We start from the raw sequence: 144,179 nt of genomic DNA, 5'->3' as shown, positions 1-144,179 counted from the left end.
CAAACCTCTTAACCACTGTTTTGGACTGAATGTCAGGTATTGAAGCCCTAACCCCCAATGCGATGATATTTGGAGGTGGGGGCCTTTGGGAGATAATTAGGTTTAGATTTGGTCATGCGTGTCAGGCCCTCATGATGAAATTAGTGCTCTTGTAAGAAGAGAAAGATAGATCTCCCCCCTCCCCCTTTTCTCTCTCTCTCTCTCCAGAAACTTGCATCAGAGGAAAGGCCATAGGAGAACACTGCCAGAAGTTAGCTATCCACAAGCCAGGAAGTGAGCTCTCACCAGGAGCAAATCTGTGAGCACCTTGAGCTTGGACTACCCAGTCTCCAGAACTGTGAAAAATAAACTTCCCTTGTTTAAATCATCCAGTCTTTGGTATAGTGTTACAGTAGCCAAGCAGAGTAAGACTACCACATTGTTAAGCAATCATTATATTAGCTCTACAGCACGAAAAGAAAAGTCATCTTAATGAGAAAAAGCCAAGTTCTTTACTGCTCCAGCTCTAAAAGTAAAATCCACAAGGGACTTTTCTCTTGGTTCAAATAATATTTTATTAGAAATTAAGTTATAAAAGTATATGATGAGTTTAGTCACCAGAGACACCCAGATCTCTCTCTGCAGAGCTGTGGTTGAAGCTCTGTGGGGATCTTTCAGTGTATTAGACTACAGCCAACTCTCTGGGGTGCCTTGCTTTCATGAGCACTAAAAATCTATACAAGTGAAGAGAGGACTTGAAAGACCCTTCGTGAGCTGACCCAGAGTCTGAACATTCCTTGCCTATGCTCCCTACGAGGAGATTCTGACTTGATCAATCTCAGAGTTTTGCTCATAGCCAGCTGCAACTGTACATGCTGCACAGGTGGTACTTTAAACTCCCAGAGGGATGAAATGCCTCATCACTCAGCAACCACATTGGCAGACTAAAGGCTGACACTGATTGGCTCTGAACAAATGAGTAAGTGTCCAAATCTCGGGGGGAAAATATTATAGAAAAAAAAAGCCCCTTTTAACCCAATCTTTCACAGACCGGTAAGATAAATGCAAATCCATTTGCAGTGGGAAATCCAATCACTCAAATGAGGGTCCCAACAAAGTCATCCTTAGAAAATGACACATTATTTTATTCATTTATTCAATGTTTACTGAGCCCCTAATATGTGCCAAACACTATTCTGGGCCCTTGGGGTACAGCCTGAATGAAAAATCTCTGATCTCAAGGAGAAAGGCAAATAGATAATATGTTGTGTAGTGATAAGTGCAAGGAAGAAAAGTAAAGTAGAAAAAGTATACAGTGAAGAGGGAAATGGATGCTGTTTCTACATGGTGGACAGGGAAGGAAGGCCTATTTGATGAGAGACCTGAAAGAAATAAAGAGGTAGGGTGAGCCACCCTGATATTTGTGGAAAGAGACTAGCAAGAGCAGGATGATACATGAGCCATTTGAAGACATGAGTGATTGGAGCAGAGAAGAGGGAAAAGAGGTGATGCAAGGGGTAGTCGAGCCAAATAAGGGATCACCTGAAAAGCTGTGCTAGGACTTTACTGAGTGAAATGGGAAATGATTGGAGGGTCTTCAGCAAAGGAGTAACATGTTAACGGGTCACAACTTAAAGGAACCACTCTGGATAAAATACAGGAAGCAAGGAGGAAGGAAGCTGAGAAATTAGTGGGAACCTTCTTCAGTTGTTCAAGGAAGAGTTGATAGTTTGAACCAGAAATAAATGCAGGGGAGGTCATGAGAAATGGTCAAATCTGGACATACCTTGAATGCTGAAGGGACAGGCTTTGCTGAAAGCTGGGATAAGGGATGTGATAGATCAAGAGGGTGGTTTAAGAAAGTTGAAGAGACAATTTGATGAAAGTCAAAAAGTTGAGTTCTTCTGTCAACCTGTTAATTTTGAGATACCTTTAGATATCCTAGTGGAGTAAACAGTTGGATATAAACTTTGGGAGTTCAGAGGGAAGCCCCACACTGAAGACATAATTTTGGGAATTGTCCCAAATAAGGGTTGTAGTTAAACACATGAGCCTAGAGAGAACATCCAGGAAGTGAGGCTCAAGGGTTAACAGCTAACAGTGGAGTGGTTAGTATGTGCCAGGCATTATTCTAGGTGCTTTACTTACATTAAACTCAACCCTCACAATGCTATGAGGTAGATACCTTTCGTGAGGAAACCGAGGCACAGAGAGGTTTAGTAACCTGTCAGCTCACAAAGCGAGATAAGTGGAAGAGGCACGATTCAAACACAGCTAGATATGTTACAGAGTCTTGCACAGAGAACACTCAGGTTATGTATCACCAATTTCAGACCTTGTATCTGCTTCAGCTTCTGCACTCCCCAGTGACGGTCAGAACAGAGAATAAAAAACAAAGGTCAGAGTTTTGTGCCATTTAAACTCTAAGCTTGTAAAATTATCAACACTAGAAATTGGAAGAGTCAAACAAGTTCTTAAAGCGCACGCGTGCGCGCGCACACACACACACACACACACACACACACACATCAAACAAACCTTTCCTTAAAGGAAAGGCAAACAATCTCAGGAAAGAAATGAAGACACTTTTTATTTTATTCAATTTACCCAATTCCATCTATAGATTGTAAGATGCCTTTCAGTTTGAGAGATCTAAAAGGAGAAAAATGTGGGTCTTAGAATTGATGAAATGTAATATTTTAGCTTTTAACAGCCATCCAGTTTGTTTTGTTGACTGAGTTCTGAGCATTATTTTGCCAGAATTATATTGTTCTTAATATATGCTCCATGATATTAAACCACAATGCCTTCCCTTTAGTAGGAATGACTTTCTTCCCAACAATATTATTTGTAGGGAAATAAAGTCACAATTTTTAACCCTTTAGTTATCTTATTGTATATAATATTTCAGAGTGATGTTCATAATAATGGCTGATGATAGCCATAAACAATTTTCACATTATTTTTATTGAGAACAGGATCTTTATCTCATTCTCTTGATATCTTTAATACAGTAGGAACTTGGTAAACCTTCCTAAACTAATGAACAGAAATTTGATACTCATTCCTAGTGTCAAAATATTGCTACGTACATATGCAGAATGCATACATAAAGCTTTCCTTTTGTCATTTTGAAATTTGCTGATCTGCTCAAGTGCCAGTGTATATGAACACAGACATTATTCTTGCTTGGTTAATCTGTGTATTTATCGAGTTCCTCTATCTTAGGTATCCCTAGACATGATCAAACCAAGCATTTCACCCCAGAGAAGTTGTTGCCACTCTTCAGTGGCAGCAGAGAACTACCCTTACTAGCTTAATCAGATTAGCAGGGCACACCTTGAAGACAAGCCTAACACAAAAGAACAAATATTGTATGATTCCATTTACATGCTGGTACCTAGAACAGTCTAATTCACAGAGATAAGAAGTATAATAGTGGCGACCAAGGGCTGAAGGGTGGATGGGAGGAATGGAGAGTTACTGTTTAATGGGTATGGAGTTTGGAATAAAATCCTGGCTAGCTAATGGTGATGGTTATACAACAGTGTGAATATACTTAATGATACTGAATTATACATTTAAAATTTACCTTTTTAACCATTTTTATGTTTATATATTTTACTACAACACACACACACACACACACACACAAAGTAGGGTGGCTACAATGGTACATTTCTCCATTCTTGGTTAAGTGGTTTTCTAAAGGCAGGCAGTAAAAGTGGGAAATGTCTGTATCCACTTGTATACAAACACATGTGTGTACACATTTACCACCAGATCATGCCCTCTGTCTCCAAACAATAATCCGCTCACCTCCTCCAAACCTATCATCAAACCAAAATTTTAGTTTCCAGTTTATTTCAGTAGTTTCTTATTGACCCCTGAAATTAAGGCCTGAATTTCCCTCTGCTTGGCATAGGGAAGTGCTCTTTTGGACTCATGAGGCTATTTGCCCCTATCACCTGCTGGAAGAATCTGAGAAGCTGTTGGAGAAAGTCTCAGAAACAAAGGTCCCCAGGGGTGGGGATGGGAGTGTCAAATACTGGAAAATACAGTTTAACATCTTTTTCCCAGCACTGCAATATGATGAAAGGGCACATAGCTTTGCTGGCTGGAAGATCTGGGCCCAGTCTCTGGCCCTGCCTCCAATACCCATGTGATTTTTATGAGAGTTATTTCTCTGATCTCAACCTCCTTATCTATAAGATTGGGAATACTAGTACCTGTTTGCTCAGTCCTTGTGAATGTAGATCTACCACGCTGGGCACAGAGTAGATACTCAAGAAGTTCTAAGTTTCTTTCCCTTTCCTAATCAGAGTGTCTTGGTATGACCAGTAAGGGTTTGGGTCTTGAGATTATGGGCAACCCACAGCTGGTCCACAAACCAGTTGATATGGGGAGGATTTTGCCTGTGATCCTGTGGCAGAAAAAGTGAAATCTGTAACACCAAGGACCACGTAGTATAATGGAGAAAAAGCAAATGGTTATTTAAAACCCAACTATAGCTACTTTGGCTCATATGCAGGATGACGAAACTCTTATCAGTAGAGATCAACGCTATTGCCTTCCCTGGAGGGTCTAATGGAGGGGGTGAATAAAGGAAAGTCTAGAATCTCAATGCATCTCTGTGGTGCTGCTAGAGGGAAAGAGGAGTCAATAGCCCATTGTTTAGGCTGGCACACTGAGAGTCTTTGGTTATACAAGGGTGGAGGGTGTGTTAACTGCTGTGCATAATAAAGTGAGGGAATAGAAATTGGAGGAAAGCTTTGAAGAGTCACTATAAAGCTAACTACATCAATTCCCTTGTTATCCCCAAACTTTTAATACAACGTTCTATACACTCACATAACTAGTGTGGTATTTTAGGGGAGAAATCAAGGAGAAAGTACTGCCTCAGGGGTGATGTGGTACAGTACAGGCACAATTCTTGGGAAGAACATAACAAGTTTACAAGTAGTTCAGAGCTAGCACTGACCCCCTGCAAAAAAAGCACACACCATCCTTTTACTCTCTCCCTCCTTTTCCGCACCGGAATTTCTAGAACAACTATGAGCAATGTGGGGCTCTCATCACTTGTGGGATAAGGTTCAAATCCATTCCACTTAGACTGAAAATGATGGCGCACCTCAACTGTTGCCTGGGATACTCCAGTAGTACTGGGCTGGGATATAGGTAGGAAGAGTACCCATGCATGCTCAGATACCGTCACAGTCCCCTGAGCAAAATTCAGAGATAGCACTCTGCAGTCTACTTCTCACAAAGAAGGGTCAGTCATCTCTGGATAAAAGATTTATTTTTCTATCAAGTTTTTTGGTATGTATTATACTTACACATAAAGCATAATTCTGGTCTCTTAAAGGGAACTGACTTCACAAGAGAAAATACATCGGAATTTCTTTTGGAAGTATCTGTCAGCTGCCGACATGTAAATTTCAAATTTGAGCTCCCAGTTTGAATAGGAACAGAGATTCAGAACTTCATTAAAGATCCTGTCTTATTTCATGGAGACCAAGGAAAGGTGTGTAAGAAGACAGGCTTGCTTTTAGATACAGTTTCAATGTAAAGATAGACTAATTACCCTGTTCATTTTATTCCCTTTCACGGTGCCACCGCTGCCGCCTAGAAGCTTGTTTCTTCAATTTGCTACAATTTAATCACTGACTTAAATTATTTAAGACTAACAGACCCCCAGGTGAATATCTAATTTAGATGGCATTTTTGTTTCAGTACTCATTTTATTTTTTTAATAGGTTACCATTTTGATATTAGTGAAGCAGACTCCAGTGTACTTGAGTTATTTCCTCTATGGAATTACAGTAACTTATTTTCTAGCTTGCTAGTTAGCTATTTGAAAGGAAAATAGCTATGATAAGAGACATGCTTAGAATATAATTGGTTCTCAGTAAATACTTTAAAGGAAATAAATTAAATATTGAAGAAATCTAAGAAGGAAGCAACGAATGAATGAACTAACGAACGTATCAAGAGCTGGCTATATTTCAGTGGACCTGGCCAAATGCTCCTATAGCTTATGTAGGCATCAGCTCCACACTGCCTGCCCTTTGTACTACCCCTCTCAACACCCCTACCACCACTAATAGCATAAACACACATCAGTGTGTATATTGACATAAATATTTGTCTAGGTAAGTGGGTATCTAAAAACTGGTCTTAGATTTACAGGTTGAAGTCTGAGAAAGGAAAAGGAAACTCTTCCCTTCAACTGCCTTCCTCTTCGTTTACTGAGCCCTGACAAAGAATAAGTGAATACTCAATTCAGGCTACTACTCTCTTCCATCTGACCTCTCTCAACTACCCCAAAGGATTTTCGTAAAGAAGTATAAAATGGATAGTTTGATTTTTTCATAAGACATGTGCCCTTAATTATATTATTGTCTTCTGATGAAAGGGATGTTTAAGATTATATTGATGCAACTTGATTAGAGATCAAATAGAAGTTCTCTTTTCTCCCTCCTTTCAACAAACTATTTTCTTCATGGATGTGTGTTTGAACAATTACAGCACTCCATCCAAATCTAGAATTCACATTATGTTGTGAATTTGTAATATTTCTTAATTTTTGTGATTATAAAAAGATACTATATCATTATCACACTATATTATCATCACACTAAGTGAAGTAAGTCAGACAGAGAAAGGCAAATATCATCTTCTGTCACATGTGGAATCTAAAATATGATACAAATGAACTCATCTGCAAAACAGAAGCAGACTCAGACATAGAAAACAAATTTATAGTTACCACAGGTGAATGGGGGGATCAAATAGGAGTTTGGGATTAGCAGATGCAAACTACTATATAAAGTAAACAACAAAGTCCCACTGTATAGCACAGGGAACTATATTCAATATCTTGTAATAAACTATAATGAAAAAGAATATATATATATGTACAACTGAATCACTTTGCTGTACACCAGAAATTAACACAACATTGTAAATCAACTATACTTCAATTTTAAAGAAGATACTATAGATTAATGGAATTATAATAGTTAATATTCATTTGGTTACCTGAATAAGGTGTTAAAGTTATTAATACCTGAAAATTACTGAGACTTCTGTTAAAGTCTACCTTTTCAATCCAGAGTGGCTTTGCCCTTTTCTTTCAATCTATTGGTACAATGGAAATACATGCAATTAGACCATTTGCCATCAAGTATCATGATGGCAGAGGAGTGCAGGAGCTGCAGCTGCCACGGGCACATGAGCAGAAGACCCAAATGCGCTTAAGATGTATAGGACTAGAATGTATACACAACACATAGGCTGGGAATTGATAATTTCAATAACTAAATTAAACAAAAATCCTAAATATTTGTGTAATATTTGTGTTAATTTTTAATGACTCAATCTGTTCAAGATTAAAGGATTAATGCAGATTAATATAAAGGAACAAAAGAAAAGGTATCGGCATGTGTAGGTTGGCTCAAGTAAGTTCCAAGAACCAGTGACTGATGGGTGAACTCTGATTCCTTCCTGGTTTCTCTGGATTGTTTGGAATTAGAATTGTCTAAATACCATGAGTAATATGGAAGTTCTCTGAAGGGTAAGTTAGTGCTCTGAGCAACACTTTCTGATAATTCAACTGGAAACATAACTGAGAAACTTTGCTATGGCAGTTTCCCAGAGATGGGAGTGATATGCAGAGTCACTCTGCTTGGAACTTCATCAGTTTATTCCTAAATCCTGGCAGAATGAATTCAGCACTTTCTTGGTCATTGCTGTTGCCTTTTCATGCCTAAGAAACAAGGCCTGGTCCTTAAATAGCCACTGTCATCATCCTTACCACCACAATACACCTTCTTTATGCTTCCCATTTCAAATTCTACAGAATGTTCTATTCACGATATTTCTAAAAGAGAAGTGATAGAGGTTGCTTTGCCTTTTGCTGAAAATATTCTTGTAGTTTCTTGAGATTCTAGCTTATGAAGATTCCACTGACATTTCTGCATGTTCCATCTCTTAAGAGGTTAGTGTTTGGATAAGGTTTTATCACATGGGCTTTGGTGATTAATAGTAATACGAATTATATTGGTATAGAACTTGCTGTTTACCATATTTCTCTTCAGAGGAGTCCAAACTACTTTAGACATTTCCTTCTTTATGACAAAATGCTTTCATGTATCACCCGTGGCTTATTTCTAATCTAGTTTATTTTCATCATTGAAATACCTACATAGTCATAAATTTTAAATAATTTCTTATAAAAAGAAAATTGTGTAAATAAAAAGGATAGGGTTCACTTCTTTCCTACATTCTCTTTGGAGTCACTTGATTGGTGCTTAACTTTTGGGCCCCAGTAAATTCTGTCGTGGCCTTGCCATCACCAATTAGGTGGCCAAATAGATACACTGTGTCTTAAGCCAAGGCTAAGAAAAATCAATTGTAGATTAAAGGACAATTGAAACTACAAATTAGTGAAAAGAGCACCAGGGACTTCCCTGATTGTGTGGTGGTCAAGAATGTGCCTGCCAAAGCAGGGGACATGGGTTTGATCCCTGGTCCAGGAAGATCCCACATGCTGTGGAGCAACTAAGCCTGTGTGCCACAACTACTGAAGCCCACATGCCCTAGAGCCCACGCACCGCAACTACTGAGCCCGCGTGCTGCAACTACTGAAGGCCACACGCCTAGAGCCCATGCTGCGCAACAAGAGAAGCCACCACAATGAGAAGCTCACGCACCACAACAAAGAGTAGCCCCTGCTCGCCACATCTAGAGAAAGCCCGTGCGCAGCAGCGAAGACCCAATGCAGCCAAAAAAAAAGGCACCAAATTATAACTGTGTATTAACATGATTTAAAACTAATTTTATGGTTCTTTAGCTTGAGTTAAGATCCATATTTTTTTAAGTATATCTTATTCACTCTGTATCCAGAACCCTAAAAACAATAGTTCAGTGAAGGGGTTTTACTGCTACACTTTTCAAGTAAATGACATCTGGGATAATTTAAGGTGAATTTTGAGTGTATAGAACAGAGATTTTTTGGCTACGCCTAGAAAGATCAATTTTTCCTAATTCAGTAATAGTAAAAGTAATACTAATGATAACGGTAATAATAAAATAAATTCCAGTAGATGAAGTTCCTTAATAAACTGAGGAAGACTTCTTGGAAGTCTTTGCCCTACTTTTGTGTGTTATTATAACTCTCTGGAAAAGATTGTACTAGAGTTTTAAAACACTATTAATAAAGTCAAGGTGTCCTTTTTTACTGCAGGTTTTTAGACCTTCGGCTTCTTAGATAAAGTTCATGTGACTATTAGAATCTAATAATTTTGCCTAGCTTAAAATTTGTTCTCAATTTATGGCTAGAAATAATTAGAAGTCTCCATTTTAAATCACTTGCCACATGGACAAACTGTTGAATGACATTTCTAAGAACTTTCTATTCAAATAAGAGGAACAGTGTAGATCATTCCATTTTCTTGACATTTGTAATGGTAAAACCCCTTAACTATTGTTTTTGGCTTTCTGCATAGTTACAGAGTGATTAGAGTGTGCTTTTTAAAAACTAAGAATCCTAACCCAAGAAGTTAAAGAACTAAAACACTAAAATGTATTCTAAATCATGCTAACACCTGGTTAAATTTGATGCTCTCTCACTAATTTGTAACTTCTTCAGTTGTTATTAATCTATAATTGGTTTTCCACTGTAGTATCTCTTGCATCCAATTCCCTATTTCTAGGGTCCCTGAACTCGTCCTCAGGGGCTCTGGAGCCTATTAGGTTTTCCACTAACTACAGTACCTTAGGTAGAATCATATAGTGACACAGATGCTCTGTGAACACTCTCATATGTAAAATGGGAGCATGAAAGGGATTAAATTATATCTAACATGCTGGTCCTCAAGAATTTCATTGTACTACAATTCCAACTCAGGCTCCTCTTATCTTAAACCAGAAACCCTGTCCTAGCTGATCTGTCTACCTCCAATCTGATCTCTAGCATTTAAGGTGGTTTCTAGTAATTTAATCACTTTTGATTTGGGGAAATCTTTTTTTTTTAATTTTTATTTTATACTGGAGTATAGTTGACTTACAATGTTGTGTTAGTCTCACGTATACAGCAAAGTTGATTCAGTTATACATATACATATATCTATTCTTTTTCAGATTCTTTTCCCATATAGGCTATTACAGAATACTGAGTAGAGTTCCCTGTGCTCTACAGTAGGTCCTTGTTGGTTATCTATTTTATATACTGTAGTATGTATATGTTAATCCCAAACTCCTAATTTATCCCTCCCCCCCCCCACTGGGGAAATCTTTTTTATCTTCATTTACTGTTTAAAGTTAAAAGTGCCTCTTGACTTTTTCCCCCCAGATATTCCCACCTGTTTCCAAACTTGGGTAAAACCACTGTGAAAGCTGAAGCTATTAGACTTCTTGGCAGAATTCTATGCAGGCAACTGGTCTTGTTGGCCATAGGTTCCTTAGTCACAGCCATAGGTAATCTGTTTCCTTCCTGGCTGTTAGGGAAGGGCTTGGTTAGCCCATCTAACAACTTCCACACCCCACCCCCTGCTTGCCTGGGACACTTCTCTGCTCCTGCCTGAGGCTTCTTGCCAAGTTGTGCAGAGTGATCAAGTTACTTTTGCTGTGGAGCCAGCAAGGGCACAATGCTGTTTATCTGCCGTTCCCTCCACAATTGTCTTTTCTACATCAAAAGTTCTGCTTCCCTTGACTCTTACTGTTTTTCTTCCTCAGGAAACCTACCACTTCTCCCATTTGTTTATAATGAATTGATGAATGTTATAATTTTCGTCAATTTTACCTCCCTGTTCCCAGTAACACACTGAATTTCACATAAATTGGTGAGACTTAACTTCACCAGCAAGTGAAATAACCTAAAAAACATCTTTTCACTTGTCCAAAAGTCACATGCTAGGCATTAGAGCAACAGGAACTAGAATGCTTCAGAAAAGTTAGACATTTAGACTTTTCACAAATATGGAAACAACACATTTTACTTGTTATACAGTTTTGCTTAAAATTGATGCCTTCTTATAATTATCTTTGCTGGGATTAGTATATGAAAAGATCTCATGAAAAAGTAAAGTCTATGCTATGTCAAGGTGCATTTGGCAAGGAATGACTCACCATCATGAATTCTGTGTGTATTAAAGGGTTCAGCTGGGCGGCCAGGTGATCGGTAGCAGTGGGTTATTTACCTGGGAGGACCTGGAAAGCTTTTTCCACAGTGTCAACAGGATTGTTGTCAAGCAGCAAGTTGGCAAACACGGGAAGGTTGTCATTAAACAATGTTGGGATTCAGAACTGTTGACGTTTATTTGCTTTTTGACTCTTCCACAGCTCACGGAACTATCCAAGCTATCTGAAAAGGCACATGCATCACTGCACTCCTCTCTCACTTTTTAAAGCTCTTAGCAACCCTAAAGCAGGGTGAAACAATCCTTTAGGGCAAAGGCCTTTTTCTTTTTTTTACATGGGTTTCCATAAATGGGCTTTCAGGGGTTCATGAACTCCTGCAAATATATGTGGCATTTGGTGTATAATTATGTGCATATATAGTCTCCTGTTTCGGTGGAGTGGGAGGGTTACGCATCTTTTATTAGATTTTTAAAGGGGTCTGTGAAACAACACAGTTTACAAACTATGCCTTTGGGGTCTAAGTTGAGTGGGTGGGGAAGCAGAATGAGGACGCTGGCATAGTACATGCGACACAATTTTTAAAAGCAAGGTCATCTAGGTAGTCATGGAAGTAAGAGATAGAAAACCCTGGTCACTGCTGCAAAGTAAAACTAGAATATGTTGAGAGCAGTTGAGTTGAGAGAAAATTAATGTAGACCCTTGAAGAAAAGGCATCAGGACACCCTCATCCCATCCACCTAGAAAGGAGTCTCTAGCTTTTGGTATTCATTGGAAACTGCCAGCAAGTACTGCTTTTTCCAAAGGTCTCGCTCACTAATTCCACCTCAGGTGCAAATGGGTTCAGGACCAATTTGCTGTTGTGCTTGGCTCATCACACAGCTCTGAGATTTGCATCCAGAGACCTTTACACAGCCCTCTATTTGCGGAGTAAAGAGGAACTGTTGGATAAGAAATTCTGCTGCTCCACCCCCAAGTCTGAATGGTTTCCTCAAATCCCATCAAGGTAGCAGATTTCATAAATGGCAATCCAACATCTAAGACCTAAGTTAATTCTGTTCTCTTATTTCTGCTTATTTCACAGCAAGGGAACATCAGAGATACTTTTTTCCAAACTGAATCACCACCTTTGACTGTTCCTTCCTCATTCACCCGGTGAACCCACATCCATCCACCTTATGAAAACAGTAACAATAAGCTTTGCTCCAGTTGGCTGACCCTGGCTTCTCTCCAGGGCAGGCTTCTTCCTTATAGAATTTTTTTTTCTGTCTCATGGTTTCTTAGGTCAGAGAAAAATTGGTTAAAAACCTGTATTCTTCTTTGGGTTTATGGTTCATTTGTAGGACTGTGCCCCATTTAACAGATTTCCTAAAGACACTGTCCTGCCGGTGCCCTATCAGCTTCACTCAGAGTTTATAAGCCAGTGACTGTTGGGTTACTCCACTCTGCCACAAACCTTGGCATCTACCCCTTTTTTTTTTTAAGGTGAGGAATAAAACACAGACTTCCCTTGAAGTTTTGGATAGCCTTCTTCAAATGGTTTATTCTGCTTCCTTCTATCCTTCCAGCTAACTGCACGCACACACCCAAACTCCATTTCCACAGAATGTGAGATTTTATTCATCAAAAAGTCAAGTTATCATAATTAACTGGCAACCTATCTGCTTCAGCAGTGCTGAATCTGTGTTAGTATTTTAAATATGTTTCTCTCCACTGATGCTATCGTATGTTTTTCCTTAAGTCTAGAAATTATCCTTTAGCCTTAAAATAAAAACAATGTTGTTGAATCACAAGTATCTTGAGTATAAAATCTAGATAGTTATTTGCATATAATTGTGACAAGTAACAGTGTGTGGTGAAACGTAATCGTACGGTCTCTAATGTTGTGGGCTTCAGATACAAATTCCCCCAAAAAAGTTGAACAGAGTTTTCACTTTTACTCTGTAAAAGTATTAGTTTCCTACCAGTGCTATAACAAATTAGTGGTTTAAAAACAGCAAAAATGTATTTTCTTACAGTTCTGGAGCTTTGAAGTCCAAAATGTCTTCCACTGGGCTGAAGTCGAGGTGTCAACAGGGCTGCATTTCTTCTGGGAGCTCTAGGGGCAAATTCACTTCCCTGCTTTCCCGGCTTGCAGAGACTACTTATATTCCGTGGCTCCAGACCCCTTGTTCAGCCTTCAAAGACAGCAGCACAACGGCAAACCTCCCTGCTTTCTCCTCTCCCTCTTATAAGGTCCCTTGTAACTACATTGTGCCCACCTGGGTAATTCAGAATGCTCTCCCCATCTCAAGATCTTAACTTAGTCACACCTGTAAAACCCCTTTAGCCATGTAACATCACATATTCACAGGTTCTGGAGATTAGGATGTGGACATCTTTGGGGGCCATAATTAAGCCCACCATAGTAAATTAATAAAGAAGATACTTATTCTTTAAAATTTTGTTAGAAATCAAAATATTTACTTTTCATGAGACAAATTAACTCCAGCCAGTTCAGAACTGGTAAAGTCAATTCAAATGAAAAACTTTCCAATTCAGCTCTACAAATGTGTTTTTGGAGCGAGTGTTAGAATAGAACATTGAGAAAATACAACAGCTCTTTGAGTAAAAGAAGTTGTCAAGGTGATTTCTTTCTAGGCTGTGGTTTTCTCCACAGATGTTGCAAATAAATCAGAATAAGGCTGGAGTAATGGCACCTGTGTTTAGTATTCTCCAAACTGCTGAAAGCTGACAAACCGTAAACACTCTCTTCCATCCCTATTCCCAGTAAAGGAGTCATGCAGCTAGTTTGCCCTGCAGTTCTGACCTTTCCAAATTTTGTAACTTTATGCCTTCAGACATAGAAAACAACTGAGGAAGCCGTGCCCAGTTCTTCAGGTGGCTGACGAACATCTTCACGCTCTTCTCTCTCGATGCCTCTCTTCCCACTGATGATGAGTGACGTGTGGCGAAGGTGGAGCAGGTGTGCCATGTCCGCCCTTGGCATGTTGAAGCGTGACTCGAAGGAGGAAACTTGACTTTTTCATTTCTTACAGGAGAGGGGAACCAAAGGAATGACAGACTCCCATAGGAAATGCACGCACACCTGTTATTTTGGATTTGATGCTCTAGGCAGTTTCAGAAAACAAGCCCCAGAGTAAGACCATCAACACGAGAATGCCTTTGTGCCGTTCAAAATTATTCTCAAAAGCTAAGTAGCACTTTCTGACTAGGTGCAGGAGAATCTTTTTTTTTCCTTTTTCCTAAACATGGAACTAGTTTTTATTACCTTCTTGTGCAATAAATTATTTTTTTCAAATCACATTTGGATAAAATAATCTGGGAGATAACCCTGACAATTTTAAAATATGGATATTTCTGATTCATAACACTTTGAAAACAAAATCTAAAGTGTTTTTGGACAATTATATCTTGAAATAAAGTTTAGCTACAAGTATGTAAATTATGGTTGTGTGTCATAAATAGGTAGCCTACTCAGAAATTAGCATGATTAAGAAGAGAACTACTTACCTGATATTTTTGCCCACTTTGGGCCTACGTACAGTTGTGTGCTGGTAAATTCATCACAAAAGGCTCTCCAGGGGAAGACAGCTCTGATTTATAGCGTTTGTGGCTTTCTATGGTGTTAAAAAAATACCCTCACCAATGCCAATTTCAAGCAACCACCCTGAAGTCACTGCAGGCAGGGATGGGAAGAGAGGGCACAACTGGTTCTCCTGAGCTGGTGTAAATATCTATAAATAATATGACTTAGAGAACTCATATAGATAACAACAGGATATATTCAGGGTCATCGTGCCCTGACCCTGAAAGAACTATGTACATTTTGCTGTCCAGTGAACCATGAGGATATATCATAGATCTGTAACCAAGAACATAATTTCTGACCTAGGATGGTCTGGATTCTTCTTTTCTAGATTCTGGCAATAATCCTTTTCTCTGTATCTTAACCTGGTTGTCCTGGGAGTCGGCATCTTGCTTCAGGGGCTTTAGTAAAGCCTCAGGAAGGCCCGAGTTCTTATTTATGCAGTTGACACCAAGTACATTTTTTATGTATGGAGATTTTTCCAATTGCCCTGTGTGAAGGACTTGAATTCTTTCCAGTATCAGCTGAAAATACCAGATGCCTGTTTGTTTGTGTGGAAAGTTCCCGAGACTGCAACATTTAACTCTCTGACCTGAGTAGTATATGTGTGAGTTTTCCACTGGGTTGTATTCTCTGCATTTTCTCTGCTGTGCGGTGACAATTTTTTGTACTAATGTACAAGAGTCCCTGTCTCCCTCCCACCCCCAGCCTCAGTACTGCCCTTAGGCTTGGGGAAGAGAATCCTCTGCTCTGGACTCCTGTGTCAGAGATTTGACTCTAGCCCTCTGCTGACCCCGGTTCTAAGACCACTGCCTGCATTTCAGAGACCCCAGAACTCCGCACCCAAAAGACACTGATTGTATTGGATCTGCATTGGCATCTATGTCTTGTCCATCCTCCAAAGGGTAGACTGTGCCCAAGACTGTGATAAAGGGCAGCTATTGTTAGCCCTTATTTCTGTCGTGGACAGAACTAAGGGCTATGATGTATTCTAAATTTGAGCCTAGCTTTCTAGGTCAAGAATGTAGGTTGGAACATATTTCATGTAAGCATTCGTTGGCTTAAGCTTTTAAATATTTAGACATAGAGTATATGGACCTCCGTTTGTACTTTTTTTTTTTTTTTGCGGTACGCGGGCCTCTCACTGTTGTGGCCTCTCCCGTTGCGGAGCACAGGCTCTGGACGTGCAGGCTTAGCGGCCATGGCTCACGGGCCCAGCCGCTGCGCGGCATGTGGGATCTTCCCGGACCGGGGCACGAACCACGCGTCCCCCGCATCGGCAGGCGGACTCCCAACCACGGCGCCACCAGGGAAGCCCCGTTTGTACTTTTGATCCTGACCCTGTGAATATGAGGGCAGGACCCCCAAACCACAGGGTAAACAGAAAAGTATTCTTTTTTCCTCCTTAAGTGCAGACAGTCTAGGTAAGGAAGGATGCTGTTTTTAAGAGGGAAACATTTTAGGGAAGGAGGCACAGGCATGGGAATTAGTTTATTAAAAAATAGAAAGCTAACGCCCCAGTGTCATTACCAGAGAGAATGTGGCCAACTCAGCCCTGGGGGCTGCTGGGAAGACACACATCACTCCCCAGACCAGCAGGGAGACTCATCAATGGCAGCAGTCTTAAGGACAGAGACCCACTTTTCCCTCCTCATTTACCTCCTACCTCTCCCTCTACATGGCCATCACTCACCTCCAGGTGTGCTCAAGAGAGCTATGGCTGTCCTGGCGGAGGCACTGGAGGCTCCTGCAGACCCTCGTGTCTCCCTAGTCTCATCCCTTCTACCACGGTCAGTCTGTGGTGTGTTGAAGTCAACCAACCAATGGGCATTTGAAACTCCATTGGGTAGGAAAAAGCACTTCCTGGGCTTCCCTGGTGGCGCAGTGGTTGAGAGTCCGCCTGCCGATGCAGGGGACACGAGTCCGTGCCCCGGTCCGGGAGGATCCCACATGCCGCGCAGAGGTTAGGCCCATGAGCCACGGCCGCTGAGCCTGCGCGTCCGGAGCCTGTGCTCCGCAACGGGAGAGGCCACAACAGTGAGAGGCCCGCGTACCGCAAAAAAAAAAAAAAAAAAAAAAAAATTCAAGATGATATAAATTTGGTAGAGAAGGAGAAGATGAAGAAGAGTTAGGAAGGGTTTGTAATGGCGATGCAATTACCCCACTCCTAAGGTAATCATACTCTCACTTGTCAGTTCCCTCACTCTGTCTCACTGAGCCCAAATTTGAGTGAAGATTTCATCTCCATACTGTATCCTTAAATACTCACTACTAATCCTTTAGAGCAGAAGCACTGGATTAAACCTTTCAAACGTCTTCTGGGCATCTGGTCTAAAATGCAGATTCTGATTCAGCAGGCCCCGGGTGGAGCCAGAGTTCTGCAGTCCCAGGTGATGCAGATGCTGCTGTAAGGACCACAGTTCGAGTAGGGAACATCCCGTGTTTAGTTACTGCTGCTTGAATCAAGGAGCCACTGAAGAAATACTACCTCGCCTCTGAAGAAATGAAGTCCAGCCTGGGAAATAGAGAGTACATCCCGGAACTGTTTTTGAATTGTTCTGTGGATACGACCTCCTAAATATTGTCATGGGAATGACAATATTTAGGAGGTTATGTTAAACTCATAACTTGAAACATGAATTAATATTATGAGCAACAACATAAATCAAAGCTGTCCTTTTAGAAAACTACTCCTTGACTTGTTTAAAACTTGAACTAGACCAAACATATATTGTAATTTTCTATTCCCTTCATATTTGTAGGTAAAGAGAATGAGGATATTATAGTGGTGGTAAGGAAGGAATGACTTTTGAGCTTATTTTATTTTAAGATGTTTGCATTTTCTTGAAGATCTTGGAAAACCGTGTTCAAGACTGAAAAAATGAAAGAATTACCTTTAATATGCCTGAAATGCTTTGCATTTTTACTGGAAGAAAGACTCAATTTAAATCTGAAGGATTATTTCTAGTGTTTATGGCACGGCAGAATAATTCATATAGTTTGTTATTGGAAATAGGAATGTGACAATGTGAACATCTCTTTAGCTAATATTTAAAGAGATGGCATTTTAAAATTTGAACTCTGAGAAGCATTTGATGTAATTATTTATAAAACGCTCATTTTAGGTAATTGTCCTGTGTAAAACCTTGATAGGAAGGTGTCAAAGGATTGAGGTAATTCAATCAGAACTGTTCAACTAGGATTTCTATGGGGAGAGGTAGCATGGAGGTGGGAATTCCAAGGAAACCGAGTGGCAAGCCTTTTAAAATCAAGACATGTGATTTTCCTGTCACGACCCTCAGTAGAAAAGAATAAAGAACAAGTGAGTAATACATCCAGGAAGGATAGTCTATTTGGAAATATATACAAGGAAGAAACAATTTGTCATCTACCCATACGATTTGTGGAGATGGGATATTATAAGATACAAAGTGAAAATTAAATATAAAGAAACGATAAATAAGGCTAAAATCCAATGTATGCTCACATTAAAATAGTTAGAACATCATAATGAAAAGAAGAAGTATAGGCCTTATGATAATAAAAAGAAATGGAGGCCAAGAAGAAGTTGAATGATGAACAGGAGTTTCCCATAAATAACACACATATACGCACACACATACACGTGCTCAACCTCACTCCCTCTCTATATATAGTTATGTATTTCGTCGTCCAGTGTTGAGCTATAGGAATGAAGGGATGATTAAGTGTGATTTTGTCTATGTCTGAGCTGTTAGTTGTTTGGAGTAATGGGTTTAATGGAAAGAATTAACAGCCAGTTCAGTTGAATTTCAGTGTTAACCACTTACTAGATTGGAGCCATTCCTCCTTGATTTAGTTAAAATACACTCAACGGCAAACTTTCAAACATCTAACATCTACCAAACACTGTGCTAGCTGCTCCAGAAACAACATAACAAAGAGACCCAGTCCTAGTTCCCATGGAGGTTATTATTTAAGAGCTCTGACTTGGAATTCAGATTGTCTTGGGTTCCACTGCAGAATCTATCACCTACCTACTGTATGACCCTAAGGAATGTGACAAATGCTTACCATAGTGCCCAGAATTTACTAAATGCTCAATAATTGTTATTTCATCTACTACTCTTGAGCTTAAAAGTGGAGCTTATAACGCCTTTTCCATGAAGCATCCCCAAATTTATGTGTGTTAAAATTACTCTACTCTGGTAGGTTACTTTTGAAGTTTTGTCCCCAGTTATACTGATACACAGTCTCATACTCTTTCACAGATACATGGTTTGGCTCCATATATGGAATAAAATGGGCATGCTTTGAAGTTAGAAATGATGTCTTTTACCCCCTGTGTCATTCCACTGTCACACACAATATACAGAGTACATGGTAGACATTAAGTACTTGTTAGGTTTCAGTCAACCAACCCTAACATCTTCCTTCGTGCCACAATTTCCTCTTTTTATTCCCCTGTATACATATTCTACCTATTTCAAAGACTTTATGAGGACAAACATGGTAGATATGAAACATCTTTGAAAAGAAGTACAAATTCAAGATAATTTATTATGATGATGATAATTATAATTTTCTTTTCATAAATTTACTTTCAAATATAATTTATGTATTCATCTCCTAAAGCTCAACATTTGGCCCCTTCTTCTTTGTAATCTGTAAAAAAATTGACTTGGTTCAAAATTTGAAAGCTGTGTCCTTGGTATAATGAAATCACTAGTTAGCAAATTTGTGCCTTGATTTTTTTTTTCTGGATAACATTAAATGCAAATAATGCTTTCATGGTGTGTGAGCCCCATGCAAGGAATAAAACAAAAATAATGATATGCAGGAAAAATTCCTCTAGGACTGAGTGGGTTCCTCTAGTGAGAGCACTGGCTCAAAGGTTACCTTTTATTCTTCCATTAGTCCCATTCTATGATTTCCACCCTGAAAAGCCTTTAGAGCAGGGGTTCCTTACCTTCTTGTTTTCATGGACCCCTTTGCCAATCTGGAGAAGTTTATAGATCCCTTCTCAACAACAGTTTTAAATATTTAAACACATATAATACAATATATAGAATAACAAAGGAAATCAATTTTAGAGAAATAGGCACCTAAATATTAATAAACAAATTTGTAAATGTGTACCTGTGTTTATTAAAACATTAAATATAAAGATCTTTAGTGTATCCAATTACTGCCACAATATTAAATTATCAATGAGTGTAAACTGTATTTCAAGATATCCACAACAATGCTACTATGATATGAAATTTTCTATTATTTGTCTTTATAACAAAGGTCATAGGTTGTCACCTACATTTATAATCAAAAGAAATGCGAGGGACTTCCCTGGTGGCAGAGTGGTTGGGAGTCCACCTGCCAGTGCAGGGGACATGGGTTTCAGCCCTGGTCCAGGAAGATCCCACATGCCGTAGAGCAACTAAGCCCATGCACCACAACTACTGAGCCTGCACTCTAGAGCCCAAGAGCCACAACTACTGAGCCCGTGTGCCACAACTACTGAAGCCCATGTGCCTAGAGCCCGTGCTCTGCAACAAGAGAAGCCACTGCGATGAGAAACCTGTGCACTGCAACAAAGAGTAGCCCCTGCTCGTCACAACTAGAGAAAGCCTGCGCAGAGCAACAAACACCCAATGCAGCAAAATAAATAAATTAAATTAATTAATTTTTTAAAAATGCTAAACTTCAGTTAGAGGTTAATGAAAACAGAGATTTTTTTTCCCATCCAAGTCCATGACTCTTCCGTATTCTATCCATGGACCCTGTCAGGATCTGCAGATTCTGGATTAAGAAACTTTGACTTAGGCTGTGTCTTAGTCTCTTAACAGCATCTCAAGCTATGAGGTCTCCTGTCCTTCCTGCATCATACTCCTTTGTTGCTGTCTCAGCTAGAGACACCTGCTCTTCCACTAAGGCTCAGCACACCATTTCCAGGAAGATTTGGTTGAAGTGGGTGCCAACTTCCTGAATCTCAGCACCCCTTGGGCTCTTCTTATGAAAACACTTAGCAGATTGTATTTAATTTTTGTTTTACTGGTTTCTCTCCTCCAACTGTCCTTGACGTTACTTGAAGACAGTGATGGGTCATTTATTTATTTTCATTCATTCATTTATTATCAGTTATTTACAAAGTGACGCACTCCATGCCTAGCTGAGAGAATACAGTGGTTAGAAGGCATAATCTGTGTCTTTAATAAGCTTTATGTGTGAACACTGGTATGGGTGATGTCTGGACAAAAAGATGAAAGAGTGGGATAAGTGCCTTGATAGGGATAAGACAAGGACTAAGGGTCATCACATGAGGTGCCTGGAACCTTGGCCTTGGGGGTTTAGGGGAGCTTTCAGTAGGCAGATATAAAATGCTGAATATAATGAATGTAATAACAGTTTTGAATGTATTCCCCTTATAATTGTTCTTTACATGTACTTACATGTTTTATGCACTTCTCTGTATGTACATGTTATGAATTAAAAAACCTCAGATATCATGGATGTTGGTGTTGAATACAATGAGAGATCTAGGGTGGTCCCAGCCTGGCTGGCATGTTGGCTGGTGGGGAAGGACGTCCCCATGCCCAGCCTGGTAACTGTCACTCCTCAGTGAATGGCCAGATAGATCTATTTTCAACTGATCTAACCAACTTCAACTGATCTAACCAAACTTCAACTGATCTAACCAAACTTCAACTGATCTAACCAAACTTCAAGCTGCTAACCATTTCAAATCTAATTGGCCAGATAACTTAGACCTAAGTGAATTTTACCTGAAATGCCTAAAAAAAATTGTTTTCATTCTTTATAGTATACCTTTGGACAGACATTTAGCCTAACCCAGAAAGATAGTTTCTTACCTGTTTCAATACCCGAAAAGAGAGCCATCAGCATCCTTTTGTTGGCTCTAACAACACACTAGAAGGCAGGCTTTGAAAAAGCTCAAGAACAAAAGAGTTATATTTTCTGTTTGTTTCCCCCAGTGATGATAACTCAAAATAGTAAGTGTTTAGTAGAAATAAATTAAGAATGAAAGAGAGCTCTTGTTTTTACTACATGTAGTTACTTGTATCTGTTATGACACGGTTTAGATTCTGGTATGATTCTCTTAATCAAGAAGAGCTCATCCCAACTGAAAATACTACGTTTGTTAAAACTGAAACACTGTCAGGAAAGGTTTGATCTCATTTCAGATGTTAAAAACAACAAAAGTGTTTACTAAGATTTTCAGTAAAAAAAAAGAAAGAACATGTACAGTACCAGTTAATGTAAACAACAGAAACTGACTAACTTAAGAGGGGAATTTAGTGGTAGAATGTGGAGTAGCTCCTAAGATCTAAGAAATGGAAGCACAATCAGACCTCCAGAGAGAAGCAGGACAGTGGCAGGAAGAAACAAGGACAATCTCTTTGGGGAGTTGTAATCAAAAGACTCAGCTCTGACTGTGTTCTGTCCTTGGGCCAAATTCCTAGGACTCCTATCTGATTGGTCTTGGAAAGTGAGAGTAGAGATGAGAAACGCCAACGTACCCCTCTGCACTTTGATTCATAATTTAATGAGCCCACCAAATGGTACATGATGGGGATGGGTAGATCCCCCAGAAAGTCAGAGGGACATTATCAAGCCAAGGAGAAGGGATGCTGCACTGGCAAAAACAACAAATGTTCACCACAGGTACTTTTGTTTTATCAAAGGGAAAAAGAAGTTTCTCTCTAAGTCTATCTGATCCAGTGTTGCTGACATCTTTCTGCACATCGGGAGTTCAAATACTAACCATTTTCAATTGAAGGCCAGGGCACACCTTATTATACAAACATTAGTGACAATTTTAGAAGGCTTAGCTATTTATTATAAATCATTTTACAGTTCCACAAGAATCTAGAAAGGCAGCTAATTTTTAGTAGATGCTTTCTTGCTGATTATTGCATTTCTTAGAATGATCGCATTAAAAAAATCTTTTGTATGTAAAAGCATACAATTTGTATCATGTAACTTATGGATGAAATTAACATTAAATATTAAGAAAAAATACTTAATGTTCCTTTTTACTTTATGAAATGTAAGCTTTTCTTTTTAATGGGATGTTGAAGTTACTCAATTTTCATTTTAAATCACTAATAATCGAGTATTATTTTAACCTATATCTGGGTTTGGCTTATTTTTTCCCTGGTATTCAGTGATTTGGATAAAGGGTAAAGAAGATGTCAGATGTTAAATATAATTAACGTTAAAAAAAGATCTGATGAATCAGCATGTTATTTCTAAAGAGAATGACTCAATAAAGACTTGCCGGCCACAACTACTAAAAATTAGTCATTCCATGAGATCTTTGCTGGTACTAATAGATGAAACACCTTTGAGGGAAACCCTTTTGAAAGTGTTGCAACATGACCTCAGAGAAACATGCCTTTCCTGACACAAAAACTAGTTATCAATTCATCCAGGAGGATGTGAGCAAAGTTTTCTTAGAATTTAAGTATCACTGAAAAGTATGTTTATGAGCAGAACTCTTTCCCTAGCTAGGTTCTGAGTAAATTTTTGCTCTGCACTTTGCATTCATTCCTTAAAGTTACTTAAGACTAAGGACATAACCTCTGTGAACCTCAGCTTCCCAATCTGGATACTGGGGACAATATTGGTGGTTACCCTTAGGGGTGGGATACTAACTCTAGTAAAGCATGTAATGTACTTAGCACAGTATAGGATACATAACAGATGCTTAATAAATATTAATTAATATCACTATTATGAAACAGTTTTGAAATAATCTAAAGATTCCACTCATTTTTCCAGCACATATGCCACACCAGTGAATTTTCTATGCCTCCAATCTATGTTGCAACTCTTCTTCTCTATGACTGTGGTCAAGTTCCTTTTCCAAGTCACCTTTAGTGAGCAGTCAGCTGGATCCTTCCCTCTCGGCCTTCATTAGGCCATGAACTGGCATACCCCCCTCATCTTCAGGCTTCAGGGTGCCAAGAAGATAGACCAATTCTCTTGACATTTCTCCCTGTTCCTCAGAAGCATCTGCTTTCCCTTTCTGCCTCATCACCTTTAGAAAAACCTTTAGTTCTCACAATTGTCAACTAATACTGTTCTCACAGTTTGCCAGCAGATGTACTGGCATGCCCAGTGATGATGGGTTCCTACGAAAGGACTGGGAGTCCTTGAAAATAGAATTTATACTGATCTGGAAAGAGTAATGATTGGAAAGATGGCCTGTTTGGGAAATATTAAATAAATTGCGGAGAATCATGAATTCTTAGTATATGGGACATCTCATATGAAAGAATGCTCAGAGATATCCCTGTGGACATTTTTTTTTACATTACTTGAACTATGTCATGTTTTATAGTATTTATTTCCTTAAGATCTTAGAAATATACCTAGGTTTGCAGTGGAACACTCATATCTGAAAGGAAATGTCTTAAATTAACATATATTTTTGCTAGATGTGTCAGCTGTCATAACTTAACCCTCACCTTGTACTCAATAGAGCCTATGAGGTCATGGGGGTGAGGTTTGATTGACTGATTGGTTTTTAGATATAAGGGACAAATTTTATACCAAGAAAGAAAGTAAAGAAAAACTCCATTTTTGGAAATACTTTTAGCTAATATTTGTTGAGTTCCTATACCTTATTAAATACAGTTGAACATTCATTTAAATTTAAAGAAAACATATGAGTTAGGTATTATTTTTCTCTCCCATTTTACAGATAGGAAACTAAGATTTGAAGAGTATAGAGTTTAGATTTGAAGAGTGTTTGAAGAGTATAGACTACCCACCCAAAGTCACAGGCTACTTAGTGGCAGGAACAGGAATTGAATCAAACCTTTTAAATCCAAAGTCAGTGTGTTTAATTCCCATGCTATTAACACCTCTTCTCCACGAAAGCTAGTTTCTCTTTCCACACAGGTCCTACAGGTGGTTCTACTAATTTTGTTTGTGAACTTTTGTTTTCGCTTCATGATTTGCCATGGATCAGCGTGATCATAACGTGCTGATTTAGCTTCAAGATTCTTCTTCTCCAAATGGAGGGAGTGGACCAGCCTCAAACTAGCGGCAGGGTTGGAATGTCAAAGTCTCAGCTCCTTAAGGGTCCAGAGAAACCTCCCTCCCAAGAAAGCTGTGGCCTCTGGGCTTCTTTCCAGGCTCAGCCTGCGCACAGGACTCGATTGCTCCATCTTGGTGGTTCTCAGTGGAGAACACTTTGTCTTGGACCCTGTTCTTGTATTCTGCTCAGTGGACTTGAAAATTGGAGATTTCCTTGCTTCCTGGTCCTCCCTGTGCCTGGGAAACAGACATGGACTTCTTCTTTTCTTCTCTTTATTCAGCAAAAGAACAGCCCCACCAGTTACCATCCCTTGTTTCAGCTCTTGGAAACCAGCCTGGGCCAACAGTTAGGCCCCCTGAGAAGAGAAGTTTAACTTCCTTGGCCTATTTCCCTCCTCAATAGATTGAAGAACTGAAGAGAGAAAAGCTTCTCAACATATACTATATAATACTAAAATGTACTTTAAAAAAGACTTTAGCCTTGCATTACCATCATTGGAGACAATTTATACAAGCTAATATTACCTCCTATATTATCACCGCCCCCCCATAAACCATTCCTTTCCTTTTCCCCTCCTTAACTGAGATTAAGTATAAATAGATGCTTGGGTAGAATGAATTCTTGCAGTTTGCAGGTGTGAATGCTTGTGACAACCCCAAATGCCATGATCACCATTTATACAGTATCTTTTATTTTGCTGAGGCAGAAATTTGTATAGTGAATGTGGTAAAGGTTGCAAGCTGCTCACAAAAATCCCTTCTCCTCGTTTTCCCGAGAGCACAGCTGAACTATATTTCCCGGTCTCCCTTGTGGTCAGGCAAGGCTAGAGTGGCCAGGTGCTAGAGTTCTGGCGCTGGTGTGCTCTTACATGCCTCTTCACTGTCTGGCTTCCTGACGTGGACCCAATAGCCACCTTGACAGGATGACAGAACTCTGTCATCCTGGCCCACTGAATGACTGCCACTGACCTGAAACTCTCCTCCTGACTTTTATCTGAAAGAGAAATAAATGTCTTATTCCCTGAGACACTGAATTTGGAGATCTCTTTGTTATTACAGCATAGCCTATCCTAACTGAACCAGTGCACGTGTGGTCTTGAGTACACGATTCTTAGCTAGTGAGAGTACTTAGCAGAAGGTGAGCGCCTACCCTTCATCATGACTTGCTGTCTCCAACTCACCTTAGTGTAAGCAGTAACTTGCCAAGTGGCATATCTTTTGAATGTGGACGGAACATGACAATACAAAGGAAACCGCTATTGTTGGTTTAAAAAGTAAAATGAAATTCAGTGTGCCTAAGAAGGCAACAGATCTTAGATAAAAGGTGAATGTTGTCTATAATAGTAAAATGCCAAGTTCATATCAGTGACGTGAATAATTCCATCATATGCTTTATATACAGAAAGAACAAAAGATTTTATTCTTAATTCCTGAGCTATTTTGGCAAATGCTTCAACCAAGATTTTAAACAGTAGCTTTATAGGGAACAGTGATCCTGAATTTTTAATATCAATAACATATGTAGGGATTATTTACGTTTTTTATTTCTACTTTGCCACATTTCTGGTAGAAACTTATATGCTATGTCTTTGAAAATGTGGTGATACATGCATAGAAAAGCTGATCACTTTATGATATATTCCTTATAAATATCATTTGGTTGGTTTAAGTCTAGGATGAATTCACCTTCTTGATTCTCTAAGGCTGTGTTTTTAGACCACATACTTTTGTGTCTTAAATTGCAAAATTTCAGAATATAGAGGAAGGAGGAAAAATGATACTTGTTTGTGACTATTAAATTTGTGTGGTACGCTAAAAAATCATTTCCCAAAGCTATCAGGTCTTAATCCTTAGGGTCTATAAATGTTACCTTAAGTAGAAAAGTGGTCTTTGTAGGTGTGATTAAGGATTTTGAGATGAGGAGATTATCCCAGATTACCAAAGTGGGCCCTAAATGCGGTTGCATATATCCTTATAAGTGGGAGGCAGAGGGAGATTTGACACACAAAGAAGAGAGGCAATGTGATCACAGAGGCAGGTTGCAGGGATGCAGCCACAGCCAGGGAACGCAGGCAGACACCAGAAGCTGGGAGAGCCAAGGACCAGATTCTCACTTAGAGCATCGAGAGGGAGCATGGCCCTGCTGTGATTTTGGACTTCTGTCCTCTAGATCAGTGGGAGGATACATTTCTGTGCTTTTAAGTCACTTAATTTGTGGTGATTTGACAACAGCCAAAGGAAAAAAACCCAAAGTCCATTTTTTAATGGCTGAGTTTAACTTTGGTGAGTTTATATCTATGATCATTATTCCCAAGCCTCTGGAGACCTAGGTTTGTCTTTCTTTCCGTTAGCCTAGAAAAGGCAGGTGTAACTCCCATTGTAATGTGGGTTGTTGGGTCAGTAGGGAGCTCAAGACTAGGGGCATCTCTTTCCTTAGCTGATTCTGAACCCCTGAAAAATAAGACAGTAAGATAGAGAACATTATCAATTTTCTTACCAGTAAAGCTGATTTTGGAGAATGAGTTTACGAATGCTGAACCTCAGATTTAGAGAGACTTACCTGCCCTCTGCCCAGCATTGAAAACATAGTCCTCCTTTAAAACTTGGGGTCTGAAAAACTTGGGGTCTGAAATAGGAAGGTGTAATGTGTGCTTTCTGTAGGCACCCCACTCCCAGGAGAATGAGGAGATAAAGGGGCTCAATAAAATTAACTGATTCCGTCTTACCACGAGGGCAAAGACGTCAGCACCACTATGCTAATGTAGATCCCTCTACACGGAAGGAAATATTAGGAGTGGGGATGAGACGTTTCTGATGGCTCTACCCCAGGATTAATAGCTATCCACGGGCAGGAAAAATAGCATTCTATCCTTTAGAAATTGACTGGAAGAAGCTTAAAGGCAGATGGTAAAGTCATAGCTGTTGTCAGTTTGAATTTACATATATATTAATATTTATAAATTTTAATACAAATTTTAATAAATTAAATAAATATATATATATATATATATATATATATATATATATACATACATATTTCCCTTTGTACTGTTTCTAAGACACTAATGAACCTGCTGAAGTCTGGTTAAGTCCTGAGTGTTTCCAGAGTTCACACATGGACCTTTTGTTACATATCCCATTTTTAAAAATCTGCTAAAGGAGACTTCTGCTTAGTACAGTCTTGTAATAGAAATTGTTTTTATAAACATATTTGTTAATATGCACCTAGAAATGTCACTCTTTCATTTATTAATAGGTTGCCTACTTTTCTTCCCCAAATGATTCTTCCTTGAAATTAAAAGGACATTGTTTTTAGTGTTAAAAGCCTGCAGCCTCAACATGAGGTCTCAATAATCCAGCTGGTACCTATTTGTCTTTGTAGATTCATTTATTCTCTCTTTCCCAAGGTTATTTTAGCAACTTACATTGTTTGTAATAGAAGTTGCTTCTGTTTCCACATTGGGCCAGAACTGATTGAGTAATAACATTAACAAATACCATGAACTCACATAGCACCTTTCACCACAAATTCTTTCCAGTTACTAACTTATTGTCTCCTCAACGTTCCAATGGTCAGTGAAAAGGGTATTATTCCCATTTTTCAGTGGGAAAAGGGCAAACATAAAAAACTCAGAGCACAACTATATCTAGAAATCAGAGCCTTTGACGTTACTGTCATACCATTTTCCTTTGTCTTCTCCTGGTTATTCTGAGTGGTGTTGCTGAATGTAACCTCATGCTGCAGTGAAGTAAGCATTAGCTGGATTCCTGTGGCTGGCATTTCAATTATTAAAGTATGACATAAATAAACAGTGATATGTCTACTATGTGCAGGGCACAATGCACTTTTACTCTGAATCTTTGCAAGTCCCGGAACCTTGAGGTTTTATAGAGGGTCAGAGTACTGGCATTAACTTCCTTCCTTTCCTATTCTTGCAGGTTTGCTCAGGTAAAAGAGCATATTAAGACTCAGAAAATATGATCCTGTCTTTTTGGGTTAATTCAGGACACCAGGTCCAGCACCAAGGAATGTTGATCATTTCCAAAGGGTTCTGGAGGTAGCTGGTTGACCATTTTCAGATATCCATGAAATGCTTTCTTTCCTCCTTGGGGCAGGGTTGGCAGGGGGAGAGGTTCCTAAAACTGAGAACTTCTCTTCCTGGTAATACTAAAAATTGATTTTTATTCTTTTCAAGAGCAATTGGTATGAACTAGGGGAATTGTTGACAAGCAACACCAATCAGCAAAACATATCAATCTGATGATGCACAATAGCTGATGATGTACAAAACCTTAATATATTAAACTTCATACAGTTTTAAAAGATCTATCTTAATTTCATAGTTCTAACAAATTGGAGTTTCTTAAAAGGAAGAAATCTTTACTGACTTTCTCATTTTTAAACAATTCTTGTCATAATATTGAGCAGGAAGTTTGCTGTGATTATTTCAGAGTTATTCATGCATCCTTTTAAAATTTCCTTTAGTGGACAGGTAAGAACGATTAATGATCTAGTAACATAACATTATCATTTGATTGTATTTTTCATTTGTCTTTAAAGACAACATACTTTACAGACACAACTTCTCAATGATTTCCAAAGCTAGGTAATTTTGGTTTTTTTAGAAGAAAGGAAAACTTTGTCTAATTAAAAATTTGTCATTCATTGCACTTGATATAAGAACATATTGGGGAAAAATTAAAAATTAAAAGAGGACATACCAGAGATCCAAATCTCATAATGGCCTAAAATGTCAGGAACCGATCACCTATATGCCAGGAACTGCTGGACCTGCACTCTTACTTGCTAAGTTGTTGCAGAATGCATCTTCTTATGCAATATTCATTACATCAATAGTATTTTGGAAGAATCTTCTGTGTAACCAGTGTCATCCTAAAAACCATTAAATCTGTGAAAAGCAAGCTTCTAACTTTAGGGAGCGAGAAATATAATTGGGAAATTAGGGAACAACCACAACAACAAAAAAACTAAGAAAACAGTAAAGGAATAGAGAAAATAGACCTGAGAATAATTGCTACAGGATTTCCCTTGAAGGGGAAGGAAGACCTTTCTCATTTGACAAGTGTCTTATCTGGAAAGACTTTGCAAAGGAAGTGAATTCTGAAGACATAGTGAAATGTAAATTACCTGACAGGGGTTCTAGGTAGAGGGGATAGTGTAAAGCCTGGGAGAGTCTAACATCCGTGAGAAATAGTGACTTAAGCAAGTAATAGATACAGGTGAGCAAAAGAATTAGTAGTTTCCTAGAATTCTCTTCTTGTATCTAGCACAAATAAAAACAAGTCTCTTTTCAAAGATTTTATCTGCATTAATCCTTTTAAAATTATGTCATTAATGCATGGGCATTGCGGCACATTTGACTATACAGAAAAACATGAGGAAGAAAATAAAAACACCTAGAGATGCCTAACTGAAACTTTCCTTTTCTTTCTGGTATTTTTCCTTTGCATAAGTATGAATACATATATTTATGTAATTGGAATCACACCATATGTGCAGTACACTACATATTTTTAATAGTTAACTTTACAAAAAATCACCTCTTTCTACTGATCAAGGCTGTTTCTCCAAGACTGACCTCTTGAGACAGAATATCTTAACCAGTTTTGCGCTGATCAGCAGAATTTCCCTTAACAATTAAGCATTCTGACTAATCCACATGTTCCTTTCCTATTAGAACAGGGAGTAGTAAGCAGGAAACAGGAAGCTCATATCTTTCTCATGGATGTCCAAAGTTGTGTAACTGGCAACAGGGAGAAATGAAATTGAAAGACTACATTCATTTATTTGTCTACTGTGACTTACTTAGTGATTGCATAGTATGTGCCAGGCATGTTGCTAGGCTATGGTGAGATAACAAGACAGACACAATCCAGTTCTCAATGAACTCAGTGTAAGGACGACACAGTTACCTGACTAGGAAATCCAAGGATAGCGTGGTAAGTACTAAGACAGAAAAAATGCAGACTGTTATGGCAACTCATAATTTAGGCTGGTTGAGGAAGTCTGTTGAAGACATTGGATGTAGCAGTGACTAAACGAAGCTGAGAGTTGGCTAAGAGTTAGCTGTAGGTCAAGGAGGGAAACATGAGTTTCAGGCAGAAGAATGAATTTTCTCTGGGCATGATACAAGAGCCACAACAAAGCCCTCAGTAGGGTTGAAGCAGAGTGCAGTGAAAGGTGTGGGGACAGATAACAGGACAAGAGAGGTCAGAATCAGAGCAGGAAGGACATTGTAAGCTATATGAAGAAGCTTGGAATTTTCAGAGCAAGACGGGCTCATTAAAATTTAAAAGTAGGAAGCAACACGATCAGATTATATGTTCACTCAAAAATCCTATCAAAGTTACTTTCTTAATTTTAGTTACAATTAGTTCATTTATTTAATGTTATTATGATACTAAATACTTCACTTACATTAAATTATTATTATTCATAATAACCCTGAAAAGTTAATGCTATCCTTCCAGTTATTTAGAGAGGAAACTGAACTCAGAGAGGGTCCATAATTTGCCCCAAATCACCTAGCTAATAAAACTAGCAAAGAGCTCAAAGGGAGATCTATTTTACTACAAAGCCCATGTTCTTTCCAGTGGAACAGACTGTCTTCTAGTTATGCTCAGCACTAACTGTTGGGTGAGGATGCCAAACTTTATTTGAAACCTAACGAGAACTGGAGAAGCCTCAAAAAAAAAAAAAAAAAGGTAAAAGCGTGCGGCAAGAGTAGGAGGTGTACTAGGTAGGAGTGAAAGTGTTGAGTGAGCCAATTCCTTTCAGCAATAGACTCCACTCTACGTAGATCTGCTTAAGTGGATTCCTATGTTCAAGAACTTGTCAGCCCACTAATATAATCCTTTCAGAACATACAGGTTTTCTTTTATTGAGGGGAGTTTGATTACATTGGCAACTCCAAGTAGTCCCAATTTCCTTGATTCTTTGAGTTTCTGCATTCATCTTCAAGGAGGAAATAAAAGTTCCACTGGAAATAAATGATGATTTATTTTTACAGGTAGCTGGTAATTCACATGAGAACTTCTAAAGGATAAATAGCCATTAAGAAAGTTCTAGTAAGGTAGATAGGCAATGTAGGAGAGCTTCAAGAAAGTTTTGGTGTCTTATCTTTCATTGCCTATATGTACTGCTTGTGTTCAAAGTCCCTTATTCCTGTATTTTGTCTACAAGCCAAGGACAGTTTCTCACAGCAGATTCAGTGAAATACAAATAATACTGTTCAATTGCTTTTGTTCACAGTGACTAACTGTGTAGCATATGTTTATAAATTAACAAATAGCCAAGGAGTTTTCAGAGCAAGAATTGTTCTTAGAGATAATTTAGTCCAGTCTACTATTTCATACACTAGGGAACTGAGACTCAGATTGGCTTAGAATCTAGTCAGCCTCATTGCCTGATTTCCTAAACAGTTGTTTTCCCTCAAATATCCTCAGTTGGCTCTATACCAGCAATGCTTGTTAAGCCAATCTGATTTAAAAAGAAAAACTAAAAGCTTACCATGTTATTTCTTTATTAGACCAAGCTGCAAATCTCTAACTCATTCAAGTATAGATAGTGTACTATGAATTATCTCTTTTGTAGACAACATAAAATATCATTCTATTTCTTTGCCATTTTCTTTTTGGAGGTGTTTTGACTACTTCCATCCTCCTATAATTAGTATCAGCAAAGAATGCTCCAGTCAGGGAATAAGAATTGTTGAAGAAGTATCTGATAGAAATGTATTAGCTTCAGGGAGAATATCCAGTTATTTCAACTCACCTGGTTTGACTGAAGAGTGTTACTTTACTGTGGGGAAGTGAAGCATTCCACGTCTTGCTCACCTTCTGTGTGACCCCTTCATACCACACCTCTGTTGGGAGACAAAAGCAAACACCACAGAGCTGAGAATTCCCAAGGGCTGAGGGCCAGGTAATCCTTTCAGAACTGCTCTAACCTGATACTGCCTAAGGTGGGACTTTGTTAGTTTTTGAGAAAACTAAAATCTCCCTTTCTTTTGACTTCCCTATTCCTTTTGCCTAAAATAACCATCTCGTAATCCCAAATATTTTGTAGTCATCCCTCAGTATCTGCAGGGAATTGGTTCCAGGACTGCCCCCCTACTAAATACTAAAATCCACAGATGCTCAAGCATTCAAGTCCTTTATATAGTAAATGGTGCAGTATTTGCATATAACCTATGTACATCTTCCTGCATACACTAAAATCATCTCTAGATTACTTATAATACTTAGTACAATGTGAATGCTATGTAAATAGTTGTAAATACAATGTAAATGCTAGGTAAATAGTTGCTGGATTGCGGCAAGTTCAAGATTTGCTTTTTGGAAGCTTCTGGAATTTTTTTCCAAATATTTTTGATCTGCAGTTGGTTGAATCCAAGGATGGGGAACCTGTGAATACAGAGGGCCTACTGTCTATCCTCTTATGGTAATTCCCTGACCTACTTTCTTTTGGAAATTATTCTCTTCAAAGATAAAAAGTGACTATCAAAGATTTTGTCATGAGACAGAATTGCTGATCTGGGAATAATCAAATGACTTCAAAGGAAAATGACTGCCTTACATTCACAAGGACGCATCCAACTTAAAAACTCAAAGCACCTAACAATCATGGTGATTTTTTCTAATTTCCTCACAAAGGAGACATGGGAGATGAGACATGAGGTATGATGTCTTAAAATCCAGGGTATGAATGAGGCCTCCTGCTAGAGTCCAAAAGCATCTGGGTCCTCCTACTTAGAGAAGACCATGTAGACATTGGCTCACTTTCTTCCTGCTGGAGACAAGAAGCACTCCAGGCCTTAAGAGAGTCCCCCACTCTCACCAATTAAGTAGGAAGACTTTCTGTCCCTGGTTTCCATGAATTCCCAGTGGGATGTTCAGAAGGTTTGACATCCAATTTTTCTGAATTTGTTCAGTGAGTGTTTTTTCGGAGGTCTCTGTAATCAGTCAGACATCCCCATAGTCTTAGGGAAGAGATGAGTCTCTTGCATATTCTCTCTGAAATTCTAATCAAAAAGCTCATGCTGGGGCTTCCCTGGTGGCGCAGTGGTTGAGAGTCCGCCTGCCCATGCAGGAGACACGGGTTCGTGCCCCGGTCCGGGAGGATCCCACATGCCACGGAGCGGCTGGGCCCGTGAGCCATGGCCGCTGAGCCTGCGCATCCGGAGCCTGTGCTCTGCAACGGGAGAGGCCACAACAGTGAGAGGCCCGCGTACCACAAAAAAAAAAAAAAAAAAAAAGCTCATGCTCAGTGTACCCAGCCAGAAAATGTTGGCATCAGCCATAATAGCCATGAATACCAAGGTGCCCTGGCAGGCACTAAGGCCAGATAAATAAGGCAGCATTGTAGAACCTCAGACCCTAGAACAACCTGACCAAATACATTTGAACCCTTTCTCCACTACTTAGTAACTGTATAACCTTGGGTGAGTTACATTTCTGGCTTCAGGTTTCTCATCTTTAAAATGGACATAAGGGTACCTAGCTCATGTTTTTTATCTTTAAATCAAATGAATTAATATGCGTAAACTTAGGCTATACTGTGCACATAGTAAGTACTCAAAAAATGTTGTTCTTATCCTTTTAAATGTGATCACCCCATGTAAACAGAAAACGAATGACCCATTTGTGACCATAATGCAAGTCACTTAAAATTGTAGACACCAAAGGTGTTCTTCAAGGCCACCTTTTGAGCAATTCCAGGTGACATTTCACATAGTTTTTGCAAATACAGCTCCTAGAACTGTGTCACTTGATGATACTGGTATGCTTTGAAAATTTCTCTCTGCGGTTTCCCGGCATCATGGGTTTTTTCTTTTGTTTTTTGCTTCTTTCTTCTTCACGAATAATGAATATTTTTACTCTTATGGTCTGTATTGATTTTTTCTGGCACCAGTGAGTAGAATGCAATTTATCCTAGGACACTTGAAAATGAGAACAAGTGTATTCTTTTCTCCTTGGTTACTCCCAGATCTAAGACTCCTATGTGGTTAAAGTGCAGCAAGTTAACATACAAACCCAAGTGATTAAGTCCCTTTAGAATTGGATGGAAAACTTATCTAAATTGCTGTTGCTGCTGCTAAACCTGTGTGGAAGTTGCCAGTCTTTTAAAATGATCTTTCAGTGTTGTTTTTCTCTTTAATGATTAAAATCAAACCAACTGGTAATTATTGAGCATGTGCTATATACAAGGCACTTTATGGATATGAGATTATAAGATAGGGATTCTTCAGAGAGACAGTGAGCAAGCCCTATGTTAAGCATATGCAATTCATTCTTTTTATTTTTTCCCTCAGAGACTTTTAAGTGCACTTTGTTCAGAAAATGTAGGAATATTACATGAGAGCAACAGAAATCCATTTCAATGGAAACTAGGGTCTACTTGTGAAAATACCCAGATTTGCTCATAAAATAAAGCCTTATCCAGAAAAAAAGCCCAGATAGTTGTGAAATACTGGGGCCAGAGAGACACCTAGCTTCTCTTTAGGATTTCCACCTACAAAAGTTTATAGCCAAAAGCCTGCCAAAAGGACTAATTCCTGAGTAGAGTTTTCCAAACTCTTACAATAGCAACATCAACAATCTCTTCTGCTTCCCGTGGGGAAAACTTCTGCAGAATGAGCTCTATTGCCACCATCTGTCTGTGCTCTGCCCAGCCCTTCCCTAGCCTTTGTCATCTGGCCAAGTTCAAACAAAACCAGCTCACATTTACAGGTGTCAAGTATTTTTCAAAATGCTCCATACATGTTAACTCATTTTGCCTGTATAACAAGGTGGTTCTACTATTTTACAGATGAGGAAACTGAGGAACCCAGAGATTGAGTGGAACCAGGGGCTTCCCTGGTGGCACAGTGGTTAAGAATCTGCCTGCCAGTGCAGGGGACACGGGTTCGAGCCCTGGTCCAGGAAGATCCCACATGCCGCGGAGCAACTAAGCCCGTGAGCCATGGCCGCTGAGCCTGTGCTCTAGAGCCCGCAAGCCACAACTACTGAAGCCCGCATGCCTAGAGCCTCTGCTCTGCAACAAGAGAAGCCACTGCAATGAGAAGCCCATGCACCACAACAAAAAGTGGCCCCCATTCGCTGAAACTAGAGAAAGCCAGTGTGCAGCAATGAACACCCAACACAGCCAAAAATAAATTTATTTTTTAAAAAAGGAGTGGAGCCAATTGGACTAGTAGCTGCTGAGCTTCTGGTCTCTTAACCCCCTTGTTATGCTGCTACAAGGCAGTGAGTGGTCTCAGTGGAGATAACAGATTCACTGGGGGTGGGGAGGGCAGGAGGGGGCAAGCTTTCATATCTTAATTTTTTCATCTAATTCAATAAAGTTTCAAATTTTTAGGAGAATAGAGAAAGACTCACTCTAACTGAGCACCTGAATTTGATAATAACTTTTCACAAAGTTGGTCTCTAAGTGGCAATGCCTCTGAGGGAGAAGAAGCCGTGAGTAGTCCTGGGCAAAACTGTGACATGGGTGAGATTCTATCTGTAATGAGATGGCCCCAGAATCCCACTGTTTAGGGAAAACCCACTGTCAGCTGCTTGGGATAGAAAGTGAGGGCGTGGGCATCTAAGAAAGGGCTCTCTCCGTCAGCTTGAGAAAGCGAAAAATAGTTGTTTTTGCTTGTGAGGAGAGCGCAGGTAGTGGGATGAGACTGGTGCCCAAAAGGGAAACAGTGACAATGTAAGTGTTCAGGAACTACATGGCTGAAAGGGCAAGTGAAAATGCCCCTGGGATTTCTGGGGCAGGGTGGGGCTCAGAGGAGGAGGTTGTCTGTGTACAATAAAGGATATTTAAGTATTTAAGTTGGGCCTTCTTAAAGTTTTATTTGCAAGTGTTTGTACTGCTTCAATGTAAACCCTATTAAACCATTCCCCAGCCCCACCCATACGCTGGGTCCCATCCATGCATCTCTTAGGATGGGAGGAGATGTTTGGTGGGAATCTGGGAAGGGGTGAAAATCATCTCTGTGCTTAGCAGGGGCAGAAGTAGGGACACAGGATCCCAGAAGCAGAGGAGCTCATGGGAGCTCTCGCCCTGAGGAAATTTGCAGAAGTCACAGAAGCAGCTCTTGGAACTGGGGGAGTTTTACACAAATATCTAAATTTCAAGGAGCTGTCATCCAGATCATATGTCTCCTCATCTGGGTGTACCCCCTCTCCCTAAGCATCTAGAGTTCTCATAAGGCCACTTCTTCAGTGCACTCCAGAGTTAGCTTTACAACTCTCTTGACTGAACGGAGAGTTGATTCATTGTCTATTTTTGATATTCCATATTCCCTTGACCCTCTATCATGGTTGCTCTTTTTCTTCGTCACCAAAAAAAAAAAGAAAAAAAGACCTGTCATTTTCAATGGTGAGGCTGTCCTCAGAATCTTTCATTCTCTCTGGAAATGACCTGGGGCTCCTTGTACACAAACACCGAAACCAAATAGTCATATCATCACTGTGTTCCTAACCTTAGAGACTCTTAGCATGGGTGTGGGTTTGCATAACAGGGAAACTAGCATTGACCTGGTACAAATGCTAATTAAATGTTAAAGAAAAAAAAGTCAAGGATAATGCTGCAATGATGTAAAAGGGTGTGTGTGTGTGTGTGTGTGTGTGTGTGTGTGTGCACGCGCGCATGCCTAAAGCATCTAAATGTATTAGACAGTGGAAACAAGGCTCAGGGCGAAAACAGAAGGAAAAAAAAGTTTGTCTGAATGGATAGAGAAAATGGTTCCCTCTTCCAGGCAAGTGGGTGAGTCACCAACTAGGTGACAATGCATGTCACCTAGTCTCCATGTTCTGTCCTCTACCTTTAAAAGGTAGACTGGAATACTTGAGAATGTCACTACTTAACAAAAAGTATCTTCAAGATACATGAGACTCGTGTAATAAAGTGCATGCATCATTAGAAGGAAAGGTCTGCGTTTCGGGGACTCTGTGATTCTATGATGCTATCTGAAAAAGTGAAAGCAAAATCATACTTAACAGCAAAACTAAAAGAGAAATTCAAGTTACATTGAAAAGGGAAGACAGTGGAATGGAGGAAGAGGTGGGGAGAAGAAAAGAAAAAACGCTAATATTTATCAAGGAACGTATGTATGAACTTCATGTACTTCTCTTTTTTTTCCCAAGAGAAAGGGTAGATCCCATTGCAGTGTCTGTTGCCTAAATTCACTGTTAATTCATGTCTCTGGAGACACCTGTGTGGTCGGGACAGTTCAGCATTCAAATTACAGGGACTTGCAAATAAAAATGATTAACACATAAAATGTCTCACTGTCTTTGTCTTTTTTGTCTTGGCAGATGCTCTTTAAATATGCAAAAGTGAAGGAAAAAATAATCTCTCTTTTTTTGCCCTTTGGGATAATTTTTATTGTAGGAAACAGAATTTTCTGATGTTGGTATACTCTGATTCAATTAAACAAATACTTTCTGCTTGCTCACCATCAAAATGAGGAAGCTGCTTGCCCACAAATGCTCTACAGGAAGATTCAGAAGAAAAAGGAATTGTAGTTAATCCTTTCCCAGGTCACACCTAAAATAGGTCTCTGCTAATAGGGAAGTTATTTGTATTTTAAATATAAATACACATTTAAGAATATGTTGAAGGAATCATGGATGAAAGAGTAGAGCCAGAAGTTCAATTCCACATTAAAGGGATTGAAAAGTATAGAAAGTATAGACTATTATTTTCCAAACTCCAGCAGAGGGTCTGAGATCTTCTATTACAACTCCCACAAAAATTAAAATACAGAAGGTGTTCCTTGGTTAAAGAATTTTCGGAAAGGCTGAGTTAAAGAAAGTTATTGCCTTCTACATAACTTTGCAGTATTTGGTAGGCTGATACATATTATGAATTTTCAAGAGAGGGATGTATGTGATAAGCAAGAATTCTCAACCATAAAGCTTTTTGGCAGTATAAAATATCTCACATATTTTAAGGAAAGCAGGTTGGAAAATACTGGCAGAGAACGAAGTAGCACTTGAACATTGGTCTAAGTTTTCTGGTTAGGTTATATCATGTTGTCAAATCTAAACATCTTGATAGCGTGCCCAATACACAGTGGCAGTCCATTTCACTTACTTCCGGTTATGTGTGGATTTAGTATTTATGCTCAGACATCCATACTTCTTGACGTAAATGTGAACATTAATGACCCTATTCTGATGTGCAGTGGTGGACAGTTAAAGCCAAAGGAAAAAAAAACAATCCAAGTTTAGTTTTAGAGAGGAGGCCAGTCAGTGAGCACTGAAAGCAATGGCTTCAAATTGCAGCTCAATACAGTTAGAAGATGTTCTTTTGTATTTACAATGGGAACACGGTGTTTGAGAAGAGTCATGTTATTTTTTTTTCCCTCCCAAAGTGTTTACGTTGAAAAACAAATCTTCTTTCGTGATGTAAAATCTTAATTATTTTCTAAACAGCCCAGTTTCTCTCCACTCCTTCTCAGTTTGGAGCCCTGCTTTTGTCTAGTTGTATGTGACAACCCCATGGGCTTTTTGATGTCAGTCCCGTACCTATTCTGTGACAGAAGAACTTTGGTCAAGGTAGCCATGTACTTTGATACTGCCTGCTCATTAACTCTTTGTGGTAATAACATTTTGACCCTATCTAGTTAAGGTATATTTGAATTCGCCACTTAAAAATAACGCTCCATGTCAGCAATAGATGATTGAAGAGAAAGCCATTTAAAGTGACTTTAGTTGAATGAACTGTAATTGTTGCCAGCTGTGGGAATAATGGGGCAAGCTTTAGCTACGTCAAGCAACAGATCTTGGAGATTCTGATTTAACCTTTGTAAATAACTCTTCTTTAAAAACAAAAGAAAACAAAGCATGCAAGGAGGGGAAGAAGATAATAAGGCAAGCACCAGAGAGGACACACACATATCTTTCTTAAAGTGTGATATCCAGAATATGAGGGAAACTGAACAGTTGTGTACTGTAGCAGGAAGACTGCAAATGAAATTGGCTCATTCATAATTTTAGTCATATTTCCCAGAATCAGAATTCAAGGAGAAAGTTTCTTCCCATCGTATGGATCTTCTTCCTTCTGTTGAGTGTTGTTTTCCTTGACAACCATGCAGAAAGCACTCTGGCACAAGCGGGTGATAAGGCTGCACGTCTTGCCTCATCAGTCATGTTGAACACACCCCGCGGCGATTACCATTCTGATTCAGGGCAGGATAAAGAGAGTTCAGTGCACAGTGTGGTGTTTAGGGAGGTGATCTGGAAGCAGTAACCACACAACTGTGGCAGAAACTGTTTTGTGAATGTGTCAGTGATATCTCAAGTACATGAAAAACCAGCTTTACTGTCCCTTAATATGAGATTACTTTTTGTGTGTGTATTTCTAGAGCATTTACCATTGTAAGGTGGACAAATATTACCCTTGTTTTTCAGCTGCAGAAACTGGAATGCTGAAAGGTTAAACAATGTTCACAAAGTTACACTGTGAGTCATTTTCTGAATCAGGAAATAAATTAGTGGCTATGATTCCCTTTTCCCTGATTCTACCAGCTGGCAGGGTCATTTAACACTATTTACAGAAGTATTTTTCTTTATTGTCTTGCAATGCGCACCGAACAGATTTTCTGAGACTTAAAAATCATGAAATGTGACATATTCTAGAGAGCAGTAGAGTTCAACTAAAAACATTAACTCAGGCAACAAATTTTATCGAGCATTGATTTTGTACAGGGGCCAAAGGTTTTCAGTCCTAATTTAAACTCTATCCGTGATTTGGAAATATGTATGTAATGTCTTTTTACCTTTGGTAAAATAGCGATAATTATCCCTAACACAGATTTCATTAAAAAAGTTATATGATTTTATTACATGATATGTTTTGAGCTGAATAGACGGAATTACAATTTTTTAAAACATCATATCGCCCTCCCCTTTTCTAGTTGAACTTTGGTAGCTTTCTTATGAAAAAGTTTTAAAAATATTATCTAATTTTAACATATGTGTTTATACTTGTCAAAATACTTCAGAAGAATGTACCATATTATTGTACTAAACATTTACATATACTGTCACACTTGGTCCTTGTGACAACCACTTTGCTACCTTCCTAGTAGGGACTTACACCTAACCAAATAAACTCAACTCTGTTCCCTAAAGTTTCTTGGGTGTTTTTTTTTTTTTTTTTTTTGTGGTACGCGGGCCTCTCACTGCTGTGGCCTCTCCCGTTGCGGAGCACAGGCTCCGGATGCACAGGCTCAGCGGCCATGGCTCATGGGCCCAGCCACTCCGCGGCATGTGGGATCTTCCCGGACCGGGGCACGAACCCGTGACCCCTGCACCGGCAGGCGGACTCTCAACCACTGCGCCACCAGGGAAGCCCTCTTGGGTGTTTCTTGATAAGACTGCTGTCCTGCATACTATGTTTACCTTCCATCTCCAGTTATACCCCTTTTAAAGCTATAGCTAATGCATGGCCAGAAATACCAAAAGCATTCATTAGCAAAACTGGAACCTTTTTTCTAGGCACCTCTTTTTAAAGGGATTTAACTAAATAATAAGAAAAAAATTAAAAGGACACAAATATAGAAAAGACAAAAAGCCGAGTTTACACAGTGCAGATTCCTGATTCAGCTACTGCTAACTAGAACTCAGCCCTCATGAGATTCCAAATGCCATTTTGAACAATCTGTAGTATAGGCCTCACATGCTTACCCAGAGCTCTTGTATACCTTGATAGTTAGCAAAGTCTCTTGGAGGCTATAATGACCTTCAGATCAGTTAAAGAGCACAGCAAGCCTGGGAGGGTCCCTCCTGATGCTAGCAGGGGTAGTAAAATCTAGACAACCACACAGAAAGATAAAACTGGGGGAAATGCCAAAGCAACTTGGTTCCCCACCCAAATCAACACCAAGCTTCTTCTTCCATGGCTAGGGGTTTCTAGGTTTGGTTTTAGTAAAGTAAAAGTTTTCTTTGTTAGCTGTATTATTATCTTTATTTTACAGAGGAGGAGAGAGAAAGAAACTCAAAGGTAAATAGCTCATTCTAGGTTAAATAAGCATGCATTGGTAAAGCTTGAATTTGGATCCATTTATGTTTAAAGGAAGTACTCTTTTCTGCTGTATGTATCTTGTCGAAGAAGTGATGTGGCCACCTGGAAGACTGCAGAGACGTTCTGCATGGCCAAGTGGGCACAACCGCCAGGTTACTTCCAGGGAACTCTGAGCAACTCACTCTTTGTCGAGCTTTAGATTTGGAAATATCTTCAATGACACCCAAACAATACTAAGAAAAAAAAAAACAACTAAGAGCAAGATTTTTAAAAAAGGAATTAAAAGCCATAATAAAAGAGGATATGATGAGCATGAGACATATGGTAAAACACAGCATCTCATTAAAATAAACCCTGCGTATTAATACCTTCCTCTAAACTCTCCATCTGACCGTTTCTGAAGATGATGAAAATACCACACATACCGTCAATTCTCCTTATTTGTGGTAGTTCTGTTCTATAAAATTGCCTTGAATACTAAACCACTGCTCCTAGAGGACATAAAGGGTTAGGTTCCTACAATTCATCACATTTTCATCAACTGATTAATACAAACCTTGTTTTGTGTACGTTTCTGTTTAAAAGCACTTTATTTACTATTATTGTTGATTCATTACACTGACCTCACAGCTGACAGCACTATAACTCTTGCTGGAGTAAACTTTATCTAACACACATATTTTCTCCAGAAGACACATCACAGCTGTCCTGTACTTAGGAACAATAGACAGCACTTCATCACTGTGCTTGGACTTCATTTTAAACATCGAATCACAACAAAAAGCAAAAACATGCAAAAAATGTGACACTAAAGAGACCGTGAAAAGGACATATTTACAGTATGAGAGCATCCCTTTGTTCTACCTCAGCTGGACATATGCTTGTTGGGTGACACAAATTCGTTGCTGCTCTGGGCTTGTCTATGAATGACCTCAAAGCACTGCGATTTGGGGGTTGCAAATAAGTTTTAGTGAGTAGGTGAACTCACAAATACAGAATCTGAGAACAAAGGCATTCAACTGTAAATGCAAACAAACCATACAAAACTAGTTTTCAACCTGTGGCCACTTACATTCCTATCCACACTGAGAAATCAATGGACCTAATTTTCACACTGGGAGTTTGGGGACCAGTTATTAGGGTAATGATCAACCTTGCTTCAGTCTGTACCATTTCAAATCTAATAATGCATTTTGTACTAAAGTTTTAAGGATAAACCAACTGAAATATAATGAATTTTAAAGTTACTGTAACACAAAATTAAATCACTCAGAGGGATAACAAAATAATGTTAGTAATAATAAAAGATAGTAGGGCCAAAATTGGAAATGTGAAAGAATTGGAAGATGGTTTTGTGTGTATGCCAGATTTTCATTTCAACATAACTGTTGCTATAATGTCCTCCCACTAGTCTTTCATACCATGTGTTATAATCCCACACAGTCCACATGATGCTCAGTGCTATTAAGTGAAGTGATAGAAAAATAAGTAATAGAACAGCAGAGCTGTATCTCCCCATGGCCTGGAATTCAGACTTAGAAAACAAGTAGTGAAAATCATATAATGGAGATGTTTGGAGCATGGTAAACACTGCTGAGTTGATAAACGATGGCCTTTCCAATATGATTTTGTCATTAAATGGGCTTGTTTTTTTCATCAAAAGTCCATGCAAAATGAGTATTGCCACAAATCATATATTTTGGCTTTCTTTGATATTCCGTGGATTGTAGCAGGCCAGGTTTATCCTGCAGAGGTTTGGCATCGTTTTAAAGGGTAATATGAGTGTGTGTTAAGGGGCAGGGGAAGGGCAGTGATAAATATACTGTGTAGATAAAAACTGATTGCGATGTAAGCTAATAATACTTGAAACGGTTCAGAAGGGCCCTGGCATTGTGGTCGATTCTGATTTGCTTGAGATTTAACAGGAATCTTTCTACCTTGAACCCCATGAAATCTGAAGTTGAAGAAAATTGAATTCATGTACAGTAAAGCCACTTTTCTCACAATATTTTAACCAAGGAATATTGTGTGGGAAATTGATTCCATATGTTTTCAAGTCATTTATGCAACTTGAATAATTAAAACTTTCATTGGTAAGAGCTGCCTGATGCCTTTAAAGTCAGGAAACTATCTTATGTCAAAAGTAGACAAACTCAAAAGGTCACCAAAAGGTCAAGCTAAGTTTGAAATTTTGCAACATCCAAAAATGTAATTATTCTAAGATAATTTAAATGTTTGCTAATCCCTCCTGCTTATTATCACATGGTAAAAAAAATAAGAAATTCCTTTATTCTCTCACATTTTTGTTCCTTTTTATTTTTGAAAACTGTTTGCCTATGTGTCTCTCTAAATTTACCACCAAGTTATGCTGGATAAGAGCCTAGTCTATTAATGACATTTGCAATAAAATCTTGTCATCTCTTTTTTTTTTTTTTAAATTAATAAATGCTTATGATGCATTTCTAATTAAAAACAAAGCATAATGAGGAAGATACATTTTTGCTTCAATCATATTTGAATAATTCTACTAAGAGTTGCAATTATTATTCTCATTTAATAGAGTTAGAAATCAAGGTTCAGACAGACTAAGTAGGCTGTGAAAGCACATCTTAACTGAATCAGCTAAACTTTGCCTGGAACACTTTAGAAATACTTGATGAGAAACAGGTAAAAGCGAGATAGCTAATAAATTTAGCCCCGAAGAAATACTAACCCAAGTTTAATCTATTTACTTTTGTGTATGGTACTAAGAGAATGGGACTTGGGGAAAAATATGAAAATGAGGAATACTGAGAATTTTACAGTGTTTGTAGAATAAAGATGACTAAATTTGGAGCTGGAAGTCTTGCATTCAAATTCGGACTCTTCCACTTATTGTTAGCCTTTTGACTTATAGAGGTAATTACTATACACATGTGAAATAATAATAGCAATTACAATAATAGAGAGAAAATGAGGAAGTCTCTACCTAAAATGAAATTGAGTTTGAACACGTTTACTGTACTTGTTTAATATTAGAGTTTAATTTTTCCTCACCTTCATTATGAAATACAAGTTTACCAAACACAAGATGTAAATTATTTCAAAAAGTTATTTTCTGAAAAAGTATAAAATTTTTACTTATTTCTCTAACTTTGAATCATTTTTACAGAAAGAGATAGACCTTGCTTTGCCTTGCTTGCTCTAAATCTCACACTTTTTTACTACTTTAGAAAAGTAATTAATTTAAAACGATGGACAATTGGCCTTTCAAATAAGATGTTACTTCAGGGGAAAAAAGAAAAAAAAAAGAGTAGTAGGAAAAAAGGAAGAAAGTTAGTCATTCAGTTGGAAACAAGCAAATACCTGCCAAAACAATCCATGGAAATCACTCTATTGCTGTGTGTATTGTGTTTATGCTATAATTAAAAATGGATTAAAAAGAACTAGAGCATAGCACCTCTGATTACTGTTCGCCTTAACACTCAAGAACAAGAAAGCCACGGTGTTAAATTTAGCCAGTGGCACTCAGCTAAGCCCAAGCTGTCTAGCCTGGCCTGTGGACAGTTAGTTTCCTTCTCTGATATGATCCCAGTAAAATGGAGGGGAGAGAAGTTGATGATTTTTTGGGTAACTAAGGAACTTGAGACCTTCCCTCCTCCCTCCTTCTTCTCTTAATGCAAGGGCTTGAGCTTTAGAATCGGTAATTCTGAACATATTGGGTCTTTTTCATGCCATATTGAGGTTTCAGATACAATATTTTCATTCTTTTTCCCAGCAGATGAAGTGCTAGTTACCTACCATTTTCCCTGAATAGGAAGGCTGCTTCTCTGTTCTTTGTGCTTTCCCCCTCCTCCTTTCAAACTGAGTCTCATTGTGTTTACCCAGAAATGGGGCTTTGTGGCAATTAAAAGATTCCAAAGTGGCAGAGGCTAACGCACCAGTAGAGCAGGATTCCAGCTTTTCATGGTAACACCCAACTTCCCTTCTCCAAGCACCTCTTCTTAGCTCACCCAGACAATTCTAATCCTACCTCTGTGGTTACTCTGAAAAAGCATCCAGTTTGGTTCAGAAAGAACCTTTCTTAAACAAATATTTACCAACGTCTGTTTCACTCTTTGGAGGAGTGAGCAAAGGAAGGGCTTGAATCTCTTAACACTTTTGGATCACACATTGTGTGGTTGATGATAAAATGTAGTCAGGGCTACTAGCAGTGGAGCCCAACCTGGGCAGAGACTGACACTTTATTGCCTTGATGATTGAAAACCTCAAGTGGTTAGATTGGCTACTCATCACCTGGATGACTATTATTCCTTCTTGCCATCCACTACAAGTCACTTCCTCTGTATGGCAGAAACCCAGGAACATTGCATGAGGGTTACAACATTTTCCTTTTACAATAATGGTCCTTACCTTTCTCTTGGTTCCAAGAACTCTTTAAATGTCAAAGTGATTCACATGGGAGGAACTGATCCTACACTTCTCATTGAAAAGCTCAAAGATGTAAGATGTTTTCTCTCATGAAATGGCACGATGCTTATCTTTTTTTGGTAATAATGCACTTCGTGCTTATCATCATCACATTTTCAGTCTGCATGTAGCCAAGCAGTCTATGGGATAAAAGGTATAAGGAATGTATAATATTGGGGGAAAAGTATTTTCTGTGGCCCTTGCTTTTACTACCTACTTCTTGATGCCCTGAGCTATTGTGAAGAATATCTCAAGAAAGAGTTAATTCTCCATATCCTTATGTTGTAGGATATTTCATTAACCATGTCTTAGTTTGAGGATAGTCTACAGCAGTATCTTTCCCATAAACATTAATGGGTGAAAGTTCATTCTTTTGAGATGACTATTTTCCCCCACATGAATTCTGAACTACATTTTAAATATCCCCTTTTATAAATGGACAAGTCAGATTTTATATATATATATATATATATATATATACACACACATATATATACACATATACACACATATATATGAGAAATAAAATTTTGAGAAAGAACATACTAAGCATTTTAAAACTCATTCATGACTATTTATTGAGAACCTTCTCGGCTATCACTATCTGGTCTCCAAGGAGGGGCTAATTCCCCCCCCTCAGGATCTAGAGCCTATTCCCTCTTGCTTCCTGAGGGATATCGTCCCAGCAGTTCTTCTCTCTTTTGCTTGCATTAACAATTTCCCCCTCTCTTCTGGATCTTTCTCATCTACATACAAACATGCTGTTTAAAAAGTCCTCTTGGGAATTGATGCACCCCCCAACTAACACCCCCTTTCTCTCCTTCCTTTTTAGACAAAGTCTTTGCAAGTAATGAGTCCATTTACAGCCTCTAAATTCTGTCACTCTCTCTTGAACTTAGGCCAACTAGTCTTTTGCTCCCACCACTCCAAGGAAATGACGACTCTTGTCAAGGCCACTGGTGTTCCTCATGTTGCTAAATCCAAAGGTCAATTCTCAATCCGTATTTTACTTCACCTGTTAGTATCATTTAACACTATTGGATCTAAAATTTATCTGACTTGAAATTATGATGCACCATTTCTAGCATCCACAGCTTCAACTACCTCTTATTGGCTGATGACCCACAAATCTACTTCTCCACTCCAGACCTGATATTTGTTGGCGACATGGATGGATGAATAAATGAATTACTTTTTCTATACATCGCTTTATGTGTTATACCAAGAGTATTACTAAATGTAAGGAAAAAGTAGAGCAAATATTTCCTTGTTACAAATTTGTTGATAAGATTCTGAAATATGGTCTTCTTTCTCTGGGTGAAGTTACTTTATTGGCAATAATAAAACACTACCATTTTATCCTTATGCTTCAGAAACACAAAGTTGTACCTGTATAGATAAATATTGTGCCATGCCAATTCTGTAATTTTTTTTCTTTTTCCTGCGGTACGCAGGCCTCTCACTGCTGTGGCCTGTCCCGTTGCAGAGCACAGGCCCCGGACGCGCAGGCCCAGCAGCCATGGCTCACGGTCCCAGCCGCTCTGCGGCATGTGGGATCCTCCCAGACCGGGGCACGAACCCGCATCCCCTGCATCGGCAGGCGGACTCCCAGCCACCGCGCCACCAGGGAAGCCCCAATTCTGTAATTTTTTAATCTACGAAAACAATTATCTCTGATGTCAATCATCACCAATACATTTTCAGCCCATGCTTAAAAATGTTTCATTAATTGGAATTATTGATCTAGGCTATTTCATACACAGCGGTCAAAATTTATCACGTTCATGATCTCCTTGTACCTGTGGCTTCTTGACAAAATCACAAATAAAATTATTTTTCTGCATTAGTTTTCCAGCTTAGCTCCTGCCTCTTCTGCCTCTTCATCCTGCTCTGGGCCCAGCTCTGAGCTCCTACAATTGGCCTGTATTCTTTCAACCGGGAAGCACAATGCCCAGCAGGGTCCCAACCTGTCTGATCCTGCCCCGCTGCTTGGTAACTAAGTCCTTCTTTAATGATTGTGGTCTACTTTACCCCATGCTTCCTGGTTCCTGATCCTAGCTACAAACTGGTTTTTGAAAAATTCCGAATAAACTTTTGCTCTAGGAAGTGAACTTTCTGTAATAAGATGATCCCAAGAGTAAGATCTTAATTTCCTTATTAATGCAGAAATAAAACTATCAACCAGAGTTGCAGTGTGGATTCTTCCTATGGCAATGGACATATGTATCAGTAAAACAGACAGTATTTTGTGTGTCTTTTCATAATAATCACCCCTTTTCTGTGTGGAATTTACACTGGCTTCGAGTGACTTAGATTGGCATTGATAATCCCTGACTTATAGGAGAATTATTATCTGTGTTGTAATGTACTTTTTCCTTGGTTAAGAATGAGAGAACAGCAGGAAGAGGATGAGTAGGAATCTGAGGGAAGGGATCTATATTACGGTGTACAGAGCAATTTATAATAATGTGGTAGTTTGATATGACATCCACTTTTTAGAAATGTAATGAGATTCCCTGTTTCAATAAGCAATAAGACCGAAAAGAAGAAGAAAAGGAAGGAAGGAAGGGAGAGATGGAGGAAGGGTAAGAGGGTTAGAGGAAGGGGGGAGATGGAGAGAGAGATAGAAATTATTCTCTTCTCATAAGACCCATTAATAAAATATTTCTGATAAATTTCCAAGTTTAGAGAATTTAGCCTTCTCCCTGTAGAGATTGTTTAATTCCAGGGAGTCCAAATGTAGTATCAACCAAAAATTAACTTGTATTTGTTGCAGAGTATAGGGAGGCTTAAACTGGGAGAAACTGATTAAACTCCAAGGAACTCTTACTATGATAAAGAAATCACATCAGGCCTTGAGTTCAAGTCCTATTTTATGACTATTTTCAAAAGGGTGTGATTTATTGTGGTCAGTTTAAAATAATAGGCCAGGTGTTGTTTTTTCACTGGTTCTGCCTGCTGGTAAACATGTGAACTTAAGCTACCTATCTGTGCTCTTATTTCCACTATGAAAAACAGAAATCCTTTCATTTATTTTATCAAAACTCGGGGTATTTTGAAGTACCACGTTTATGCTAATTTATAAGTATTAATGGAAAAATATCAGAAAGTTTGCTGATTTAAAGAAAAAATGATTAATATTTTTTACTAGCATCTACTGGCATGATCTGCACATAACAAAAGCTACCATCATACATAATACTCCTTGATGTCCATATATCAGAATTCTCAGAGGAGAAGCCAACATCTGACTCAGTAGAAAGATTGATCCCTATTGCTGGATCCTCCCATTTGGAATGATGTCCCAGACAGTTTGTACTACCACTCCCTATGCTGAATAAATACATAAATTGTTTTAATTATGTCAATCTTTCCTTAATGTGAAATTCTCAGATATGTGGGATACAATGACTTTGAGAGTTATTTCAGAGGAATCAAGAATTAGTCCCTATATTCTAGTTCTTGTAAAGCCACCCTTGTACCTAATATTTCATATGGACAATCCAACATGGTCCCTATAATGGACAGCTGATGGTGTAAAAGAAAGTTAGACCAAAGAAATACCCAAAACATATGACTACGTAAACCTGTTGATAACATTTGAATCTGAATCAGCAGACTTTTTATGTCAATGAATATATAAAATGTTATATTCTGTAAGTTACATTTATATTAATTCTCCCTCCTCAATCTTCAATAATTCCTTATAATTAATACCCAGTTAAGAAAAGTATACCTAGAATCTTAATAATGATGTAATAACTTCTTGATCACTCTGGAATGTGGTGACCCAAATGTGCACTACATGGATTTTCATGTCTATGTTGTCTTTCATGGTGTTTTTTGGATTCTCTACTAAAAAGAATCAGTGCTTCTAAAACAGAGCTTCAGCGATCATATGCCTGGATTAATCTGTCATCATAGCATCAACACTCTTCACAGCAAAAAGTTCAGAAACTCAGTTTTCCTGGTTTCTGAACAATCCTTTGGCTACAGGAAAGAAAGGCAGGCAAGGTAGGCCCCTAGGTCACATATTTCTGAGAAAAAAAAAATCCAGTTTATCAGATAAATTAAATCAGAGAAAGTTAAAATTATTTTGAAAAAATACATCTTGCGAAGTTTCTGTAAGGATAACACAGAGATCTGTCATCAACAAGGTGTAAGTCATTCATAATTAGGATTCTGTGAGTGATGACTCATGTCTCTTGGATAAATGAACATAAAAGCAATTAGCAGGATGTGAGTTATTTGGTTTCTAAATGGCCTGACAGTTATGACAACCAAATTTAGATTTTTATCTGCCTAATGCTGGTTCAATGTATTCAGCATTAAATTAACTCTTTTTTCTTAGAGTCAGTGGGAAGCTATTTTTTAAAACTTAAAAAAAATACTTATGATTACATTTCCTGTTTAAGGAAAGAGAACATGACAAAACGATGTGATTCCCAGAAGAAGGCATCAAATTAGATGTGTCATCCCAGTGAACATGTCCAATGTGATGCAGAACTTCAAGTCTCATGATGGACAGCCAAGCACCTGCTCAGCATATACCATGCCCATGATAAACCGAGAGAGCTGGTAAACTTAATCGCTCTGAATTCTGTAAAGGACACTTCATATACTCAAGGCTGTCTCATTTCCTTGATCAAGTGAAATTTATAACCTAAGATATACACATTGACAGAGGCATAGAGAACTGAGGACCATGAAGAGATAAGAAATTAATCATATCCCAGTGATTTATTCCTTAGGTTTATCTGAGTGTTTACATAACAGCATGGGAAGCACATAGACCACTGCTTAAAGGAAAGTTTTGGGAATACGACTGAGCAGGATACAAACACTGGCCATGTCAATTTCTAGCTGGATATCCTTAGGCAATTTAATTTACCACTTTCCTCCCGTGCCTCAGTTTCTTCTCTCACAGGGCTATCATAAAGATTAAATGCATCAGTGCTCACTAGATCATAAATTTCTTGAAAAGAGTGACTATGTTCACAGTCCTGGTACCCAACAGAGTGTCTAGCACACAGCAGATGCTCAATAAATGTTAGGTGAATAATTATGTAAAATGTGTATCATAGTCCCTGGCACAAAATAAGTAAATATGATGATAGTGATAATGATCACACTTAGGAGCTTTAGGAATCTTTTTAATGGTTTCCCAATGCACTTAGAATAACTTGCAAATTCCTATAAGGCCCTACATAATTTGACTCGTTTCTATCTTTCCAACCTCATCTTGAATTAATCTTCTTTTCTTTTCTGCTACCTCTTGCCACACTGCTCTCCTTCACTGTCTTAAGTAAACCAAACCATTTCCTGCCTCAGGACCTTTGCACCTACTTCTTTCAGTGAGTTCTTTGTGTATGTGTGTGTGTGTTTTAAAGATTTAATTTTACTTATTTTTGGCCACATTGGGTCTTCATTGCTGCACGCAGGCTTTCTCTAGTTGTGGCGAGCGGGGGCTACTCTTCATTGCTGTGCATGGGCTTCTCATCGTGGTGGCTTCTCTTGTTACAGAACATGGGCTCTAGGCATGCGGGCTTCAGTAGTTGTGGTGCATGGGCTCAGTAGTTGTGGCGTGCGGGCTCAGTAGTTGTGGCACAAGGGTTTAGTTGCTCCATGGCATGTGGGATCTTCCAGGACCAGGAATCGAACCCATGTCCCCTGCATTGGCAGGTGGATTCTTATCTACTGTACCACCAGGGAAGTCCTTCAATGTGTTCTTATCTTTTCCAATTCTGCATCCAGTTCTTTTCAACTCCTGGCACTTCTGATCAAGAACTACGCCAGGTCCATCACCTGATGCTTTGCTGCTAAATCACAGAAGCAAAAGCCAAAAAGGACCACAAACCTCCAATGGATTTTTCCACTAGCCTACTTCATGGTCTACACCAGCAGATGGCCATGCTTAGCTTCCTGAAAACTCAACTGTTTTACTAATGCCAGGGATGGTTAATGACTTCTTTCTGATTTTTTTAGACCTTTTCTTACTCAGCTTCTTCCACAATTATACAAGGTGTAATTTCTATAACAAATTCTTTATTTTATAATATCATAGTTGTTCTGCTTCCCTGATTAAACATTGATTGCTGAAGTCATTGGTAATGGGATCTTTAAGTTTCCAGGGCAACAAAAATTTAAAGATGAGTATCTGATCTTATTCGATTTAAAGGCATCTGTATTACTGTGGCCAGTGGTAAAAGGGATACTGGTAATCCGCTGACAAACAATTTTTTCAGTGTTCATTTTTGACACCTGTATTCTAGTGCTTATAGGAGACAAGGATTGGGAAGACCAAGTTTCTGCTATAGAACATTTTAGTGAAAATAAGGTGCATAATGGGGTAGACTGTTTGCTTTTCAATGCACTAGAAAACTTAGAAAAAGAAAATGATGTGGTTGGAGTTTTAAATTCCCAGATAAGTAAATTGGGTGAGGGTGGAAAAAAATAATGTTGAATCAAGCTGAATTTCTTGATAAGCATGCACTGTGTATAAATTCTGGGTTCATGGTGACACCTTGAGCAGCAAGGAAAGAGTTCAACAATTTTGTTGACTGGTTGACTGAAATCTAGACCCAAATTTAACTTATATTAAATAAAATTGTAATGCTAGAGCTTTCTTGGTGTACTTCAGAGAAAGGTATCCAAAGGCTTAGGGAGATCGGAATGCCAGAGTGGAATGATTTTATGTAAGATCTTCTCACACACCCCTTAGACTTGGGAAGGCCCAGAGGACATTCCTTCTACCAAGGCTGTCCAAGGCTGAAAGAAATACATTCATAAGGAGAACTCTGTCATCCTTGAAGAGCTCTGTGGTGGATATTTCCTATAGGTCAGGAATGGTAGGAAATTCTTGCCATAAAACTGAACTCCTGGAATTCACTGGGAATTCCTCGGTGGCCACAGACAAATGGCAGTGAAAAATCACCAAAGACGATGTGGATTTGATGATTGTAGTGGGCAGCCAAGCCAAGGTAGTAATTAGGATGAGTTAACCAAAGTGATCTTTGGCATTGGCTGGATGATATCTCTAGAACTGAAATCAATTGGCAGCCTACTAAAGTCTTACTTAGCATGGTGGGAAAGCTCTAGGTCTCATGAACAGAAGTCGGACTTGAGTCACTGCAACAGAGAGCTATGATGAATCCTTCAACCAATTCCCAGACTTGAACCAGTTAACAGGTTCAGAGTACCTTGAACAAAGGGGGAGAACAGATGCCCTTGAGGAAGAACCCCACTATATAGCAAAAAATTGATAGGGTACTCTCCCTCCTAGCCTTCCCCAAAGGGAACTAAGGACAATTACCAGCATGAATATTCATTGGGAAAGGGTAATCAAGATTGTGCAGGGATTACTAGACACTGTCTCTGAAATGACATTAATTCCTGGAAACCCAAACACCATGATGGACCACCACTCAGAATAGGCACTTAGGGTGGTCAAGTAATTGATGGAGTGTTGGCTTGGGGTCAGACTGTCCCCAAACGCACTGAGCTCAGTATGTCCTCAAATGTTCCCTGTGAAGTTTTCTCCAAATTTCAGAATATATAGTTGGAATGGATGTACTCAGCAACTTTTGGAATCTCATATTGGCTATTAAGGCAGAAAGGCCACATGGAAGCACTACAATCGGCTCTGCATACAGATAATAATGCTTGGATTGCAGAGATCAGTGATACCACCAAGTGCTTGAAAGATGCAGAGATGGTCATTCCTAGCATATCCCCATTCAACTTGTTGATTTGTGCAGAAGACAGGTGAATCTTGAAAAATGACAGTGGATTATAATAAATATAATTAGCTGGTGACTCCAATTCTAGCTGCTGTTCAAGAAATGATCTTTGTTGCTGGAATAAGTGTACACATCCCTTGGCACCTGTATGTACAGATATCAACCTGACAAATGCTATTCATGGATGTCAGTCAGCCTCTTTCTCCAGCCATTCCTGTCCTTGCCCAATGGGCTCATGAACAAAGTGACCGCAGCAGCAAGATGAATGCTATACATGGACTTAGCAATATGAACGTCCACTCACTAAGGCTAATTTGGCCATGACCACTGATAAATATCCAATTAGCCAAGAGCAGAAACCAACATTGAGGCTTGATATAGCATCATGCCTCAGGGGAATCATCTAGCCACATGGTCACAGGTAGATTTCACTAGATTACTTCTGTGGTAGAAGGGATAGTGCTTTGTTGTCAATGTACTACACACTAACTCTGGATTTACTTTCCTGCAGAGTGCTTCAGACAAAACACCATCCATGTATTTACAGAATGTGTTATTCATAACCATGGCCCTTCACACAACACTATCTCTTACCAAAAAATTCACTTTATAGTGAATGAAGTACAGCAATGGGCTCATGCCCTACCATGTTCCCCATTACTCTGAAGCAGCTGACTTGATACAACAGTAGAGTGGCCTTTTGATAGCTCAGTTACAGCACCAGCTGGTGGCACACTGAAATGCTATGGAAATGTCTTTGAAGATGTGGTATATGCTCTCAATCACTGACAAATGTTGCTATTTCTCCCATAGCCAGGATTCTTGGCTGTGGGAACTAAGAGATGGAACCTGGGACCTGGGAAAAGACTCAGCCTTGGGATACAAAGGCGACCTGGTCCTGGGGCAGGGCCCAGGTGGGGCAGTGGTGGGCACTGTTAGCACTTACTCAAGCAGCAGAACCAGCCCAGACTTCTGATGGCAGCTTGGCTGCCTGGTTTCCCATGGCTGCCTTTCTCTGTGTCCCAGCCCAAGCCAAGCAAACACCCTGGCCCCACTCACTCCACACCACATTTGCAGCACTAGATATGGGGCAACCATGGCCAGAGAAAAGATGACACTTTGGGTTGCATCTGATCAGAGCCACAGATGCCTTCACAGGCAGAGCATTGGACCTCTGTAGGCTCACAAGTCTCACTTGCTTCAGGACTCCCCTCCTTTGGAGCAAAGGCCTCAGTGCAGGTAGAAGGAAAAACAAACACTTAAAGGGAACAAAGTCAGCTCAAGCCTGACCCTCAGGGCTTCTGCTTTAGCAACTTGGGAAGCAGACCCATCCCCCTGACAGGGTGGTGACTGTCACTGAGCAGAGAGGAAGTCCCAACTTACACCCTGTGCAGGCTCTAGCTCCTCGGTCTCCAGCCCCACCCCCTACCAAGGTGGTAGCTGCCAGCACTCACTGAGGAAAGACATGACTGGTGTTTACATCAAATCCAGCCCTCCCACAAAAAGCACTGGGCATGCACAGTCTACATGGAGACACTCCCACAAAAGAACACCCGCTTTAAGACCACAATAGGTAACAAGAGGCAGAGAAAGTTAAGTTACTTCAAAAGGCAAAGGAACTACTCTCAACTGAAAGAATCCCTAAAAAATAAATAATGAAACAGAAATAAACAATTTACCAGGTAAAGAATTCAAAACATTGGTAATAAAAGTGCTGACTGAATCAGGGAAGAGAATCGATCTAAACACAGATCATTATAACAAGAAACTGGAAAATATAAAAGACCCAGTCAAAAATAAATAATTCAATATCTGAAATAAAAAACACTCTAGAAGCAATAGCAGACTAAGTGATACATAAGAACGCATAAGTGATCTGGAAGATAGAATAATGGAAATCACCCAATCAGAACAGCAGAAATAAAGACAAAAAAAAAGAGAAAGAAACAAAAGCAATATACAAGATCTCTGGGAAAATATTAAACATGCCAACATTCACATTATAAGGGTTCCAGGAGGAGAAGAGAGAGAGAGAAGGGGATTAAAATTATACTTGAAGAAATTATGGTTGAAAACTTCCCAAGCCTGAAGAAGGAAAGTTATCCAGGTACAGGAAGCACAGATGGTCCCAAAGAAGATGAACCCAAACAGACCCACACCAAGACATATCATAATTAAAATGGCAAAAGTTAAAGATAAAGAGAGGATTCTAAAGGCAGTAATACATAACCAAAGAGTCATATACAAGAGAATCCCCATAAGGCTATCAGCTGATTTCTCTGCAGAAACTTAGCAAGCCAGAAGGGAGTGACATGATATATTCAAAGTGCTGAAAGGGAAAAATCTGTAACCTAGGATACTCTACCCAGCAGGATTATAACTTAGAATAGAAGGAGAAATAAAGAACTTCTCAGTCAAACAAAAACTAAAGGAATTCATCAATACTAAACCTACCCTAAAAGAAATGTTGCAGGGTCTTCTCTAAATGAAAAGGAAGTAAGAATCTATAGGAAAGGGAAAATCCCACTAGGAAAAGCAGATATATAGTAAGGATTGAAGATTGCTTAAATAAGGCAGTATATAGATTAAAAGACAAAAAAATTGTAAAAACCAAACAACTATAACTATAATAAACAGTTAAGGGATAAGCATGAAGATATAAAATATGACATCAAAAACACAAAATGTTGTGGAGGGGAGAAAAAAAGGTAGATCTTTTGGAATGTGTTTGAACTTCAATGACTATCAGTTTAAAACAAGTAGATATAATTATGGATCAACATATATGAACCCCATGGTTACCACAGATCAAAAACCTACAACAGATAAAAAAAAAAAAAAAAAAAGGGAACTCAAGCATACCACTAAAGAAAATCATCAAACCACAAAGAAACAAAAAGAAGAAATGAACAGAGAAGAACTACAAAAACTGGAAAACAAGTAATAAAATGGCAATAAGCACAAACCTATCAATAATTACTTTAAATGTCAATGAACTAAATGCTCTGATCAAAAGACATAGGGTAGCTGACTGGATACAAAAACAAGACCCTTCAATATGCCACCTACCAGAGACTCACTTCAGGGCTAAAGACACACACAAACTGAAAGTGAAAGGATGGAAAAAGATATTTCATGCAAATGGAAATGACAAGAAAGAGGGGGTAGCAATACTTAATATCAGACAAATTAGTCTTTAAAACAAAGGTTATAACAAAAGACAAAGAAGGGCATTATATAATGATAAAGTGATTGATACAAGAAGAGGATGTTATACTCATTAATATATACATACCCAATACAGGAGTACCTAGATATATAAAACAAATACTACCAGACATAAAGGGAGACACTGACAATAATACAATAACAATAGGGAATATTAACACCCTACTGACATTAATGGACAGATCATCCAGACAGAAAATCAATAAGGCAACCGTGGTCTTAAATGATACAATAGACCAGTTGAACTTAAAAGATATCTACAGGATATTATATCCATATATCTAGTATGGCCAACATAGATGGTAAGGACAGTGACTCAAGGGTTATTATGATGAAAGACTTTTGAAATGGGCAAGAAAAAGATTACTGATTGTCCTTTCAGTAGAATACAGAGTGTTGTCCAGCAGACTCTCTGACGATTGTCTGATTCTATGGGTGTGTGAACATTTGATTTTCTTTGGTAGGTCTATAGCAATTCTGTAGAGATGGAAGTTAGCTTGTAGAAGGCTGATGATGATCCAGATGTTTCATGTCCATAATGCAGCAAATGAGTCCACTTCATTAAAAAGCAAATGGATTTGGTCTAGTAGAGGATATAAATCTCATTTCAGCACACAGGTTTTAAGAGGGTAGGGCATCTTTTTCTTTTTTTTAAACATCTTTATTGGGGTATAATTGCTTCACAATGGTGTGTTAGGGTAGGGCATCTTAATCAATGGTGTTATCAGATTGTCAAACGGAGAAGAGAAAATCAGGCTCTTTTCCTAAAATATGTGAAATGAATGTTAAACAGCCAAAAGCAACAAAGAAAACACCAGAAATACCCAACACAGCTGCTTAAAAATGTACAATATAGCTATGATGTGAAAAAATGTAAGCAACATTAAACCACAATTGAGAGATCAGGAAAAAATATTTTCATATTATACACACACAAACATATACATATCTATAATTCATAGAGGTCCTTCAAATCATACGAAAGAAAACTCATCCACAACAGTCAAAGACTGGAAAAGTTAGCAAAGGATTCAAAAAGGAAAAAATAGAGAAATAAAAATTATGTAACACGACACAATGTCACTACTAATCAGATGGATGCAAATTAAATGACAAAGTTTTTGCCATTAGATTCCAAACATTAAAAAGGATAGCATTCCTGTGTTCATTGCAGCATTACTCACAATAGCCATTATTCACAATAGTCATCCATTCATTCACAGATGAATGAATAAAGATGTGATGCATATATAACGGACTAATATTTCCCCCTAAAAGAGAACGAAACCCTATAATTTGTAACAACAAGAAAGAACCTGGACAGTGCTATGCTAAGTGAAGTAAGCCAGACAAAGACAGATACTTCATGGTATCACGTAGTTGTGAAATCTGAAGAAAAAAAAAGTAGAACTAACAGAAATAGAGGACAAAAAAGTGGTTACCAGGGACTGGAAGGTATGGACAGGTTAATAAAAGGGTACAAACTCTCAGTTATATGATGAATAAGTTCTGAGGATTTAGTTATAATATGGTGACTATGGTTGATAACACTGTATTGTAGAGTTGAAATTTGCTGAGAGTAAAACTCAATTGTTCTCACCAAAAAAAAAAAAAGAAAAGATAAATATGTGATGCCATAGATGTGTTAATTAACTAGATGGAGGAATTCTTTCACACTGTATATGTATATCAAAACATCACATTGGAGGAGGGGAGAAGATGGCGGAAGAGTAAGACGCGGAGATCACCTTCCTCCCCACAGATACATCAGAAATACATCTACCTGTGGAACTCCTACAGAACACCTACTGAATGCTGGCAGAAGCCCTCAGACCTCCCAAAAGGCAAGAAACTCCCCACATACCTGGGTAGGGCAAAAGAAAAAAGAATAAACAGAGACAAAAGAATAGGGATGGGACCTGCACCAGTGGGAGGGAGCTGTAAAGGAGGAAAAGTTGCCACATACTAGAAGCCCCTTCACGGGCGGAGGCTGCAGGTGGCGGAGCGGGGAAGCTTCGGAGCCGCAGAGGAGTGCACAGCAACAGGGGTGCGGAGGGCAAAGCGGGGAGATTCCCGCACAGAGGATCAGGGCCGACCAGCACTCACCAGCCCGAGAGGCTTGTCTGCTCACCCACCGGGGCAGGCGGGGCTGGGAGCTGAGGCACGGGCTTTGGTCGGAGCCCAGGGAGAGGACTGGGGTTGGCGGTGTGAACAGAGCCTGAAGGGGTTAGTGTGCCACAGCTAACCGGAGGGAGTCCGGGGAAAAGTCTGGACCTGCCGAAGAGGCAAGAGACTGGTGCGCGAGGAGAGGGGATTAAGAGCGCTGCTTAAAGGAGCTCGAGAGACGGGCGTGAGCCACGGCTAAGCGCGCGGACGCCAGAGATGGGCATGAGACACTAAGACTAATGCTGCCGCCACCAAGAAGCCTGTGAGTGAGCACAGGTCACTTGCCACACCTCCCTTCCAGGGAGCCTGTGCAGCCCGCCACTGCCAGGGTTCCGGGATCCAGGGACAATTTCCCAGGAAGAACGCACGGCGCGCCTCAGGCTGCTGCAATGTCACGCTGGCCTCTGCCGCTGCAGGCTCGCCCCGCACTCCGTACCCCTCCCTCTCCCCGGCCTGAGTGAGCCAGAGACCCTGAATCAGTGGCTCCTTTAACCCTGTCCTGTCTGAGCGAAGAACAGACGCTCCCAGGTGACCTACATGCACAGGCGGGGCCAAATCCAAAGCTGAGCCCCGGGAGCTGTGAGAACAAAGAAGAGAAAGGGAAATCTCCCCCAGCAGCCTCAGAAGCAGTGGATTAAAGCTCCACAATCAACTTGATGTACCCTGCATCTATGGAATACCCGAATAGACAACGAATCATCCCAAATTGAGGAGGTGGACTTTGAGAGCAAGATTTATTATTTTTTCCCCTTTTCCTCCTTTGTGAGTGTGTATGTGTATTCTTCGTGTGAGATTTTGTCTGTATAGCATTGCTTTCACCATTTGTCCTACGGTTCTATCCGTCCGTTTTTTTTTACTTTTTAAAAAAAATTTTTTTCTTATTAATTATTTTTTTATTTTAATAACTTTATTTTATTTTCTTTGATTCTCTTTCTTCCTTTCCCCTTCCTCCCTCCCTCCCTCCCTCCCTCCCTCCCCCCTTTCTTTCTTTCTTTCTTTCTTTCTTTTTCTCCCTTTTATTCTGAGCCATGTGGATGAAAGGCTCTTGGTGGTGCAGCCAGGAGTCAGTGCTGTGCCTCTGAGGTGGGAGACCCAACTTCAGGACACTGGTCCACAAGAGACCTACCAGCTCCACGTAATATCAAACGGCGAAAATCTCCCAGAGATCTCCATCTCAACACCAACACCCAGGTTCACTCAACGACGAGCAAGCGACAGTGCTGGACACCCTATGCCAAACAACTGGCAAGACAGGAACACAACCCCACCCATTAGCAGAGAGGCTGCCTAAAAATCATAATAAGTCCACAGACACCCCAAAACACACCACCAGAAGTGGACCGGCCCACCAGAAAGACAAGATCCAGGCTCATCCACCAGAACACAGACACTAGACCCCTCCACCAGGAAGCCTACATAACCCACGGAACCAACTTTAGCCACTGGGGACAGACACCAAAAACAACAGAAACTACAAACCTGCAGCCTGCAGAAAGGAGACCCCAAACACAGTAAGATAAGCAAAATGAGAAGACAGAAAAACACACAGCAGATGAAGGAGCAAGATAAAAACGCACCAGACCTAACAAATGAAGAGGAAATAGGCAGTCTACCTGAAAAATAATTCAGAATAATGATAGTAAAGATGATCCAAAATCTTGGAAACAGAATAGAAAAAAATGCAAGAAACAGTTAACAAGGACCTAGAAGAACTAAAGATGAAACAAGCAACAATGAACAACACAATAAATGAAATTAAAAATACTTTAGAAGGGATCAATAGCAGAATAACTGAGGCAGAAGAACGGATAAGTGACCTGGAAGATAAAATGGTGGAAATAACTACTGCAGAGCAGAATAAAGAAAAAAGAATGAAAAGAACTGAGGACTGTCTCAGAGACCTCTGGGACATTAGACGCACCAACATTCGAATTACGGGGGTTCCAGAAGAAGAAGAGAAAAAGAAAGGGACTGAGAAAATATTTGAAGAGATTACAGTTGAAAACTTCCCTAACATGGGAAAGGAAATAGTTAATCAAGTCCAGGAAACACAGAGAGGCCCATACAGGATAAATCCAAGGAGAAACACGCAAAGACACATATTAATCAAACTGTCAAAAATTAAATACAAAGAAAACATATTAAAGGCAGCAAGGGAAAAACAACAAATAACACACAAGGGAATCCCCATAAGGTTAACAGCTGATCTTTCAGCAGAAACTCTGCAAGACAGAAGGGACTGGCAGGACATATTTAAAGTGATGAAGGAGAAAATCCTACAACCAAGATTACTCTACCCAGCAAGGATCTCATTCAGATTTGATGGAGAAATTAAAACCTTTACAGACAAGCAAAAGCTGAGAGAGTTCAGCACCACCAAACCAGCATTACAACAAATGCTAAAGGATCTTCTCTAGGCAAGAAACACAAGAGAAGGAAAAGACCTATAACAAAAAACCCAAAACAATTAAGAAAATGGGAATATACACATTGATAATTACCTTAAATGTAAATGGATTAAGTGCTAGCACCAAAAGACACAGACTGGCTGAATGGATACAAAAACAAGACCCATATATATGCTGTCTACAAGAGACCCACTTCAGACCTAGAGACACGTACAGACTGAAAGTATGGGGATGGAAAAAGATATTCCATGCACATGGAAACCAAAAGAAAGCTGGAGTAGCAATTCTCATATCAGACAAAATAGACTTTAAAATAAAGACTATTAGAGGAGACAAGGACACTACATAATGATCAAGGGATCGATCCAAGAAGAAGATAAAACAATTGTAAATGTTTATGCACCTAACATAGGAGCACCTCAATACATAAGGCAAATACTAACAGCCATAAAAGGGGAAATTGACAGTAACACATTCATAGTAGGGGACTTTAACACCCCACTTTCACCAATGGACACATCATCCAAAAGGAAAATAAATAAGGAAACACAAGCTTTAAATGATACATTAAATAAGATGGACGTAATTGATATTTATAGGACATTCCATCCAAAAACAGAATACACATTCATCTCAAGTGCTCATGGAACATTCTCCAGGATAGATCATATCTTGGGTCACAAATCAAGCCTTGGTAAATTTAAGAAAATCTAAATTGTATCAAGTATCTTTTCCAACCACAACGCTATGAGACTAGATATCAATTACAGGAAAAGATCAGTAAAACATACAAACACATGGAGGCTAAACAATACACTACTTAATAACGAAGTGATCACTGAAGAAATCAAAGAGGAAATAAAAAATACCTAGAAACAAATGACAAGGAGACACGACGAACCAAAACCTATGGGATGCAGCAAAAGCAGTTCTAAGAGGGAAGTTTATAGCAATACAATACTACCTTAAGAAAAAGGAAACATCTCGAATAAACAACCTAACCTTGCAGCTAAAGCAATTAGAGGAAGAAGAACAAAAAACCCCCAAAGTTAGCAGAAGGAAAGAAATAATAAAGATCATATCAGAAATAAATGAAAAAGAAATAAAGGAAACGATAGCAAAGATGAATAAAACTAAAAGCTGGTTCTTTGAGAAGATAAACAAAATTGATAAACCATTAGCCGGACTCATGAAGGAAAAAAAGGGAGAAGACTCAAATCAATAGAATTAGAAATGAAAAAGGAGAAGTAACAACTGACACTGCAGAAATACCAAAGAGCATGAGAGATTACTACAAGCAACTCTATGCCAATAAAATGGACAACCTGGAAGAAATGGACAAATTCTTAGAAATGCACAACCTACCAAGGCTGAATCAGGAAGAAATAAAAAATATGAATAGACCAGTCACAAGCACTGAAATTGAAACTGTGATTAAAAATCTTCCAACAAACAAAAGCCCAGGACCAGATGGTTTCACAGGTGAATTCTATCAAACATTTAGAGAAGAGCTAACACCTATCCTTCTCAAACTCTTCCAAAATATAGCAGAGGGAGGAACACTCCCAAACTCATTCTACAAGGCTACCATCACCCCGATACCAAAACCAGACAAGGATGTAACAAAGAAAGAAAACTACAGACCAATATCACTGATGAACATAGATGCAAAAATCCTCAACAAAATACTAGCAAACAGAATCCAACAGCACATTAAAAGGATCATACACCATGATCAAGTGGGGTTTATTCCGGAATGCAAGGATTCTTCAATATATGCAAATCAATCAATGTGATACCCCATATTAACAAATTGAAGGAGAAAAACCATATGATCATCTCAATAGATGCAGAGAAAGTTTTCGACAAAATTCAACACCGACTTATGATAAAAAACCCTGCAGAAAGTAGGCACAGAGGGAACTTTCCTCAACATAATAAAGGCCGTATATGACAAAACCATAGCCAACATCGTCCTCAATAGTGAAAAACTAAAAGCATTTCCACTAAGATCAGGAACAAGACAAGGTTGCCCACTCTCACCACTCTTATTCAACATAGTTTTGGAAGTTTTAGCCACAGCAATCAGAGAAGAAAAGGAAATAAAAGGAATCCAAATCAGAAAAGAAGAAGTAAAGCTGTGTCACTGTTTGCAGATGACATGATACTATACATAGAGAATCCTGAAGATGCTACCAGAAAACTACTAGAGCTAATCAATGAATTTGGTAAAGTAGCAGGATACAAAATTAATGCACAGAAACCTGTGGCATTCCTATATACTAATGATGAAAAATCTGAAAGTGAAATCAAGAAAACACTCCCATTTACCATTGCAACAAAAAGAATAAAATATCTAGGAATAAACCTACCTAAGGAGACAAAAGACCTGTATGCAGAAAATTATAAGACACTGATGAAAGAAATTAAAGATGATACAAATAGATGGAGAGATATACCATGTTCTTGGATTGGAAGAATCAACATTGTGAAAATGACTCTACTCCACAGAGCAATCTACAGATTCAATGCAATCCCTATCAAACTACCACTGGCATTTTTCACAGAACTAGAACAAAAAATTTCACAATTTGTATGGAAACACAAAAGACCCCGAATAGCCAAAGCAATCTTGAGAACGAAAAATGAAGCTGGAGGAATCAGTCTCCCTGACTTCAGACTATACTACAAAGCTACAGTAATGAAGACAGTATGGTACTGGCACAAAAACAGAAATAGATCAATGGAACAGGATAGAAAGCCCAGAGATAAATCCACGCATATGGTCACCTTATCTTAGATAAAGGAGGCAGGAATGTACAGTGGAGAAAGGACAGCCTCTTCAATAAGTGGTGTTGGGAAAACTGGACAGCTACACGTAAAAGTATGAGATTAGATCACTCCCTAACACCATATATAAAAATAAGCTTAAAATGCATTAAAGACCTAAATGTAAGGCTAGAAACTATCAAACTCTTAGAGGAAAACATAGGCAGAACACTCTATGACATAAATCACAGCAAGATCCTTTTTGACCCATCTCCTAGAGAAATGGAAATAAAAACAAAAATAAACAAATGGGACCTAATGAAACTGCAAAGCTTTTGCACAGCAAAGAAAACCATAAACAAGACCAAAAGACAACCCTCAGAATGGAAGAAAATATTTGCAAATGAAGCAACTGACAAAGGATTAATCTCCAAAATTTATAAGCAGCTCATGCAGCTCAATAACAAAAAAACAAACAACCCAATCCAAAAATGGGCAGACGACCTAAATAGACATATCTCCAAAGAAGATATACAGACTGCCAACAAACACATGAAAGAATGCTCAACATCATTAATCATTAGAGAAATGCAAATCAAAACTACAATGAGATATCATCTCACACCAGTCAGAATGGCCATCATCAAGAAATCTAGAAACAATAAATGCTGGAGAGGGTGTGGAGAAAAGGGCACTGCTGGTGGGAATGTGAATGGGTTCAGCCACTATGGAGAACAGTATGGAGGTTCCTTAAAAAAGTACAAATAGAACTACCATATGACCCAGAAATCCCTCTACTGGGCATATACCCTGAGAAAACCAAAATTCAAAAAGAGTCATGTACCAAAATGTTCATTGCAGCTCTATTCACAATAGCCCGGAGATGGAAACAACCTAAGTGCCCATCATCGGATGAACGGATAAAGAAGATGTGGCACATATATACAATGGAATATTACTCAGCCATAAAAAGAAACGAAATTGAGCTCTTTGTAATGAGGTGGATGGACCTAGAGTCTGTCATACAGAGTGAAGTAAGTCAGAAAGAGAAAGACAAAAACCATATGCTAACACATATATATGGAATTTAAGAAAAAAAAATGTCATGAAGAACCTAGGGGTAAGACAGGAATAAAGACACAGACCTACTAGAGAATGGACTTGAGGATATGGGGAGGGGGAATGGTAAGCTGTGACAAAGTGAGAGAGTGGCATGGTTATATATACACTACCAAACGTAAAATAGATAGCTAGTGGGAAGCAGCCGCATAGCACAGGGAGATCAGCTTGGTGCTCTGTGACCACCTAGAGGGGTGGGATAGGGAGGGTGAGAGGGAGGGAGATGCAAGAGGGAAGAGATATGGGAACATATGTATATGTATAAGTGATTCACTTATTATACTCCAATAAAGATGTAAAAATAACTAAAAAAATAAAAAATAAATAATAAAAACTGACAATCACCTAAAGAAAGAGAAGGAGTGACAGAAAGAGAGAAGAACTCATATCAAGCATATATAAAAAACTCCTAAATAAGAAGTCTTCAGATGTTTAAAAAAAAAAAAAGTCTTCAATAAGAAGATAATATAAGAGCAAAAATGGGGAAAATATACCAAAAGATATTTCAAAAAAGAGAGTACAGCATGTTAAGTAAACATATCAAAAGATGCTTGGCTTCTTAGTAGTCAATTAAATGAAACAAAAGCAATCTTTGGTATTATCACTCACGATCCACAAAGTTCAAATGAAAACAACAGGTATTATCAAATTTGACAAGAGTGTGTGTAATCCTTGAATCTCATTCACTGCTGCTGAGCATGAAAATTCATACAAATGTTTCTAAAATATTTAGAAGTATCTAAAAAGATAAACACATGAAAGCTATGACTGAAAAATTTTACTACTACATGTATACTGAACAATAATTTATACACATACCACCAAAGCTCAAGTTCTAGAATTTATATACCAATGCTATTCTCAACAGACACAAACTGAAAATCACTCATATTTTAATACACATTGGAATAAATTACTTAGTAGTTAAATGTTTACACTATGGAATCCTATGCAACCGTGTCAATACATGATCACAACAGGCAACCATATAGGTATATTGACAAACAACATAAGGAATAAAAAAGCCCTGTCCAAAAGTGGAAAAAAAAACAAAAAAGCTCATCACATTTTTCATTAAGTATCTTACAATTTTGTCAATTATAACTTAAGAAAGCTGAAAAAAAAGGATGGCAGTCACATGCAAGGCTGTTGGTAGTGTAAGATAGCACAAACTTTTGGGAAGGCAGTATCAGTACTCAAAAAGCTATGTGAAAAAATACTGACCTGCAATTTTAATGCTAGACATCTATTGTGTAGTAATGCTTTTGTATGTGTACAAAAAATATGAACAAATATATTTGTTACAGCCTTGTTTATAATATCAAGAAATGTAAAATAAAATTAACATATAAAACAAACTTCTGGAATAATCTATGACAAACAGTGTTTACCTGTTCAACAATGTCAACAGTGTTTATCTGGTGAAGGAAGTGGGCCAGGTGAGACAATCATGTTTTTCTTACATCCTTTTCCATTGTTTTAATTTGTTACCAAAAAATCAGGTATATATTTATTACTTTTATAAGAACTTTAAAAGGAGAAAATAAATTGCCTGTTCTTAGCCCAAATCTGATGCAATGAAAATGTCCAATTTTACTTGTAATATTTAACAGTGTGATTATTTCCATGTTTTTCCACTTGGGGGAAAGAAAAGAGCAGAAAAACTCAAAAGGAGTTTTTTCTTACTAAAGTGTTAGTTATGAAGCTATCTAAAATTTTTGAAGTAGGGAGATTTTTATACCCAAATTGTCATTATTTTTAGGTTGAAAGAGCTGGGTAACTCTGGGCAAGTGGCTTAAATATAAAAATCTATGTTAAAAAGAAATATAAAAACTTATGTTCAGCTGTTTTTCACTGAAGATGGCTGTGAGGGATAACTAGCAAAACTGACAGCTTCCTCAAATGTTTTACTTTCAAAAATGGCTGCAGTGTGATATAAGGAAGAGTACTGAAAGGAAGACCTGAGCCCTGCTCCTGGCCATGCGTTCCACTCGTTTGTGACCTTGTGAAGTGCACTTAGTCTCAGAGCCACTAAGTCCTTCATCTGTGCAATGACATTAACAACCACTCTTCCTTCCACGGGGCTGTCTTTCGGACTTAACGCAATTTCACATGTGAAGACACTTTATAAACTGTATAAAAATGAGAGATGTTACCACATCAGGTCCAGCTTTATACACTTTCTTCTCACCCAGTACCTTTCCTTTTAAGATCTTAAAACATTGTAGAAATAATGAATTGGGCAATATTTGTGCAATGTTTAATGTCTGCCTCAAACTCTGGGTTATAGACTCTATGACAGCAAAGACCACATCTGCCTTTTTTTTTCATTAGTTTTCTATTATCTAGCAAAGTACCTGGCTGACACTTAGTATCTGTTCAATAAATAGTTGAATAATGAGTGAATGAATGAAGGAATAAATGAATAAAATCAGGTTATTTACCTCTGTGTTCCACTATGTTTTTCTGGTAGTGTACAAGTTCACTGAAACAGGTGAAATTGTTTAGGAAAAGAAAAATCACCACATTCCCTAGACTTTAAAGTAGTAATTTCTTGGGGGGAAGTAGTGTGTGGGGGGTGGTCAAGAACCTTTCCCTAACCACCACTGGGCTCAGAGGAATTCCATTAGGGCAGCAAGACCATAATCCACCAAAGCCACCATACGTCTGCTGTGCAGTAAAACACTTACAGGATTAACTCAGTCCTGCAGCCTAATGGATTTTTGGAGTGTCAGGAGTGTCTCCTTCAGAATTTTTTTTTTTTTTTAAATTTAGGGTCAGCCTGAGAATTTAGAAAAGCTATTGACTTTAAAGGGATAGGACACCATGCAAAAAGCCTCTTTTGAAGCACAGACTTCATTGTTCTTCGACTGTAACAACAAACATTTAAATACCAATAGGACACTGGGACAATTCACATTAACAAATCAAACCCAGAAATGTTTCTCTTGCCCTTGCTTCATGTGGATGTGAATTGATCCATACTCTACTAATGACTACATTTTGGCAACTTTGCAAAGTAGTTTGATCCTAGTTGATTATTTCTGCAATATCCTTTCATTACATTTCTTTGACTTTATAAGCATCTTTCTCTGTACTTCACATTAAGGGTATATAGAAAATTCTAAAATTAAATAATAAAAGGTCCAAATTCTAGCTCCAGGTGATAAAGTCTTAAAAATATTGGATTTTCTTTTCTTTAACAAAGGGCAAGCGACGACTTTTTGAGTGCTAAGAGTTAGTGAAGACAGCTTGGGAAATGTTCCAAGCTTAAAGACTCGCTCAAAATGCATTTACTTCTCTTGAAAAAGTTAAACAAACCTGATTTTTCTTCAGTTGGATATTCCATAAGTCTGGTGTTAGGGAGAAAGTTAATTAGGAAGACAGTTGTTAGAATTCAATGTGGGAGAATGCCAGAGAGAGAAACTGGAGGGAATGTAACTGCCTTTAGTTTGATTCCCTGCTTTATCCTCCCCCATCTTTGGGTACGGAATTCATGCAGATTTAATCAGCTCTATTTGTGGTTTTTATTCATTCTGTTACCAGATGGTGCCCCACTGCATGATGGTTCTGTGTAGCCCCCTTCCCCTGGCAATCAAAGAGCTGTGGTCTTACTAGAACTCATAGTTAAGAGCATACAGTTACTAAGTAGAAGGTGGGTTTTTATTTCCCATCAGCCTGTCTATATTTATGCCTCTCTTTGCAGTGTAGTGTGGTTTATTTTCTCAGTCCTCTAAGACAGTTTTCTTTTATTTTGTCCCAATGCATTATTAAATATTAATTTGTGGTAATATAGTTTAACATTTTTTTCAAATTGTAATAAGTCTTCTCTAACTTTTGCACCCTGTTAAGATATGGTTTAATGGGCTAAGATATGGTTTAATGCCAACGGATGCCTTATTGGATGAGTCATGGGAATTCTGAAAATCTCTTCCTGCATAATTATTAAGGATAAATATGGGAAAATGAAACTTGAATAAAATAATGACATGTCAGACTTTATTAGGACTGTCAAAACTTTTTTAAGGAGTCATTATATCAATAATTTTTGTTGATATTATAAAATATAGGGTACACTCATTAGGAGAAATGTAACTATAAAATAAACAAAATTAAAGAAAACAAATGAAAAAAATTATAAAGTAAATTGCAAAGAGAATATTTGAAATCAAATAAATTATTAGATTTTTGATGTAAGACCTCTCTTAATGCACATAAGAAAAAAAAATGTTACATAAAGGGACACTTTGGTCTCCGAACTATTGAAGTCTAATATTGTGATCTCTTTGTCAAAGCTATATATCATAAGTGGTAATCACAGGTCTCAGATGTTTTAGGTCAATTCCTATTTCAGATATTATGCCCCTGTAGTCTCTTAAGTATATACACTTGCAATGAGTAAACCACCTTTCCCCATTTTATTTTTCAAATCCAAAAGCCTCTTCCTTTTTTTTTTTTGGCCACACCATAAGGCATGCAGGATCTTAGTTCCATGACTAGGGATAGAACCCACGCTCCTTGCAGTGGAAGCACAGAGTCTTGACCACCAGGGAAGTCCCCAAAATCCTCTTCACAAGCTCGTTTTCCTTTATTGTTTTATATCTTCTCTTATTCTCTTTCCTTTCTCAGCAAGGATTCTGTATAGAATTCTGTATACAGCACTTGCATTTCTGCTTACCGCAACTGATTTTCTGACTATACAGTTTTTTTTCCCTTTGCCTTTCATGGTCATAAAGAATTTTAAGAAAAAATTTATAGCAATAGCTTAGGTTGTATTATAACTTCCTTTCTTAACACTGATTAAAATACATCGAGAACTAGTACAGGAATCATTAAACCTTTAGAGTATCAATATTTTCATGCTCCTTAGTCATCGCCTGTCTTTCTTCCTACCTTTTAGCAGCTGGACCCTCAATCCTCAGTCTAATCCACCTGTGAAAATCCTGATCCAGTGGCTGCATTTTGAGATCATATTTTTTGGTAGTAATCCAAATTTCAGTGACTTTTGACTTTGCAAAAGATAGGAAATATCAGTTTGGTCACTTCTTTTTTGTGAAAACATTTATTAAACTGGGTCCATATAGGGCAAAGGGGTGCAATGCAAGAAATAGTAGCTTCTTCTTAATTTTCCTCCTTTGGAAGGAGGGTGGTTCCTGTAAGCAAGCATCATCTTTGAAGGTCACAAAGAATTCTAAGATAACCTGTATAGCAGTGGTTTAAGTAGTGTTAAGAACTTCCCCCCCTTAATATAGATTAAGCTACATCAATAGCTAGTGAAAGAATCATCAAACCTTGAGTGTACTTTGAAAATGTACTAGGTGATGATTATAACAATGAAGTCTCATTTAGGGGTAAGGTAAAAATGAAAAACAGATTAAAAAACCTCTTTCAGAATACAGTATTTTAAAATCTTTCTCAGTTGAATAAAAGGGCAAGAGGAAGCTTGATGAAGCTGCCTATGAATTAATTTAAAAGTAACAAGAATGAATGTGTTTCGTAGTATTAAGTAATGTACAAAAATCACTCGTGGGAAATAAATATAACAAATAATTTAACCAAGATTAAAGGACAATTTTATACATATTAATGACACAAATAACCTGTTGTTGACTGCTGCAAACTAAAAAGATACAGAGCATATATGGTCCATTATGAGTTGCTATAATTTTGACATATTATTCTAAGGATCTGTGCTTGTGTGCAGGCGTGCATGCGTGTGTGTGCACGTATGTGCAGGGTGCCCTTCTGACAGAGGAAAGAATTTTGAGAGCCCAAGTGTCATTAAATAGTAGCTTCCCTCAGGGGTTTCTCAACGAAAGCCAACTTAGGCCAATAAGGAGGTCACATGAGGTGACACCATGGGGAGAGGCACAAAAAGATTCCCAAACTGTCACTTACAACTTGGATAAACAGTGAATAAAGTCTTATAAGAAGTATAAATTAAATCATCACTCTGAACAAATGGAAGGCTCTAAACTCAGTTAAATTTCATCAAACTGGATTATTGGGGAAACGAGGGAGGGATGAGTTGAGACTGCTCCTAGTATAGATCAAAATCTAGTTTCACTATTTCCTGGACACACAGACATCGTCTGGTGAATATAAAAAAAAAAAAAAGCTAGATACTTGCTGATCTAACTTTTATGTAATCACTTTATTTTCAAAGTTATGCTTCTCTTCCTGACTTGAAGATATATCATGAGAATGTGATTTGTTTTGCATCCAAAGATCAAATTTTCCTGGTACATTTTTAGGTATGATCATTGCTTTCATAGATATATGAAAATTTGTTACCAGCAGAGATTTTATATATGTATATACATTTTTAAAGTCCAATAATACTACTGAGTTTATAATAAAAACAACAGAAACTTGACCCACCCAATCTCATTCCACTTCCCTGTACCCTAAGGCAACCATAGGCAACACTTTAAGCTATACATTCTAGTGTTTAATTCTGTATTTTCAAGTAACACACTCTATTACTATTTCTTGATTCTTTAATTTTAGACACTATGAACTTCCCATTATGAAAGGTAAGAATTTAGTTCTGTACACACCTGCCCTGTCAACCCTGCCACACTCCCTCTGACACACACTCACACACTCTTCAGTCTTATTCTTCTAATAGAGATTTCACTATTTGGAGCTAAATAAATAGTTCGAGTTTATATTATTAATATAATTATGTAAATATTATTTAGAGATGATCAATATAGTGATAATTGCATTTTGCTTCTTATATAACTGTATGTATTTCCTAAAGTTTATACTTGCCTTTGTTTTTGTTTCTTTAGTTTCCTATATACCAAGTATTAATTTACTTCCTAACTTTCTAACAAAGCTAAAATTCTCCACTTGATATATTTTAAAAATCAAGTATTATTTTGTTCTTTGAGTTATGTCTTTTTGGACCCTTGTTTTATCCAGTTACAATTTAGATGTTTCATTTCTAGGCCTCCAATGTCACTATCATCCTGAGGATTAATATCCTAAGATTTTCCTACACCTTTTTCTTGGTTTTCCTCCTAATTTTGGTGGGAAATACCATCCAACAACTTCTTGAGAGAGATTCATAAGAGATAAATGTCTTAAGTCCATGCTTAAAAAAATTCTCTTCTACTCTTACCCTTGATTAATACTTGGTCTGAGTATAGACTTATAAATTGAAAATAATTTCTCTTCAAAACTCGAAAAGCATTGTGTATTTCTGAGGGATTCCCTTAGTATAGGTTTTATTTTAATCATTGTATGGGCTCTTGAGAGTCATGTCAATCTGGGAATTCACATTACAAGAATATCTTGGAGTTAGTGTGGGTCTGGCTCCAGGCCACCACAATAAAGCAAAAATCACAATAATACAAAGCATTTGATTTTTTTTGGTTTCCCAGTGCATATAAAAGTTATGTTTACACTATACTGTAGTCTATTAAGTGTGCGATAGCATTACGTCTAAAAAAACAATGTACATACCTTAATTTAAAAAACAATGCTGTTGGGAAAATGGCACCAGTCGACTTGCTTGATGCAAAATTGCCATGAACTTTCAATCTGTAGAAAAATGCAGTATCGGGGGACATTCAAGATGGCAGAGGAGTAAGAGGTGGAGATAACCTTCCTCTCCACAAATACATCAGAAATACATCTACATGTGGAACAGCTCCTACAGAACACCTACTGAATGCTGGCAGAAGACCTCAGACCTCCCAAAAGGCAAGAAACTCCCCATGTACCCGGGTAGGGCAAAAGAAAAAAGAAAAAACAGAGACAAAAGAATATGGACGGGACCTGCCACTCTGGGAGGGAGCTGTGAAGGAGGAAAAGTTTCCACATACTAGGAAGCCCCTTCACTGGCAGAGGCGGGGTAGTGAGGGCGAAGCTTCAGAGCCACAGAGGAGAGCACAGCAGCAGGTGTGCAGGAGCAAAGCAGAGAGATTCCCACACAGAGGATTGGTGCCGACCAGCACTCACCAGCCTGAGAGGCTTGTCTATTCACCCACTAACTGGGACGGGTGGGGCCTGGGAGCTGAGGCTCGGGCTTCGGAGGTCAGATCCCAGGGAGAGGACTGGGGTTGGCTGTGTGAACACGGCCTGAAGGGGACTAGTGTGCCACAGCTAGCTGCAAGGGACTCCGGGAAAATGCCTGGAGGTGCATAAAAAGCAAGAGACCATTGTTTCAGGGTGCATGAGAAAAGGGAAATCAGAGCACTGCTTAAACAAGCTCCAGAGATGGGCATGACTCACAGCTATCAGTGTAGACACCAGAGATGGGCATGAAATGCTAAGGCTGTTGCTGCAGCCACCAAGAAGCCTGTGTACAAGCACAGGTCACTGTCCACAACTCCCCTCCCAGGAGCCTGTGCAGCCCACCACTGCCAGGGTCCTGTGATCCAGGGACAACTTCCCCAGGAGAACACACAGCACACCTCAGGCTGTTGTAATGTCATGCTGGCCTCTGCCGCCACAAGCTTGCCCTGCATTCCCTACCCTTCGCTCCCCCCGGCCTGAGTGAGCCAGAACCCTCTAATCAGCTGCTACTTTAACCCCGTCCTGTCTCAGTAAGCAACAGATGCCCCCAGGCGACCTACACACAGAGGCAGGGCCAAATCCAAAGCTGAACCCCAGGAGCTGTTAGAACAAAGAAGAAAAAGGGAAATTTCTCCCAGCAGCCTCAGGAGCAGTGGATTAAATCTCCACAATCAACCTGATGTACCCTGCATCTGTGGAATAACTGAATAGACAACAAATCATCCCCAAAATGAAGCGGTGGACTTTGGGAGCAATGGTAGACTTGGGGTTTGCTATCTGCATCTAATTTGTTTCTGGATTTATGTTTATCTTAGTTGAGTATTTAGAGTTTATTATCATTGGTAGATTTGTAAATTGATTTGCTTGCTCTCTTCCTCCTTTTTTTTTAATATATAGATATAAATACATTTTTCCTTTTTCTCTTTTTGTGAGTGTGTATGTTGATCCTTCTTTGTGTGATTTTTGTCTGTATAGCTTTGCTTTTACCATTTTTCCTAGGGTTCTGTCTGTCCATTTTTTTTTTTTTTAGTATAGTTTTTAGCGCCTGTTATCATTGGTGGATTTATTCTTTTTTTTTTTTTGCGGTACGTGGGCCTCTCACTGTTGTGGCCCCTCCCGTTGCGGAGCACAAGCTCCGCACACGCAGGCTCAGCGGCCATGGCTCACAGGCCCAGCCGCTCCGCGGCATGTGGGATCCTCCCAGACCGGGGCACGAACCCGTGTCCCCTGCATCGGCAGGCGGACTCTCAACCACTGCACCACCAGGGAAGCCCTGGATTTGTTCTTTTGTTTGGTTGCTCTCTTCTTTCTTTTTCTTTAATACGTTTATATTTTTAAATTTTTAATAATTTTTTATTTTAATAACTTTAATTTATTTTATTCTTTCATTCTTTCTTTTTTTCTCCCATTTCTTCTGAGCCATGTGGCTGACATGGTCTTGGTGCTCCAGCTGGGTGTCAGGTTTGTGTCTCTGAGGTGGGAGAGCCAAGTTCAGAACATTGGTCCACCAGAGACCTCCCAGCTCCACATATTATCAAATGGCAAAAGTTCTTCCAGAGATCTCCACCTCAATGCTAGGACCCAGCTCCACTAAACGACCAGCAAACTACAGTGCTGGACACCCTATGCCAAACAACTAGCAAGACAAAAACATAACCCCACCAAATAGCAGAGAGGCTCCCTAAAATCATAATAAGGTAAAAGACACCCCAAGACACACCACCGGATGCAGTCCTGCCCAACAGAAAGAGAAGATCCAGACTCATCCACCAGAACACAGGCACTAGTCCCCTCCACCAGGAAGCCAACACAACGCACAGAACCAACCCTACTCACTGGGGGCAGACACCAAAAAACAAAAACGGGGACTATGAACCAGCAGCCTGTGAAAAGGAGACCTCAAATGCAGTAAGTTAAGCAAAATGAGAAGACACAGAAACACACAGCAGATGAAGGAGCAAGGCAAAAACCCACCAGACCAAACAAATGAAAAGGAAATAAGCAGTCTACCTGAAAAAGAATTCAGAGTAATGATAGTAAAGATGATCCAGAATCTTGGAAATAGAATGGAGAAAATACAAGAAACATTTAACAAGGACCTACAAGAAATAAAGAGCAAACAAAAAATGATGAACAACACAATAAATGAAATTAAAAATTCTCTAGAAGGAATCAATAGCAGAATACCTGAGGCAGAAGAACGAATAAGTGACCTGGAAGATAAAAAAGTGGAAATAACTACCACAGAGCAGAATAAAGAAAAAAGAATGAAAAGAATAGAGGATGGTCTCAGAGACCTCTGGGACAACATTGAATGCACCAACATTGAATTATAGGGGTCCCAGAAGAAGAGAAAAAGAAAGGGACTGAGAAAATATTTGAAGAGATTATAGTTGAAAACTTCCTTAATATGGGAAAGGAAATAGTCAATCAAGTCGAGGAAGCACAGAGAGTCCCATACAGGATAAATCCAAGGAGAAACATGCCAAGTCACATATTAACCAAAGTATCAAAAAATAACTACAAAGAAAAAATGTTAAAAGCAGCAAGGGAAAAACAAAAAATAACATACAAGGGAATCCCCATAAGGTTAACAGCTGAACTTTCAGCAGAAACTCTGCAAGCCAGAAGGGAATGGCAGGACATATTTAAAGGGATGAAAGGGAAAAACCTAGAACCAAAAATCCACACCCAGCAAGGATCTCATTCAAATTCGATGGAGAAATTAAAACCTTTACAGACAAGCAAAACCTAGGAGAACTCAGCACCACCAAACCAGCTTTAGAACAAATGCTAAAGGAACTTCTCTAGGCAGGAAACACAAGAGAAGGAGAAGACCTACAATAACAAGCCCAAAACAATTAATAAAATGGTAATAGGAACATATGTCTTGATAACTACCTTAAGCGTAAATGGATTAAATACTCCAACCAAAAGAAATAGACTGGCTGAATGGATACAAAAACAAACCCTGTATATATGCTGTCTACAAGAGACCCACTTCAAACCTAGGGACACATACAGACTGAAAGTGAGGGGATGGAAAAAGATATCCCATGCAAAAGGAAATCAAAAGAAAACTGGAGTAGCAAATCACATATCAGACAAAATAGACTTTAAAATAAAGACTATTACAAGAGACAAGAAAGGACACTACGTAATAATCAAGGGATCATTCCAAGAAGAAGATATAACAATTGTAAATATTTATGCACCTAACACAGGAGCACCTCAATACATAAGCCAAATGCTAATGGCCATAAAAGGGGAAATCTACAGTAACACAATCGTAGTAGGGGACTTTAACACCCCACTTTCACCAGTAGACAGGTCATCCAAAATGAAAATAAATAAGGAAGCACAAACTTAAATGATACATTAAAGAAGTTGGACTTAATTGATATTTACAGGACATTCCATCCAACAACAGAATACACTTTCTTATCAAGTGCTCATGGAACATTCTTCAGGATAGATCATAACTTGGGTCACAAATCAAGCCTTGGTAAATTTAAGAAAACTGAAGTCATATCAAGTATCTTTTCCAACCACAACCCTATGAGACTAGATATCAATTACAGGAGAAAATCTGTAAAAAATACAAACACATGGAGGGGAAACAATACACTACTTAATAACCAAGAGATCACTGAAGAAATCAGAGGAAATCAAAAAATACCGAGAAACAAATGGCAATGACAACATGACGACCCAAAACCTATCGGTTGCAGCAAAAGCAGTTCTAAGAGGGAAGTTTATAGCAATACAATACTACCTCAAGAAACAAGAAACATCTCAAATAAACAACCTAACCTTACACCTAAAGCAATTATAGAAAGAAGAAAAAAAAAAAACCCAAAGTTAGCAGAAGGAAAGAAATCATAAAGATCAGATCAGAAATAAATGAAAAAGAAATGAAGGAAATGATAGCAAAGATGAATAAAACTAAAAGCTGGTTATTTGAGAAGATAAACAAAATTGATAAACCATTAGCCAGACTCATAAAGGAAAAAAAGGGAGAAGACTCAAATCAATAAAATTAGAAATGAAAAAGGAGAAGTAACAACTGACACTGCAGAAATACAAAGGATCATGAGAGAACAGTACAAGCAACTATATGCCAATAAAATGGACCACCTGGAAGAAATGGACAAATTCTTAGATAAGCACAAACTTCTGAGACAGAACCAGGAAGAAACAGAAAATATAAACAGACCAATCACAAGCACTGAAATTGAGACTGTGATTAAAAATCTTCCAACCAAGAAAAGCCCAGGACCAGATGGCTTCACAGGTGAATTCTATCAAACATTTAGAGAAGAGCTAACACCTATCCTTCTCAAGCTCTTCCAAAATATAGCAGAGGGAGGAACACTCCCAAACTCATTCTAGGAGGCCACATCACCCTGATACCAAAACCAGAAAAAAATGTCACAAAGGAAGAAAACTACAGGGCAATATGACTGATGAACATAGATGCAAAAATCCTCAACAAAATACTAGCAAACAGAATCCAACAGCACATTAAAAGGATCATACACCATGATCAAGTGGGGTTTATTCCAGGAATGCAAGGATTCTTCAATATACGTAAATCAATCAATGTGATAAACCATATTAACAAACTGAAGGAGAAAAAACATATGATCACCTCAATAGATGCAGAAAAAGTTTTTGACAATATTCAGTATCCATTTATGATAAAAACCCTGCAGAAAGTAGGCATAGAGGGAACTTTCCTCCACATAATAAAGGCCTTATATGACAAACCCACAGTCATCATCATTCTCAATGATGAAAAACTGAAACCATTTCCTCTAAGATTAGGAACAAGGCAAGGTTGTCTGCTCTCACCACTATTATTCAAGATAATTTTGGAAGTTTTAGCCACAGCAATCAGAGAAGAAAAAGAAATAAATGGAATCCAAATCGGAAAAGAAGAAGTAACGCTGTCACTGTTTGCAGATGACATGATACTATACACGGAGAATCCTAAAGATGCTACCAGAAAATTACTAGAGCTAATCAAAGAATTTGGTAAAGTAGAAGGATAAAAATTAATGCAGAGAAATCTCTTGCATTCCTATACACTAATGATAAAAAATCTGAAAGAGAAATTATGGAAACACTCTCATTTACCATTGCAACAAAAATAATAAAATATCTAGGAATAAACCTACCTAAGGAGACAAAAGACCTGTATGCAGAAAACTGTAAGATACATAGAACTATAAGAAATTAAAAATGATACAAACAGATAGAGAGATATATGATGTTCTTGGGTTGGAAGAATCAACATTGTGAAAATGACTACACTACCCAAAGCAATCTACAGATTCAGTGCAATCCCTATCAAACCACCAATGGCATTTTTCACAGAACTAGAATAAAAACTTTCACAATTTGTATGGAAACACAAAAGAGCATGAATAGCCAAAGCAATCTTGTGAAAGAAAAACAAAGCTGGAGGAATCAGGCGCCCAGAATTCAGACTACACTACAAAGCTACAGTAATCAAGACAGTATGGTACTGGCACAAAAACAGAACTGTAGATCAATGGAACAGGACAGAAAGCCCAGAGATAAACCCACGCACATATGGTCACCTTACTTTTGATAAATGAGTCAAGAATATACAATGGAGAAAAAACAGCCTCTTCAATAAGTGGTGCTGAGAAAACTGGACAGCTACATGTAAAAGAATGAAATTAGAACACTCCCTAACACCATACACAAAAATAAACTCAAAATGGATTAAAGACCTAAATGTAAGGGCAGATACTATAAAACTCTTAGAGGAAAACATAGGCAGAGCACTGTATGACAAAAATCACAGCAAGATCATTTTTGACCCACCTCTTAGAGAAATGGAAATAAAAACAAATATAAAGAAATGGGACCTAATGAAACTTAAAAGCTTTTTTTTAAAATAAATTTATTTTTATTTTATTTATTTTTGGCTCCATTGGGTCTTTGTTGCTGCATGCAGGTCTTCTCTAGTTGTGGCAAGTGTGGTCTACTCTGCTGTGGTGCACGAGCTTCTCATTGCTGTAGATTTTCTCGTTGCGGAGCATGGGCTCTAGGCATGCAGGCTTCAGTAGTTGTTGCACGCAGGCTCTAGTGCACAGGCTCGGTAGTTGTGGCGTACGGGCTTAGCTGCTCTGTGGCATCTGGAATCCTCCCGGAGCAGGGCTTGAACCCGTGTCCCCTGCATTGGCAGGCGGATTCCTAACCACTGCACCACCAGAGAAGCCCAGCTTAAGAGCTTTTGCACAACAAGGGAAAACATAGCAAGATGAGAAGACAATCCTCAGAATGGGAGAAAATATTTTCAAATGAAGCAACTGACAAAGATTAATCTCCAAAACTTACAAGCAGCTCCTGCAGTTCAGTATCAAAAAAAAAAAAACAACCCAGTCCAAAAATGGGCAGAAGACCTAAATAGACATTTCTCCAAAGAAGATATACAGATTGCCAACAAACACATGAAAGGTTGCTCAACATCACTAATCATTAGAGAAATGCAGGTCAAAACTACAAAGAGGTATCACCTCACACCAGTCAGAATGGCCATCATCAAAAAATCTAGAAACAGTAAATGCTGGAGAGGGTGTGGAGAAAAGGGAACCCTCTTGCACTCTTGGTGGGAATATAAATTGATACAGCCACTATGGAGAACAGTATGGAGGTTCCTTAAAAAACTAAAAATAAAATTACCGTATGACCCAGCAATCCCACTACTGGGCATATACCCTGAGAAAATCATAATTCAAAAGGAGTCATGTACCACAATGTTCACTGCAGCTCTATTTACAATAGCCAGGACATGGAAGCCACATAAGTTTCCATCGGCAGATGAATGGATAAAGAAAATGTGGCACATATATTCAATGGAATATTTCTCAGCCATAAAAAGAAACAAAATTGAGTTATTTGTAGAGAGGTGGATGGACCTAGAGTCTGTCATACAGAGTGAAATAAGTCAGAAAGAGAATAACAAATACCATATGCTAACACACATATGTGGATTCTAAAAAAAAGAAAAAAATGGTTCTGAAGAACTTAGGGGCAGGACAGGAATAAAGAAGCAGACATAGAGAATGGACTTACCCTTCCCCCTCCATTCTCTATGGAGGGGGAAGGGTAAGCTGGGACAAAGTGAGAGAGTGGCATGGACTTATACATACTACCAAATGTAAAATAGCTAGTTGGAAGCAGCTGTATAGTACAGGGTGCTTTGTGACCACCTAGTGGGGTGGGATAGGGAGGGTGGGAGGGAGAAGCAAGAGGGAGGAGATATGGGGATATATGTATATGTACAGCTGATTCACTTTGGTATAAAGCAGAAACTAACACACCATTGTAAAGCAATTATACTCCAATAAAGATGTTAAGAAAAAAAAATGCAGTATCTGCAAAGGGCAACAAAGCAAAGTGCAATAAAATAAGATATACCTGTATTTAGTTCTGGGAAATTTTCTACAGTTTTAATTTATTTTTTCTCATCAAAACTCCAATTTTTAAAAATTATATCTCCTAGACTTTCTATCCAATTTTCTTACATTTCCCTAATTTTATTTCATGAACTTTTAACTTCTGCTCTCATATTTTTTCCATTTTCAATATTTCTTTTATCATCTCTGGTTGTGGCCTTTAAAAATTATAGGATATTTTTCTCAATTCATGAATATAATGGCTAAAACTTGTTTGTATGTTTTCTTTTGATCCTATTTCATCTGTGGGGTTTTTTGTTTATTTATTTTGGACTCTGCTTTTCATGTTTGAGACTTTTCTGAAATGTCTAATGATCCTTTGATGTTTGTTTATATTAAATAAATCACATGAATTTACCATTTTTATAGGCTAAAAATGTTGAGTATTGGCAATTTCATATGATTTAATTGAGTAAAGTCTTAAAAAGCTGAAGCAGTAGATGCAGATGGGGTAGGGGAGGGGTTTTGAGAGTTTGATCACTTAGTTTTCAGACTCTTATTTGATGCTCTTGGAACCTTACTTCCACCCTCAGTTGTGCCTGATTCCTTAAGTATGGATCCTGTCTTGTGCAACTTCTCCAGAAAGCAAATCTCCAGTCTACCGCTCGAATAAAAAAGTTTCACCACTCATTTTTGTAGGAACACAAAATCCTGGAAAGATAGTTTGACTGAGTCATTGAGAGCTCTGTTACAGAACCAGGACTAGACTCCAGATCTGTGACTCAACATAATCTCTCAGTAAAAACAGTCTTCTTTCCTCTTCATTATACAAATGATTGAATTTTTAAGGAACTTACCTCTACTTTGTTAAATAATTCAATATCCTCAAGATTATAGCAAATTCATTTCCTGGCTCACTCTTTGTATAAAGTGTTTTCCATTGTTGTCCCAATATATATGTGTTGCCCTAGTGAATGATGAAGTATTTAAATTCTCTCAATTATTGTAGCTAAAAGAAGACAGTCATTATTTTTATATATGGAATTAATACTTGTAACCTAGAGAAGAGATCTGTACTTGTTGGAGATGAAAAGTGTTTTCCTTTTTAAACAATTGTAAGCACAGAACAAATGAGCCTCATCAATGGTATGCTCTTCCCATCCTCATCCACCTTTTTTTCTTTTATAACAATAGTGATTTATAATTTATTGAAATAATGCAAATCCATAATTTAAAATCAATCAATAAAGAAAATATAAAGAAAAATAGTGACAAATCATTTGAAACACCAGAACACAAATATAACCACTGTTACCACTTTGTAAATCTAATTCCAGGTATCCCTTAAGAATATATACAGAAAAGAGATATGTTGAGAGGAAAGGGGATTTGTCAATATAATTCGATAATAATGGAATATTTAAATAAAATGTGTTTGATTTAACTGTACTTGGAAGGAATTTAATAGAAAAAAATGAAATCAGATTAAAACTGTAGTAGTTACTGAACTTATGATAAACATGCCTTCTTTATAGAAAATATTAAGAAGGAGCCTATTTAAACCGATGCTTTAGTTTCCCTCAAGATAAATTGACTTCCTGTTATGAAAGATTCCCCCCATGCTCTTCAGAGACTACCCTTTTAAATAATGGTTAAAAGCTATGGAATCTGAAATAAAAATGCTACATTTAAATCCTGTCTCTATCACGCAATAGCTATATACATTTGGGCATATTTCTTAAGCTCTGCATGCCTCAGTTTTCTCAACTGTATTTTAGCAAGCGTAACAGCAGATACCTCAAAAGAGCTTTGTGAGGACTGAGTCATAGAACACTTAAGAAAAATGAATAAGCCCTCTGCAAGTATTAGATATTGTTACTCATTCTTGCCCTTTGTATTCCTTTAGTCTGATTCTTGTTGGTTATATTATTTTTTATTTATCATATTTGTATAATATTTAAATTCTATTCTGTAACCTTAATTTTATCGCTTTTTAAAATATGGAGATATATATTTAGATTAATTCAATATGCATAAACAATTCCTTTTGCTGTAGCTTCTTTATTTCTGAATTCTTTGATTTATTTTATAGAAGACTAGTTGCTTTAAACCCCTACATGGCTCATAATCCCTCTCCAACCTAAAGGAGCAAGTCCAATCAGAGTAATCTAACCCTTTGTAACATCTTTAGCCCTGTTTATCAACCTGCCCTGTCCTCACCCAGTACTCTTCACGTCCTCCATTTCAAATATGTTGTCTTTCCATGCATATGCCAGGCTCGTTAAAGCCTTTATGCCTTGGTAAATGATGTTGATGTTACCTTTGTTTGGAATACCATTCTTCTCCAGCCCGCTTGGCAACTATCTACTTAACTTGCAACATAAACTTTCCCCATTTCAATAAATGACATCATAGTACTTCCAGTCACTCAGCCCCTAAACCTTGGAGTTGTCCTCTACTTCTCTTTCTACTTCATTCCTCATAGCTAATCCATCAGTGAGTTCTATCACCTCACACCCAAACCATATCCAAAATCCAACCACTTTTCATACTCTTCACTGCTATTCTCCTGGTCCAAGCTTTCATCATTGTCTTATAAATATGTAAATGACCCCAGGAAATTTCTCAATAATTGTCTCCCTTCTTCTAACCTTGCCCTTTTACCATTGCCTCTTTACACAACCAGAACAATCCTTACCTCTCCTCTGTTGCTAACTTGTGTTGGTTTTATGAGAATTGTAAGGTTTTTCCAGTGTTATTTTTGTTGGATGATGCTATATTTTTTATAGTTATAATAGCCAGTAAATATGCAATGAAAGTTAGAGATAAACTTAGAGATTGAATTTCTTTATTACCCAATCCCGAATCTTTGTTTTCTAATCAGGAAATATTATTATCCTTTTTTACACTAGGAAGCAACTTCTCTACCTTTATTTCCCAAATTTAAGGTATATTTTAGAAACAAATTTTCTTATGAAAATTTGAAGTTTTTGCAGTCTATGAAGCAAAGACTTTGAGTTGGGAAGTATAGATTCTTAGATTTGTGAGTTATTTTACATAATTATATTTCTGAAAAATCCTTTGGCATTTAGAAGTTGTCTTGTCTTTGTTCTTTGTGAAATAAGGGCCACCTTTATTTTACATACCTAAGGTTTCTCCTAGAGCAGTTTCTTCTGATATTTTCAAATTATAATAAAGGAAGGAAGAAAAATAAAAAGAAAATAAAAGAATAGAAAAGGAAGATAGGAAAGAAGAAAGAAAAGAGGAAAGAAGGGTAGGAAGGAAGGAAGGAAAAAATATAATGCATGTAAAAATTTCCAATCACTAAAACCAAAATTGAAAGTTAATACTCTACTAGTAGTAATACTATTTTTCCTAGTGTTACTACCAATAATAATAATAGCAACAATAGCCATTTATTGAACATTCTCCATATGCCAGACTCAGAAAAATATTTTACAAGTATCTTCTCATTTAATATCAATGCTACAATTTAGTACTGGTGGTACAAGTTATTAAGTAACTTGGTCTAGGTCGCCCAGCTAGTAGGTGACATTGCCAAAATCTACTAGCTAGAAGACTACTAGGTCTTCTAATCAGAAGCTCTGACATTACCCGAAACTCTTTTTACAGTATCTCTCATCATTAAATAATGAATAAAAATGCAAAAATAGCCTTCAAGGTTGAGTTAAGACATTGGAAATATTTGTGGTTATGTTTTTCCCTCCATTGAAAAATAGATTGCGTTTCACAGTTTTAAATCACAACAATTCCATTAGCATTCAGCTTTTGCTGTGAAAGGGTTTGGATCTTTGCCATAATATGCCCTTTAAAGTGAAATTTGGCCAAGTTGTAGCCTAGGAGCAATAGTGGGGCAGAATTGATCTATTAAAATGAAATTGCCAGACTTGAGTGGTCTAGCAACCATAATGCATTATGCTGACTACGTAGATTCCAAAGTTCCTTTTAATGCTAATAAAGCACTAATTTTTCATGTTCAAAGATTTTCACAGTAGTTTACCTAGTTTCTTTCATTTATTTTGGAAGCATGTAATAATACCAGTTTATAAACCACAGCTAGAAGATGATGTTTACTTCACATCCCCAAATTCTCTACCCAACTCAAATTTACAAGAATTTAAGGTAGGGAATATGTAACCTGAACTGTAGCTCATAGAATTATTGCCTTACTTGGCAATTTAGGACTCTTGGCTGTAAACAACAGAAATTCAAAAGAGCTTAGACACCAGATAAATGTATTGATTCTTGTAAATGTGGGGGGTGTTTGCTTGGAGGTATGCCTGGATCCCAATGATCTAACAATGTTGTCAGAACATTCATTTCTGATTCATTTCGGCTCTCAACTTTCTTTCCTCTGTGTTTTCTTTCTTTTTCTTTTTTCCTCTGTGTTTTCTTAATTCTTATGCAGGTAATATTCAAATGGTGTCAAAGATGGTAAATATTCCAAATTTAGCTTAATAACATCATAAGAATAAAAGTGCCTCTGTCCTTGTCACTTTGGCCAAAGTTCCTGGAATGGCTACCATTAGCTCCTTTTTATCCCTGAGTAATTACCAAGGCTGGGGGATGAAGTGCTCTGAATGACCACTTGAGTCTGGCAATTTCATTTTACTAGATCAACTGTACTCCACTATTGCCCCTAGGCCACAATTTGGCCAAATTTCACTTTAAAGGGCAACCATCCATTCCTGAGGCTAAGGACTTGAGTCAGTCCCATTCAAACCCCATGATGCTGAAGCAGAAGAGGTGTTGTTTCTGTTACTAGAAGAAGGGGAAGTAGATGCTGGTCAGACAAAAACAGAAGCAATCTAGTATACCTGGACTTTTTCCCAAGTGACTGAGAAATACAGTAATCTCTCACAAATATCTCATTTTATTGGCATGAAATTCTACTTTATACTAATTTACTTCCATTTAACTTTTTGATATTTAGTTCTATTTAGGTCTTAACATAACCCTGGATCTCTAATGGTTTCCCTTGGCAATAATTAGAGAAAGAACCAAACAACAACATAGAAAATGGAGATAAAGTGAACTACAGAACAGGAGTAGTAACACTTTAGGATAAATTTAAGGAATATGAAAACGTTAAATCCTGCATTAGAGATTTTCCAACTTCAGTTACAAGGAGACTGATGACCTCTGCTTTGGAGTGACTTTATCTTGGATAGCCAACATTTTGTGCCTTCCTATGTATTAAGAGGGAGTTAAAAAAAATGATCAGCTCAGCTAATCTTTTTCTATCAAAAGCATCAAAGTTACTCTCTGTCTCTGGGACTGTGATGAAATGTAGGAGGTGAGAATAAATAACTATAAACCATAAAATCAGAAAGGTATAAAACAGTCAGTTGAAGAAATAAGTGTAGAGAGTAAATTGTAGCATTCATATTATAAGTAGTCAAGCAAAATTAATCAATGAGTGTCTGCTTGAAATTGTAGGGAAGAAAAAGTACACTCTTAAATGTTTATAATGAAGAATGAAATGCCACTGAAAATTAATTGGACAGTGCTTATTATTATTTTTATTAATGAGAAGTCATAATAGTATCTAACTCATAGGGCTGTTGTGATGATTAAATAAGATGATACTATGCAGTGTTAGGCTCAACAAAAACCCTAAATAATTGTTAGACAGTCTATGGAACTTAAATGTCCTTCCATACTAACTTATTTTAATTATAGGACCTAAAAAAGTTCTCCAAACCTTGCCTGAGCATACACATGAGCATACACATGAAAATAACAAAACACCTATGGGAATCCAGTTTCCCTGGACAAGAAGAGTAAGAAAAACTAAGGACAGGTGTCCTGATGAAATTTAATGGGAAAACCATGATAGAAAGGACAAATAACAACTTGACCAATGATAAAACACACAATAGCATTATTTAAGGAGGCTTAATACAGTACAACAAAGGCTTTCTACTTTGAAAAGATGACTGGCAAACCAAAATATGTATCAGTGGATGATGTGAAGCGTATAGAGATATAAATGTGTGACCCTGAAGACCAAGGGGAATAAATATCATAAAGCACAGAACAAAACCCACAAGAAATTAAAATCACGAGGAAAACGATCTGGGGGGAGATAAAAAGCAAAACAATTTGGGGAGGAGATAAAAAGCAAAACAATTTGTATAACTGAAATTAGGGATTCCCTCTGTGAATAATGGGTATTAAGGATGGAGAAAAAGAAATAAGTGGGGCTGGGGGGCAGCATGCAAGTTAGAGGAGGATGGAACAGTGTACAGTTAGAGATGAAGAGAAGAGGGGAGTGGAGTGGAAGATAAATAGTTCCTTGGAAAGTAGTGTGATATAATCCTATTTATAGATAATTTTATATGTGAGTGCATGTGAAGTACACTTTTTGCTTTTATATATTATTTATTACAAAAGTTAATTTCTACAGATTTTGGGGGGGACCATAATATATTGTTCACTGAGAAAAGGACACCCAGGACAATGTGTACAATATGGTGGTGTTTTGATTTAAATAAAAAGATCAAAGCCCTGTGTGTGCACATGCATATATGTGTGAATGAGTATGTATGGGGGTAGGTATATGAGTGGATGTGTGTCTTCTTATATAGGAGAGGATATTAAATGAGAGAAGAGAGAAATGATTTTTGTAGCCATCTTCATATCATTTAACTTGTTTACTATTAAGTCATGTATTGCTTTTGTAATTTGTAAAACATCAAATTAACGTATCAGAATAAAACAGTTTAGGGTGCTAATATCTGGGTAATCTAACGATAGGGAAGGGGTTCAATGTAATGGAAACTACATTCGGGGGCTATTAAACCAACATATTTTAATCCTCCTAACTGCAGTTATCTAATGGGCTCCCAGATCAAGAGCCACACCTGGAAACTCAGATTCCACACCTGGAGCAGATATTGCCTTTGCAATGACCACTGCACCATGAGCCTTGCTCCTATAATGAAGAAGGAGAAAATGATGCAGAAAAGTAGAAGAAGAGGTGGACAATTACCCCTTAGGAGGCATTTTGGAAAATGGTGGGGCTCTTTGTTATTGTTGTCAAACAAAGCTCGGAGGCCATGTTTTTAATGAAGAGAGACCAGGGATTCTAGACAGCTAGAATGAGTGGCCTGGTTCACTGAAATAAAGTAATATCCTAAGCCATGGACACATCGAAAATGTGTTTAAAGTAATCTGAGCCTAGAACCTGACTCTAACTGACATAAAAACAGGAATATTTTTCACCCAATTTGCATATATTAAATCTTCCATAAGTGTGCTACAGTATGAGCTGTAGGAAAATTATACTTTGTTTCCTTTGCTAGTTTATTGAGATTTGGTCACTATTTTGGAATATCATCCAACAAAGTATTCATGGAGTTTGAGTCCAGTAGAGAAATATAATTTCTCAGTAGAGAAATGATAACAGTCACATTCAGGTGATCTCCACATAAAGACATAACCACCAGACCAATTCAGTATGTCTTTCCTTGTAGTTATGACCAAGCATTTGTTTATATTTTAAAATATATAAAGAAAAATTACCTTTGCTTTTTCTCTCTTTATTACAGTTGGAATATAATACTGATTTTAGTTCTGTGAGGAGAGTTATATTATCTATGATTTCCACTTCAGGATAGCAAAAGATGTGACAAAGATTATTTATTATTAAAGGAGCATAGTGTCTAATAGGATGAGAAAGACTCCAGCCTCTGGGAATGAGGAAGGAAGGAAGGAAGAAGATGCCAGACTCCTTGATTCCTCCCCACTATGGGGCTCACATTTTCAATGTTGTGGGCCACAGAAACATCTAGAAAGGTGGGGGGTCCTGGCATCACCATATCAGTGGCATGCTTCCCTGGGTGTATAGAGGGGAAGCTGCCAATGGCTAGAGAATTCTCATGCTCAGCATGGCCAGGAGCTGGGGAGCTCACATGGAGGCAGGAGACACAGAGAGAGAGAGAAGCACCTCTGCCTCTCCATTTCCTACACAGGAAATCTGGAAGTTCCTCCATTCCAGACTCAGAAAATATGGGACAGCCCATCTCCCCTTCTGCCACGGGGTCACACACATCTAAATGTCAAGAGAGGGGAAACATGAGACTGGGAATTTTACCTAGAGACACTAAGAATTTTTCATGAAAATACTAATATTGAAGCTAGTGTGGGTTGGCGTGAGCTTCCTGGACTAGATTAAGTCTAATATTTTTCCTTACCATTCAGTGGAATATCAGATTAGTTATTAGGAAAATTCAAAATCTGCACTGTCTTTACGATTTACACGCAATTAAAAGTGAAATTACAAGCAGGTTCCAAATGTAAATATTGTAAGATGTCCTTTTTATTTTTTGATAGAGGGAAGATTTTAGAAGCTGGAGGGTACTGAGCACTGAAGGTGAAGGGGGGATAAGGTATAAGGTATATACAAGTTGGGAGGGAGCAGAGAAAAGGGAATTTCTAGATACCAACCAAGTTTTTCCACTTGACAGTTTTGCTTTGGGCCTATCCCGTTTGTCTTCGTCTGGGCTCAGATAACTAGAAGCTGAGGCCAAAAGGCTTCTCCTTTGTTCTGCATGACAGAGCACAGTCCAGCCTAAGCAAGAATTATATTAGTGTCTACTACAGAGATAGGGGAGGAAGAGAAGACATACTCTGTGGGGGTGTTTTCTTCCAAATTCTTCTGCGTGATCTTTGTTTCCCAAATACAGTTCTAAGATGTTTATGAGTTCCTTTAAAATGTTTTCTCCTTTTATTATCTCTTTTTTCTTCTTTCCTGCTCTAAGCATTCTTATTTTTATTGATTTCAACCACCTTGTATTTTGTGGGAAATGGAGAGAGTTTTAAGAGTGAGTCAATAAATTTAGAGCTAGGACAGAGGAAAGACACTTAACAGAGGATTATGGCCAACCTCTTTGTCTAAATTCTCAATTTACTATGTTAGGGATTTCGTTTGAGTTGTGGATAAAGATGTTTAATGATTTTAGGAAAGCACATGCAGATGCTGATCACAGGAATGCAGACACTGAAAAGAAAGGTTTTATTTAGTCATTCAACAAATATTTATTGTGCAGTAAAACCACTAGCTGCTGGTGATATAGCAGTGAAAAGAAAAAACAAATACTGTTTTTGTTCTCGAGGAGTTTTAGTTTTATGCGGACAAGAGAAACAACAAATAAATAAATAATATGCTATGTATCAGGTGGTATTAAGAACTATGAAGAAAGAAAAAGCAGGTTAATGGATTAGATAATAACTACCAAGGAGGGAAAGGGTGTAGCTATTTTTAAGAAGTCCTCGCCTGACAAGGTGACATTTGGAAAGAGAATTGAATGAAGCAGGGGGCCAGTCACTCTGATATTCAGAAGAGTGCCTTTTCAGGCAGAGAGACCAGCAAGTACAAAGCCCATGAGGCAAGAGTGCGCCTGGCATATTGAGGAGAATGGGTAGACTATATGGCTGGACCAGAGTGACCAAAGAGGGAAGTGTGACTCAGTTGGCAATAACCAAGTCAAGGTAGAGCTTTAGAAACCACTGGAAGGGCTTTTCTTTTTCCCTGAGGGATATAGGATGCCATGGAGTTTTGTTGAGCAGAACAGTGAAATAATTTCATCTGTGTTTTAACTAAATCAATTTGGCAGCTGTGTTGAGAAAACATTAACAGGAAAAATCCAAAAGTTGGGAGGATATTGAGATGGGAATAGATATTTTGGAAGCTGAGAATACAAAATGTTTCAAGAAGGAGGTGGTGGTCATCTATGTTAAATGCTGCTATGAGGGCAAGTAAGTTTGTTCATTGGATTAGGCAATGTGGAGACAATGTTGACAAAAGCAGTTTCCATGGAGTTGGGGGTCAAAAGACTGATTGAAGTGCTTTCAGAAGAGTGAAGGAAGTGGAGACATTAGTATGGACAAAAATTTTATCAGTTTTGTGTAAAAGAGGGCAGAAAAGAAAACGTGAAAGGAGAAATAGAGGATGGGAATGTGAAATAGGGTTGTAAAATCAAAGAAAGTTTGCTTTGATCTGTTTGCTTTAAGGTGGGAGTTTATGGCATGCTTGTGTATTGATTATCCTAGTAGATAAGGCATCAGTAATGGTTCAGGAGACATTGGGGACAGTTATAGAAAGCCCTTGAGTAAGGTGAGTGGGAATGAGTTCCAGGGGATAGACCCTGGAAAGTTTATATGGAAGAGTTGACTTTATTTTCAGTTTTATTGGGTTATAATTGATAAACAGAAATTGTATATATTAAGGTCTACAACTTGATGTTTTGTTATAGTATACATTGTGAAATGATCACTAGGAATCAAGCTAGTTAACATATCTACCATCTCATATAGCTACAGTGTTTTGTGTGTGTGTGTTGGTGAGAACACTAAAATCTACCCCCTTAGCAAATTTCATATATACAGTACAGCATTGTTAACTATAGTCACCATACTGTATATTAAATCTCCAGAATTTACTCAGTTTGCATAATCGAAACTTAGGACTCTTTGTCCAGCATCCCCCCATTTTCCTCAACTGCTGGCAACTACCATTCTACTCTGTGCTTCTATGAGTTCAACTATTTTAGATTCTACATATAAGAGATCTTTCAGTATTTTTCTTTCTGTGCCTGACTTATTTCGCTTAACATGATGTCCTCTAGGTTCATCCATGTTGTCACAAATGGTGAGATTTCCTTCCATTTTAGGGTTGAATAACATTCCTCTGTGTGTGTGTGCATGTGTGTGTGTGCGTGTAAAATTATATTGCCTTTATCCATTTATCTGTGGACAGACACGTAGTGCCATATCTTGGCTATTGTGAATAATACAGCATGAACATGCGAATGTAGATATCTCTTTGAGACAACACATTTCATTTTCTTTGGATATATACCCAGCAGTGGGATTGCTGGATCATATGGTAGTTCTAGTTTTAATATTTTGAGGAACCTCCATACTGTTTTCCATAACGGCTGTACCATTTGTACCAATGTAAATGTAAATGTACATTTCCACCAACTGTATGACTGTTCCATGTCCTCTCCAACACTTGTTATTTCTTATCTTTTTTATTATAGCTATTCCTAACCAGTGTGAGGTGATGGGTTGACTTTAGGTATGAGTACATCCATGGCAACAGGAAGGAAAGCAAAGTACCGGGTAGAGATATAGTGAAGTATACACTGGGGGTAGGAATATGTGGATATTCTTTTCTGATTGCTCTACTTCAGCAGTAAAATATGAAGTAGGAAATTAAAGAAGACAGAGAGTGTGTTAGAGATTCTGACAAGAAAGCGTAAGTGATGGAATACTCATTTTGGAGACTGGGGAGGTAAATTGAATTGAGACATGTAATAGGATTGCTAAGAACATCATGGGCCCACTGTAAGTAGTGATCATACATTTTAAGTCAGACAGGTCAACACAGTCATATGTTTTCATATGTCAAGTCATGTCCAGCTTCTCAGAGTCAAGCACAGAACACACAAAAGTTGGGATTCAACCACGGTGGCGTTTTGTCAGGCTACTATACAATGAAGGAAGAGAGGGAGCAATGTTTTCAAGGGATTGTGTGATCCTTTTATACTGAGTAAGGAGGGACGTGAGGATGTGAAAAGGATGAAAGACCAGCAAAAGTTGATAGAATCCATCTTCCCATGAAAGTGCAGAATCTTTGAATGGTGTATGAAAGGCATTAACTGAAAATAAAGAGAAAGAAGTAATCACAAAGTGGGGTATTTCAAATGGAGGTTGTTGAGATCTGCAGTTGATAACGACAACAGGATCTAGGATATGACCTGGAAGCAGGTGGTAGCGGGAAATAAGGGCAAGACCATTGGACATGAGGAGGTCAAGACACTGAGAACCTGAATATTGAAGGATTCTCTGCAATGTGAGTTACAAAGGTGTCAAAATTGCCAAGGATGATTGAAGAAGTGGTAGAAAGTCAGTGAGCTACTTGCTAAATTTTCATTGAATGAGAAGGGCTGATCTTAGTGTCTGTACATGACTGGAACAAGGGAGGGGGCCTATGATAGGAGGTTGCCATATGGCATGAACTACAAAGGAGCAGGGATTTTTTTTTTTAAAGGAAGGAGGTAGTACTGGTTTGGAACTACCAAGAAGAAACAAAGGAGAATATCTACTCCACCCTCAAGATTTACGGGAAATAAGAGGAAAAAAAAAATCACCTTTTTGGAGGCTACAGGGTATGCAGTATCCACAGGGCAAAGAAGTTTTTGTTAGAGCAGGAAAGTGAAGGAAACATTTAAAGAAGAATTTGAGAATCCCGGGGATTAAGTTGATGAAGTATCAGGAATTCCAGAGAGTACACTGGAAGGATTTAAGGGAGAAGGAAGGAGTGAAAGACTGCTCCAGATTAGGGGATATTAAAATTGATATGGGGATGAGAGGTCAAGTAATGAAAGAGGACTCATGGTTCCTGGAGTGACTAAAGTAAACAGGAATGTAGGGCATGATGTGATTAGTCCCAAAACTTGACTTTGTTATCTACAGAAAGGATTACACAACTCTCTCATCATTTCAGGAAATATCCAAGGAAGCATGAAAGGTGAGAAGAGGGATTTAACAGTTTGTGATAGAAATGCCAAACAAGAAAGTTTTAAATTTACTCAGCACGCCTGACTACTTAACAGAGAGCTGCATTTTCAGTACAAAAATTTACTGATAGAACCCTGTAGTGAATGGTCCAAAAAAACCACCAAAAACAAAACCAAAACTGCACCATATTATGATAACCACCACATTATCAGCAATTACTAAATACATGTTTTGGGCATTTATTGTGTTAAGCTATTTATATCTATTATTTAATTTAATTTTATAAGCACCACTGTCAGTAGGTCTAATAATCTCCATTTCACGGTTAAACAAAACAACCACGACGACAAAAAAACAAGTTCAAAAAAAAAAACAAAACCAGAACAAGGGTCGGTAAGGATTTGAACTTACAGCTCTCTGACTCCAAAGTTAAAGTTGAATGATGGTGAGGATCTGGAGTTTTGGAAGATTCGAGGGTAAATGTGGAGTAAAAGTCTGGTCCCAGGAGCAATTCAGCTCCACAAATATCATGTTCATACTCCAGCACCGCACTCAACCCTGGGATAAAAAAGATTAATAAAACTTGATCTTTGCCCTAAAGGAGTTCAAAATCTACTGGATGGACTTTGTAAACCAAAATTACAGTCCATTACGACAAGTGCAAATATGAAAAAGCCTGTGTCCAGATAGAGGTAATACACAGGAAGAAATGACTAACTCGGCATCAGGAGGGTTTCAAGGGACCAATCAGAGTTTTCCAGGCAGCAAAAGGATGTAGCACATTCTAGAAGGGGCCAATGTGATTAAAGACACATGTGGGCTTGTTAGGTGTGAATTGGAGGAGACCCAACATTTTCTGAGACTGTGGTGAAACGCACAAGGATTAGTGAAATATAGTCACATGTAATAGGAGGTGGAGCCAATGAGAAAGCTAAAGAAAGACTATCCCTTGGTTTTATATAAGTTGCATGGTTTTTCTCATAAGAGCTGACACTCCAAGAAAAAATATAACATTTCTGGCCAGAGCTTCTCTTATTTTTAATAATCACAAGTATGTCTTATCCCCATTATGCAAATGAAAAGAGAAGAGACAGAAGTCCAAGTCTGTTTGACTCCATAATTCATGTGCCTTATACCTCCCACAAGGGGATTCCAAAAATACACTGTAACATGTATAAGTCATTTGGCCAAGTGGGAATCAGTAGCAAGAGAGAAGAAACTGGGAAAAAAAAAATAAAAATAACAACAACAAAAAAGAATCACATAATAATACAGAAGGATTTTATAGGTAAAAATACCAATTGCAGAAAGGTTTCATGCATCGTCATGAACGCTGGCCAAATGTGTATAAGTGACAAGAATACAAAAAGGCTTAGAACACCATCTATATTTTGTGTTAGGAACAGATTATGTATATGAAAATAATTTAATTGTTCATTCATTATTTTACAAAAATATTTATTTGCTAATATGTACTGGACAACTTGCTAGTTCATATAAAATTCATATAAAAATAAAACAGAATCTCTGTCCTGCAGGAACTCACAGTCAAGTAAAGGAGACACAGGGGGAACTCCCTGGTGGTCCAGTGGTTAGGACTCTGTGCTTCCACTGCTGGGGTTCGATCCCTGCTCGCAGAAAAATCCTGCAAGCCACGCAATGTGGCCAAAAAAAAAAAAAAAGTAAAGGAGACACAAATGAGTAACTTATGCATGGAAAGTGCTCTGTGAGAAAGCCCTAAGCTTGAAAATAAGTGTGAGTTATCGAGCACATAGCAAATGCCCCCCAGAATTATTGCTATAAGTGTTGCCCAATAGGTGTGAGTGGAAGGGAGAGCCTCTGGTTACATTCCGCATTCTGAGTTTTGGCCTATTCAACTAGAATTTCAGGGAGGCAGGATCTAGGTACATTTATGTTTCACAATTGCCCCAGGTGATTCCTCTGAAGAGACAAAGTTGGGAAGCATGAGTTAAGGCAGTGGTTTTTAACCACAGATACACACTAGCATCATTTGGGGAGCTTGAAAAAGAATGCTGCCTGGGTTCCCTCCCAGTCTCATTGAACTAGAATCTCTGAAGGTGTGTCTCATGCATTAGTATTTTTTAAATACTGTCTAGGTGATTCTAATGGTCAGCCAAGATTGAAGACCACTGAGTTAAGGGATTGGCATGGATGGGATAGCCCAAAAAGGAGACTAAGAAAAAGCACAAATGAAAGAGTAACACTAGAGATAGGAGAGGATGCAAGAAAAAGTCCTGCTGTAGCATTGCAGGGGTCTTTCACAGAGGAGTGAAGATGTGGTCACCTGTTACAAAATGTCACAGAGACATCAACATGGTTGCTGGATTTGATTATTATAAGGTGGCTGGTGACCCTGATGAGAAGGGATACAAAGGATGGTGGGATAGAAGCCAGATTACAATGAATTGAGGACTGCATGAAGGAGAGAAAGTAAAGAGAGAGAGAGTAAAGATTATTCTTCTAAGAAACTTGCTTTCAGTGGAATAGAGAAAGTTTCAGAAGGATGGAGAGTTGGTCAAGAAAGGATAATTGGTAAAGGTGGGAGAACCTAAGACCTGGAACATAGAAGTTATAAGGAGAAAAGAAAGTTCTTCCTCTAGGAAAAGCCTTAAGGACAGGGATAGATATGGACAGTTTTATATCTGGGGGCAGGAGGGAAAGTTGAGGGAATTCCCACCCAAGGAACTCATTTGTGCTGATTGATTAAGCCAAAAAGCTGGGGAGGGGGATGAAGGAGGGAAGGGTGGCATTGAAGAACTTGTTGATAATTTAAAGGAGTTGGAAAGAATGGGGCTGAGTTAAGGGAAATGTACAAAGGCCTGATGTGAGTGCATTGAGGGCATTGCCTTGGTAGAAGATATTAAAATGAACAAATTACGCAACTTTATTCAGCAAAATTCTGAAGTCTGGGTATAGAAGCCAACACTCGATAAATGAATTGATTGGGGATAGGTGAATTACGGGACAAGGAGAGCAGACAGATGTTAGTACTATAAGCATTCCTTCCCTAGTAATATTAGGTACCACATACAAGATACTATAAGTGGTCTTCCCAGAGCCAGTGCAAGAAAAAATGGCTTCCTGGGCAAACATTATATGGAGGAAAGGAGAGTTATTAAATATTAGGCTTAAGAAAGAGAATGAGGAGTAAGAGAAGTTGAATGGCCATGGTGCTGAGACCACAACTGTGTCAGTGAAGCTGGCAACAGTGACCAGTCTGATTGGAGCAGAAGATATGTGAGTGTGGAAGAGAAGAAACAGATGAGATCCAATTGCGAAGGGTCTTGGATGCTGGGATAAGGAGATACAGACTGAATCCTACGAGTGGTGAAGAGTTATGGTTTGCTTTTCTTTGATCGTGGAAAATGGTGTGCAAAGTTGCATTTTAAGCAGGTTAATTTGGCAGCCACCTATATGGCTCATCTGGATTTTAGATGTTGATCTCCTAAGTTTCTTGTGGTTTTCACTATTCAGCTTCTCTACTAATTTACTCTTCCATTCTCCACAATCATTATTATTTAGCACCTTGTGCTCCTGCTTTCACCACTACCTTCATAGATTTTTGGCAGATCTCATTCTCTTTGCCCTCTCTACCTCTTTCCACAACGGCTGGAATTTCCTCCTCCGTTGGCATCTGTCCTGCTTCCATTCCTATTTATCAGGCTGTTCTTTTCCTTCTTTTTAAACTCTCCTCCTTCCTCCATTCCCCTAATGCAGGTATCAGTCTGGAGCCCCTGTTCCTCTTTGTCTTCTTCTGAGGAGACTTCCTCTTTACGGCTCACCACCTCTGTGTAGATGACACAAATCTATACCTCCAGCCATCCCTGCTATCCTGAGTTACAGATTCCAAATTTTGATTTCTCAGTATAAATTATATCTTCATATGGGGTCCCTCCTGTACCTCAAACTCAGTGTTACTAAAACAGAATTATTACATATCTTACAAAAGAAGAGTTTCTTTCCCTACGCACAAAACTTCTGTTTTGTTTTTTTTAATATATATTTGTACCCCCCATTAACATCCTATCTGGGTTGTTGTAGTAGTTTCTTAATTGGTTTACTGGGTTCTGGATTTTTATTCCTTTCATTTGAGTTATGAAACATTGACAGATAAATCTTTCTGAAATGAGTTTTATTCATGTTCTCCAATTGGCCTCATTTCTCAGCCATCCTGTACCGTAAGAAAGGCTAATGGACTCTCCATTGCTCATGGATTGAAGTCCAAAACAAATTTCTTAGCTTTAAATCATTTGTTCTTTAATGGCAATAATATTTTTGTTGATCTTTATGTTTTTCTGTAGTGTTTCCTAAATTGAGTTATATCAAGACCTCATCTTCATTTTATTTGTTTATTTAATAAGCAAGCATTTTCCAGCATCTCTGGTATTCTGACAGGAGGTAAATGCTTCACACTTGATAATTACCTGCCCTACATTTTCCCCTGTCTGCCCCAAACACAAGGTGTTCTACACTCAACTCCCAAATGTGATTGTTTCCTGAAGGTGACAGTGACCTTGCTCATAAAAAAGGCATCTCTTGGTGCTTCCCTGGTGGCTCAGTGGTTGAGAGCAGGCGACACGGGTTCGTGCCCCGGTCCGGGAAGATCCCACATGCCGCGGAGCGGCTGGGCCCGTGAGCCATGGCTACTGAGCCTGCGCGTCCGGATCCTGTGCTCCGCAACAGGAGAGGCCACAACAGTGAGAGGTCCGCATACCGCAAAAAAAAAAAAAAAAAGAAAAACAAAATAAAAAGGCATCTCTTTTTACTTATAATAAGATTTTTATAAGGAAATGTGTTCTATAGTACTTTTTTGATCTGCTGTTTTTTATTTCCGTTTTTTAAAAATAGGCTTTCTGGATGAGTAATCCGTGAGGCAGACATCCATCCTTGTTACTACCTTACTACAGGAATTATTGCACACATAGTGAATGGTGTACTCTGGGGGCACTTTTGGCCCATTAGCCTTTCTGGTTGCATAGTAGTTCAGTCTCTCCTTAAGTGCGAAAAGACTTCTTTATGTGAACCCCCATTTGATACCTAAGGACCTATGCTTTAGCTGGAATTTCAAGCTGGCTTGGACTTCCATATTATGTGAAGAAATGATTAAGCCTGCAACCATGAGGTTTCCGTAGTCTGCAGGGTCCAGAGAGAAAGGAATCTTTCTGACTGAAACCCTCCTGGTTCTGGACACCTTTTTTTGCACCAAAGCTGCTTTCCCCCATAACTATTATATTGAACTTTCTTTTGTTCGGTTTCTTCTGTTGCTCTTCTAATCAACTGGATTTTAATACATACAATTTGCATGGTTTGTTTTGCATATAAAATGACTTTTTAACAATTGCTTGAGTTTTTCAGATTAAATATTTATTTAGGCCTATTGTTTCTGCCAAATCTTAAACGTTGTTTACATTATCATCTTTTCTAGAAGTCTTATGTTGCTTCTTAAGAATTTTGAAAAAGAATAAGAACATGAGAAATATGGACTAATTTGCAGAATACTAATTGGTTTTGCATTTTTCTTACATGAATATATTTTCCTTTCTAACATGATTATAAGCTTCATGTGGGTAATAATGTATCATATTGTATAGTTCTTTGTACAGCACCCAATAGGGTCACGTAGGTAGTAAACACTCAGGAAATACTTATTGGCCTTTGTTTCAGGAACACTATCTGTGTTGAAAAAGGATTTTTAATATCCAGCAACTTCAAATCAATCATGCCAATTTATTGAACTTAAGAATTTAAGCAAACTTCAATTTTAAAAAAACTGTTTCCTACAACAAACCCTGGTTTGTTTCTCTCTGCCTCTCCCCATACTTAAGGAATTCTGTTGGTTTGATCTTGACTGTTATCTAGATCTCCCTGTGTTAACAGGGATGAAGTATTAACTTGTTGACTTATTATTAGTAATGATTTCATCTAGTACCATACAGCAAGGAAATCAAGAATAATTTTGTTCCTTGAATTCATAATAAATAGATTAAAACAATTCTATTCTGTATATACGTTTTGGAGATTAGACTAAAGCTGTAGGCTCTTTGGCGTGTGTGTGTACTTTGAAAAATGTTAATTAGAAAACTTGGTCAAAACAACTTATGCTTTTGCTAATAGATAAAAGTGTAATAATGGATCCTGGAAGGAAACATTAGTAACTTCTTTAGAATGTTGTATTTGAATATGCACTTGAACTTTTTAGTTAATAATTTAGATAATAAAATTCCACATGAAATCTATGTCGAAAAATGGTTAGAAAATACAAAAAGTATATCAGTAGACATGATTCTGTAGAATCTGAAGATGGTTGTAAAAAAGAAAAAAAAGCTTCTAGATATGGATGAATTTAGGAAATAGTTTGCACTAAATTTTTACTTTAAATTTGAAATCAATATGGAAGAGTATTGGTTGCAAATAAATCATCAAATCATAAATATTTTAAAGACTCTGCTAACCCTGTGCTTGCTGCCATGAAGTATACATGAAAAATAAAAGAAAAAGAGAAATCTTTGTTCTCATAGTTTATTCCTATTAGAGGAAAAACATAAAAGGATAAAAAGTTAAATAGTAAAAAGCTTAAAAATCATCTTGAGATTATAAACAGAAGAGAGAGCACAGGACAATATTTATTCACAACATAGTCTCTGGTCTAGTTCTGTTTATTTATTTATTTATTTATGCGGTACACGGGCCTCTCACCGCTGTGGCCTCTCCCGCCACGGAGCACAGGCTCCGGACGCGCTGGCTCAGTGGCCATGGCTCATGGGCCCAGCCGCTCCGCGGCATGTGGGATCTTCCCAGACCGGGGCACGAACCCGTGTCCCCTGCATCGGCAGGCGGACCCCCAACCACCGCGCCACCAGGGAAGCCCTATGTTTATTTTTTTATCTTTATTTTTTATTAATTTTTATTGGAGTATAGTTGCTTTACGATGTTGTGTTAGTTTCTACTGTACAGCAAAATGAATCAGCTATAATATGTGCCATTCCCTCCTTTTCTCCCTTCCTCCCTTCTCTCCCAAAGCATGGCTGAGCGCCTTCTGTATGTCAGGCCCTGTGCGGGGTATAGAGTTACAAAGAAAAATGAAGTATAGTTTCTGCCCTTGAATGAATCCAATTATACCAATTGGAATCTTCAGGAGCCATCATTTAACAGGTCAAACATCAGAGAGCAGCAAGGAGGGACGTCTGTTACACCCCCAATTTGGGGGGTTCTTAGAAGGATTTTTAGTCCAATGGTGTCTCCCAGGCATAAGATCTGTTCAGGAGGGGTTGTAGCCAGCCCTTTACAAATATACTGGGATATCTTCGTGGAACTCAGTCAACTTTTCTAATCCATTCTAAGCTTCAGAATGGGAACAAGATCTAAATCAAGTTAACTACTTAGGAGGCAATAGGGACTTTATAATCATTACTAAATAAGACTACAAGATGAAATTAGGACTCAAACCCCAGGCGATGTACCTAAAAGTAATTTTCATTAGATTATGACATATCCTGAACTTCACCAATCACCAAATGTTCTTACTGCTGAACATCCAAAGAACAATGTGGATAAGCAGAGGTTTAGAATTAGGGGAAGGAAAGTCTACTGTGGATGAGGAATGTGTATCTTAAGGGAAGCAAGGGCACTCCCTAAACTTACGATGACCTCTAAGAAATCACATAGTTCCTGGAATGTAATAAGTAATCAATAAAAATATCTTTTGACATAAAGATACCTAGTTTTGTCAAAACGATACATAGTTTTCAGAGGATAGCTCTGGAGACTCCTATCAGAGATATTCCCATGCCAGTGTCTGTGGCTCAGTCTGAGGTGGATGTCAGGTGTCTCCTTATTCCCACAAACAGGCCATCTAATAGTTTTAACCTGTGACTTTTTAAACAGTATCTATTATTTTCCTCTTTGAACAATGTATATGAAAGTGGTATATTTATATTACATAAATATATTTTATATAAACTGGTTTGTATATGGGAAGGGTGGTATTAGATTATCGTGTTTCCATTTTCTGACTTTTATTTCAGGAATGTATGGCTGCCTTGCTTCTCTTGGCCCTTCTGGTTCTGGTATTAATTCAGTGAAACAGATCTGGGGACTCTGCTTCTCCCCACTATCTTAACAGAAAGATTTACTGGCTTTCCTCATTAAGGGGGTTCTGATGTCCCAGGCAGACTAAAAGGCTTCACTTGTTTTCCTCATTTAAAGTGTTTTTAACTCTCACATTAGATCCTGATTTTTAGACCACGTCCATGGTAAATTGGGCATAGATCCTGGATTCTAGAGTATTTCCATTCCTCTAATGCTAGTTCCTGAAATCTTACAGGATAGATTAAATTATATAGTGCTTTCTGAGCCTCTCCTAGAAAAAAAAAAATCCTAGGGTTTCATCAAATCCTAATTAAAAGAATGAAGGACTCAATGCAAAGTATGTCAGTCTGGCTCAGTGCCCAGACACGAAGCCTGTATTGGACTGTTTGAAAAGGTGAGTAACCTTAGTGCTCACGACTTTAAACTTTGAGGATGCCTTTGAAGAGTGTGGAAGTCTGGTTGAACCTGGCAGTTTGTTTATTCCTTATGAGAACATTAGGTGTCAGGGCAATGGCTCAAAGGAAATTACTGTCACACGTTCCTTTAAGTAGGGAGAAGAGAAGAGAGGTATGTTGGCTCCTCCAGTTCCACATTAGGAATATGCCTCAGGGTGTCTGGGAAACGAAAGGGGTCATACAGAACAGGGAAGAACCTCAGCTCAGAAATGGTATTCATTTGAGGGAGAAAGGGTTGGGAGAAAAACTTAAACCTTCCAGAAATCAGGAAAGATTTGGGGCACAAGGGGAGGGCGCTTTACCTAGGAATGTGAGACAGCAGCTGAGTGGTAAAGGGGACTGACAGAAGACGAGCAGGCTTTGAAAATCGGGAAATGCATAATTAAGCATTCTTTTAGCATCCAAATCTGGAGAATGAGCTTTCTCTCTCCCTCTGGAGTGTTTGTCCCTGATGAACCTTTGGGCAGATGTTGGTCTTCTTCAGCAAATTGTGTTAATTCTGGATTTGTGAGGTGGGGCTTGAAAAACTATTAAAGTTTGGGTGGAGAATCTAATGAAACATCTTTCTTGATTCGAAGTTCTATAACTCAAGTAATTTAGCTTGTTCTTTCAAGTGAGAGACAAAAATAGGAAATATTTCCTAGGTTTTTATGCTTTCCAGTTCTATTTAATCATGTTTTTATTTCCATTCCAACTATTTGGCTTTATTTCCATTGTAATATTATAAATGACCTCAACACAGCTTAGGAAGTGGGAGGTAAATAGAGTAATTCAGTAAGAATTATTTTTTCGTGTGTGTATGCTGACAAGTTGTGTGGTGCTGTAACTATCCTGAAAGTTAAACATATTACTTTGAGGAAACAAAAGTAAGACTATACTGTAAACACTTAGTTAATATTCTAGCTGCTCAGGCGAAAACTTAGTTATTCTTGCCTCCTTCCTTTCCCCCACACCTTGCATCCAATCCAGCAGCAAAGGCTGACGCTTTAACCCCCAATACCTCCCAAAACAATCTTTTCCCACCACCTCCATCAAAACCATCCTTGCCCAAACCCTGAAGTTTGGATTTGCAGTTGTCTTCTAACTTGTCCATCTCATTCTATCCTGGCCCCTCTCTATTCTCAACCCAGCAGCACAATGGTCCTTTAAAAACCCAAATGACATCATGTCATTTTCCCACATTTTTCATCTCACTTGCCATTAAAACTGAAGTTCTTACTGGGGCCTACAAGGCTACGGCTGTAATTCTACATCCCTCTGAGCTAACCAGCTACCAATCCCCAACTCAATCCTTATACTCCTTACTACTCATTAAACACGACAGCACGCATGTAACTCAGAACTTCAGTATTTCACTCTTTTCCCCAAATACCCATATGGCTCGGTCCTTCACCTCATTCAGGTCCACAGCAGACAATTTCCATAATGTCTTCCATGATCGTATGTTATAACTACACTTCCCTCTCTACACCTCCCCCTCCCCACACACACCCAAACCACTTATCCTACTTTATATTTCTCCATAGCACTTAAAATCTCCCTGGTTAACAATGTTTGTAGAGACCTTTTTCATTGATTTACCTCCAGATCCTAGATCAGTGCTTGACACATTGTATGTTCCAACAAATATTTGGGCTAAGCACCGAGTAATATCATAATCAAGGTTGGTCTTCTACAGGTGAAGCAGATGATGCCAGCCTATGCCACCGCGAGGCTCAAACATCAAGTCTGCTCCTCTTTTCTTGTTTATTCACCTGTTTTCCCCAAATCTTCTTAATATGAGTTTGCATTCCACAATTAAAAGAAAGAATTAAAATATACTAGTTAGCCATGGTTGCTTTTTAGGAAGGGGACATGGGACTCTGTCAGGACAGCCAAGAACATACGTGCAAGTTGCGTGCTGCACACAAGTGTTGAACAAGGTGCATAAGTGAAATCCTGCCAGCGTTAGATAAATAAGTTCTGTGCTTGACCTGGGGTTGCATTGCCCTGGATGTCATCCCAGAGCGCTTTTCTAGTTTTCACAAAGGCATTAAACGTGATGGGGGCAGAAGAGGAGGCCAGGCTGGACTTTGGGGATTAGAGTGGGAGGTAGACTTACTTTTTACTAAGAAGGTTTTTATTCTCTTTGAAGTTGTTTGCATCTTTTAGTTTTTATGTATATACATTATCTATTTTTAAGAAAGGAAAAAAGGTACATGCATGAACACATTGGCATAATTTACCCTGAAATATAATAGATGGATCAATAGCAGAAACTTCCTTAAGAATGAGTCTGGTGGATATCCTCCATTTGTCCTCCAGATCTATCTTCTACCCTCTGTACCTTGTTCTGTGCCCTCTATGGTTGATCTATGTGAACCACATCAACAAGCTTTCTTTCTTCTCATGTCCGATTGGCTTTATCCGATGTGCAGCCTCAGTAGGATATGAGAAGGAAGAAGTATGCGTTTTGGTTATCATTCTCTTGATTCCAAAGTCATAGCTTTTCTCAAAGGGGTCATTTCTACTTATCTCTCTCCTTTTGGGTCTGGATAACTGCTCCCTCATCCAAGGAACTGCACTATGGCTTCTGACACCTTCCCTATACCTTTTTCCTAGTCCAAATCTTTTTGGGTTATCTTCGTTTGAAAGTGGCATATGTTTCCGGCTGCAACCCTGACTTATACACAAGTTTCATAAGAAGAAAGAGAACTGTAAGGAGACTGTGAAGAAGGAACAGGAGCATTGGCTCAGCGATAGATCAGAAATAGGATCCAGAGGACACCAAGATAAACCAACCATCTGAGACATGCACTTTTAGCCTTAGAAGTAGCCTTTGAGGACTCCCCTGGTGGCGCAGTGGTTGAGAGTCCGCCTGCTGACGCAGGGGACACGGGTTCATGCCCTGGTCCGGAAGATCCCACGTGCCGCGGAGCGGCTGGGCCCATGAGCCATGGCCACCGAGCCTGCGCGTCCGGAGCCTGTGCTCCACAACAGGAGAGGCCACAGCAGTGAGAGGCCCGCGTACCGCAAAAAAAAAAAAGTAGCCTTTGAGTTTGTTTAGCCCACGTCCTTTGTTCTACCAACTGAGGGAAACTGAGACTTAGATTTAGTAACCTTATTTAAGGTCTTGTGACCAGCTGGTAACAGAATCACAATTTGTACCCAGATCTGAAACATAAGCCCATTATTCCATCATAGTCAACGATTTTGCCTAGGGCCAGCCATGAGAAAAAATATGCCCTTTTGTATACCTAATTGCTGGCGTCTTTCTTTTTCTAATCCATCATAAGGTATGAATATATACATACTCTGTTCACTGGGATTGTACTCACTGAGATCATACCCCATGGAACAGATAAAAACTTTCTCCAATTGTCCTATGGTAATTGTGTCTTTTCCTGGCCACATCATTTTTTACTTCTGGTTTGCTGACTCATTTCCTGTATTTCATATTGTTCTTTTCTATGATGCTTTCTCACATCATGGAATTTTACCTTAATTGGAGAATATTCTTATTTGCATAATGGTTGACCACTAGAAGTTCAGATTTTAAATACAGAACTATCTATAATGACTACTGCTATATATTTAGTCATATGTCTTCTAAATTGCCCAGACTTTGGGCTTTCAAAAACAGTGGTGCTTGTTTTTCCTTATCATAAAATGGTGATAATAATATCTACCCAATAGATCTGGTATGAGATTTAAATTAGATAATATATAGAGAGCTCTTAGCACAGGAGCTGGCACATACTGTGCCATCAATTGATGTTAATTACTACTGCTGACTTCATAGTAAAAGGACACTCCATGCTACAATTTTCAGATCTCTGTTCTCCATTTCTCTTTCCTGTATTTTGGGATGTGTGTGTGTCAGGGAGGAGGGGTGAGAGCTTACCCTGCTTTTTGGCTTAAAAGCAGTTTCTGGATTAAATCGAATCATCAAAAGGATTGCTTCTTTGGACAATTATGATTTTCACGATGTTTCTCTTGTAATACTATTGAATAGAAGGCTCGTATTGAATGCTGTCTCTAGTCTTCTGGGATTTTCCATTTTAGACATTGACATTTCTGTCTGGTAGTCTGCCTTTGCTTAAAGGATTTAGTTTAGCTCCACAAATGTTTACTGAGCAAATACTATTGACTAGGTGCTAGGGGTACAATGGTGACTCAGACAATTCTTCATACCAGAGAACTCACAGTCTTCTGGGGGTGCTTTTCTCTCAGCCATATCTTTGATCAAGCCTGTGAACCAAGTGACCACATCAGTCTAACGTGGATAACTAAGTACCAGCTCATCGCTGGGTTTTGCTCCCCAATAAGCAACCTGTCCTCATCTGATCCCATAGAGTTTCCAGTGACATTAGTGGGAATTTTGAGGGTATATCTGAGAAGAGTTTTATTTACTCCTTCCTTGCTTTGTTTCTAATTATAAGCACATGTCCCAGGAAGTCTGATGCTTATCTGCTCTTCCTCAGGCTTCAACATGCTGGTAAGCACACTTGGGAAACACAGTTCTTCAGAATTTGATAAGAGTATAGAAGACATTTCTAAATTATTAGATCCAAAAGAAGCCCGTGGAGATTATCCAGCAGCCGCGTTCTAGAATCTGCCTCAAACTGTACATTTTACTGGCTACCTTGACAAGGTTATGAAAGATTGCTCAAGGAGCCTCTGTGACACTCCAAGGGTTGGCCAGCTGGCTGTGATTTAGGCAGAACTGAGAGCTGAATCTCCTTTTAACGCAGTTTCCCGTAATTGTGTACTGATGATTAGTTCAATTCTCAGTTTCTGTGATGCTGTGAGCCATTATTATATCTGCCTGGAAGGTCTCAACATTGGCAATTTGATGTTCTTAAATGCCAGACAGTTTATAAAGAACTGGGAAAGTGAGTTAATTTGCTATGAAGGTATGTGATTATTACCACCTCTTAGGGAATTCCTTTCCCTCATTAGGCTTTCACAAATGCAAAAGGCATCCACTGCTCAGATGCGCTGTGTGAAGATACTTGGAAGTTAGTACCCTTAAGTTCTATGTCATTGTCTTAGGTCTCTCCATGCAGTCCTGCTCTTGCGGGGAGAGGGGAGTGGTAGGACTTTAGGAGTAGTCAGCAGGTGAAGAACTATTGATACTGCTTGTGAAATAAACATTCAAAAAGGTAAGATGGAATTGTTTCTTGTTTTATATTTTTCCCAATTACATATGTGCCCAAGTAAAATTACAGTCCAACAGAACCTACACAATTTTTTAGCAAGAAAAGAACCTTAGAGATCATTAGTCAAAAGCTAGGAGAAAGGAGGCTAACTGAAAAGCATCCCCTGTAGGAAGATAAGATGCTAATTTTTAGAGGCACTCAGCAGTTAGAAAATCAATTTTTCTTAACATTGAGAATTATTGAGTGGCTGGAAAAGCATCTTACTCTATGAAATATAGTCACTGTTTAGTGCCTTTCCATTTTATTTACTATTTAAAGCACACAACAGCTAGTTAACCAACTACTTATAAAATATATTTAATGCTCAGAGGCACTCAGTGTGGTTATAAAATGATTTTAAGGGCATACAAATATGGTACATTAACCACATTTCATGAACTATGGTTCTCTCTGGAAAAACAAAAACGTTTTCCTTGGCATCCTGCGGCATCTCATCCTAAAGTTTGTAAATGACCCATACTGTTCAAACCGGCTGCCTCACTAGCTTTTGATGCTTAGCCACTTTAGAGCACACACCAGAAAGATCAATACGACCCCTACATAAGTGATAGAGCACCGGGCACTCAAAGGCTGTTAGACTCTCTGATAAAGAGCGGCTTGACAGATGCAGTGAAATTAAGCAGCATTCACAAAACCCTAGTAAAGAGGCTGTAGGGCTGCAGTCTTTTCTCTGAGCATGGCGGATTAATGGGTACACTGTGACACAAGATGCATTGAGATGAGACTCTGTCCCTGCCACATGTGTACATTAGAGAGTTTATGGCCTATGAAAAAGTGGGGAGAGTCTAACAAAGGATGGGAAAAGAATGGAGCCTTTTTCAAAGAAACCGGCTACAGAGAATTATGACAAGGGAGATAGAAGGGGGCCCAGCGTAAACTTAACAGTTAGGGAATGTTCAGCCATATTTATTTTTAGGCAATATCCTAATTCCCTGAAAACACTCTGCATCACAATGTGTCAGTCTCCCTCTTTCCTTATTGAAACTCCACAACATTGTTTATTGAGGAAATGTGACAGAAATGTTGTTTTAATTTCCTGCTGATGTAACAAAACCAAATGTGATGATGTTCACTTTATCTTGTTTACTTTGTTATGCTGCAGCATGCAGCCTGGCAGAAGGGCTTCTAACACAAGATGATGTCCACACTTAAGCTGGGGAAAGGATGCAAAGACAGAGATTGAAGGCAGGCAGGTGTAAGTCCATACTCTGTCTCATCATATAGGTAGGAGTATTTCTAGCAAGGGTAACCAGTAGTAAAATTCTAACAAGGATAGTTGATGGGGAAGTATACCAATTTTCTAACCAAAAGTTAAAAAAAAATGCATAAACTATGAAAGAAGGAGATAACATTAAAGAATTAAAACAGACACAAGAAAATTGTGAGGCATTGTTTGGTGAGGACTCCAGCTTATACTGCAGTATGCTTCAGTTCTCTGAGCCCTTCCAAAGTGTGCTATACTGGACTTCTGGTTTCTGGTCCAGCATGTAAGGAGTTTGGAAGTCATCACTCCATTCTAACAAGCAAAAAGCTGAATAGACTGAAAATCAACAAATCTTCTTAGATCTGTCACAGAATTGAGCTTACAAAGCAAATCACTTTCTCCAAAACTGGAGACAGACAGATACACAGAATCACAATTTACTGGAGTAGAAACCCACAAGAAGAAACCTTTGTTGGAATTAGTACTCGAATAGGAAAACCTAAACAAAATTCACAAATTGCTGGAAGCTTAGTATGGACAAATCTGAAATCTAAAAACTCTAGAGGAGTCCAGTTTTAGGGGAGTCCCACACTTTTGTGAGTTTTACCCCAAGGAGGCTCTCACAGTGAAGATGAGAGAAAATTTCTCTCATGATTCTGGCAAGAGGATGGGCAAAGTAGCAATACTGAAATATGTCCAGAGCATCCTGTCTTTAACAAGGTCTGCCCTTAAGAGAAACTATTCTACCAGAGCCTAATCTACTGGGCTTTTTTCCCAGAGCCTAACCAACCTGGCAGAAGGGAACTATCCAACTCCAGCCCCCTCTAGTCAACCTGTCCCATCTAAGTGGGGGAAACTGAAAAGCATTCATGAAGGTCACAGTCCAGGGGCTCAGGCTCACTGAAAGATGGTGACTTAATCATAGGACTATAGAATGCTTCCTGCCCCCATCCCCACCCTACCACCATATCACTAAAGGCTTATTAATCTTAGTTATTTTACCCAGTGCATCATGTCCAGCTTTCAACAAAAACATTTCAAGCATACTAAAAGGCAAAAACCACAGTTTAAAAATACAGGAAGCAACCACATAGCACAGGGAGATCAGCTCAGTGCTTTGTGACCACCCAGAGGGGTGGGATAGGGAGGGTGGGAGGGAGACGCAAGAGGGAGGAGATATGGGGATATATGTATATGTATAGCTGATTCACTTTGTTATAAAGCAGAAACTGATACACCATTGTAAAGCAGTTATACTCCAATAAAGATGTTAAAAAAAACAACATAGAGCAAGCATCAGAACCAGATCAGATATGGTAGAGTTGTTAGAAGTACCAGACTAGGAATTTAAAACAACTATGATTAATGCGCTACAGGCTCTAATGGGAAAAGCAGACAACATGCAAGAACAGATGGGTAATGTAAGCACAGAGACAGAAATTCTAAGACAGAATAAAAAAGAATTGTAGATATAAAAAAATGCTGTAACAGAAATGAAGAATGCCTTTGATGAGCCCATTAGCAGAATGACATGGCTGAGGGAAGAATCAGTGAGCTTGATGATATGTCCATAGAAATTCCAGAACTAAAAAGCAAAGAGAAAAAAGGCTGAAAACAATATAACAAAATATTCAAGAACAGTAGAACAATTATAAAAGATTTAACACAGGCATAATGGGAATACCAGAGGAGAAGAAAAAAAGGAAACAAAGAAATATCTGAAGCAATAAAGGCTGAAAATTTCTGCAAATTAATGCCAGACACTAAACCACATATCCAGGAAGCTCTGATAACATCAAGCAGGATAAATGTAAAAAAAAAAAAAATCTACATCTAGGCATATCATATTGAAACTGCAGAAAATCAAAGATGAAGAAAAAAATCTTAAAAGAAGCCAGAGGAAGCACCTTACCTGTAGAGGAGCGAGGATAAAAAATACATCAAACTTCTCAGAAATCAGGCAAACAAGAAGAAAGTGAAGTAAAATATATAAAGTTTAGAGAGAGAAAAACAAGCAAACACTAACCTAGAGTTTTGTATCCTATGAAATTATCCTTCAAAGTGAGGGAGACATACTTTCTCAGACAAAAATTGAAGGAATTTGTTGCCAGAAGGGACTTACTTTACAAGAAATGTTAAAAAAAGAGTTTTCTAGAGAAAAGGAAAATAACATGTCAGATACTCAATCTGTATAAAGAAAAGAAGAGCATTAGGGAAAGGATGAAAGGATGAGTGAAAGTAAAATAAAAACTTTTAATTTTTATTCATGATTGATTTAACCTATAACAGTTTGTTTAAAATAATAATAGCAAGAAGGTCTTCAATGTATGGATAACCTTGCTGTACCCATGAAGCAATATAGGTTTACCTGAAAGTAAGTTGGATAAGTTGTAATGTATACTGAAAACTCTAGAGCAGCCACTTAAAAAGGTTAAAAACTGAAGTAATAATTGATATGCTAAAAAAGAAGAAAAAATAGAATCATAAAAATGCTTGATTAAAACCATGAAAGACAGGAAAAAAGTGGAAGACAAAATCAAGAACAAAGAAAAAGGGCAACAAATAGAAAACAGGTACAAATTGGGAAGATATTAATCAAAATATATCAATAATCACATTAAAAGTCAATGCTCTAAGTAAACCAATTAAAAGACCAATTAATAGATTGTGAATCAAAAGACCCAACTTTATGTCATATATAAGAAACCTGGTTTAAATATAAAGACACACGTAGATTAAAAGTTAAGGGATGGAGAAAGATATATCATGCTAACACTAGATGAGGCAAGCTGATGTCAAAGCAAGGAAAATTATCAGGGATAAAGAAGGGCATTGCATAATGATAAAGAGTCAATTCTTTAAGAAGTCATGACAATCTTTATTAGATATGCACTTAACAAGAGAGCATCAAAATACAGGAGGCAAAAACTGGTAGAACTTCAAGAAGAAACAGATGAATCCACCATCATAGTTGGAAACTTCAAGACCTTCTATCCGTAATGGACAGATCCAGCAAGCAGAAACTAAGTATACCATAGTTGAACTCCACAGAACCATAAAATAACTGAATATAAATGCCATGTACAGAATACTTCATTCCACAAGAGCAGAATAAACATTCTTATTAACCTCACATGGAACATTCACCAAGATAGACCACATTCTGACCCATAAAAATATACCTTAACAAATTTGAAAGAATAGAAAGCATACAATGTCTGCTCTCAGACTATAGTGGAATTATCCTAGAAATCAATTACAGAAAGATAGCTGAAAAATGCCCAAATAGTTGGAGATTAAAGAGCACATTACTAAATAATACATGGCTCAAAGAACAAATCTCAAGAGAAATTTTAAAATGTTTTAACTAAATGAAAATGAAAATACAATTTATCAAAATTTGGGGGATGTAGTGAAAACAGTGCTTAAAGTGAAATTTACAGCATTGATTGCAAGTATTAAAAAAGAAGAAAGATCTAATAATCAATAATTGAGGCTTGTGCCTTAGAGAACTAGAAAAAGAAAAGGAAATTAAATCTAAATGAGAAATAATAAAAATAAAAAATAAAATAATAAAAATTAGAGCAAAAATCAAAGAAATTGAAAATAGAAAATCCATATAGAAAATCAAAGGAACTAAAAGCTGCTTCTTTGAAAAGATCAACAATAGCCTGGAAAACTAAAAGAAGAGAGAGGACAAAAATTACTAATATCAAAAATGAAAGAGGGGGCACCACTACAGACCTCATGGACATTAAAAGAACTAGAATAATTAAGGAACATTATGAACAACTCTACACCCACAAATTTGTTAATCTAGATGAAATGGACCAATTTCTTGAAAGATGCAATCTGTCAACATTCACAGAAGACAAAATAAACAATCTGAATATGCCTAGATTTATAAAAGAAATTGAGTCAATAATTAATAACCTTCCAAAACAGAAAGCACCAGGCCCAGATGAGATCACTGGTGAATTCTACCAAACGTTTAGGGAAGAAATTATACTCGTTGTCTAGAATTTCTTCTGGAAGATAGAAGTAGATGGCCTCATTCTATAAGGCCAGCATTACTCTAATACCAAACCAGACAAAAACCTTACAATAATAGAAAATTACAGACAAGTATCTTTCAAGAATATAGATGCAATAATCCTTGACAAAATATTAGCAAATCAAATCGACAATGTACAAAAAGAATTTTACACTATGACCAAGTGGGATTTATTCTAGATGCAAAGCTGGTTCAACATCCAAAAATCAAATTAACATAATCCATCACATCAACAAGAAGAAAAATCACATAATCATATTAGTACATGCGGAGAACATCTTTTACAAAATCCAGTCCCATTCATGACGAAAACTTAGCAAACCAGAAACTGAGGAGATCATCCTCAACTTAATTAAAAACATACCCAAAAATCTACAGTTAACATCTTACTTAATGGTGAGAAACTATAAGCTTTCTCCCCAAGATCAGGAGAAAGGCAAGGATATCCCCTCTAGCCACTCCTTTTCAACATCATACTGGAAGCCCTAGCTAATGCTACAAGACAAGAAAAGGAAATAGATCATATACAAATTGGGAAGGAAGAAATAAACTGTACTTGTTAACAGATGACATAACTGTCTGTAGAAAATCTGAGAGAATCAAAAAAAATACTCCTGGAACCAAGAAGCAATTATAGTAAGGTTGTAGGATACAAGATAAATATACAAAAGTCAATTGCTTTCTTATACGGGCAATGAAAAATTGTAACTTGAAATAAAAAACGCAATGCCATTCACATTAACACCCCCCTCAATGACATAGTATAAACATAACAAAATATGTACAAGATATCTATAGGAGGAAAACTATGAAATCTTGATGCAAGAAATCAAAGAACTAAATAAATGGAGAGATATTCCACATTCATGGATAGGAAGACAGACTACTGTCAAGATGTCAATTCTTCCCAACCTGATATAGATTCATTGTAATCCTAATGAAAATCCCAGCAAGCTATTTGTGGCTACTGACAAACCGATTCTAAAGTTTACACAAAAAGACGAAAGAATAAGAATAGCCAATACAACATTAAAGGAGAAAAAAAAGTTGGAGGACAGACACTTCAGGCAACAAATGGTGTGAGAAGAACTGGATCCACATGCAAAAAAAATGAATCCAGACACAGACTTTATACACTTCACAAATATTAACTCAAAATGGATCATAGACCTAAATGTAAAATGCAAAACTAAAACACTCCTAGAACATAACACAAGAGAAAATCTAGATGACCTTGGGTTTGGTGATAAATTTTTTTTTTTTTTTTTTTGCTGTAGACGGGCCTCTCAACGCTGTGGCCTCTCCCGTTGCGGAGCACAGGCTCCGGATGCACAGGCTCAGCGGCCATGGCTCATGGGCCCAGCCGCTCCGCGGCATGTTGGGATCCTCCTGGACTGGGGCACGAACCCGCGTCCCCTGCATCGGCAGGCAGACTCCCAACCACTGCACCACCAGGGAAGCCCTGGTGATAAATTTTTAGATACAACACAAATAGCACAATCCATGAAAGAAACTGATATGTTGGACTTCCTCAAAATTAAAAACTTCTCCTCTGCGACAGACACCACCAAGAGAATGAGAAGATAAGCCACAGACTGGGAGTTACTTCTAAAAGACATATGATTAAATACTGTTATCCAAAAGATACAAAGAAATCTTAAGGCTCAATAAGGAAAGGAACAACTGATTAAAAATGGGCACTTCATCAAAGAATATATACAGATGGCAAATAAGCTTATGAATAATAATAAATAAATATAATAAAAATAATAAATACATAAATAAATAATAAGCTCAATGTAATGTCCTTAGGGAAGTGCAGACTGAAACACCAAGATACCTTGTGCTTATTAGAATGGTGAAAATCCAAAACAGTGACAACACCAAATGTTGGCAAGGATGTAGAACAACAGGAACTCTTATTAGTTGCTGATGGGATGCAAAATGGTAGAGTCATTTTGGAAGGTAGTTTGGCATTTTCTTACAAAACTAAACATACTCTCACCATATGATCCACCAACTGCATTCCTTGATATTTACTCAAAGGAGTTGAAAACTTATATCCACACAGAAACCTGCACATGAATGTTTAAAGCAGCTTTATTCATAACTTCCAAAACTTGGCAGCAACTAAGATGTCCTTCAGCAGGTGACTGGATAAACAGTGGTACATTCAGACAACACAATACTTTTCACCACTAAAAACAACCGAGCTATCAAGCCATGAAAGGACATGGAAGAAACTTAAAGGCAAATTCCTGGGTAAAAGAAGCCCATCTGAAAAGGCTACTTACTGTATGATTCGAACTATATAACATTCTAGGAAACACAAAACTCTGGAAACCATTACGGATGGGTGGTTGCGAGGGGTTGGATGGAGGAGGAATGAAGAAAAGGAGCAGACAGGAATTTTAGGGCAATAAAACTATTCTGTATGATACTATACATGTCATTATACATCTGCCAAAAACCATAGAATGTACAACACCAACAGTGAACCCTAATGTGTAAAATGGACTTTGGGTGAAACGATACATCAGTGTAGTTTCACTGAAGGTAAAGAAATGTACAATTTTGGTGTGGAATATTGCTACTGGGGGAGGCGGTGTATGGGAAGTATATGAGAACTCTCTACTTTCCTCTCAATTTTGCTATGAATCTACAATTGCTCTAAAAAATGAAGTCTAAAAAAAAAAATAAAATAAAATAAAAATAAAAAATGAAGTCTAGTTTTTAAAATATGCTAGGTATTTGATGAGCTCAAGAGTAGAAAATATGTCTCTAACAGAAAATAAGGACTCTTGTGTTAGTGAATGGAATACTTTTTTTAAGGATAAATATTATGTTGAAGCACAGATGAATATAATTAAGGAATGTGCAAGACAATTTGTGGTGAAAGCTTTGGGGAGTAAGTTCTATAAATGTATGTAAAAACTAATGGTGATACTGAAGTCACTAGAAACGTTTTGGTAAGTGTTAAGGTTCAAAAATGTTCCCTTTTCTTTTCAGGAAAAATGTCTAGGGAGAATACTGTTGGAAGACTTACAGTTAGGCAAGACTTAACTGTATGTGTACTTTTTCATTTAGAGCTCATTTCTGCACAAACGTTAATTGGAGAATGGTGTGAGAAGTGGGGTGAAGGCTCTGGCAAAGAATGTGTGAGGTTGCTGACCGGTGAAAGTAAGAGGGTGAAGGAGTCCTTACCATCGCAGGGTTGCTGAAGGCCACGCTTGAGTGAGAGAAGTCGGGCAGTCTGTCCAGCCTATTGACTACGTTGGGAAGGAGCCCAGGTCCAGGTCTGGCTACTGGGGTCTTGCCTCTGGGTGTGCTTGGGTCCGTCTGTTGGTGCGCCTTCGCTGGCGTCTGCATGGCCCTCTGGGGCACTGGGGAGGGTAGGGAGGCGACCTTCTGCTCCGATGTTGGGTAGAGGTTCTGCGAATCGGGCCCACACGTGTCTCCCGGCCAACCATTGAGTTTGCTTCGCCAGTGTGTATCTGACCTGGCGCGCTGAAGAATCACTGGAGAATTGCCCACGCTGTGAAGATGAGTGGTAGGGCACACAGGTGCCTTGGCAGTAGGGCTGGAACGGAGGTCGCGCCTGGGGAAAGGGTTCCGAAGGTCGCCGCGGAGGCATGTGGACGTGGCTGGGAACCAGGACAAGGGCTGTTCGCCCGGGTCACCTCTGCTGTCCCGGGGCTGCCTACCGTCCACCGGGCCTGGAAGTCCCCTGGTGGGACCATCCCTGATCCACCTGCCCACGGGGTAGCGGCGGGGGAGGTCCACGCCCCAGGCATCGGCCAGATGCGCCAGCAGCAGCTGGGAGAGGTGGCAGTGTGCGCGCTCGTCCCAGTGCACGCCATCTCGCTGCTGGTGCTGTCCTGCATGCCGGAAGTAGAAATGCAGGTCCAGCATGTCAAAGCCGTACCTGCTGGCCTCTGCCGAGCTGTAGAAGTTGGCCTCTATCACTTCTTCCCGCAGGCGCGCACCTCAGAATAGGTCTTCCGGCAGGAGGAAGCCCCGGAGACGACCTCCGCCATTGGCAGGGCCGTGTTCCACACCAGGAGGCAAGCCTCGGGTAGCACTTCGTCCAGGCGCCCGAACAGGTTCTGTAAACCCTCCAGGTAACTCCTCGGGAAATCCTGGCCGTACCTGGAGAGGTCCCGGAGGCAGGAGTTCATGACCACCACGTGCGGGGCGTGTTCGCACGAACACGTCTTTACGTACGCGGAGTACGCACGCACGAGGAAGTAGAAACGCACCAGGTGGTGGCCGGAGCAGAACCGGCAGACGTCGCGGTAATACGTGCAGCTGTGCAGGCGTTCCCACCCGCAGCCCTTCTGCGGCACATCACGCTCGAAGCTCAGCTCGTCCTTGGCCTTGAGCTGGCTGGAAAAGAAGAGGCAGCCCTTCTGCAGCAGAAGCACCAGGTCCTTGCACACGGCCCTCTGCATGGGGTCCCCCACGACGACCACAAACTTGTTGCGCAGCAGCTGCCGGACTTCGCAAGCCGGCAGGTAGGCCGTGGTGGGGGAGGGCAGGCGGGAGGCCTAGCTCCTGCCTTTCCTCGGGCAGGTCGGAGGAGAGGTCGGGGGAAGGGCAGAAGTGCACGGGAAAGAGAGGGCGGTGCGCAGTTGGGCGCGGGCATTACTGAGCGCGCGGGGGTCTCGGGCAGCGAGGAGAAAGGAGGCAGCGTGTTTGCGCCCTGAAGTCCGCCTCAGCCAAAACTGACTTTGGCCCGGGACGTGACCTCTGACCCGCGGAGGTGAGGCGCAGGACCCCCACGGGAACCTGCCCCGCTCAACTGCAGTGAGCGTTCTCTTTCAACGGATCCGTGCTTGCTTTCTCATATCTCGGGCTTGGACTGCTATTACGCTGCACTTCTGGGCACATCCAGTCCACTGTCCCTTCTTTGTTTTACCAGTATCTCAATAACGGGGCGCATCTGGGATGCCTCTTTTTGCCCCTGGCTCTTGCTTCCTGTCTGCGTTCCCACCTCTACTTGAGAATTTCTTTATTGCTGGCTTGGTTCTCCTTTTGTACTGCCACCTCCTTTACTAGAGGCATTTGAGGAATGTCTCCGCCTGGGGAGAGACGCCATTCCCAGCGGGAGAATCTCTCTGGGGACTGATCTACAGCCAGGATTTACAAGCAGTGATTGGCAGAACACTCGGGTCTAGTGCAAATAGTAGAGGGTTCAACTCTAATTTTTTTCTTTTAATTAAACTACTTATTGTCACCTCATTGTGGATTCTCATGCCCTTGTAAGAAATAGCACAGAGAGATTTTCGTATACCCTTTACCCACTTTCCCCCATGGGTAACTCCTCCTGCGCCATTCCCCTAATGCCTGGTAATTGCTAAACTGTCCGCATTTCGAGAATTCTATATAAATAGATTGTACAGAATATAACTTTGGGGGATTAACTTTTTCCCTCTACATCATTCTCTGGTGTTCATCCAGTGTGTCCACTTTATAAACCCTATACTGTTTTCTTCATTAGAAAATTAGTTTTCCAGTGGTACAATGTGTCAATACTCTGTTCCCTTTCTACTCACTGAGTACTGTTCTACGGTATGGACGTACTACAGTCACAGTCACTTCAACCATTCACCCGAAAGTATGTTGGGTTGTTTCCAGTCTTTGGCTATTACAAATCATGCTGCTGCGAATATTACTGTACAGGATTTTGTGAGAACCTAGATTTTCATTTCTCTGGGATGAGCCCTGAACTGTGATTGCTGGGTTGTGTGATGGGTGCAAATTTAGTGCTTTCAGAAATGCCCAGACTGCTTTCCAAAGTGGCTGTACCATTTCACATTCCCAGGAGCAATGAATGAGTGGCCATTTTCCTTCATTAGGATGTAGATATGAACATCCTGGGTATGACCTTTCTGGTTGCATGAATCCTGGTCTCTTCTGCACTTGGATATGGATATAAGCTTGAAGTTGTATAATGCAGGCCTCCTTCATCTTTAAGCATGGGTGTGAGCTTCTAGCCAGTGCAACCTGAGCCTCTTCATCCTTGTAGGGATATGAACTTCCTTCGGAATAAATCCTCTCCCTCTAGATCCTTGGCTGGGGATGCAAACTTCCCAGACCTATTTTTAACCTTTTTTTTTTTTTAAAAACAGGTTAATAAACAATTCCCTCTTAAAATATACCTATGATAGTCAAGTTTATCAGCCATGAAGACTTTCATGTGAAATAGCTTATTTTAGAGCCTCTATGCTTCTTATTGTTTTATATATATATATATATATATATATATATATGGCAAGAAATTACCTGGTTTGGTAATTTCTCCTCATATTTTACAGAGTTATCAGTGGGATCTTCAAAGTCTTTTACCTTCACTACAAACAAAAGTATAGTTTACATTGGTGTAGCAATTGACTTTTGAACTCCTAAAACCAATAGTTTTTTTTCACTGCCAAGAAAGCAAATAGAAATTATTCAGTAGTGCATATAAGAATTAACTGAAATTTTATGTTATTTTATAAAAGCAAAGTGGTTATTTCTATATTGCATTTTAAATATTATAACTACATAATGGAACTAAAGTCAATTTAGAATAACTTAACATAATCACCTTCTGTTAATATTGCTGTTACTTCATGGACATGCTGCCCTTTCTTTGGGAGAGATTTTCCTGCTTTCAGCATAAAATGGAGAAAAAAACTTTGAAACCAAGTTTTGGTGATATCTTAAAAAGTCCCTTATACTACATCTTAAAAACACATATGTATGGCTAAAGAAGTATTATATTTATTAGAATATCACTGTAGCTTTTATATGCCCAAATACTAATTACAGGAAACTAAATTTTTAATCTAATAAAATTAGAGGAAAGAGATCAGTTTCAGTTTTTTCTTAAGGAGCTATTTTTTGTTGTTGTAAATATAAAGAGCTTGTCTGTCTTCAGAGCACAAGTGAAATAAATACTGCCATTTAGCCAGTTAAATTTTTAAGAAGAGTTTTCATCTACTTGTTTATTCACATTGATTTTTTAAAAAAATCAGCTAATTGACAGGTTTGCACTTCCTTTTGTGTTGTATAAACACAACCTTGCAAGACATTGCTTTGTGTTGTATTCCCTACCAGAAGTTCAGAAAAATTTCAATTTAGCACGAGTGAATGTTAAAGCAGATAGAAAAGATGTGAACATTTACTTTCTTTAACTCATTTTCCAATATGACCATTTTTCAACTGCGCCTAAAATTCTTTATCAGTAATATAAAAATCTGAAACATGTTCAGTTTGAAGTATTATACCATCACATAGCTTATTTTATAATATTTTACTTTTTTAGTGTTCTTTGAAATTACAAATATAATAGATGACCGTCAAAACTTTTAAATAGTGAAGTAAAATATATATTCAAAGTCTTTTCTTTACTCTTACACATTCTCAAAGATTTATTATGTGTTGATTCAGACCTCTTTTTATACCTTGACAAAAATATGTTTAGATATGAATATATACATTTTGTTACATAAAATTTGTCATTCTCCATATTCTGTAACTTACTTTTTCATGTAACATTTTCATGTAACATTATATAATAAGTATCTTACCTTAGACCAAGTTCTCTAGAAAACAGCTTAAAGAAAAAGCTGATGTGCCAGTTTATTAGCAAGTGTATTCCCAGAGGAGTGAGAATGAGTCAGGGAAGAAAGGAGAACAGACATGATGGGATGCATCACTGGACTAGCCACTGTGGCCACTGTGGGTGTCAGTTGCAACTGATAGTGTGATCTCATGGGATCATCTTTCCAAAGACTGTATAAACTTCTCTGTTTCAGGACAGTTTTCCTCAGGATGAGGGGAGAAAAATGTATCTCCCAGTTCATATCTCCCGTAAGTCAAAAGTTCATTCACTGCCTAGGGCATTCATTCCCCGCCCCCCCCACCCCCACCGACAATTCCAGATTGCCAGTGTGTGAGCACCAAATGGATCCCCTAGCCACTCATAATTCAGCAGCCAGTCCAGTAATGCATCAGAGCTCTTCTCCCCTCTACTTAGGGAATTTGGGGACATAGTTTCTCTGCTGTGGTTTTTCCAATGATCAGATCCGGTCTGCTTTTTCTCTCCTAGTATTTTCTTAAACTGTCATCAGGATTTCTGTTTTGTATTCCACTACTGCTAATTAAAATTTTTTTTTTTTAAATTTCACTGTTACCATGAGTAAGAGGAAAGTAAATTGTTCTTGTTCTTGAGCTGAACTCCATCCACTTAACTTTTTGATTCTGGAAATAGGTATATGATCTTGTACAATTAACTTCACCTTGCTAAGATGTTTCTGTTAAGAAGGTACTGGTGGCAGGAAAAGTTAAGGTAATTTTCACCTCATTACGTTGTCTGACTCTATGCATCTATGATTAGAAAGTTAAACCAACAACTTGTTAGCATATTATGTTAACAGAAAATTATTTCTTATCCTAGTGATCTTTTCAACCTTCTGATCCTCCAAATACCTTCCTGTCCTTCAGTTGTATGAATACACTAGTTTAAAAAGAAAGAAAGAAAAAAAAAATAAAGGTCATAGGCTATTTTGTGTGTGGGTATGTGTGTGTGTGCATGTGCATGTGTGTGTGTCTATTTTGGGTCTGTAATCCAATCGTTTTGTCTTCCTCTTAGCTTTGAAGCTTGGGGTATGACACCGCTTTATTTTCCTACTTCCCTTTGTCCAATAGTAGATTTGATTAGATGTTGGCGTCAAAGTATCATGGAATAAAAATTTCCAATTAAATATCAATAAATTTCATTTATTAACTAAATAAAAGGAATGACATAGATAAAGAGGAGATAAAACTTTCTTGAGATGGGCAAGAGGCACAGATAAATAAATGTTTGTGCCCCCTCTTCAAAGAAATAAAAATCTGAGATTAGGAAGACAGGCCTGAGCCCAAATATTACAAAGCATTGGTTGGTGGGGAAAAAGAATTGTACTGTATCCTAGATGTATGAAGATACCCACATCATGGTTCTAAATGAAATTGTGAGTATTGGGCACATCCTGCTCTTAAATTACACTATGATAGGTTTACTACTAAATTCTTATGAGTTTAAAAATTAAAGTTATTCTGGGTTTAGGAGTTAAAGAATAAACCAGAGGGACGGTAATTAGTATAAAGAAGAAAAATGATATGAGCCTGAAGAAGAGACCAGGACTGAAGATTTAGAGAAATTTAGTATGATAAAAACATGAGCTTATTAGCCAGGGAGGCCTATACTCCTTCTCTTAATCCATTACCGGAGCTTCTGACTCTGCTTTATTTTTTTCACATTTACCACTACTGCCTGACATTTTATTAATGATTTGTTTATTATCTACCTATCCCATCATAATTTAAGCTCCATGAGAAATGGCTTGTTTCTGTTTGTTGTTGTATCCTCAGTTCTTAAGACCATGTTGGAATGTGGCTGGTTCTCAATAAATACTTATTGAATGAAAGAAAGAATGAACTATGGAAGCTCAGTATTAGAAGCAATCATTAAAAACTACTTTAAACACTATTGAATGCTGGAATTGCCTAAATAACATACCTGTTAAAGAATCATCTAGACTATGTCCTATGTTATTCATGTTTAGTTATTGGGAACCTTATGCTTTCCATGGCAGTCTGTTTTGTTCTCAGGAAATGGGACTGTTAAAAATGTCTCTCTCTGATTTTTTAAAATAATACTGTTTTATTTCTTGATTTAGTAAAGGACAGTGATAATTACTTTTCCATATGGCAGTCTTTAATATATTTGGATATAGTTTGTATACCATTACTCTCCAGAGTGGTCTTTTATTATAGGCTACAAATCTCTTCAATTATTACTACTAAGGAATAATTTCTATTCTGTGTTAGTACTTGGCTTTCTTCAAATAGGCGTAATGACAAATAAGAAAGAGCATTCAGAAGTATGTAACTGTGGCCTAGCAAGAATTTCTTTATATGGTAGTAAAGTGGATCCCTCTGGGAAAATGCACCCCTCCCCTTTCCTTTCAAAAGGCAGTGAGCTTTTAATTCTAGGGTCCTCTGTCCTTGTAGATTCTTAACCCTGCAAACTCAGGGGGAGGAACTAAGGCAAGAGTTGCCTCATCCACTCATATGTCTTTGATCTCATTTATGTCCTCTGCTCTTCTTTTGTTTGCTGACTGAGCAGTAATCTCAACACTGTCACATTCATGTTGTCATTTGCATCAGTTATTAAAGCCAGACCAGCTTTTGGGGTTGGGCCTAGTTCATAAGTCTCTTCTCCTATCCTAGTTAGTCTTCTCAGAGTACATCATGAGTCATATATGACATTCACATAAACCCAGTTTTCCAGGTGTGGTTTGATCAACACAGTCCCAGGTTTGGATTATCACCTCCCTTGTTCAATTCATTCTGCCTAAAACCTAATATGCTTTTCTCGAGGATCCACCACACTCATGACCCACATTGACTTTACCTTCCCCTAAACTGCCTGAGTCATTTTCAGACATCATAAGTATTGTCTCCCTTTCCCAAACCTGTGCTACTGGCTTTTGAACCTGAGAGCGAATCCCAAGATGTACTACTATTATATTTAGTCAGTTGTTCCAACTGGTCAAGATCTTTTTATCCCATTGCTACAGCCTGTCAAGATCTTTTTGGATTCTAATTCTTTCACCCTGGTTAGTCACTGTTCCATTCAGTAATCTGTAAACCATGCTTTGATAATCATTCGTTCTATATCTGCAAGTCAGTAGCAAAAATGCTAAACTGGGTAGTACTAGTTTTCAGTAGACTTTGGATGTAATTAGTTAACCTATTATAGATCCACATAATTATCTTTGCTTGTAGGCCATCTCTGTCCATTTTGTCCAAAAGGAGCTCCTGAGCAGTTGTGGTAAACACCTTCCTAAAGTCCTTCTAGAGTAGGGTTACCAGGTTTCATGGGTTTCACAGCATTGTGACTTCATAAAGGTGTGCAAAATATTCTTCCTGCCTCTCCCAATTCACTCTCCACCCTGTTTTGTGCTTCTGGAACCTGTCCTCCATGCACTATATTAACTGGATTCCATTGTCTGAGATTATAGAAGGGCAGGAGAAGAATGGGATTAAGGTATGAATTTCACCAGTCCCTCTCTTCATAGCCACAGGTCATCAGTGTAGTAATTAGTATAAGTGGCTTAGCTCTTCTTTTGTCTCTCCAGTGGACTCTCCTCCACCTAAAGATACAGCTACAACTCTCTCCAGGTTCTAGTACATGTTTCCCTTCTTGACCCTTGAAACTTAAGGGTCAAAGATGGCTGCAATGGGCTTGCAGCCTGTGTGGTCATACAGGACCTCATGCTTGGTAATGCTTTGCTGCTTCTGTCTTGAAATTCTTAGTGGATTTTGAATAAAGGGCTGTGCATTTTCATTTTGCCCTTGACCCTGTAAATTATGTAGCCAGTCCTGTGTTGGGTGGTGCCAGTTCTCCACAGTTGCTTCACTTTCCCTCTAAGTTTCCTTTAACCCTACCCCATGCTAGTATGAAGAGTCCCTGCTGTAAACTCACCTCAATTACCATCTGGTTGTGTGTGCCATTTGCTCCCTGCCAGGACCCTGACGTACAGAAAGAAGTGAGAGGAGTCTGATTTTGCTTTGTGAGCCTTTATTGGTTCCTAGTGATCATTGCTTCTTTAGGCTTCCAAACCTATTCATCTATATTAAAGATTCTGAAATCTTAGCTGAAATCAATGTAACTTGTATCTGTCTCTAATTTGTCAAACCTCCCTTCATCTCATTTTTCAAAATTGGATGGTATTTGCTTATCTCCAGTTTTATTACCCTTTATTGTTCTTGACAGTCCCTCAAATGTCATTGGCAATGTTTGGTTTAATGGTCTAATTTGCAAGTTCCTTGGAGACCTTTAGAGATGATTTGAGACCAGAAGCTTACCTATCCTTCCCTAGCTACACCTCCAGTTAATTCCCTTTTACCAATCTGTTTTCTCTTTTTTTCAGTACAAAGAAGGGTTTGCTTTCTCTTTTGTTATTAGTCAATGTATTATTGGCCTCAAACAGAGAACATTCTCTTCTCTATCTTCTACATACTATGATCAAGGCTTAAAAAGACGTGTGTGTGTGTGTGTGTGTGTGTGTGTGTGTGTGTGTGTATGTGTGTGTGTAAATTTTGCAGTTTATTGGGTGCTTAGACTTCCCAAATCTATCAATTCTCTGCCACCCTCCAATATGAATCCTTGTCTATGTTTCTTTCACCTCATGTTTTGAACATGTGGAGAGGACAAAAACATTAATACACAAATTCTGAGACTTTGGGCAGCCCCCATTCCCCTGTAGCTCTAAGAAGGAAGACTTCTTTATTATTCTTGCGTCTTTAGGGCTGGGCTTTGGAAATTTCCATTTGGGTCCTAGAACAGAGAAAGATCAAATTTATTTTCAACAGAAAAAGTCCTAGAAAAAAAAGTGGTCATAGGCGTTTGAGTTTGGACTAAAACAAGTGAAAGAGTTTTAGGGGAGAAGTGTAAGAAAGAATCCAGAAAGGTGGTAGGTGTTAGGGAAGCAACTGCCGTCAAAATGGATGAGAGGTAAGAGAAGGTATAGGTAATTTTCATAAAGTGTCTTTTAAGAGAATTCCAAAATATCTGAATTACTTTTCAGTACTTTCTTGGAGGTTGCTGTGTTGCATACATCACCATCTCAGGCCAGCCACAAGAAGGGCCAGTGCTGTTTGGCTTTTATATGTGTCCCTTTAAAATCTGAGCTCAGAAACCAAATTGATTTGTATACAATACCTGGAATTTTTCTTCCTCTGTAGCTTCATTTGCAGTTGCACAGTTAGAATTACATTTATGTGAACTCCTGGAATTATCTCAGTATCTCCTGGAATCAACTCAGTATTTCCTGGCATAAAAATCAAGCCTATTTTTTTCCTTAGTTAATATTTAATTAATTAAAATATCTTTGAGATAATATTTTAAACATTTGCTTTATTCCCTCTACTGTTTCTCCAAAAGTCCATACTTAGTTTTTTTGTATCAAATAGTGGAAATGCTCATGTCATTTCCAGTCAAGGGACCAACTCCTTTCACTATCAAATGAAGGAAAGTAATCTTACAGTGGCATTTACCAATCCCAGACTCAGTAGATGACCTGTTATTTGTAGTTGTTAGCCTGTTCTGTTGGCTAATAAAAAGTACCCAAGCTCTGTTTGGCCATTCAAATTATCTGTGCATGAAAATAAAATGCTGTTTTAACTGTTGTTTACTTTTAGTAAGCAGTGTTTCTTGCCTCAGAAGAGTAGCATCTAATAAGAGCATTATCACTATGTAACAATTCAATACTGACACTGTAGGGTAAATTGAAGACATAAAATACATGCACGGCTCATTTTATTAGCTAAGCAACATATCTCCACTAGAAAGATTCCCCTCCTTTTGTATCATCTACTTCACTTTCCTCCTCAAACTACTGGTGCTGTGAACCTTCATTCTAATCACTGATGCATTCTGGTTGTGCCTAACTCTTGAACCAAATTCCAGCCCAGTGTGCCTTTGTGCCAGTTGCTTAAGATGTTACTGTCTGTGTGCAGGGAAATGCCAGACTGGGATTACAGTTACTTTCTGTTTGGGTTTTATATTTACAACCTCTTTTTAAAATGAATATCCTAAATTCATTTTATTTTATATTCAGACGAAAAAATAAAAGTGTTTTTTGTGTACTTTTTCCTTGAAAATTGCATGTCCATTCATGTATTAAAGAATCTGAAAAACACCACTATTAAAACATTTGCTGAACTTTGTTTGACTCTGGAATTCCTAGACTTACGTTGAGAACCTTTTACACCTGCACATTTATTGTCTAGATTCCATATTAACATGACTTTACTACGTAGCTTTCTTCATTACATGGTTTTACTCTTCAGGAAAATTGTCCAGGATGTTACAGTTACAAATAACTTCGTTGTTCATTTTAGGAACTTACAGAAAATCCATTTATCCAAATATTCCATTTATCCTGATTAGAATAAATACCCTTTCTGAAGATAATATGGTATCAAAGGAGGGCTAACTCTTCAAGATTCTCTTTGAAACCATATCCATGCTCTACTCACCAATCCTATTATATCATGAATCTCTTGCAATCCTAATCAATCCCCAACTTTAACCAGACTCCCCAAATCTCATAAATGTCTTCACTTTGTCCTCCATCATCTTGAACTGATCAAGATGTTACTAAGACTGTCAGAGTAACCATTTTCCTCACCACAGTAAGCAATAAACTCAGCTCTGCTTTGTGAACAGAATATTTTGCGGGACCAGCATTTGAAAATCTGATCACAGAATACTCTTTTCATGTAAACTTATTTATATCTAGAGGAAACATTGTTTCAAGGAATACGCTTAAAAGCATAAAGGCTCATAGGATAGTGTAGGACAATTCAGTGCCCAAGAAAGTCTGGATCCAAGCTGTTAAAAATCACCTTTTCGGGCTTCCCTGGTGGCGCAGTGGTTGAGAGTCTGCCTGCCGATGCAGGGGACACCGGTTCGTGCCCCAGTCCGGGAAGATCCCACATGCCGCGGAGTGGCTGGGCCCATGAGCCATGGCCGCTGAGCCTGTGCGTCCGGAGCCTGTGCTCTGCAACGCGAGAGGCCGCAACAGTGAGAGGCCCGCGTACTGCAAAAAAAAAAAAAAATCACCTTTTCTTCAAATTACATGATATTTCTTCAGGAAATTTTCCCTGTCAACATGTTTGTATATACTAAAAGAGGATAGCCCTTCCTTCATGTCTTTTTTGTATGGATAATTTAACCCCAGGGTACAGTTGTTCTTTTCAATCTTCACTGAGAGGAAATTCACTTTTTCTTCTGTGTGCTCCCATATGTAGGGTGGTTTCCAAAAACTATGTCCAGAATTTATTTGGAAGAGAAGAAGTGAGGTAAAGCTCTCTGAAAGGTCCTCCAATTGGAACTTTAAAATATCCATTAACAGGATAAAGAAGTTCTGATACATATATACAATGGACTGCTACTCAGCCATAAAAAAGAATGAAATAATGTCATTTGCAGCAACATGGACGGACCTAGAGATTATCATACTAAGTGAAGTAAGTCAGAAAGAGAAAGACAAATACTATATGATCACTTATATGCAGAATCTAAAATATGACACAAATGAACTTCTCTACGAAACAGAAACAAACTCACAGACATAGAGAACAGGTTGCTAAGGGGTCCAGGGAGGGTTGGAGTGAGAATGTGGGGTTAGCAGATGCAAGCTCTAAGAATGGATAAACAACAGGGTCCTACTGTATAGCACAGGGAACTATATTCAAAATCCTATGATAAACCATAATGGAAAAGAATACAAAAAAATATATATATCTGTGTGTGTATGTATAACTGAATCACTGTGCTGTACAGCAGAAATTAACACAACACTGTAAATCAACTATACTTCAGTTTTTTAAACTATCCATTAACAAAAGTGTTATAATAAGCCTCATATTAGTGAGACAACTCTTGGTCCCATAGCTGACTGGGACTTCCAGGAAAACTATACTGATTCTAGGCATCTCTCAGTTAATTTACCAGTGATCTGTTCTATAGGCTTTATATAGGGAGACAGATCTGGGAGAATACAGGTGATGCAGGACATTCCCTCTGCCTCATATCTCCATTTCCCCAGCAGGGTTCCCTGTCATCTGCTCTTTGTCACTTATTCATGTCCTTTACTCTGCCATCCCCTCCTCCACCTCCTGTCCACCAACCTCTGCATAAGATGAGATGGGCAGAAAACAGGAACTTGATTCACATTGTTGCATGATTTTACTATCTCATGATTAAAATTTAAAGAATTAAAACAAAAATCATACATCTATACCTACCTGGACCTCAGTTTTCTCATTTGGACAATGGAGGTTTTTACAGCTGCTCTGTAGTATTTCAAAGGTTGTTGTGGTGATCAGTTTATAAAAGTGCTAAGAGTAGGGCTTCCCTGGTGGCGCAGTGGTTGAGAGTCCGCCTTGCTGATGCAGGGGACGTGGGTTCGTGCCCCAGTCCGGGAAGATCTCACATGCCGCAGAGCGGCTGGGCCCGTGAGCCATGGCCGCTGAGCCTGCGCATCCGGAACCTGTGCTCCACAACGGGAGAGACCACAACAGTGAGAGGCCCGCATACCGCAAAAAAAAAAAAAGTGCTGAGAGTATAAAGCTTTATGTAACTGTAAACATAAACCACTACTGATATATAAACGTGGTGATAGGTACGGGTGCTACTTCACATTAAGGTAGAAGTAAGAGGAAAAATGGTTTGCTATTCTGGCCACTCTAAATATTTTCACTAAATTAATATGGCTTTCAGCAAAGTCTTAGTTTAAGATAACTACTGTCATTTATGTCTACCAGCTCAGCTTTAGGTTTGAATTTAATTCATTCAGACTAGAAAACTACAGCAGTGATCAAAGGCATAATTATAACATATTTATAGCCCATTATTATTGTAACATTCTGAAGTAAAGGGCAAAAATTCTACCCAGTGAACTTGTTCTTCCTGTTACTGACACAGATTGAGACATTTAAATGCTAAGACATGGATCCCTGAGGCAGAACATAAAATATTTATAATGAAGGGAGTATGGACCAATAAATTTCAGTTATGAATGTTTTTAGCCAGAAGAAATAATAAATAACCTTCCACAGGCTATATTTCACTTTACATTTATTGCACCTCATCACATCAGATTTTCAGGAAACAATAATGATTGTATAATAGGACACTAAATTACTCTCATGTTTAATGAACGATTAAACTGTTAAGCTTTGATTAAGATATAAGAGCCTCCCTAATTTGACTGTGAAATGTGGTTTGCTTGGAAAGGTACAGTTTGTAATAGGACCAATAAAGAGATTGTAATTTATATGATTTCTGTTGAAAAAAGAATGATTTCAGATACAGGTAAATTTTGAAAAAGAAATATCAAACTTTTCGGTTTGGGAAAGGAGGAAAGGAGTAGCATTGAAATAATAGGGAGATGAATTATGAACTTGGAATGCCTTACCTCTAGTCCATTTAAACAGTTTTAAAAATTGGTAGGGAAAATGGCTTAAATTTTATCTGATTATGCATAGACTTTGCTAGGAGATATTACGGCACCTAGGAAATAATGCAGGATTGGGCATCAAAAAAGATTTAAATCAAAGTCCTGTCTTTGTAGTTTATTAGCTGTGTGACCCTGGGCAAGTAATTTATCTTCTCTGAGTCTCCTGTTTCTTCATTTATGAAGTAATAATAGATATCTGGCATGGTTGTTGTAAGGATGAAGTGAGATAACTTACGTGTCTTAGCCTGTGTTCTCCAGGAAGCAGAACCTGAGTGCAGGTTGTTTGTTAGCATTTGTGATCCTGGGAGCTGGAAATGGTGAGGGACAGGGAAACCAGCCAAAGAAGGAAAGAGAGTCAACACCAAGATGAGTCGCTAGTGGACCATTGCTGTAAGTGCTGCTTGCTTGATCACCAAGTACTGTCTAAGAGCCTTCACATGAAATGTGAATCAGGACTGCCTGTCTAGAGGAAGAGTGAAAGAAAAATTTATTCATCAGTTTCCTTCCCCTGTTGGTCACCCATGGGGTGTTTATAGGCTGGATAGTATTCCCCCAAAATTCATATGTTGAACCCCTAACTCTCAGCATCTCTGAATGTGACCATATTTGGATATAGGTGATTAAGTTACAAGTTACAATGAGGCCATTATGGTGGGCCCTAATCCAATCTGACTGGTGTCCTTATAAGAAGAGGCAATTTGGACAGACAGAGAGAAACACCAGGGATGAGTATGCACAGAGGGAAGACCATGTGAGCACATAGCAAGAAGGCAACCAAGGAGAATGATTTTGGGAGAAATCAAACCTGTCAAGAAACAAACCTCGATCTTGGACTTCTAGCCTCCAGAATTGTAAGAAAATAAATTTTTGTTGTTTAAGCCACCCAGTCTATGACGTTTTGTTATGGCAGCCCCAGGAAGCTAATACAGGTGTTAATTCCCTCACACTCTAGGTTGTACATGTGTGAGTGGAGAGTAGGTTCCCTACCTGCCCCCAGCTTGAGGAGTTGACAGAAAAGCCCCGAGTGTGAAGCCAGAGATGGGGTCCTAGGGTAAAGTCTGTCTAGCTGCACTTGTGAGAGGCTGACCAGAGCCCTCACTGGCCAGGTGGTCACTTTGGTGTCTGGAATTAGATAAGTGAGACACAGAGTAAGTACCCAAGGAGGTGCACAGGAGGTATTAATACAATATGCAGAAACATGTTAAAGCTACAAGGTTTTTATGATAATAATCAAGGATAAAACTCCTTATTGCTACTTCATGGATTTATGTAGGATTCATTAGGAATATATATAATTTATGAACTCATAATTACATGAATAAATTTTGTTTTAAAGCATGTTTATGCAGAGCTCTTCTAAGACCAAAGGGAAATAGCCACATGTTTCCTTCAGAAAGCAAGCAAAATTTAGTCTTTATGAGTAAGCAAGCTATATACTTGAAAAGACAAAGCCTTAGATAAAATCTGTCATTGCTTTCATTGTTTTTGTATGTATGCATGAAATCCATTAACACCAAAATATAGCCTTCAAATTCCATGCACCATGCAAAGAATCCTGAATTGGACACAGTAGAGAGATGAGTGATTTTCTTGGTCATGTGAGGCATGTATATGGTTGTAAGTTTGGTTACATGAGACCACGAAAGCTTTCTGTTATATTTGTGGAGATGTTGGGAAATAGGTCCATATTTCAGGGGTAGTTAAAGGGTTTGTGGATTGGTGAAGTGAGAAGGAGTGAGAGGAAATGTGGTTTCTGTGGGTGAAGAAATGGAGTCAGGAGTCCTGTGTGCTCTGACATGTACGTGTGTGTGTGTATTGGGGGTGGGGGGAAGGTGGCTAGGACATGCTCATGCAGAAACCAGTGATTGAAAACTAATCAGTTTTGAATTTTTCGTGTCAACAAATCTGACACCTGACATGCTTCATGTATATATCCTGGTCTAAGAAGAAAAGAGGTTGAAATCCATCCTCAAAGATAGCATTGAGTAGGAAGTTAAACTGGTTTTCATCACAAATATTGTCATATTCATATCACAAATTGCCTAACAAATATTATCAAAATGTTTCTTGCTGAGGAGCCTGATAATGTTGGTAAGATGAAATGGGAACACTAAAATTGCAGGCTTTGCGTAAGTCATCATTTAATAGCTACCTTATTTACCTAATAACTACCCTTTTTACCTAATAGCTGAGAAGTAGAAAACAAGAGGAGACAGATGCGCTTGCTCACCCACTGTTTAGCTTTGTGTTCATCCCTGGCTGGATGCCATTTCCAGGTGTTTGGTGTTTAGCCAGATACTAAAATTAGACATTTGGTACAGCCCTTGTTGAGATACAGGGGTGGTGTAGGAAACCTTGTTCAATCCTTGGCCCTCAGCACTGCTATTACGGCCTCTTTCCAGCTCTTTCCAGGGCTGTCAAATTCACCCACCAATTTAAAGGAAAATATAAATAAGATTGAAATGTGATCATAAAAAAAAAAAAACGATTAGATCTCAGATGTTAAAGCAAGGTCACCCTCAAACTGCACTTGTTTACTTAAAAAGTTTAAGTTCTTTTTTCTTTCTTTGGAAAAACATGGAATTTGAATGATGCTTTTATCTTTTCCAGGGTTTGGTTTAAATCTTATTCTAAAAGTTCTCATAGATATATAACGCTGTAAAGATAAAATCTGGAAAAGCAGAACCAGAGTTTCAGATATGAAAAGAAAATAAAAAAGGAGTATGCCTGTATGTGAATTTATCAGATTGTAGAATCTAATCTTCAGTTTTGCAGATCCAGAAACTCTACTTCGGTAGTATCCACAGAGGGTACTGCAGAGTGATGCTGCCTGACCAAATCCACAATAGAATGCTGTCTAGTATGCATTATGATGAATCTTGATTAATTTATCACTTACATTGAAAGGTTGGCATTTTTTTTACTGTCCACATATTATAGGATAAAATGATCTTAGCAAGCGCTCATCGTCTGGACAAGTATACCTCATTGCTTTGAGTATTTGTGCCATGTATTGGGGAAAAATTAAGAAAGGTGGAGATATTTATTGAATAAATGTGAAGAAAAGTAATAATAGTTCAAAAATAAAGGGTCAGAGGATTTCTAATTATGGCTGACCAGTCCTTCAGTTTTGCTATTGAGAAGTGGAGAGTAAAGACCCCTAATCAATCAGGTCAGTGAGGCTTCCCTGGCTGGCATCTCTCCACCATTATAGAAACCCCAGGGACAGACATGGCATGGATTTTCTATGCTAACTATCAAAAAACTGTAAGGGCTCAACAATAACTACTGGGTGACTAGGAAGGGTCAGAGAAGCACTTGACTTGTAGCTTACTTTTCTTGTATCAGAGACTAAGTCTGGACACAGCCCTTTCACTCTCTCCCATCCCCAAAGTTAAGAAATGCCTAATGTCTGTGGTTGAGGGGAAGAAAAAGGGTAGAGGGGGAATTACATGTTTAATATTTTGATCTCTGCACTACAATTAACAGGGCTCTGCTTTAAGATCCCAAATATTAGCGGTGCTTATTTGCTCTCACACGTATTAGGAAGGGATGTTGAAAACAGGACAAGGGCTGAGAGATATAAATCCTTTTTGTGCCCCAGACCTAAATTGGAACCAAAGTCAGGCCTAAATTGGAACCAAATTCAGGCCTAAATTGGAACCAAAGTACCCTCTTTTCCAGGCTTGAGATATCTGAAAAGCAGGAATTAGCAGTCATGAAGGTTTCCCCAAGAGCAAGAATTTAAAGCAAAGGGAGGTGGTTGGCCTTGAGGGGTATTTTGCCTCATACACGTGGAGGCCTGATAAAATGCCCCTGACCCAATGTACTCATAGATTGAACAGAATCCCTGTCCCCAGTTTTCTCTGTCAAGTGCCATACAGTAACTTTTAACTTTCTTGGTTAGCATTTTATCCTCCTACAATCACACCTTCCTTTTTCTCCACACACTTGTCTTTCCCTAGCTTTGTTAAAATTATTGGTTGATTCTAGTTAAGCCCTTACTTTTGGTTTTTGGCATGAGCAGCGTTGGATCTTTATTTTTTTTATTTATTAAAAGAAATTATTTTTTGGCCGCACCGTGTGGCATGCGGGATCTTAGTTCCCTTACCAGGGATCGAACCTGCTCCCTCTGCTGTGGAAGCACAGAGTCTTAACCACTGGACCAGGAAAGTCCCAGCGTTGGATCTTTTATCATTATACTTTATACAAAAGAGTTTGGAATCATCGTTAAACATATTTTCACAAAATGTGTTCAATATATGTTTTTCTTCAATTTCCAAACACATTTTCAGGTGAAGTATTTTGAAATGTTAAAGCAGTGGGTCCAAGTGCTAATCTGAAAGAAGAAAACAACCCACCTCACCCAAACGACAAATCAATAAGCACATTATTTTTCTGTGTTTCCAGACATTTTAGACAATCCAGTGTATGTTCATTGTACGTTTTCAGATTCAAAATTAAACCCATTGCTTGAAATTGAGAGGTATTACATCCAAAAATACTTTGAGCCTGTTTTTTTTGAAAATGTAACAATTTAATGTACAATTTAAAAATAAGTTTACCTGTGTTTCCCAACTTTTCAGATTTCTTGTGAATCCTTTAGACAAACAGTCAGGGTCATACTGCTTGAAGCTTCAAACAGAAGAGGGCCTAACGGTATTTACTGTCACTTAACACTGGCTACTGACTGATTTATTACTAAGGCTTTGTCTTTTTTATTTTTTCCATGCCACTTAATCAGATATTTTTAAAAAGGAATTTTGCAGTTCCATTCCCAGCATAAATAATGAATGCTTGCAAAGAATCCCAAATGTTCTGCCCTTGACTCTGTATAGTTTGTGCCAGAGCAATTATTGCAACACCTAAAGCAGCAGGAACTATTCACTTGAGGTTTGAATTCTAGAAACAAATCCACCGTATCCCTCTTAGCAAAGCTGTTGTCAGCCTCTGTGGAGCTCATGTTTATAATAAATAAAAAATAATAATGCCATAAATGAAATTTATGTCTCGCAAAGTAAGAACATTGTCAGTGTTACTCAATATCTTCTGGGTGCAGAGAAAGCCTTATTATGACAGAAGAAATAGTAAGAGTTGGGGAACAGAGAGCGTGTGGAGTTGAGAACCTCTCCGTGAGTATTTTAGCACCTCAGCTGAATTCATGCTTGCAGCTTCTCTCAGTGTGATTTAACTCTTAACCAGTGTCTGGCTCAGTCTGCAGGCCTCTAGGGCAAGCCCTGGAGCTTCACTGACTTGTGTAGGGCCATCGAGTGGCTGCAAGTAATGGCGGCCCCTGTCTGGGAATCAGAGTCAGACAGTCTCCAGAAGCTGGTGAGCTGCTTCTGTTTGAAATCTCTTTTCTAAATGTTCTTGGACCAGTGATGCTTACCTCCTGAAACCTGAATCCAGGGTCTGACAAGTCCCAACATACCATGGCTCCTGATACCAACAAAGTCTGTACTCATTCTAACCTATTGATTCCCTGAACTTGTTCCCTGAGGCATAGAGGGAGCTAATTAAAAGAAAATGGAGCTTTGAAAATCTCTGAGAATCTCTCTGAGATGCTGCCACTAACCTTGGGAATTTGAATCACTGCCCAGCACGGGAGCTAACAACAAATCTTTCTCCATGCTGCTGAACTAGGAGTGAGATGCCTTAAAATGGGGAAAGAAAAATCATAAACCTCCCTGCTCTCATCTTAATTTTTCCCTAGGATTTTGAGGGAAGTAAAAGAAATTTGAGGGTTAAAAAAAATGTAGTTGTGCCTGTCTATATGTGTGTGTATTGGGGATAATCATGGTATTTATTTCCAGGGTGTTTATAAATATCAGTTAATTTTAAAAAATTTTTCTCTGTGCAATAAGGGCAATTTCTTCCATTTTATGGGTAAGTAAAAGGAGACAAAGATAAGTAAGGTAATTTTTCTTAAGTAATCTGAGTCAGCCAGAAAGACAGTTGGATGAGATTACAACTCAGAGTTGCTGACACTCAAATACATGTGGAAACCACTAGACCACATCGTTATCTTTCTTTTTCGAATCGACTATAACAAAACAGCACTTACATGCTTATAAAATCCTTGCCTGTTTTGTTCTGAGGTAGTTTCTAGGTAGATAGAACAAACAAGTCACAAAATCATTGCTAAATACTAGCCATGGTGGCTCACCCCTTACTTTTTAATCACACCATGACCATTGCAGAGTGGCAGAAAGATTCAGAGTAATTTTGAGACCCTAATATTTCATTGGTTGCACTTATGGCCATGTTCAGATTGTATCGCTTCCAAAAAGCTGCAAAGGCATTTTGCCAGAATGGCTCCTTCTTCCCAGGCAAGGGCCAAAAAGATGAGAATAGACCACAAAACTATCATTAGATGAAAACAATAGACTGGGACTCATCGTCCAAAAATCCTAAACTTGCTTCCCACATCAGATAGTTTGCTAGTAACCCATGGGTATTCATCGTTCTACATCTTCAACAAAATTATGGGTAAATAAAATTGGAAGATAGAAGTTTATTCCCGAATAACCGAATTAGGCCTTTTTCCGATGACCAAGAATGATTCACATTCAAGATTCAAAACTCTAAACCTCAGCTACAGATCTTAGCAGCATAGGGTAAGCCAGGAGAAGTTGAAAAGCATGAATCGATCCAGGTTCAGACTTTTGTATTCTCACTTTCTCCAGAGCTGGAGAGGTGAGAAGCATATGCTGCCATTCCAGATACACCAGAAAACCACAATGAACTGGAGGAAATGGAACTTTCACAGAAGATATACCAGTTATCTATGGCTATATACAAATCCCTCCAAAATTTAGTGGCTTTGTTTAAGAGAAGACTGATTTATTATTTCTCATGATTCTGTGGATTGGCCAGGTGCACCTTCTGCTGCCTTGCCTTGGGCCCTTCTGGTGGCTGTCCTTCTGCTAGAGGGTCAGCTGGAATGGCCAAGATGGCAGTTGGTGCTGGCTCTCAGCTGGGTCACTTCAGGTCTTCACGTGACTTCCTGTTTCTTCCGTAGTCTCGACTGGCTTCCTTACCTGAAAGTCTCAGGGAAGTCTTCCAACAGGGCAAAGGAAGAAGTTGTAAGGCCTCCTGAGGTCTAGACACCTGAACTACTCATCTCTTCTGCCACATCCCCTCAAAGTAAGTCACAGGACAGCCCATAGTCAAAGCAGTAGAAAAATGAACACCTGTAGATGGGAGAAGCAGCAAAGTCACATTACAAAGAGGCCTGCTTTCTAGGATAGGAAGAATTTGAGGCCATTAACCATCTACCACGTAAGATGTACAAGGGAAATGAGGAGATGAAACAAAGAGTTCTGCATCCTGTGTTGTTTTCTGGGAAGGCAGAGATTGTGGAGAATGGAATCCCAATTTAGCCCAGTATAATAAACACATCAGATTACACATAAATAGGGTGAGTCTTGATTGGTTTTGGGGGGAGATAGAGGTAGTGTAAATACTTCCTCATAGTGTAAATACTGCCCCCAAACTCCCAGGGTTCTTCGAATTTTTACTCAGATAATCAAAATTTCTAGCAGATACTACATTCTCTGTTTATAAACAAAACAAAAGAAACTGTGCTGAGGCAGGCCAACCCTACCATATTTTCAATACCTGTTTCTCTGGAATATTCAATAATATGAGAGGTAACGGTCAGTTAGGACAATGAGCTGGAAGGAAGCTAACACACATGCCCCAGGTGGTGTGGCTCACCAGGACAAACATTCCTGGTACAAAGCCTGCAATTTCAGAACTTGTCTACTAGCGGCTTTAATTTAGGAGTCTCAAAACAATCTATGAACTAAGACTTCCATTGCCTTTTATAGGGTATAGGAAATGAAGGGTTTGAGAAAGAGTTGAGGCTAAAAGACTTACTCAACATTATAAAATAAAAGAGTAGAATTTAACTCAAGATTATAAAATAAAGTTGAAGACTCTCTGAACAAATGTTCATGAAAAGATTTTATTTTATATATTTAATAACTTAATATGGGGGACATTTCTATCAACCATAGCTAGTCTACCTTTTGTTTACTAGCCTCCAAAGAGTCTTCTTTTTTCTTTCACAAAAAAGGAAGAGACAAAGTAATTGAAAAGTCTACCTAGCAAAGAGAGTTTTAGAGTTTTCATGTGTAATTACTCTGGGAAGTTAAACCAGTTGGTTTACCTTTTAGAAGGCAAGTCCCTCATACTCGTAGCCTTTAATATACATGCAGATGACAAGAATGTTACAACAGAGAGACTGTAAAACCAGAAATAGACTATTATATGGATTTGGTCTGGGGAAAGCCACCTTATAAATAATACCACTTAAGAGTTCCAAACAGAAACTGCAAATAGTGTTTCCTAAGAAGCAAATTTTAATTAGTACACAACAGAAGAGAGGGGAGTATGGTGACAATTTAAAAAATATACATGTGCAATTAGCTTAGTAAAGCTGTCCTTTTAGGATTACAACTTGTCTTCATTCTTCTGGGAGAGAACAATTTTGTGCTAATGGAAGTTTTAGTTTTCTGTGAAGTTTGCATTTAAAGAATAGTGCAATAAAACCTACAAATTTTTTAGAAATTTATTATTGAATTTCAATTCCTGCACTGTCATTAGAGAACTTTCATAGTGATTCTTCTGCTTGAGCGATTTCAATTCAACCTCTGTACCAATTTCTTTTTCTAAATCTTGGATTTATGCAACCTAGAATACTGCTAGAAAATATAAAAATGGTGGTGAAACAAGGAATACAATATAATATAATAGCTTTGTCAGGAGAAAAAATAGAGTTCTGTTTCTACATAGAGTTCCTTTGTGTCCGTGGTTAGATACATATCTGGGGAGGAGAGTGGTGGTGGGCCGGGGGTACTGGATAATATGGAACATTGGAAAAAAAACAGGGCTTCTTTCCAGACCAAACCTCAGAAGTGGGCCTTAGTAAATTGTTGTTTGACTTTTCTTTATGGGACATGCAGGTTCTTGCAAAGTATTAAATGAGAATTTAGAACTTCCTTATACTTTGTCATATTTTTCAAACTTTCTTTTCTGCAAGATCCTCCTACCTATGCACATGGTAAACTGAGTATCAATATTATGACCCTCCAGTATGTGTTATCTAGACTGTGAAACCCAGAAAGGATCTCAGCTAAGGAATAATATTGGCAGACAGAAAGTTGGTGCTCATGTTCTGTTATGGTTCAAGCCAGCCTGTAGCAGTGTCCTCTTCAGATAAATAGTTATGGCTATTATCTAGTTCAAAGAGACACTAAAGAAATAGTTAAAGATAAATCTTCTCTTTTGCCAACTTGGATCAAATTTAGTTTTCTACCTCTGAAAGGGAGAAAAAAGTTTAAAAATTTAAGAGATTTGAGGTTCTTAGTAAAGGTATTATATATAAATTGTCACTTGCTATCACAAGGTGGCTCTGGGGAAGTTATGGAATCAGAATATCTTAAAATTAAAAAAGTAATCTCTACTATTTTCCAGAATAGGTAGCCACTGCTTGGTTAGATGGTATCGTTTCCAGTGGTGTAATATTTACCATTGCAAGACAGCTAATTACACTGTTGGATAGCCTAAATCATCAGAAAGTCATTTTTCAATTGAATCAAAGTATGCTTTCTAATACTCACACTTACTGGACCTGCTTTTACCTAGTGGATTTAATAAAAATATTAATTTTTATTATAGCAAACATCTCTGTAACACATACTATTTTAAGTGTTTCACATATGTTACTTCATTTATCCCTCACAACAACCCTAGGAGTTAGGCACTTTTATCAACTCCACTTTACAGATGTGGAAACTGAGGCCTTGAATGTTACAATGCCCAAGGTCATACAGCTATTAAGAGACAGAGTTGGTATTTGAACCCAGGCAGCTAGATTACTAAATACAGGTACACATCAAACTGTTAACAACTGCCAACAGCAGTATTTAGTAATTGATATAAGGAAATACACACATCAGCAGGTGTTGCAACCAACAAGCTTTTTTTCTTTTCTTTCCTTTTAACATTCCCAGCATCTGCAAAGTCAGAATGCAATTAGCTATAATACACTGCAAAGAGCAGCTCAGTTATGATGCTTACTTTTTTCTTTAGCTGGCACTTGCACACTTGAGAACAGATGTCCTGACTTCCTTAAGACTTCTCCTTTCAAGACCAAACATCCCTAGCTGTTTAATAATATTTCATATTCAGCTGGAAAATATTTTTGAGCACCTACTTTTTCCCCCAGGAACATTGGTAGACATTGTATAAAAATAAAACACTCAAAGATTAATTTGTTGGGTAGCTTAAAGGTCTTGGGGGGAGAAATTAGTTTTAACTGATTATAGTACATGAAATAATTATGATGCATTTATGCTCAAGATTCTTTGGGAGCAAAGAGAGACTTCTAAGTATTACTGGGGCATTAGAGAAAGATTTCCAGTGATGGTTATAGTTTGGGACTTGAAGGATGGGTAGAAATAAGGTGGGTAGAGAGGATGGAGATACTGTAATAGCAGAAGGAACAAATGGGCAAATCTTGACAATATGACTGGTTATAATGTGGGTAGGAAATTGCCAGCAGTTTAATTTCTTGGACTGAAGAGTGCATCTAGGGGAATAGCTAGAGGAGTGATTGGAGAGGACAATAAGACTTTCTGTCCTAAACTGTGGTAGAGGGGAGCCTTTATAATAAGTTTAGTTTGTAAGTGACTTTATTCAACAAATATTTATTGAGTTCTTACTATGTACTGGCCTATGCTAGACATTTGGGATTTGTTGTGAACAAAGACATCATCCCTGTCTTCGTAATACTTACAGTCAATAGGAAAATAAAGACTGACAGTAACAACAAATCTGGTACTAGGATAAGGGACATATGGAAAGCTATGAGAACATGTATTTCCGGAATCTAAAATGTCCTGGGATTAGAGTCATACTTCTTAAGGGAATAATCTTTATGCTAAGACTAAAAAGGCAAACAAAACTTAGCTAGGAGAACCAAGAGGTGGAGGTTGATGGGGTGGGGAGAATGTACCAGAGAGGAAACAGAGCAGGGAGTATCTGAGGATCTGAAATAAAGCTCATATTGTCTTCAGTTGGATTCCTCAGAAGTAGATCTTGAGGCAGGAATTTGAGTGAAAGTGTTTTATTTAGGACATGATCAGAGGAGAGTGGAGAAGAAAGATTGGGAAGGTAAGAAACTAAGTACAGAATGTATTAATGACCAGGTTATCTCTTTGAACAGCTGGAGCTCAATCCCTCTGTAGAACCCTGGAAGACTGTGGAGAGCATGCCTCATAACTGTGATACCTGAGAGGTAAGGAAGCCAAGTTATTTATCCATCAGATTCCATCTGTAAGTGATTTGAAGGCTGTTCTTAGGGATATTAACTCCCCAACATTTCCAGATTGGCCAGTAGGTTGAACAAGCTCCAGGGAAAGCTCTCATGCAGTCATGGGTGCTTGCAGTAGAATGTGCTCACTGTAGCATCCCATACTGAGTCCTCTCTGTTCTGTCAGTGGATCTTCAAAGTTGTTGGTCACAACTTAAGAAAAGAAAGACTTGCAATGGAAGAGATTGTGGGATAAGCCATAGTCCCTGCTGCTGTAGTTGGTCAGAAGCCCAAATAGGAAATATATCATTTGTGTCCTCCACCAGTTATTCTAGATACCCCTCATCTTGTTCAACACTTCTTCCTGTCTGGTGGTATTACCCAGAACTTTTTCCCTTCATCGCTGAGCAGTCTGAGCTTTTGATTCTTCCTCCACATGATGCTGATGACCAGGTATACTGGTCAATTTGCCTCACCGCCATCTTTCAGAGCCCCCTCTGACTTGGGCTATAATGCATCATCAGTAAACTTCTGGCTTACCTCAACATGTAGAGCTGACCTATCAGGCTATAAGGAACGCCTCATGGGACCATATGTGTGAATGGAGGGAAAGGGTAGGTCTGAGCCACTTTTTCATGTTACCTTGTACCATTTGGGCCTTTTAGGACTCAATTCCCAGTTATACTCTTCTATGGATTTGTACTGTTTATGGCATAAGGGATCTGAAAATAACCAATTATGATGGGCATTTTCAGTTGCATTATCAATTGATTTCCCATGGACTTCCATTTAGCTTCTACTAGGGCCCATGCACTTTGTCTCTACCGGTAATATGCCAGAAACTGTTTTTTTTACTCATTCTCTGTTGTATATCAGATGACCTTGCTCAAAAAAAATCTTAGATTCCACACAGCATTCTTATCTATCTGGAATATCTGTAGAAAAATGGAAGCTTGTGTGTAAGGTGGCCAAGTAGAAGGTCTGCTTGCACTGCAGCCTTAATCTGCTGCAGAGCCCTCTCTTTCTCTTTCTCTGTCTCTAATCAAATTTGGAAGCTGTGTCCATATTACCCTATAAATGTAGAGGAGCAGTAGTTCCAAATGTGGTATAATCTCTATCTAAAATATAAAGAGGCCTTTTAAGTGTTATGCTTCTTTCTTAGTAGTAGAACAGGCAACGTGTGAGCCTGTCCATTAGCTTTGAGAAGATATCCAAGAATATCTGCAGACAATGAACTTCTAAAATCCTCACCAATACGTCAGGATCTTGAATCATTTTAAGGTTTATCTGTCACCCTCTGGTGCACGTGCATCTTACCAGTGGCACGTGTAATGTCACTTCCTACTCTTCAGATTCATCAATAAAATGTCAGTGTGGTGCTTGTGAAAATGTCAAGATTATCAAAGCTCTTTTGGACTACATTATGAGAGATCAAGGGCAGTAATTTAGGCTTTAAGCAAGACTGTAATATGTATTGTTGTCCACTCCAGGTGAAAGCAAACTGCTGTTGATCCTCCTTGTTTGATGGAGATTGAAAAGACCTCAGTTTGTAGATGAATAGCCTCATGGAACAGTCACGGCCTGAAGGTAGTAGGAGCAAGGATGGCAGTGACTTTATGCAGACCTTATAGTAGGTCTTGGATAAGACCTGAGATGATTGATGATATTTTCAGGTGAGAGTCAGATTTTGCCTAAGGTCAGGAGAACATGTGGTAAAGAATTTAGAATTTACAGAATATTTTAGTTGTGAGGGAAATTCAGAGATAAGAGTGTTAATTTAGGTAGAGAGAAAAGTGGCTGAGGTGAGAATCCATGCTGTGGGTAGCAGCTGAGTGGGCCAGGAACTGGCAGAAGTAAGGACTAGCAGGCAAAACATTCCTCCTAATCCAAGGATAGCAGCTCAACAGAAGTTTCTATGATGGTAATAGCAGGAGGATTGATGGCCATCTCCGTATGGAGTGTTGTGCCTGGAAGTGTGGGCTGGAGCAATGTGAGGGTTGAGGGGTGTAGGAATATTGTGTATATGAGGAGAGGGTGTTCCCTTCCTGCCTCATCGTCAGATTTGCTTTTTATAAAGATCATTCAGACAGTTGCAGGTGATGGTTTCTGAGGACCAGCCTGGCTCCAGGAAGACAACTTAGAAGGCTACCGCAAAAACCCAAGTAAAAAGTGATGGGTCCTTGAGCTAAGGAAGCATAAGAGAGAATAGAGAGGAGTCTGCACATGTGAGAGCTATTTAGGTAAAAGAATCCATAGGTCTAGGTGATTGATTAGGTGTAAAAGATGAAGGAGAATGATGGCAAGGCAAAAAGTATAGGATGGCTTCCTAGTTCTGATTTGTTAACCAGGTAGAGGATGCTGTGAATCTCACTGTTAGTGAATGAAGCAAGAGGAGCAGATTTTGGAAGGTGAAAGGATGGAAGAAAGGTTCTCTTTTGAAAATGTTTATTTTGAAATGTCTTTGGGATATCCCAACAGCAGTGTCCAGTAGGCACTTGGCTCAAGCATTATGGATAGAGGAGACCTGAGCTGAATTTAACGCATGTGTGAGTTGTTAGAAGATATGTATCTATTTAAACGATGGGTATGGGGAAGATACTGGGAAAGACTAAATAGATGAGAAGAGCAGTGGTTGAAGATGTCATCATTTAGGATATAAATGAAGAAATATATGAAAGCCAAAGAAGATAAGATCAAGAGGCGGAAGGAAGGTCAAGGAAGAGTAATGTCACAGATGAAATGGAACATGATTTCAAGAAGGAAAGGGTTCTGGAGAATCTTAAATGCTAAAAAGAAAAATGAGAGACAAGAAATACCACATTGGATTTGATGACATGAAGGCTAGTTGTGACTTGAGCCAGCGAAATTTGGGGGAAGGACTACAGCACAATTAAAAATGCATGAATTGAAAAGTTATTCGAGGACCACAGCATGCTCAGAAATCAATTCCATGTGGATTAAGAGCTTAAATGTGAAATGTTTGAAACTTTAAAAAAAAATATGTAGGAGAGTGTTTCATGCCTTCTGGGTAAGGGCAGACTTCTTAAACAAGAAATAAAACATACTAACATAGGAGAAAAGACTGAT

The 144,179-nt window shown here is 38.5% G+C and overlaps 1 protein-coding gene across 1 annotated transcript; it reads right to left on the bottom strand.

Moving 5' to 3' along the window:
- Positions 1–23,591: 23,591 nt before the first annotated feature.
- Positions 23,592–122,296, bottom strand: LOC307187834 (PC-esterase domain-containing protein 1B-like; the record flags this gene model as incomplete). Its single annotated transcript, XM_079924366.1, is given in 5 exon segments — positions 23,592–23,744; positions 115,914–116,693; positions 116,696–117,256; positions 118,995–119,062; positions 122,257–122,296. Coding segments are annotated over 5 exon segments (1,602 nt in total).
- Positions 122,297–144,179: the final 21,883 nt, after the last annotated feature.

The sequence above is a fragment of the Stenella coeruleoalba genome, assembly GCF_951394435.1.
Source record: "Stenella coeruleoalba genome assembly, chromosome: 6".
NCBI classification, from domain to species: Eukaryota; Metazoa; Chordata; class Mammalia; order Artiodactyla; family Delphinidae; genus Stenella; species Stenella coeruleoalba.
Note: the sequence above shows the minus strand (reverse complement) of the source record. Positions and strands in the feature narration are given on the sequence as shown.